This window comes from Orcinus orca, chromosome 10 (assembly GCF_937001465.1).
Source record: "Orcinus orca chromosome 10, mOrcOrc1.1, whole genome shotgun sequence".
Lineage (NCBI taxonomy): Eukaryota > Metazoa > Chordata > Mammalia > Artiodactyla > Delphinidae > Orcinus > Orcinus orca.
The window spans coordinates 87,714,289-87,858,467 of NC_064568.1; the positions used below are offsets into that span (position 1 = coordinate 87,714,289).

The 144,179-nt window shown below is 36.7% G+C and overlaps 1 long non-coding RNA gene across 2 annotated transcripts; it reads right to left on the reverse strand.

Annotated features, from left to right (window-relative positions):
• Positions 1–40,666: 40,666 nt before the first annotated feature.
• On the reverse strand, positions 40,667–115,339 carry LOC125960278 (uncharacterized). Of its 2 annotated transcripts, none has more exons than XR_007479916.1 (3): positions 115,299–115,339; positions 49,867–49,948; positions 40,667–42,822 (listed from the first exon to the last, which is right to left on the reverse strand). It is a non-coding gene; the product is annotated as an uncharacterized LOC125960278 (long non-coding RNA). The 2 variants fall into 2 exon arrangements; XR_004485160.2 differs by lacking the exon at positions 115,299–115,339 and adding an exon at positions 96,713–96,819.
• Between the last annotated feature and the right edge of the window lie 28,840 nt (positions 115,340–144,179).

Consider the following 144,179-nt stretch of genomic DNA (forward strand, 5'->3'; position numbering starts at 1 on the left):
CCACATTTTGTTCATCCATTCATCTGTTGATGGATACTTGGATTGTTTCCACCTTTTTTCTATTGTGAGTAACGCTGCTATGAACATTGGCACACAAGTATCAGAGTCCCTATTTTCATTTCTTTTGAATACCTAGGCATGGATTGAATATACTATTTTACATTGCATAATGTTAAAGACAACTTAAAATATTTAGCATCCTGCTAAATATATTCATAAAACCTGAGAAATATTTCAAAATTCTCATTTCTATGTATATTTTGATTTAACATAGAAGACTATAAGACATGTTTATGAAACAAAATACAGCATTCAAAATCTTATCTTTTTCTATTAAAACTTGATGCCATTAGACATGAATGCTCTTTTTTTAAGGACTTCTCAATAGTTAAATTTAGTTATTAATAGTTAAAATTAATAGCTAAAAAATAATCAACAGTTAACAAAACACCCTTACATATGCATCTCCTTGACCTTTCACAATAAACTTGTAGATTTTTTTACAATCTTTATTATGATCAACCCCATTACTGAGAATGCTATTGCATAAGAGGAGAGAATAGATTTAAAAGATAAATAGTAGAAATATTTGTATTAACAAAGGAGAATATGTGCAAATCAGTCAGTCACTGAGACAGAGTGAGACTTTATGAGAGATAAAGAGACAAACCTGAAACAGAAGAAAATAATAATACTGGAATTTCTTGCATTCTTTTAGCCACATAATAAGGAAAGACAAAAACACAGAAGGAATTTGAGCAAGCTAACTGCACATATTTCTACTTTTGGTTGTCCTGGTGATAAGATCCTCATTTTTTTTTAAAACTAATGACTATAAAATAAAGTAAATGAAAGAAATGTGAATTCCACAAAGTCTAGCTCTCTCCAGCTTATGAAACAATCTGAGGAGTATCTGAGAGGAGTTTTGCTGCAGATAACTGATGGTGTTATTGAATGAGATGTGACTGGCTTGCTTGAGAAAAAATGAACAAAATAGAGAAAAAAGTCCTGATTGATGTACAATTTGTTCTCCCTCATCTGTATGGATGACTCCAGCACACAACTAGGGGAAAAATCCTAATGTACAAAATGCTTAATCTGAACCTGTATGTTTGAAAGATATTCTAGACATTATTGAGTTTTACTTCTCCCACTGAATGCTAGGAGCCACTCTTGAAAAATGTATCATTTAGTTATGCATCCACCTGGTATCAAATGTTCATTTGGAAGAGAACCCAGAAATCAGGGATCTTAGGCAAGAAGATGAACTCTCTCCCTCTTTCTCAGATCAATATATTAGAGCTCGAAGCAATCCAAGCTGCCTGCTTCTTTTATTGCTCTGTATGTTCTTCTCATTACCCTTGAGTACTATAGAAGTGAGGGCAGAATATGGAGCCAATAAGTGTTTGTGATCTGACTTATTGACTGAGTGAACAAATGAATGGAGTTAAGTAACTGACTCAAGTTCTCCAAGTGACAACTTATAATGAGGATTCAAACTCCAGTCCTTGGCCTCTAAATTCTATTAATAGACACTGAATCACTGTATTGCTAATGTGTCAAATTGTGCCAGACTGTTTTATTATAATGAGGAAAAACAATAAAGTACAAATCATCTAAAAATCACAGCCAACAGAAAACCCACTAACACTGATTCTCATAACAAGAACTGCAGAGGTAGGGTAATTTCAAGATGGGTCATTTCAACTAATCAGTCACATCTGTGAGACTCAAGTTCTTTCCACCTTTCTGCTCAGCTAACCTGAGCATGCTGACTTATCCTGTGACTACAAGTCAGCTGCAGTAGCTCCAGCCATCACTCAATTATAAAAGTCAGAAAAAAGGGAGGAGAAATTGCCCTTGACTTGAGCATCTTTTTAAGAGCAAGAATAACTTTCCCAGAGACCCCTAGCAGGGGCTTCAGATCATTGGCCAGAATTGCATCACATTCCTCTCCCTAAATAAATCAGTGACAATCAGGGAAACAAATTGGGGTTTGCTTAGGTCAATCAAGATTCAGTCCTGGGGTGAGGAAATAGCTCCTCTGGAAGTTCATACCTCCTGATATCTGAACAAATCAGGCAATCTACAGTGTTTGTCACTTCAACCTTCCAACATTGGCACACTGCCAGAGTAGAAAAGAAGTAAGCCCTGGGGTAATTTCGAATTCTTCAGTCTAATTTCTTCCTAACGTCCTACTAGAAGAGTAAAAGAAGACAAACTCAAGAAGCAGGATAACACACTTGCTTGACAGTCTACACCAGACCATTTGAGCTTAACCTATAATATTTGGTTTATCAGTTGGTAGTAGTATTCCATATAGAGACATCAAATTTCCCTAAGTGTAAAACATAAAATTACTTTGAGAAGAAGAAAAGTTTTATTTCCTTTTTGATTTAGTTTGTGATATTTGACAGGCATTAAAGAATACACAAGAAAGTGAAAAATAATGCTGGTGGTCTGGTGTTTTATATGTATAAATGCGGCTATATTACATTGTAATTAAACAATAACAATATCCTATCATCAATTCAAAAATATGTTTCCCATTCTCATTTGTGGCCCTTTCAATTCTTCAAGTGTAGGCAACATTTCCTTCCAATGTTTTCCCCATCTCAAAGGATTCTGTAATTTAGACAATAGCAAGCAGAGCACATGAGTAACGAAGCTGTGAATTAAGGATGGGACAGCTGCTGGATCACAAAGAGATGCTTTGTGGGCATGTTACTACATGTACAAGGAACTCTACAAATCCATGATTTGTTAAGCTAATTGAATCTTTCTGTGAGTGTTATTGTAACTCGTGGTTAGGCTAGGACATAACCAAGTGTTTATACCAATCTAGGGCAGCTGAAGGCAAAGTCATCATGTGCTATTGATAGGCTCAGCATTCACAGCATTCAGCGAGGCTGAACCTTAGCAAAATAATCAGGCTGGTGGATGTGTCCTATCATCCCCAGTGCCCTACTTGCTTCCCTCTGTTCCCTCTGTGGAGGATCCGGTGCCCTTCTAGAAATGTTCATTTGCCCATGCTGCCCTCTTCATGCAATTCCAATCCAGCCTGCCTGATATCAGCAATCCATGTTTGTTTCTTTGTTCCCACATTTCTATTAATTGGAGACATATCTATTCAATCATATTCTTTGCAAATTTAAAACTTGGGGTGTTTTTCTTTTTATTATTGAGTTCAAAGGATTCTTTATATATTTTAGATATATACCCCTTATCAGAAATATGATTTGGAAATATTTTCTCCCATTCTGTAGGCTGTCTTTCTATTCTCTTTAGAGTGTCTTTTGAAGCATAGAAGTTTTTAATTTTGATGAAGTTTGACTTATTTTTTCTACTGCTGCTCAGGCTTTTGATGACAAATCTAAGAATTCATTGCCAAATCTGAGCTATAAAGATTTATCACTATGTTTTAAGAATTTTATAGTTTTAATTCTTGCATTTGATCCATTTTTAGTTAATTTTTGTATATGCTGTAAGATAAGGGTTTTATTTTTATTTTTTTATTTTTTTATATGTGGCTATCCAGTTGACCCAGATTCTTTTTTTTTTTTTTTTTTTCAGATTCTTTCTTAAAAAGACTAATCTTTCCCGCATTGAACACTCTTGATGCCATTGTGGAAAATAAGTTGATCATAGACACATGGGCTCATTTGTGGACTTTCAATTCTATTCCATTGATTTATATGACCATACTTATGCCAGTACCACACTTTCTTGATTACTGTTCCTTTGGAGGAAGTTTTGAAATAAGGAAGTGTGAATCCTACAACTTAGTTCTTTTTCAAGATTGTTTTGGCTATGCTGGATCCCTTGCAATTCCACGTGATTTTAGGATTAGTTTGTCAATTGCTACAAAGAAATCAGCTGGGATTATAATATGGATTGTACTAAATCTGTAGACCCTATGGGTAATATTGCCATTTTAGCAACATTTATTCTTCCAATTCATGAACATAGGATGTTTTTCCATTTATTTGGATCTTATTTCAACAATCTATTGCAATTTTCAGGGTATAACTTTTGTACTTCTTTTGTTAAACTTATTCCTAAGTATTTTGTTATCTTTGTTGCTAATGTAAATGGAGTTGTTTGGTTAATTTTATTTTTGTATTGTTTGTTTTAAATGTATAGAAATACAATTGATTTTTGTATATTGATCTTGTAACCCTGTAACCTTGCTGAGCTGGTATATTATTTTTAATACTTTATTAGTGGATTCCTTAGCATTTTCAATATACAAGGTCATGTCATCTGCAAGTAGAGATAGTTTTGATTTTTCTTTTCCAATCTTGATGTATTTTACTTCTTTTTCTTTTCTAATTGCCCTGAATAGAACCTCAAATACAAGGCTAAGTAGAAATAGTGAGAGAGACCTCCTTGTCTTGTTCCTGATCTTAGGGGGAAATCATAAATTGGTTCATCATTTAGTATGATGTTAGCTGTGGGATTTTTGTAGCTTCCCTTGATTAGGCTGAGAAACAGTATCACTGCATTACTGAGATGACTCAGTAAATCATCAAAGTGTTGATGGAAGCCGTTAGACTCTTAATTGATTTATATTACTTTAATAATAAATTACTTAGAAAAGTGTATGAAATACAGAAAAGTACTGAAGATGCTCTAAGAGATACCTCTCTTTTCACCACTCTAAAACAATATTCATATTGTCATCTTTTATTCTGAGACTGATTTTGTAGTACAAAATATTGAAGACGACGCTGGTAGTTCCTTAGTCCCTTGAATGGTCCTATTTCCTTATCTCCCTTCCTCTCTAGATGGAGGCAACTCCTATCATAAATTCTATGTGTTTCCCTCTAGACTATGTTTTTTTTTAATGTGTTTACTGTGCACATGTGTAATGTGTAATCATTTACAAAATATAGCATTAGTTTGTTTCTATATCTTCATTCATGCTTTCAAAATTTTTACAACCTGCTTTATTCCTACATTGTTTTCAAGATCTATTCTATGATCTATACTTGATTCGATTTGAATCTAATTTACCCATATAAGCTACTTTCTGGTTTACAGTATCTCCAGTAACACAGTAGTTCGTTTAAAAAAAATTCTGTGAGAACTTATTTATGTATGTTTAAGCAACTGCTAGGTTTTGTTTTTAGGTTCTTTTTTGTGTGTGTGCTCATTATTAACAATGGTGGAGTTAGTATTTCTATACAGTGCTGTCTTCTTAAGTATATGTACAAGAATTTATTGCCCATATTTGTGTAAAAGAGAAATTACTAGATTGTTGTCTAGACATTTTTACCTTTAACAGAGAATGTCAAATGGCTTCAAAATATTATCCTTATCTTCTTTAAGCAATTATACCCTTACCAAATTCCTATAAGACTTATTATAGCAAAGCATCTTAATCATTACCAATTTGTAGATGTGAAGTGAATCAGAGTGTTTGAATTTTCTTCTCTGAATCTATCTTTCTATCTATATCTATCACATTTTCTTTATCCAGTCATCTGTCGATGGACATTTAGGTTTTTTCCACATGTTGGCTATTGTGAGTAATGCTACAATGAGCATAGGAGTGCTAATATCTCTTCAATATCTGGATTTCAATTCTTTGGAATAAATACTCAGAAGTAGGATCGCTGGATCATATGCTAATTCATTTTAAATTTATGAAGGAACCTCCTTACTGTTTTCTGTAGCAGCTGCACCACTTTGCATTCTCACTAACAGTGTGTAAGTGTACCATTTCTCCACATCCTCACCAACATTATTCAAATCCTTAGCCCATTTTGAAATTATGTTATTAGTTTACTATTGAGTTATAGGAGTTCCTTAAATATTTTTCAGGTGAACCCATTATCAGAGATATGGTTTGCAAATATTTTCTCCCATTTTATAGGTTGTCTTTTCACTCTGTTGATTGTTTGCTATGCAGAAGCTGTTCAGTTTGATGTAGTCCCAATTGTTTATATGTGTTTTAGTTACATGTACTTTGGTGTCATATGCATGAAATTATTGCCAAGACCAATGTCATGAAGATTTTCCCCTATTTTTTCTTCCAGAAGTTTTATAGCTTTGGGTCTTATGTTTAAGTCTTTAATCCACTTTGAGTTTATTTTTGTACATGGTGTAATAAGTGACCAATTTCATTTTTAGCACGTGGATATCAGTTTTCCCAACACCATTTGTTGCAGAGACTATCCTTTCCTCATTGTGTATTCTTGGCACCCTGTCAAATACCAGTTGATTATATATGGGTGGATTTATTTATGGCCTCTCTAATCCATTCCATTGGTCTGTGTATCTGTCTTTAGGTCAGTACCAGACTATTTTGATCTCAGTGACTTTGTAATGTAGTTTGAAATCAGACAGTGTAAGTTTTTCTCAAGATTGATTTGGCTATTCAGGGTCTTTTGTGGTTCCATGTGAATTTTAGAATTGTTTTTTCAATTTCTGTAAAAAGTGTCATTGAGATTTTGATAGGGATTGCATTGAATCTGTAGATCACTTTGGGTAGCACAGACATTGTAACACTATTAATTCTTCCAATTCATGAACACAGCATTTTTTCCATTTGTTTGTGCCTTGTTTAATACACAATGGGGAAAGATTAGTTACCCAATATCCTTACTAGTTACAGGTCTGTTCAGACTTTCTTGGTAGACTGTTACAAATCATTTTATAGTCTGCCAAATTACTCTACTTCCTCACCAATAAATGGTACTTCCTCACCAATAAATGGTATTTTTAGTTGTTTAACAGGATGGTCTGGAAAAACTTAACTTGAACAAAATCTGAGGAAAAACAAAGTATATGAGGATGTTTTCATGTGGATATGAAAGGGGAGAGCTCTTTAGGCAAAGGGAACAGCCGCTGCTGCTGACCTTTGAACAAAAAATGCCTGGAGTGTATGGAAGCATCTAGTGTGGCTGCCGTGGAGGGAGCACAGTGAGGGAAAAGGAGGTAATGGAAGGGCCATACTTTGTAGGAAGGATGCTGGCCACAGTGAGGGCTTTGGCTTCAGAATGCAAGCAGTAACTACTATAAGGTTTGAGAAGGAGTGAAAGTATTGATCTGGCTGAGCTGTTGAGAAGAAATTATAAAAGAGTGCAGAGTAGAGCAGGGTGACAATTAAGAGGCTATTGCAAAGAAACTAACACACCATTGTAAAGCAATTATACTCCAATAAAGATGTTAAAAAAAAAAAGAACCAAGCTAAGTTCAATGTTGCATTTGGTTGACATTTCTTAAATCTCTTTAATTCATACTTTCCTTCTCCCTCATTTATTCCTTGCAATTTTTTTTTTTTTTTTGAAGAAACAAGACTGCTATTCCTATAGAGTTTTCCATATTCTAGATTTTGCTGATTGTACCCCCATGGTGTCAGTTAGTAGTATGCCATTCTGTCTCCTATGTTTCCTGTAAATGGGTAGTCAGATATAGAAGTCTGTTCACATTCAGGTCAATATGTTTTCAAGAAAACATCATAGTTGGTGTTGTGTACTTCTACTAGGAAGTATATATTTGGTTGTCCCTCTTTTTGTGAGTTTTGGTGTTGCTGGCCTGATTCTTTCATTAAAATATTTTTGCATCTAAAAAAAAAAGAGGCTACTGCAACTATCTGTGCAAGAAAAATGGTGGCTGGAACTAAGGTGGCGTCAGTGGAGATGGTGAGAAATGGTAGGATTTTGGATATGTCTGAAGGTAAAACCAGAACAATGCCCTAATGGGACTGAAATGTTTATGAGAGAAAGAAGAGAAACAAGACTGACTCAAGATTTTTACCCCAACCAGTGATTTTCCCATCAAGTGAGACTGGGAAGAGTGCAGTTCTAGAAAATTTGGGGAGCATGTCAGGAAATCTGTCTTAGACATGAGGTGTGTTTAGAAAGAAATTCAAGTGGACATGTTGAGCAGGCACTGCATTCATGAATCTGAAACTCAGAGGAGAGGTTGCAGCCAGTGGGATCATCAGTATATAGACAGTATTTAAAATTACAAAACTGTTTTACTGTTTTATTCTATGCTCAGGCTAAGTTTAGGGTTTCTTTTTTTTCTTTCTATGTTACATTTTGGAACTTCCCCAGTTTTCATGCCACTTCATAGAAATATACACACTGTTTAGTAATTTATCAGCAATTATATCTGTTGACATTCCAGCTGTTACTTATGGTATCTTCCTCTCTCAAAATCAGAAAACAGAGAATAAAATGATACCGGACTACCATACCAACTCAGCACACCTGGAGGCATCAAGTGTCTGACTCAGTGAATGTGCATCTAACTTGTGGGGTAAGTAAGTACTTCAGACATCAAGTAATTATAATTTTTAATTTTAAAAGGTTTTTTAAATAATTAGAAAAAATAATTTAAAAGAATTATATTTTAAAATGATTAAACATTCCTTTCAAGCATAGACTCTTTGAGACAACTTTAGACACCATTTTGTGCTCTGGAGCACTTTTGTGCTTTGAAAACATCACATAGTCTAAAATTTGTCTAAGATATAGACATAGGACACTTTGTACCAATTCGGGTCTGAAGCAGTAATTATAATGAAAGCTGAATTTGGTTAACCATCCAACACAGACAAAGAAAACCTTTTCTATCATACTCTAGGAGATTTGAATTTTAAAAGAGTCATACATAAGTTTCTCATTAGCGTATTATTCTAGGCATCCATGTGTAGAGTTGATGATACAATGATGAAACCTCGGTGACATTACCTTCTCAGCTTTCTTAACTTTATCTGTTTAGAATTGGAGGGGACTGACTCTAGCAAAAGAACTGACTGTTCTTTTGTACCTTATGTACTTGAAATAACTCCTTTCTAATCAATTAAAGGTGGTTGCAGGCCCTTGTTACCTGATTTGTGATGAATAAAGCAAACCTCTTTTAATAAGAGTGGGGCAATGCACTTCCCTCTGGAACAACTATAGACGGCTGTCAACCAAAAGCCTGGTACCATATTTTTAACACGGAACTTAGAGTTCTCATTCTCAGTATCATTGAAGTATATATTTGTTTCTACAGTGGCTGACAGAAAGCCTGGAAACAGGTACTATTTTACTGTTTTACCTCATGGCTTGTGTCCTCTTGCCTAATACACCAAAAAATATGATCAGCTCTAGGAAGAGGAGGGTGTTAACGTTTTGTTTTGATTTTACTTCTTATTTTGTAATAACTATAGATTCACAAGAAGTTGCAAAGTTAGCACATGTACCCCTTACCTATTTTCACCCAATAGTTTACGTCCTACAAAAGTATGGTAAAATATCTAAACCTAAAATTTGATGCTGCTGGTACAATATGTGTGAGAGTTCTATTGTCCTATGTCATTTTATTACATATGTAGATTCATGTAACCACCAGAGTCTGCATTTATATGAGATGTACTGACCTAGTTTTTTTTTAATTAAGAGTGTCAATGCTTATATACATATAAATAAGGGCTGTCCCTCAAGATAGTTACCTTAAGAGACTATATACTTCTTTCAAATACGGATATTGTACTCAAAATATTCCTGAAGCTCTCTTCTCCCGCAATTGTGCGTCTAACTTATTTGCAATACACAAAAGAAGCTCACCAGAGTGTTAATCCTGTCCTGCAGTCTTAAGGTGTTCCCTCTAAAGGTTACTGTCTCATTCCTGCTTTTGCAGTGCTAAACCCTCGATTCTTTTCTTAAATCTATGACTTTCCCATTGCCTACTTCACTCTCAGCCAACTGCTTTCCCTCCAAATTCTACGAGAAAATCAGACCCTTAGACATGAACTCCTATGACTTCCCATCAACCTCTGCTCCAGTGGAGGAAGTAGCCTTCTCACCCAATACCACATCCACTTTCTACAATTACCTTTGTGAGTGACAGAGAGAGAACACGGGAGGGCTTTCCTGCTGGAGAACAGTCCCTTATGCTCTCTCCTCCCCTTGCAAGTTTCATCTCCTCTGCAGACTGTGCCATCCCACCCATGCCCCACTCAAACGCAAGGCATCCTGTTCTTGGTTGGCCCAAAAGTACTTCCTCTGCTTGAAGCTAAAAGATGTAACCGTTTTCATTGTAAAAAGGGATTTATATATCAAAGTGGGAGTTTGGATGAGATTCATTGTAGGGGCCTATTTTCACTAGTTTCGTGGCTTGTAGCTCTGGCCATGTGTGTCTTGGCACATGACGTGCTAGCTTCAGAGGTGAAAGGCACAAACCATGTTCTTCTGGAGAGTGACACAGGCTTAGTCAAGAAAAAATTGGACTGGAGTCTCCCCTATTCAAATCACTTGGGTAGAATGTTTGCCTGTAATACAGTATAATAGCAAAAGTGTTCAATGGAGAGTTTATGGCTAGTAATATACCTTGAAAAAGCTTCTGAGACATAATGTAGAAAATCCAGTTAGCTTTATTAATATTTGAACACATATATTTTTCTGTGAAATATATACCTGCCACTTATAGACATTTTAAGCCATATTCTAATATGCTTCCCCTTGCAGTTTGAGTATTTCCATTGTGTCACGAGTATGGCGTATTTCAATATTCTGAATAACAGAAGACAGAAAACAGCATATTTGATTTGCATGAGCCTGCTATGGGTATATATTGCTTTCTCAGAGGGAGTATGCCTATTTTGGTGACCCAATTAGAAATATGCCGAAATAATCAACAGTAATTTGGAAAGTCAGTGAACCAAGGTGTCTGTAAGTAATAGCAAAGCTGATTCAATACTAGTGTTTGCTTCAAGATTGTCCCCATTTCCTAGGCAAGCGCTGTTCAAAATTTTAAATTACCTCAGGCTAAAACCTGTTAAATCCATTGTCAGTTCATTTGCAGGTTCTTCTCTCTCCCTAACCTGAGAATGTTTGAATTTGTTAATCCATTTAGTCAGCCGTTGACTGTGGAACTTTTGCTTACCCTAGGCAAACTGGAAATTGCCTACTCTTTCCAAATCCCATTCTTTGACTCACACACACTGGCCATTTTGCATTTTGTTCCCAGTAATGTTTTGCGTGGGGAGGCGAGGCGGCCACCTGTTCTGTCTCTGTGGTAAAGTCAGACTTGCATTTAGTACATGCACTGATTTAATAATGATAACCCTTCGATCCAAATCTGCTGTAAGACTATGATGAAATTCTGGTTCAAATTAGTCAGTGAACCAACTATTTAGAGGCTGTCAGAGTGCTGATGCTGTGACTAAAGTCACTTCTTCTTCAAGCTCCTCAGAGGCACCGTAATGAAGTCTCCTGGTTGGAGTACGGTAGAAAATCTATTTTGTGGTAGTTAGGAAAGATAATCTTGCAGGTGCCAACACACACAAATGGAATCCCAATCATACTGTGTCTGAATAGGCAAAAAATGAATAAGTCGGTTGTATTAAAACGATTCCCTTGTTCACAATCATCTATTGCACCTGCCGAGTTAATGTGGTCTATTAGCATACCAAAGTCATTAGTATTTTCATAAAAGCCTGATTCCTGGTATAGTTAACACAAACTTGGTTGGTAAATGCTGTTTATTATTTCCCCACCCATCATCACCCTCAACAAATGTGTTGGTCTATGTTGCCTGTGGTCTTATTGTTCTCCTGAATATCATGATTTAATCTAAGAATTCAGAAAAAATGGTCCTTGCTCTTGGATACTCATGATAATGAATTTTGCATAGTTTATGAACAGAGGATTTTAAATGTACTCTAAGTTGAGCAGTAAGGAACAAATACTCCAGTAATAAATATTTTTAAAGCAGGCCTGCCTTCCCATAATCTAAATTTATATAAGTAGACACTATAATAAAGCCCTTGGATAATGAAGTACAGATGTCTCCTAAATTGACTCTCTGCTTTCATTATTGCTTAAGCAATACTTTTACTTCCTTAAGCAACAGTAAAAGCATTGCACTGAGACTGTCATCTCAGCAGAGCAGTGAACATGAGTCTTTTAACATATAAGTCAAATCATCTTACTCTGCTGCTTGACAGGGATTCTCCATTCCACTCAGAAGTAAAACTAAAGTCTTCAAACGCCTGACAAAGACTTTTTGAGGTGGATCCTACTATTTCACTGACCTTGCCACCCAAACTCCACCCATCTGCTCCTTACTGACTGCACTCTGGCCTTAGAGCACTTACACTGACTTTTTTTTTTTTTTTTTTTTTTTTTTTTGCAGTTTGGCATATTCTTCTCCTCTGTATTTTCAAAACAACTCCTTTAAGTCCTAGCTCACCTCTTAACATGAGATACTTCACCACACTATTTAAAATTAGAATCTTCAAACCCAAGTTCTCCTAGAGTGTGCAGTAAGCATGTTTACTCTTTGTTCCAGAGGGGGATACTATCTCTATCTTCCAAGGTTTGTTCACAGTATAAATATTCTTATTAATGACAACCAGAAAAAGGACAGTCAAAGCCTTACTAGCAAGATGTGAAGAAATTAAGAGACCCGTAAAGAACTACCTCCCAACCATAATATTTACAGTTTATGTTTACCCCAATCTCCCTGAGAGATTTTATTTCTTCACTGATATACTCATGAGGCATGAAAACGGAATTTAGACCTTGTTTTTTCAATCCACAATCCCCAAAACTGCAGCTTCCTCTCTTGGTGATTCTATTCAGAGTAATCTCTGGGCCCATTTTCTCAATCATAAAATGGGATTAGTAAATAATGCCTCTCTAACACCTTTTGGTAAGAACTTAATATTAAATGTCAATAAGCCTTGGAATTCTCCAAGGCTCAGGTGTAGATAGGATAGGGAATATCATCTCAGGCTTCACAAATAAATTCACAAATTTATTTTGCTAGCTCAGACCTTTTTTCTGATACTTAGTCCCATCAATTCCGTCTGACCTCATAGGCATGTGCACCAAAACTGAATTTATGTTGATCATCTTAAGCTAGGCTATCTTTCAGTTTCCCTTAACACAGTAAATTGCACTCCCATTCATTTATTTGTGCAAACCATAATCCATGAGTCATCTTTGACTCTTCCTTCTCTCCCGACCCATCCCACCCTCATATTCAAGCACTCATCACTTTTTGTTAATTTCACCTCTTAAATATCTTTGAACTCTACTTTTTCCATCTCTACTGATAGAAACATGAACCCAAGGCCAGTGATTCCCAACTGTTTAAGATCAACCGATCCTATAAAATATTTCATAGGGGCTTCCGGGAAGATGGCAGAAGAGTAAGACACAGAGATCACCTTCCTCCCCACAGATAACACCAGAAATACATCTACACGTGGAACAACTCTTACAGAACACCTACTGAACGCTGGCAGAAGACCTCAGACCTCCCAAAAGGCAAGAAACCCCCCACGTACCTGGGTAGGGCAAAAGAAAAAACACAGACAAAAGAATAGGCACGGGACCTGCACCACTGTGAGGGAGCTGTGAAGGAGGAAAGCTTTCCACACACTAGGAAGCCCCTTCGCGGGCGGAGACTGCGGGTGGCGGAGGGAGAAGGCTTCGGGGCCGCGGAAGAGAGCACAGCAACAGGGGTGCGGAGGGCAAAGCGGAGAGATTCCCGCACAGAGGATCAGGGCCGACCGGCACTCACCAGCCCGAGAGGCTTGTCTGCTCACCCGCCGGGGCGGGCGGGGCTCGGAGTTGAGGTTCGGGCTTCGGTCAGAGCGCAGGGAGAGGACTAGGGTTGGCGGCGTGAACACAGCCTGCAGGGGGTTAGTGCACCACGGCTAGCCGGAAGGGAGTCCGGGGAAAAGTCTGGACCTACCGAAGACGCAAGAGACTTTTTCTTACCTCTTTGTTTCCTGGTGCACGAGGAGAGGGGATTAAGAGCGCTGCTTAAAGGAGCTCCAGAGACAGGCGTGAGACGCGGCTAAAAGCGCGGACCCCAGAGACGGGCATGAGACGCTAAGGCTGCTGCTGCCGCCACCAACAAGCCTGTGTGCGAGCACAGGTCACTATCCACACCTCCCTTCCGGGGAGCCTGTGCAGCCCGCCATTGCCAGGGTCCCGGGATCCACGGACAACTTCCCCGGGAGGACGCACGCCGCGCCTCACGCTGGTGCAACGTCACGCCGGCCTCTGCCGCCACAGGCCCGCCCCGCACTCCGTGCCCCTCCCTCCCCCGCCCCCGGCCTGAGTGAGCCAGAGCCAACGCAGCAGCTGCTCCTTTAACTCGGTCCTGTCTGAGCGAAGAACAGACGCCCTCTGGCGACCTACACGCCGAGGCGGGGCCAAATCCAAAGCTGAGCCCCGGGAGCTGTGAAAACAAAGAAGAGAAAGGGAAATCTCTCCCAGCAGCCTCAGAAGCAGCGGATTAAAGCTCCACAATCAACTAGATGTACCCTAGCATCTGTGGAATACCTGAATACACAACGAATCATCCCAAATTAAGCAGGTGGACTTTGAGAGCAACATTTATGATTTTTTCCCCTTTTCCTCTTTTTTCGAGTGTATGTCTACGCCTCTGTGTGAGATTTTGTCTCTATAGCTTTGCTTCCACCATTTGTCCTAAGGTTCTATCCGTCCGTTTTTTTTGTTTTTGTTAATTTTTTTCTTTTTCTTCTCTTAATAATTATTTTTTTTATTTTAATAAATTTATTTTATTTTACTTTATTTTATTTAACTTTATCTTCTTTCTTTCATTTTTTCCTTACTTCCCTCCTTCCTTCCTTCCTCCCTCCCTCCTTTCTGTCTTTCTACTTCTACTAATTCTTTCTATCTACTTTTTCTCCCTTTTATTCTGAGCCGTGTGGATGAAAGGATCTTGGTGCTCCAGCCAGGAGTCAGTGCTGTGCCTCTGAGGTGAGAGAGCCAACTTCAGGACACTGGTCCACAAGAGACCTCCCAGCTCCACATAATATCAAATGGCGAAAATCTCCCAGAGATCTCTATCTCAACACCAGCACCCAGCTTCACTCAACGACCAGCAAGCTACAGTGCTGGACATCCTATGCCAAACAAATAGCAAGACAGGAACACAACCCCACCCATTAGCAGAGAGGCTGCCTAAAATCATAGTAAGTCCACAGACACCCCAAAACACACCACCAGACGTGGACCTGCCCACCAGAAAGACAAGATCCAGCCTCATCCACCGGAACACAGGCACTAGTCCCCTCCACCAGGAAGCCTACACAACCCACTGAACCAACTTTAGCCACTGGTGACAGACACCAAAAACAACGGGAACTACGAACCTGCAGCCTGCAAAAAGGAGACCCCAAACACAGTAAGATAAGCAAAATGAGAAGACACAAAACACACAGCAGATGAAGGAGCAAGATAAAACCCCACCAGACCTAACAAATGAAGAGGAAATAGGCAGTCTACCTGAAAAAGAATTCAGAATAATGACAGTAAAGATGATCCAACATCTTGGAAATAGAATAGACAAAATCCAAGAAGCATTTAACAAGGTCCTAGAAGAACTAAAGATGAAACAAACAACAATGAACAACACAATAAATGAAATTAAAAATACTCTAGATGGGATCAATAGCAGAATATAACTGAGGCAGAAGAACGGATAAGTGACCTGGAAGATAAAGTAGTGGAAATAACTACTGCAGAGCAGAATAAAGAAAAAAGAATGAAAAGAACTGAGGACAGTCTCAGAGACCTCTGGGACAACATTAAACGCACCAACATTCGAATTACAGGGTTTCCAAAAGAAGAAGAGAAAAAGAAAGGGACTGAGAAAATATTTGAAGAGATTATAGTTGAAAACTTCCCTAATATGGGCAAGGAAATAGTTAATCAAGTCCAGGAAGCACAAACATTCTCATACAGGATAAATCCAAGGAGAAATACGCCAAGACACATATTAAGCAAACTGTCAAAAATTAAATACAAAGAAAACATATTAAAAGCAGCAAGGGAAAAACAACAAATAACACACAATGGAATCCCCATAAGGTCAACAGCTGATCTTTCAGCAGAAACTCTGCAAGCCAGAAGGGAGTGGCAGGACATATTTAAAGTGATGAAGGAGAAAAACCTGCAACCAAGATTACTCTACCCAGCAAGGATCTCATTCAGATTTGATGGAGAAATTAAAACCTTTACAGACAAGCAAAAGCTGAGAGAGTTCAGCACCACCAAACCAGCTTTACAACAACTGCTAAAGGAACTTCTCTGGGCAAGAAAAACAAGAGAAGGAAAAGACCTACAATAACGAACCCAAAACAATTAAGAAAATGGGAATAGGAACATACATATCGATAATTACCTTAAATGTAAATGGACTAAATGCTCCCACCAAAAGACACAGATTGGCTGAATGGATACAAAAACAAGACCCATATATTTGCTGTCTACAAGAGACCCACTTCAGACCTAGAGACACATACAGACTGAAAGTAAGGGGATGGAAAAAGATATTTTATGCAAATGGAAACCAAAAGAAAGCTGGAGTAGCAATTCTCATATCAGACAAAATAGACTTTAAAATAAAGACTATTAGAAGAGACAAAGAAGGACACTACATAATGATCAAGGGTTCGATCCAAGAAGAAGATATAAAAATTGTAAATATTTATGCACCCAACATAGGAGCACCTCAATACATAAGGCAAATACTAACAGCCATTAAATAAGGAAACACAAGCTTTAAATGATGCATTAAACAAGATGGACTTAATTGATATTTATAGGACATTCCTTCCAAAACCAACAGAATACACATTTTTCTCAAGTGCTCATGGAACATTCTCCAGGATAGATCATATCTTGGGTCACAAATCAAGCCTTGGTAAATTTAAGAAAATTGAAATTGTATCAAGTATCTTTTCCGACCACAACGCTATGAGACTAGATATCAATTACAGGAAAAGATCTGTAAAAAATACAAACACATGGAGGCTAAACAATACACTACTTAATAATGAAGTGATCACTGAAGAAATCAAAGAGGAAATCAAAAAATACCTAGAAACAAATGACAATGGAGACACGATGACCCAAAACCTATGGGATGCAGAAAAAGCAGTTCTAAGAGGGAAGTTTATAGCAATACAATCCTACCTTAAGAAACAGGAGACATCTCGAATAAACAACCTAACCTTACAGCTAAAGCAATTAGAGAAAGAAGAACAAAAAAATCCCAAAGTTAGCAGAAGGAAAGAAATCATAAAAATCAGATCAGAAATAAATGAAAAAGAAATGAAGGAAACGATAGCAAAGATCAATAAAACTAAAAGCTGGTTCTTTGAGAAGATAAAAAAAAAATTGATAAAACATTAGCCAGACTCATCAGAAAAAAAGGGAAAAGACTCAAATCAGTACAATTAGAAATGAAAAAGGAGAAGTAACAACTGACACTGAAGAAATCCAAAAGATCATGAGAGATTACTACAAGCAACTCTATGCCAATAAAATGGAAAACCTGGAAGAAATGGACAATTTCTTAGAAATGCACAGCCTGCCAAGACTGAATCAGGAAGAAATAGAAAATATGAACAGACCAATCACAAGCACTGAAATTGAAACTGTGATTAAAAATCTTCCAACAGGGCTTCCCTGGTGGCGCAGTGGTTGAGAGTCCGCCTGCCGATGCAGGGTACACGGGTTCGTACACCGGTCTGGGAAGACCCCACATGCCGCGGAGCGGCTGGGCCCGTGAGCCATGGCCGCTGAGCCTGCGCGTCCGGAGCCTGTGCTCCGCAACGGGAGAGGCCACAACAGTGAGAGGCCCGCGTACAGCAAAAAAAAAAAAAAAAAAAAAAAAAAAAAACTTCCAACAAACAAAAGCCCAGGACCAGATGGCTTCACAGGCGAATTCCATCAAACATTTAGAGAAGAGCTAACACCTATCCTTCTCAATCTCTTCCAAAATATAGCAGAGGGAGGAACACTCCCAAACTCATTCTACGAGGCCACCATCACCCTGATACCAAAACCAGACAAGGATGTCACAAAAAAAGAAAACTACAGGCCAATATCACTGATGAACATAGATGCAAAAATCCTCAACAAAATATTAGCAAACAGAATCCAACAGCACATTAAACAGATCATACACCATGATCAAGTGGGGTTTATTCCAAGAATGCAAGGATTTTTTAATATACACAAATCAATCAACGTGATACACCATATTAACAAATTGAAGGAGAAAAACCATATGATCACCTCAATAGATGCAGAGAAAGCTTTTGACAAAATTCAACACCCATTTATGATAAAAACCCTGAAGAAAGTAGGCATAGAGGGAACTTTCCTCAACATAATAAAGGCCATATATGACAAACCCAAGCCAATATCGTCCTCAATGGTGAAAAACTGAAAGCATTTCCACTAAGATCAGGAACAAGACAAGGTTGCCCACTCTCACCACTCTTATTCAACATAGTTTTGGAAGTTTTAGCCACAGCAATCAGAGAAGAAAAGGAAATAAAAGGAATCCAAATCGGAAAAGAAGTAAAGCTGTCACTGTTTGCAGATGACATGATACTATACATAGAGAATCCTAAAGATGCTACCAGAAAACTACTAGAGCTAATCAATGAATGTGGTAAAGTGGCAGGATACAAAATTAATGCACAGAAATCTCTGGCATTCCTATATACTATTGATAAAAAATCTGAAAGTGAAATCAAGAAAACACTCCCATTTACCATTGCAACAAAAAGAATAAAATATCTAGGAATAAACTTACCTAAGGAGACAAAAGACCTGTATGCAGAAAATTATAAGACACTGATGAAAGAAATTAAAGATGATACAAACAGATGGAGAGATATACCATGTTCTTGGACTGGAAGAATCGACATTGTGAAAATGACTATACTACCCAAAGCCATCTACAGATTCAATGCAATCCCTATCAAACTACCACTGGCATTTTTCACAGAACTAGAACAAAAAATTGCACAATTTGTATGGAAACACAAAAGACCCCGAATAGCCAAAGCAATCTTGAGAATGAAAAATGGAGCTGGAGGAATCAGCCTCCCTGACTTCAGACTATACTACAGAGCTACAGTAATGAAGACAGTACGGTACTGGCACAAAAACAGAAAGATAGATCAATGGAACAGGATAGAAAGCCCAGAGATAAACCCACGCACATATGGTCACCTTATCTTTGATAAAGGAGGCAGGAATGTACAGTGGAGAATGGACAGCCTCTTCAATAAGTGGTGCTGGGAACACTGGACAGGTACATGCAAAGTATGAGATTAGATCACTCCCTAACACCATACACAAAAATAAGCTCAAAATGGATTAAAGACCTAAATGTAAGGCCAGAAACTATCAAACTCTTAGAGGAAAACATAGGCAGAACACTCTATGACATAAATCATAGCAAGATCCTTTTTGACCCACCTCCTAGAGAAATGGAAATAAAAACAAAAATAAACAAATGGGACCTAATGAAACTTAAAATCTTTTGCACAGCAAAGGAAACCATAAACAAGACCAAAAGACATCTCTCAGAATGGGAGGAAATATTTGCAAATGAAGCAACTGACAAAGGATTAATCTCCAAAATATATAAGCAGCTCATGCAGCTCAATAAGAAAAAAACAAACAACCCAATCCAAAAATGGGCAGAAGACCTAAATAGACATTTCTCCAAAGAAGATATACAGACTGCCAACAAACACATGAAAGAATGCTCAACATCATTAATCATTAGAGAAATGCAAATCAAAACTACAACGCGATATCATCTCACACCAGTCAGAATGGCCATCATCAAAAAATCTAGAAACAATAAATGCTGGAGAGGGTGTGGAGAAAAGGGAACCCTCTTGCACTGTTGGTGGGAATGTGCATTGGTACAGCCACTATGGAGAACAGGATGGAGGTTCCTTAAAAAACTACAAATAGAACTACCATATGACCCAGCAATCCCACTACTGGGCATATACCCTGAGAAAACCATAATTCAAAAGGAGTCATGTACCAAAATGTTCATTGCAGCTCTATTTACAATAGCCCGGAGATGGAAACAACCTAAGTGTCCATCATTGGATGAATGGATAAAGAAGACGTGGCACATATATACAATGGAATATTACTCAGCCATAAAAAGAAACGAAATTGAGCTATTTGTAATGAGGTGGATAGACCTAGAGTCTGTCATACAGAGTGAAGTAAGTCAGAAAGAGAAAGACAAATACCGTATGCTAACACATATATATATATGGAATTTAAGAAAAAAAATGTCATGAAGAACCTAGAGGTAAGAGAGGAATAAAGACACAGACCTACTAGAGAATGGACTTGAGGATATGGGGAGGGGGAATGGTAAGCTGTGACAAAGCGAGAGAGAGGCATGGACATTTATACACTACCAAACGTAAGGGAGATAGCTAGTGGGAAGCAGCCGCATAGCACAGGGAGATCAGCTCTGTGGTTTGTGACCGCCTAGAGGGGTGGGATTGGGAGGGTGGGAGGGAGGGAGACGCAAGAGGGAAGAGATATGGGAACATATGTATAATTGATTCACTTTGTTATAAAGAAGAAACTAACACACCATTGTAAAGCAATTATACTCCAATAAAGATGTAAAAAAAAAATAATGCTTCCTTTAATATACAAAATGAATTCATATATAATACAACCAAACTTACACACAAAATTTCAAAATAAAAATATTTTAACTGTAATATGAAGTTTAAATAAAGGAAATTATATGATAATAATATGCATTTCAACATGTTAAAAACAGACATGGCTAGAGCATAAACCTAAAAGTGTCAGATGTTTGCAGCTACATAAAGAATCATTCTGGATTTGAAAGCTACAAAGGCAGACAAATACAGGTCCATTGTATTGGACTCTAAAACCAGGAGCAGCAATTACCTTCAGCGATATGATTTTCCAAAATGGCCAAAATGTAGTAATTTCTCAAACAAAGTAAAATACAATTATGTCTCAATTTATATAGTAGACGCATTCCTGGAAAATTTAGTTTACACTTAAATTGTGCAAAAATACTGTGTTTATATCTAAAATTGAATAGATTATAGACAGGTTTTTCAGTTATATGAAAGTCTATGCTTTTTACTGGGACATTCTAAAGTTTTGTGAGACACAGACTATTCTCCCGTTAAGTTTAAATGTCTTGCACATTGAAAATATGCCTAGAAAACCTGGACCCACTTATCAATACGTTCCAGTAGCCAATAGCCACTGCTCTGAAAAAATAAAACAAAACAGAACATGAGCATTGTCATTAATTTCCATATTGTCCAGGAAAGTGCATGTCACTTCCACTGAGAACTGCTTCTATAGACTAAGTTATCTTTATTCTTAATTCATTATCCTCCTAAAAGTCTTTTCAGCTTCACTCCTATTCTCTCTAATTAATCAGTAGCTTATCTAGAGTTGATTCACAAAGCCAAATTTGATTATTTTACCTGTATTTGTCTGTTTTTTTCAGAAAAACAGACCAATAGTGTATGGAGTTACATAAAAATTTATTATAAGAATTGGATCATGCAGTCATGGAAGCTGAGAAGTCCCAAGGTCTGCTACCAGAAAGCTAAAGACACAGGAGAGCTGGTAGTGTAAGTTCCAGTCTGAGTCTAAAGGCCTGAGAACTGGGAGAGCTGATGATGTAAGTTCAAGGCTAAAAGCCAGCAGGCCCGAGACTCAAGAAAAACCAATGTTTCAGTTAAAATCTGAAGTCAAGAAAACATCAAGGGGCTTCCCTGGTGGCGCAGTGGTTGAGAGTCCACCTGCCAATGCAGGGGACACGGGTTTGTGCCCTGGTCCAGGAAGATCCCACATGCCGCAGAGTGGCTGGGCCCGTGAGCCATGGCCGCTGAGCCTGTGCGTCCGGAGCCTGTGCTCCGCAACGGGAGAGGCCACAACAGTGAGAGGCCCGCGTACCGCAAAAAAAAAAAAAAAAGAAAAAGATCAATATCTGAGGTTGAAGCAGCCAGGCAAGAAGAATTCAATCTTACTACTTAGGGGAAGGTCAGCCTTTTTTGTCTTATTCAGGCCTCCAACTGATAGGATGAGGCCCACCCAGTATTGAGGAGGGCAATCTGCTTTACTCAGTCTATGGATTCAAATGTTAATTTCATCCAAAACACACCCAGAAATATGTTTGACCAGTTATCTGAGCACCCCATGATCCAGTCAAGTTGATGTATAAAATTTGCCATCACACTGCCGATTACATAAATCCCCTTAGGGCCATTTCCTTCTCTTAAGGTACAAAAATTTGGCCTGACTTCTAAGACCTTATGTTGTCTAACTCTTGACTGCTTTCAAGCCACAGTTCACCATTTTGCATATTCTTCTGTGTGCTTGAGACACACTGACTTTCCAATTCTACATATAAACAATGATCCTTTATATCATAGCATCTGTGCATCTCTATTCTATGTACTCTTTTTACCATTCAAACTTTCCAAGTTAACTTCTAATTATAGTTTCTCTGCTTAGAAGCTGGAGCTTTTTGTTTAGAAGCTATAATGACCTTTCAGAAAAATTTATTTTATAAATTTTCAATACAGCTAGGGGTAACATTAAAAATATTTAATCAGTAAGACATGGGAATTAGTCAACCAAAATACAAGCCAGCTACTGGAGAAGTATCCTAAGGACCCTAGTCTATAAAGTGTCAACCCATTAGTTTCTGAGTTGTGTTGTGGTCTGGGTTTGGGTAATCCAGGATATTCCTGGTGAGATAATATAGTAGTCAGAGAAGGTAGGCACTAAGAGATTTGGAAAATCAACTATTTATCAACTCTTAACTATTTTAATATTTTAAAACCAGTATGGCTGTTGAAAGTAACCCAAATTATTGTCCTACGATTATTATTATTTACCATTGGTTGCATGGCAGTATTTAGACTTAGGTGGAGTTTACCTATAGATTTTGGCAGCATTTTCAATCAGTTTCAGTCCTGGAAGGTCTTGTTACAGAATATATAACCCCAAGTCTGCTCCTTTATTACACTTTGCACAATTATAATTTTACTTTAATTTGTAAAATGATTTAATTGAACTTTCTACCACTAGATTGTAAATTCAGTAAAGGCAGGCACTATATCTACTTTTGCACACCAAATTATACTAAATGCCCTCAAAAAGTGTGGTTCATATTGAAGTCAATAAATATTTCCTAAAAGGATGAATGTAAATGTCTTTCATATAGTTAGTACTCAACACATCTTAACTTCCTTTTTCCCCTCCTCCTTACCCCCAAGCATGACATAGCACATGTATTTATTTTAATCAACACATACCAGCAAACTTCCAGATATTCAGCTACCCAAAGTTTAAGGAGCAAAAATCGAAATGACATAGCAGGTCTTGGAATTTCCCTCTCCAATTCTAATGTGCCAAAAATAGACCATGGAACGGGAGGCGTATTTTCTTGATATAATTTCTTCTATTTCTTACCCTCTGAGCTTTGTGTAAACTCAGTCCCAGATCTCAACTTTTGTTTTCCCTCTCACACGAGGCCACTGTGTCTTCTGTGATACTGAACATATTGCCAACCTGTATACTCACCCCAACAGCTTCATCATGGAGGAAATGAAACTCTAGGCTTCCAAGACCTAGGGGACTTAGATTTAAATAAAAGCCGGTGTAAAAGGCAATTAATGACCCGAATTATCAGCTCAAAAGAAAGTTGTACAAAGAGGAAAATGTTTTTAAAGAAAATAAAAAGAAATTGTTATGCCTGGGACCAAAATGAATGAGGACACCACAAACTAAGACAAATGCTCATGATTAAGAGTCATGGCTGGTCTTCAAGTGTCATTTATATACTTTCAAACCTTGAAATTTCCAAAACAAAAGAGATCTGCACTTTTTCTTGTACTTATTATCTAGTTTGCTCAATGTTCCATGGAGTTTATTACTCTGTGAAATTAAATATAATTGGTTTATGGAAACTAAACAAAAGCCTAAATTCAAAGCACATTTAAAAAATCAAATTCATTAATTTAGTTCACACACTCATTGACCCCATCCTGTCAACTTTACTATCCTTTGTACTTTTCTGTGATTAAACCTAAAAATATGTTTAGATGAGATCACAAATAAGTGTGGTGAGAAAATATTTGGATTTATCAGCCAATATGATTTTCCCACTATTTCTGTACTTCTGTTCTTACCCCACCCCAGCCCTACCACAGCCCCAAACAAACTAGGATAAGGGATTCTGCCAGAATTGCCTGCTGAAGACTGCAACATACAGAAGGATAAAAATCTTGGCTTTTGACAAATAAAAAGCCAAGAACCAAAAAGAAACCAGATTTGAAAGAACACAAAACCAGAACAGTATTTTTAACCCCTAGGGTCTAGATAAAATTTGCCACATAGGAAGAAAATGAGAAAAATTGGGAGGAGAAAAAAAAATAGAGAAAAATTTGTGAGAAGGTCCTTGCACCATACCCCTTTCCTCCAAGCTCATTTGGCATTGGAAGAATGCTAGAATCCATGAATTTCATTTGGAAATCTAAGAGCACAGAAGTATATCCTCCAGCCACACAGTACATGCTGGGAAACTGGCAAGTTCTGCATCTCACGGAAAAAAATGTCCTGTGCACCTGAGAAGAGCAAAGAACAGTTAAATAGTCTTTTGTTGTCCCCAAGAGTTCACAGAGTTTCCCACGTCCCAGTCCAGTAAATGAAAGCAGCTGAACATTTGCAGTGGCTGATAGATGGATGGTAGCAGGTGGTGGAAAGCTGGACCTGGAGGGCTCCTGTAGTCAGAAGCGTGGGACATCCCCACAGCTCCCTGCATGAGTTGGAATCTACAGAGCAGGTGAGATGAAATATGGCTCAAGAGATGGCAGCCTGCAGTGATAATAAGCAAGAATCAGATGCTTCCTACCCTCAAGCATGGCACCATGAAATCCCTGTAATTTAGATGCCGTGGAGAAGAAATACGGGTAGGAAAACTACTTTGACTGCACTTCATTTTTTCTACCCAAGTGGAAGCAGGCACAAAGTGGGAATTAAGGTGATGTAAGAAAAAATTAAAATATATTATTTCTTAAGCCCCAGAGCTTTGGGGATATTGAATTAAAGGCTTTGGAGAATGACATCAAGTAATTCTTGCCTCATTTACAAACTTTGGTCTTGCCTTAGTCAGTCTGGGCTGCTATAACAAAGTACCATAGATTGGGTGGCTTATAAACATCAAAAAATGTATTTCTCACGGTTGTGGAGCCCGGAAGTCAGAGATCAGGGTGCCAGCATGGTTAGGTTCTGGTGAGAGCCCTCTTCCAGGTTGGGGACTATTGACTTCTCCTGGTGTCCTCATATAGCGGAAAGAGAGCTAGCAAACTCTCTGGCCTTTTCTTAAAAGGGCATTAATCCCATTTTTGAGACTCCACTCTCATGATCTAATCACCTCCCCAAAGCCCCACCTCCAAATACCTTCACATTAGGGTTTCAACATACGAATTTTGGGGGGACACAAAATTGTAGATCTGGACAAGGATATCAGGATTTATTAACATTTAGATTTTCCTATGATGTACCATGATAACAGTCTATAGAACATTTTTAGAAAAAACAAAACAGGCTAAACCAAAGAAAATTTAAAAGGACAGACCATGATGCTACGTGACTATTATGCTCTATTTGCGGAGGTTTCAGACAGTTCCATATGGATGTAGACAAAGGCACCCAGTGTGTCCTGTCTTCCCCATAATCACTATTTAGGGAAGCGTTTAGGATTGAAGACTCAAGAGCAGAGGGTCAGAAGACAACTAAGTAGGCAATGTCTTCTATTAGTTCAAAACAAAACATGTGCCAGGTACATTAGAGGGATATTACACGAATAGGAACCATTTTTAACCAAAAAATTAAATCATAAGTCATCAAAGAGGCAAAGCCATCATCAAAGCATAAATACATGTAGTGTAAAGATGCAGCGTATTGCTTTACTTCCAGCTTTGCTTTGCTTCCATGAGTGCACCAGTCTTGACTTTTCTAGGGGAGTATCTGGTGGAGTAAGCACCCTCCACCAGATACATCCTGCCCTTCTGGTGTTCTTTGCCACAGGTGACACAGACTCACTGATTTAGCCTGGTGGATTTCCAAATTCCTCCTACTTCCCCACCTTACACTCCAACTTGCAAACAGTTTTACATAGACCTTGAGTTGTAGAATGATTGGTCTGGAAGGGAGTGTTGAAGTAATTTGCATGAAGTCAGATGTCCAACTCACTTCCTGAATCTTGCTCCCACAAGGTCCTACTACTCTGTTTCTTCTTAAATCAATCGAGGCAGAGAGAAGTGATCTTGGGTATTAACATACACACAATCCATCTGCATGGAAGTCACAGGTCAGGGGTGCAGAGGTGAAGCAAGACACATAAAGTATAAGAAATTGGTCACTGAAAATCCCTTTCATGCCTAGTGGTTTTTGAGTGGATATAGTGTCTTGCAGTACATTGCTGGGGGTGTTCCAATCGAAGTGGTTAGTTACAGTTTATCACACTCCTATTACACTCCTCTAGAATGGGGGACAGTTTCCTTCCTGAATAAGGCTGAAAGAGTGACTCTTAGAAATCTCTCTCATGCTCATAAATGTAGATACCTAATAATTTATCTATTTCAGTGTTTTCTTTGAGTGTTTCCTGGAGCCATTACTTCAGAGTTACCTGAAAAACTTGTTAAAAGGTGGATATAAATCTCATCAAAATCTTTGGAATCAATAGAGATGGGTTGAGTTTGAGAACTGGGAGGGGGACCCCAGGACTCTTTGCTTTTTTAAACAACCTGCTTCCTCCCACTAAAGGTTGAGAAGAGCTTTTCTAGCTCTTCAGAAACCAGGCTGCATTAAACATAGTTTCCCAGTGCAAGCAAGGGCCAAGTCAAAGTGAGCCATAGTTTCTCGGTGTGAAATGCCTCTGAGTTTCATTCGGGTGAATTGCTCCACTGAGATTCTGCCCCATTGGGTGAGCTGAGATTACAGAGTTGATGAGAAGCCAATAGAACAGACTGTAACCCCCGGATACTGCTGAATAAGCCACAGCCGTGTGCAGCACTGAGTGTATGGTCCCATCAAATTTATGGACAACTCTGTTTATCATCTCGTGGCATATGCCTCTGTAATATTTGTTTATAAAGGGCCAAGGCTGGGTGTATTATGCATCACAAATGATATACTGTCGAGTTTCCCAGGATAAATGAAATATGTCCATTTTTTCCCATCTGGATCTTGTTATATTTTTTTCCATGATTAGCATTTTGGCAGAACTCTTCTATTCTGCTGTTCCATGTGCCCAGGGGAGGCAAAGAGTTGAACTCTTTCCAAAATCAGGGTAGTTCTGTGTGGAGAAAAACTACAGCTGAAAGGGCACTTTCTTTATGTAGATTCTCCACACTCGGGCGGAGGAAGCAGAGGTTGGGAATATGATTAGTGGGAAGTGAAAGCACCATGAGATCAAGGCTCACGTGAGTCACAAAGTGTGGAAATGTTCTTACCAGATGATAGTCAGGATACAGGAGATTTTCTGTCCCTCAGAACCAGCTGAGCTTGTGAAATCCTCCACAATCCAGAGCTGCAGACGGAGGCCCTGTTCTCAGTTATGAATTTAGTCTGCTTGAGATAAAAATGGGGTCACAATGATCATCTGACACCTTGTTAATTTCTGCAGCAACCAAACCAAACCAAACTCGCTTGTATGCAGTAACATGACTTATTCTTTTAAAATAATGCTATAACAGAACCAAAGTCTGTTTTTCATTTTGGGCAAGTTACTGGAGTAGAACATAGAAACAAAACAGCCTGCAAGGGCAAAGGTCTCTTTTCACTTGTGAAACAGACATAAGCGAGCAACTCTGAAGTCTTTCTTCCTGGGCTGATGGCTTTCTGCTTTAAAAAGAATTGTCTATGGTTCTTTTCAATTTTCTATTTAAATGATAATGGCCTGTAATTGATATTTTTAGGTAAGACCTTATGTCTCAGATTTAAAATAGCTTGCTGTTTTATTCCACAAAACATTTCTATTCCTATTTTTACTCATATTTACAGACTAAATTTTCACTTGCATTATAGAGATTCATTTTAAATGTGTAGAATCAGGGAATTAGACACCAACGTGAGATAAATAAGCACTGTACGATACCCAAGATAAGAGAGAGAAATCAAGAAATAGTCTTTGGGAGTTTTGACAAAGAATTAATGCAGACGGCCATCTATAATCAGACTTCCCAGGTTTCAGTTACTTAAATGCCTTTATTTTCATGTTATTGCCAAATATTATATATAACCAAAATGCCTAATATATTTTTGATATATTAGAGATGATGCTGCCATTTCAAATGATGAAATAAAGTATTTTATTCAAAACAAAACCCCAATTTTCCAGTTAAAATATTTTTCTGATTATTATATTTATATTGTTTCCATAATTACTGAAATTTATATTGGTACAAATTACTCTGCCTATGTTATCCATCTATCTATCCACCTAACTATTTATGTAGCTGTAATATATTATATTACACATTATATAGTATATTGCCAATTGATACATGAGTTCAAAATATTAGTTCTCCTTTTCCATTTTCTGTCTCTGCAGAAATACTACTGAATTATTTTACTTCTACAATCAGATATAGCTCCAGCTCCTGAAACAATCCATTCAAAAGCAGGAACTGTATAAAAACGTACAACTGCCTCTCCTCATATCTCCCCTTTATCCTAATCCTTTGGTGTTTAATATTTGTTATACCTTAAGTCACTGGAGTTTTTAGCAGTCTTCTGAAAAGCTTATAAAAAGCCCAGAGACTTACTGGCCATCCTCCAAGTACTTCTGATTCAACAAGTCTGAGTTGGGGCCTGTGAATCTGCATAGGAAATGACCTTGCAGGTGGTTCTGATGCAGATGGTTCTTTGAAAAACAGTTCTTTAAGACCTGTGATCTTATAATAAAGAAGGAAATCACAAGCTTTCATATTGCATCTCAACACTCCTGGAATTAAACTTCCCCGGAACAGAGAGCCAGGAACCTGTGATTCTTGATCTTCTCCCTCAGAAATGAATATTGTCACCTTATGAATGAAGTAATTATCAAGTCAGCTGGATTTCTGACACCAGGGGGCAGATTTCCTGAGTAATGACATTCTAACTACATTGATCCTTAAAGTTCTCACCCATTTCCCAGCCATCTGTCCTCTGACCCCTTGCTGTTGACAATTACCTGGATCACATATAAATTTACTCTGCTTTTCTGGACCCTGTGTCTTTGTGTCTATTTACTCCTAGGCAGGCAGGCAGACTCTGTGGGCTAGTCAGTTCCACTGTGTCCTCTCTTGGTCTAACAGGCGACATGGGCCAGATGCCAGAGCCAGCCTCTTCCATGCCTGCTGTGCATACATGACCACCATGCCTTATAAACTTACCTTAAAGCATCGAACATTAACTTTTCTTAGCTCTTTGAGATCTTGGGTTAGGCAAATGTTAAAGATCTCTTAGGAGACAAAACACATGAATTATAAATGAAAAGTTTGTGAAATCAGACACAAAATTAAAAGCTTTTGTTCTTGAAAGATACTATAAAAATGAAGAGAAAACCACAAACTGGCAGAAAATATTTACAAAACAAATATGTGATAAATATATGATAACTAACTGGTTTCCAGATGTATAAACAACTCTTAATAATTAATTAATATTTCATTAATAAGAAAATAAACCACGAAATATTTGAAAACAGGCAAAAGACTTGAAAAAATGCTTCATCAACGATTTTATATGGATGGCAAATAAACATGTCAGAAGATGCTCAACATCATCTGTCATTAGAAAAATTCAACCAAAACATCAGTGAGGTATCACTTTGCCTCTAAGAATGGAAAAAAAAAAAAAACAAGTAACAATATCAGGTATTGTAACATATGGAGCAACAGAAGCTTCATAAACTTTGGATGGCAATGAAAAATGGCACAACCGCTTCGGAAAACAGTTCGGCAGTTTCTTACCAACTTAAACACACACTTACCATACATCCCTGCAATCCCATTTACCCAGAAGAAATGAACATATATGTACATACAAAAACCTGTGCTCATATGTTTATAGCAACTTTATTCATAATCATCAAAGGCTGGAAATAACTCACATGTCCACCAATTATAGAATGGATCAATAAATAATGTTACAGTCAAATAATAAAATATTACTCAGCAGTAAAGCAAACTTTTCATGTATACAAAGGGATGGATGAATTTCAGATGCACTCAGATTTGTGAAAGAAAGCAGATCAAATATCGAAATACTATATCAATCCATTTGTATAATATTCTGGTAATAGCAAAATAATAGGGAGAGATGGTAGACCACTGGTTGCCAGGGTCTGGGGGTGGGAAGAGGAAATTGATTACACAGATGCATAAGGGAACTTCTTAATACGATGGAAATGATCTATGTTTTTACTATGATAGTAGTGACATGACTGTATGCATTTGTCAAAATTAATAGAAATATGAACCTAAAAAGGGTGAATTTTATTGTGTGCAATGTATACCTCAAAAAAAAAAAACCTAACTTCCAAAAAATTTTGTCAGATATGTCAAGAGCAAGATCTTTTCATGGAACACTCCCTGTAACTTTGCAGCAGAATAGCGAGCACCCTTTTTCCTTCTACACTCTTTGAAGATAGAGGCCTAATTTTTGCAATTAAATTTCTTCCAACTGAAATCCCATAATCTTTGAAATTAGACTTCCCCTGATCTCATAGTAATAGACTATGAATGAGTTGAAAATACTTTCTCTTAATAGTTTTTAAGGATCTGAAATGGAGAATGGGAATAAAGGTTGTGATAATCGTACGATTTTAAAATGTTTAATTCTGTGCAATCTAACGATATCTAGAATTACTAGTTTCTACCAGAGTCACATGTGTTTGCCTGGCAGTACAATAGAGACATGCACATGAAACAGAGGAAATTGATTGTGACCATACTCCCCCACCCGCCCCCCCCATAAGAAAAAACAGCAACAACGACCTTATCAACTTGGGTTATTTTGATGTTTAAGTCATGGTTAATATTCACCCTGTTAAAACCCTTTCAGAATCAACCCACTGCTTTCTGATCATTCTCCAGCCACCTGTGGGGTCACCAGAAGATGACTTGTATCCAGCCCGTGCCATCTAGCACATCATGGAGATTTAGTTATCACGAGTGTTGGAAAGACCAGCAACTGAGAATGAAACACCACACAGATGGGCTCTTTGAAAATCTTGGCTTTTTCAATCTTCAAAACAGATGAAGTGCCTTGGTTGGAGTAACCCTGCAGCAAGCATAATGGAGCCTGACTGCATGGGCACAGTTTCCACGACTTCCCGTGTGAACCATAGCACCTCATGAGAAGAATACATTGATGAAAATAAATCATCAGCGAATCCATAGCTGACACTCTTCCATACTGTGCAGTGTAATGATTCTGTTTATTTAAATAACACCTCTAACAAATGTGCTAATTTCCAACTAAATGGATACAGCAGCCTTACCACCATTTGAGTTTCTCAATAATAAGAAGGGGTGCTTTGAGCATCACTGAGCCTTGGTTGAAAATTAAATATTCACAATTGTTAATTAAAAATGGATTTAAGGAGTGAATAGGTTATGGATTTATCTGCACGAGTACAACCATCTGGGTGAGTAGAGCTGCATTTTCAAACAGAGAAGAAATATACCATTTCTGGTCATCTAATGGGAGACAAGATGACAACCAAAGGATAGGAAATGTTTGATATTCTTAATGGCTATGATCATGACTCACTAATCCAACTATCATCTATAGGGTGCTAACTATGTGCAAGGCATTGACTTAACCCCTCGGGAAATAATAAGAACAATCCATGCTTTCTAACAGCTCCATAGAAACTTGTGTGACCTCACTGAAGATTAAGTGTTAGATACTTAAACTCTGAAAATGCCGGACCAGCCTCATCCAAATAATAACTCCAACCCAACAAATGAACATTTTCACTTTAATCTTCAACAGTTAAAATATCACTGAACTGGAGAGGGGATGCGAGTCATATCCCTTTAATTAAATGAAAAATAATGTGGAAAACATGTCGTTGGGTTAAAACAAAACCAAACTTCTGAAATTTATGCCAGAGACGTTTTTAAAGCACACTATAACCCATTAATAACGGCTTTTAATTAGAACAAACAGAAACATGTCAGTAGCATTTGTTTAACGAGGAAAACCTTGAAGACTAGTATTAGAATGTGCCTAGTATATTAAATTTACAGTACAATCGAGGGCATCTACACTGTGCATCTTTTTAACTATAAGAAATAAAACAATCGAAAATAAAGCTCATGGTGAGAGTAGATATGTGTATTCATGTCATTCAGTGGAAAACAAATACCAGGTCTGTACATGTTGTCCTATATTAGATGTTATTAATTCATAATTATCACCAGAAAATGATCAGTTTTTAGCTATCATGACCAATACGAGAAAAGATCTAGAAATTTTAATTTGTTTTTAGCTCCCAAAACAAATGTGTTCCAAAATAATAATAATAGGTGGGGGAGACCTCATTTGTTCATGATTAAAACAAAACATAGTTAATGTTGTATTTATGTGGAGTATCAGAGGAATATATTGTTTTGGGATTTATTAGCTACAGGAGAAGGAGAATAGGGATGCAATGGAGAATAGGGATAGACTTGGGTTTGTTTTTATCATTTCAGATGCTGGAGTTTTTATTGTGTTTCCTTGTTACTGGATGTGATCAGGAAGGGCTCTGAGAACAATAACGTGGCACACATTAGGTGCCTAATAAATGCCTGTTGAAGTCAAAATGTGTATTCAGAGAATGTCAACCAGAACCAACTCGTTTTCAGGAAGAACCAGAGAAAAATGCTATATTCATGCAAAGCAATAGCCCATATATAGGAATGCTATTTACAGAAAGGAAAAATTAAATCTTTAATTACACTATGTAAGAAAAAATATGTAACTAGATTCACAACATAACATTATTCCCATATCTGTGAGTGGTATGCAGCAGGGAGACAGAAAGGTCCATGTTGCTTTGATTTCATGAACTTACTGTATTCATCACCATCAAACCTCTTTAAATGCTATTTGGAAGTAGGAAAGTGTTACCCAAAAAGCGTATCTTTCAAAAAAAAAGAAAAAACAGAACAGTTTTGAGTTCAGGGATTGTTTTAGGAATCTTTAAGTTAGCATAAACAAGAAGAGCTAGGAATCAGCTAGCTATTTTTCTTACTTAGTATTTTAAGATAGAGAGATGACAGATAGCTATAGATAGATATTGATGATTGATAGATAGACGATAGATAGATAGCATTGTTTTTTGGTTCATTTGTTTTTGTTTTTCTTCCCTTCACAAGAGAGGTGATGGGCAAAATCCTCAAGAAATAAGCCACTGTCTTGGCTGGTTTCACATTCAAGTCAATGATAATACATGACTTCAGAATACAACTCAGAACTCAGTAAATCACTGCATCCTCTCCTTGAATGATCTTAATTTACATTAAGCAGTAAATACTTTTGCAAACTAATCCAGTGGTCCAGTCCCTAGTGTAGTAAATCCTAGGAAGAGAAACAGCCAAAGAACCAGGGATACAAAGGCTGTAGATCCTACAATTTAACTCTAAATTAAAAAGAAAAGGAAGCTAAAAGTCCTAAACCTTAAAAAGGTTAAGAAAATATTTACTAAGGAAGCGTTGCTATGCAAGCACTTTCAGAAGGTGAGTGCTATATGAGATCTGGCTGGATACCATCAACTCGAGGAGATATAAAATGTCTGATCAAGGCTTATTTATTTGAGTATATTAACGCTGGAAGCAGTTACTTCTAATTTTTAAAGGAAGAATTTGAAAATACAGGTATGTTTTTCATTTAAAAATTTTCACAAAGTGTTATTTATTTGGCTGAAATGATGACCTTTATAGCTCTAAAAGCTGAAGAATGTTTTTTTTTTTTTTTTTTTTTTTTTTGCGGTATGAGGGCCTCTCACTGCTGCGGCCTCTCCCGCCGCGGAGCACAGGCTCCGGACGCGCAGGCCCAGCGGCCATGGCTCACTGGCCCAGCCGCTCCGCGGCATGTAGGATCCTCCCGGACCGGGGCATGAACCCGCGTCCGCCGCATCGGCAGGCAGACTCTCAACCACTGCGCCACCAGGGAAGCCCCGTTGGTTGGTTTTTAACCTTCGTTCTGTAAGCGAAAAATGCATCCAGTTTTATTTAAATGGTTGTATGTTCCAGTAAAATGTGTATGAATCCTCTTTAACAAGCCAAAGCTCAGACATTAAATGGAAGCCTGTTTGTGAGATGACAAAATAGGAACACTTTTTTTCAACATAGGTACAGCATCATTTGGACCTTGAAAAACTATAGAAAAGTAATTGCCTTCAATGTCCACCTCAGAATGAAATTGCTTTTCATAAAGCACTTTAAAATGTTTACACTTGGTAAAAATATTCCAGATTAAAACTACAAGTAAATTCTAGGAATACACTGACAAAACAGTTATTCTCATTAATATTTTCAAGAATGCAATCAATCTTATTTTCTCCAAAATATTTATATCAAGCTCAAAATTATAGTACTCAATCTAGAATAGGGAAACTTATTCCTACTGTCTCTTTAAACATAGAGACATTAGGGGGAAAGGGATTCTTTAAATTTTATGGGGTATTTTTGTTCCTCAATCAAATATCTATTTTTAATTTTAAGTATTTCTAAGCCTAGTAGAGTTTTAAAAATAAAATAAACTAAGGAAAAGATAGAAAGGTTTCTTAGATCTAGATTCTGAAGGATTTTCCCTTTTCAATATTTTTCTTATTTTCTCCTAAGAAATAGAAATTCTAGTTTTGAATTTATGAAAAATAGACAAGAGGAAAATTAGATAATCTCATTAACTTTTCTATACAGCATTAATTATAGATATTGTCATTTTTTACTAAAAAAGTAGTATAGTGTAGAGTACCTTGACTTTGGAAGGAGATATGAGTTCATTTTCCAGTCTTGGCAGATTTTATAGCTATGTATCATAGAAAAGTTATGAGAAAAATACTCTGTAGACTTTATTAAAATGAAAAAGACCATAGTAGAGCTATCTATTAGAAACTGAAAAGAGTGTATATATATTAAAAAAAAGATCACTGTTTTCTATACAGCTGGTACCTCAGACTGGATTACAAGGAATATTTATTGCTGATTTTTGTTGCTGATTGATTTAGTTATATATAATCCTGCGCAAAAAATGTAATGGGTGAAAGATTTCAATGTAATTCCAATGGTGTAATCAGGGATAAGATGGTTCAATCTGTAGCAGTTAAAAATCACTTCCCTTAATTCCATCTATTACATCTAACAAATCTCCAAATCCTGTGTGTTTCATTACAAATTATTGTATCTCAGTACTTCTTTTCATCACAGCTGACATTTATATTGCAAGTACCAATCACTTCTCCCCTAAATAATATAATAATGTCCCATTGAACTTTTCTGCACATGCCCTAATTAATTTGATTTTCTGCGCAGCAAATCAAAGAATTTTAATATTATAAGTTGGCATTTCTAGTTAAACATTTCAGAAAAAAAGGTGATTCTAACCCACATTTCTCCCTGTAACTAATTAAAAAAAAAAAAAGAACAACAGAAAAAGTGAAAAATAAAAGCCAATAGGAAGCAGAAATTCAAAAGACATGACAGAGAACAACATTAGTAGTATTGGAAACAACATGAGTAAAATTAATCTCTAAGTGGAAAATGGTAACTATAGAAGTTATCTAGCATACACATAATTATTCTTTCAGAATAAAAACCTGAAAAAACGGAATTGAATCATATTCCCTACCATAACAGAAGCAATCAACTTTTCAAAAATAAATAATACCTGAATCTGCAATTTGGAAGACTGCACTATGTACTAGGAAAAATTGACACAAGGCAATTAATGTGAAGTCATGTCCTTAAAGTAACTGGACTTTAAGGTAAAGAAAGTTTATGTGTTTTCTTGGTGATCCAGGCATTAAAAGAAAAAAGGGTATCAAGAAGGAGAATCAATAAACTTGGACTCACCCTTCTCCATAGGAATATTAAATGATAGAAAAGAGTGAAAAAATCTATAGATGCAAAGTCCTTGTGGAAAGAATCTCTGAATCAAAATGCTTATCTTAAAGGCAATGGGGAGATATTTTCAAGTATTAAGAAACTCAGTAAAGTTAGTAGACATAAGCCCTGGTGGGAGGGGAGGGGAAAGGAGACTCCTTAGTGTTCCATTTTTACCAACTGAAAAGATGAATGGAGCCGTGGTAAAATAACCCCTGGCCAGCATCAAGTTCAATTAAATACAGAAGTAAAGACAGTTATACGCGTACAGTGGTTCATAAGAAAATGCTAATGTTATGAAATGTTATAAACTTTGACACATAAATATCATATCTGTGAATATCTCATAAAATGACAAGGTAGAAAGGTGAAAGGAGGTTAAAGACTTTCATTTTTTCCCTTATGCTCTATAATTTTCATTATTTCTGTCTTTAATCCATGAATCATTTATGTGATGCTGTTATTGTTGGCTGTCTTTTTTTTTTTTTTTTTTTTTTTTGCGGTACGCGGGCCTCTCACTGTTGTGGCCTCTCCCATTGCGGAGCACAGGCTCCAGACGTGCTGGCTCAGCAGCCATGGCTCACGGGCCCAGCCGCTCCGCGGCATGTGGGATCTTCCCGGACCGGGGCACGAAGCCATGTCCCCTGCATCGGCAGGCGGACTCTCAACCACTGCGTCACCAGGGAAGCCCTGTTGGCTGTCTTTTATTGGTTGAATTTTAATTTTATCGTCACATGAGTAATAATATATTATTGTAATTTGAACACAAAATTTATTTTACTTTACAATATTATGGTAGTGTTGTAATATTATTATCAAATTATTGCAATATGAACAATTCTATACAAAATCAGGAGGTGGAGAGGTGAGAGAAGGTTATACACTTTCATTGTTTGTCTGTTATAGATATTTATAACTTTATTTTTTCAGCTTTATTAAAGTATAATCGACAAAAATAATTGTAAGATGTTTAAACAATGTGATGTTTAAACTTCACATGTAAGATGTTTGTACAACGTGATGATTTGATGTACATGCACATTGTCAAAGGTTTCCCCCATCGAGTTAATTAACATGTCCATTACTTTATATTTTCAATTATTTTGTGTGTGTGTATGAGAACATTTAAGTTCTACATTTTTAGTAAACCTGTTTTACTATAATAGTGTTATCAACTATAGTTATGTTCCTCATTAGATCCTCAGACCTTATTCATCCTATAACACAAAGTTTGTACACTTTTACCAGCCTCTCCTAATCTCCTCCTTACCCACATCCCCTGGAAACCACTTTTCTATTCTCTGTCTGTAAGTTCAACATTTTTTTTAGATTCCACATAAAAGTGATACCATGCAGTATTTAACAATATTAGTTCTTCCAATCTATGAGCATGGGATATCGTTCTATTCATTTGTTCTCTTTCGTTTGTTTCATCAGTGTCTTTCAGTGTTCCATGTATAGAGCTTTCACCTCCTTGGCTAAATTTATTCATAATATTTTATTCTTTTTGATGTGGTTGTAAATGGGATTGTTTTCTTAATTTTTTTCTGACAGTTTGTTGTTAGTGTTTAGAAAGACAACTGACTTTTTATATTCATTTTGGATCCTGCAACTTCATTGAATTCATCCATTAGTTCTAACAGTATTTTCATGGAGTCGTTAGGGTTTTCTAGATACAATATGTCATCTACATTCAGTGACAGTTTTCTGTCTTCCTTTCCAGTTTGGATGGCGTTTATTTTTTGATAGTCTTTGGCTTAATGCCTATTTTGTTTGATATAGTTCAAGATACCTCAACTTTCTTTTGGTTTCGGTAGGGCAAGAGTGTGTCTCAGCCTTTCCTACCCATTTTTGATGTGGTTATTATGCGGGTGTTTTCTCATTTGTCCTATGTGTTATAGTGCTTAGCTAGTTTCTGAACCTCTTTCAGAGGGAATTTCTCTGTGTGCAGCTGCACATTCAGCGTGTCCGTGTAAGGAGAGAAGCTCGGGACCTTCCTATAGCGCCAACTTGTTCATCTCCATCTAGTTATTTATACTTTTATTTATCATGTTATATTAAATCCATGCTTTATTTATGATTTATCATTGTTGTTGCCATTATTGATATTCTTGCTGTTGTTACTCTTCTGGCTATCTTTTGGTTGTTGATTTTCAATTTTATTGTATTTTGGTTACTGGAATACCAGCCTGATGCTTTTGAATCTGTGTATATTTACTTTGGAGACTCATATGTAGTCATTTTTATACAAGTTCCATAACTGCGCAGAAAGAGTGTATTTCTATTGTTAGATAAATATTTCAGCATGCATGAACATTAGACACACACAAAAAATTTCAAAGCTATAACAGAAAACTAGCTTTCAATGGCTTCCTTTCGCTATTGATGGGCGTTTGTAGTGTTTCTAGTTTTGACCATGATAAGCAATGCCACCTTAGGCACCCTAAACACTTGGACTCTTATATGTTGGTATCTATTTCCACTGCATAGATATCTGGAATGAAATTGTTGTATTAAAAGGACATGTGTGTTTTTAATTTTAATAGACGTTGTCAAATTTCTTTCTAACATGACTGTAATACTTCATATTTTCTCCATCTATAGATAAGCATGTTTTTGTCTACAATCCTGATATCTGTAGGTGTTTTTCTTCTATTTCTTTGCCAGTCTAACGGATATAAGGTAGTTACATTTTCTGTTGTTTTAAGTTGCATATTTTTTCATTTATCAAACTACTAGAAATTATGAACATATTTAGTGTATTTATTTTCTATAAAGTTTTAATTTTCTGTAAGTTCTTTAGTTATGTTTTTATCCAATTTCTATTGAACAGTTTGGTTTTCTAATTGTAAGAACTCATTCTTTATAAATATTAACTCTTTGTATGTCATCAGATTAGAAATAGTTTTACAGGTCATCGCCTATTGACTTTATGTACTTCTCCATATAAAATTTTTGTTGATATGCAATTAACTATATTTATTTGTAATACCTTCCAGTCTTCCAGAACTGATTTTGGTGGTCACCCAACCACTAATTTCTAGGTACACATAGTCTTATTTATGAAGTTTCCATAGCTTTTTATTTGTTCACTTGTTTTTTTACATAAGGATTTGGTGTATCTGGAGTATATTTTTGTATATGGTGTAAGATAGGTTGTATTTTTATTTCTTTCCAGATGGTTGACCAGTGGTACCTGTTTTATTTGTTTAAAAATGTATCTTTTTCCCACTGAGTTAGCCACTGCTTTGTCCTGCATTAAAGCCTTGCAAACTGAGATCTCTTTCCTATTTCTGTTTCACTAGTCCATTTGTCTGTTCCTACACTGATCTCATCTTTATTTCATTAAAGTGACAATATGGTATATATAATATCTAATAAGTCTATTTTCCCCCCTCCATAAATAAATAAATTGTATATATTACACTGTAACATTAAGTCTTCCCATCCAAGAAAATGTGATATGTTAAGCTCTTCAGTTGTTTAGTAAGATTTTATTTTTTCTTCCTCTAGATAATATAGTGTTCTTATTAAATTTCATTCTTTGGCATTTTATTGTTTTAAATTGAACAGTTTTTGCCATTTCCATCTGTGCTAGCTATGTCTAGATTAGAAAAAAAGCCATTGATGAAGGTGTCCAGATAATCATATTAATTATAAAAATTTTAAACAAAATAACTTTTGCTTTTCTCCATCTTCAATTATATGCTCAGCAAAAATAACTTTATTTACCAAATGCTTATGTTGTTAATTTCATTTTCTTACCTTACTGCTTATATTTAAATCTTGAAGAACTAACTAATCATAGTGATCGTGAATATCCTTTTCTCATCCATTTCTCTTCAATGAAATGTTTTCAACTTTTACAGTTTATGGGAAGATTTGCTATCATTTTTTTATAAATAGCCTTTGTTACACTTACGTATTTTCCTTTCAGTTTCAATTTATTTAGAATTCTAATTTGAATTGACTGTTGAATTTTATCAAAATAAATTTTAGTGTCTATTAATAGTAATTAAACATTTTTTCCCTTCATCAGGTTATAATAAATTATGTTAATAGTTGTCCTAATATAAAGGACCCTTCAATTCTTTAAATAAACCCTGGCTAGAAATGGTGTGTTATTCTCTTGATACATTGATGAATTCTATTTGTTATTACATCATTTAGAATTTTTGCCTCTTTATTCATTATTAAGATTTGTCCATAATATTCTTTTTCATAGTATTTATATAAATAGATAGTATATATAGCTAGTATTTTATTACAGTAATGATATCAAAATAATGTTAATTTCACAAAAGAATGAGAGTGGATTCTATTATTTTCAATAGCCTTGCACGATTTAAACAATATCAAACTTATTTAACTCTTCTTTAAAGATCATGCAATGTTTGACTGCAAGCTCTTGTTTGGATACATTTTTCATTGTTGATGTCTCACCTTTCCAGTCTCTTCTCTGGTAACTGGCTCTATTCAGTTTTCTACTCCATCATTTTTGGAAAATTGTATTGTTCGAGGAGCATTCTCTTTTTATTCTATCTTCCTTTGTGGTTTTGTCTCTCTTCTCATACTTACTATTATCTATTTTGGCTATCCACTTTTATTTTTTAATCAGACTTGCAAGGGGATTATATATTTAACTGGCCCCTCCCCCCAAATAGATGTATTTACTTGTCTTTTCAGTGTTTTTTATTTTTTCTATTTCATCAATTTACATTTATCTCTACTAATTCCTATATCCTGCATTTTTATTTTCTATTTTTTTAATGTATACTTAATTCCTTCTCTCCTTTAATATCAAAGGCACTTAAGGCTCTTCATTTCCCTCTAAGAAAAGAGGGGAATATTACATAGATATTAGATAGTCTTCCATAATGTTCTTTTTCTTGCTTTCTAGATAGTTTTTATTTCAGATTAAATTTTTTTCTTAAACTCAAGATTTTTAAATTATCATTAGTATGTACCTTAAAAACTGGTAACTTGATGTCATTCCTTCCAGTTTATTTTTTCCTTCATTATATATTGTTAATTTTCTCTTTTTTCCCCCCATTTTTTGCTCAATTAATCAGGTTACTGTTCCTTTCATGTTTGTCTTGTTAATTAGGAATTCTAATGACATTTTCCAGTCAAGATTATTTACTATTCTTATAATTAGACACTTATGAATATACTATTTATTGAAATTTAGATAGATATTATTTTTTCCCACGAAGCTACACTTAATCTCCACAGAGGAACCAAGGCCAGTGTGTCCTTTCTGTTTCAAAAGTCCTTCTTAAAAACTTCCAGGAATTATATTGAAAGGGAGATATTAAAAATGTAACAATCTATATGGCAAAGAAACCAGCCCAATTAGTTGGGACACCAAACTTTCAGAGGAGTCATCTATAAACTGAAAGTCTGATTGTACAGATACCTACCAGCTCAATGTACCATGCATATTGCTATATATTACTACACCTAGCTAGTTAGCTAGGTAACTAGTTATATAGCCTAGGTAACAATTTTTCTAATTACATTTTCCTCTTTATTACAATTTTCAAGTTTCTTTTCTGATTCATATTTTTATTGATATAAATGAGACTTTTGGAATTCCTGCATAACCTCAATTATCTCTCATTTTCACCAATGAATGAGGTCTTGGCTGGTACAGGACTCAGACAGCAGCCCTTTATACTTTGCCTTCTCTGTTAGCGATGATGGCCTGATTTTTTTTTTGTTGGGGGGGGGTTATTTTATTATCTCTGCTTGGAAAATTGTTAGTTTTTTTAAATCAGTTCTTAGGGTCAGAAATTTTATCAGAATTTTCCTAAGTGTGTCTTTTTTCCATAAGTTTCACCTGGTGCAAAATTAGAACTTTTTTTTTATTTCAAGGAAATTTTATTTTCATATTCATTTCAGTAATACCTCTCTTCCATAATTGTTGTTGTTGTTTTCCTTCTGGAACTACCATTTTTAAAAATTTCCTACTCTCACTCTAGTTTTCAGCTCACTGTATTTTTATTCTATGCTTTAAGATAATTTGGCGTTTGATCTTCCAGGCCCCTAATAAATAATAATCAACCTCAATTTAGAGTTATTTAATACATGACTATGGTTGTTGCTGTTGGCCACTATTTATTCCCCATTCTTTGAAAGAGGATAATGCATTCCTGCCCCATAGACTTCAGGTTTGGCTGTGACATATTTGCCTAATAAAATATCAATTCAGGTGATCAAAGGTATGTTTGAGCCTAGACCATGAGGGGAATGGGCTCCCACCAGCACTCTTTCTCATCCCTTCTGCCATGAGAGGGGCATTCCCCAGATCAGGACGGCTCCTTCTGCCTGCCGTACAAGATGAAAAGACAGCTGGAGTGCAGCTGCAGCCCCTCTGAAAGGGTCCCCAGTATTATGAGCCAGAAACATATCTTTGTGACTTGTAAGTCACAGAGATTTTTGTATTTTGCCAACACATCCTTGCTCACTAAAGTTTTGCCTTCCAAATGCACTTGGTTGCAGGTAATAAGTAAATGCTTTGCCACTGCATGCTTTGGCCACTTTACCATTGGAAATAGGGCCAGTGATGTCTTTAAATCTAAACAAGGCAGAGAATCAATTCTAGAAAATGCAGAACTAATTGGAAGAAATGATCAGTTTCAGATTCAGTTCTTCTGGCACCATTTCTAGTACCAAATTTTGTATCATCGTTTGATCAGAGAAGTAGAAACACTAGGAGTGCTAACTAACAAAGGATAGGTATTCTTATTATGGGGATCTGACCTTATGAAATTGTGAGAGCTGCTTGAAGAGTCCGTCTGAAGCTATTGTTCCTGTGTCCATGGATGGTGTAGGCAACCCTGCAGGAAAGATGGATGAGAAGTAGAGGGTGAGGAGTGAACAAGGAGGCATCGGGAACTGTGAAGACAAGCGGGAATCCACAAGCGTGAAGCGGAACTCCTACAGGTCTCTAACAACCTCTAAGGATCTACCTTTGATTACAGATGGACCTTCAGGAGAAGCAGGTATTTTCATAAGATAACCTGACAAGTGGTGCAAGAATCTGAGAAGCTAGAGGAAGGTATCCAAAAGGACCTGGAAACACTGCAGCCCTGGCTGTTGTCCCATTTCAACAAGGTGAGCCAAGGTGTAAGCGACACAGTACCCTGAAGCGCCCTAGCTATGCTTCACTTCTGTCTTCCAAATCTCACGCAAAATGTCTCTTGTCTTGTGGCCCACACTGATCTGGAACTATGCTGGAAAGGGAATTCTGGAAACACAGTTTCAGCTCGGCTTAAAGCAGGCAAAAAGAAAACGTCACAATTAATATTTGATGAGTGCACAAATGAACAACCAAATTAATCACCTTAAAGAATTAACTGCAGTGAGTTTCAGATATCGAAATTATCAGGGATCTTCTTTTCTCTAAGGAATTTAACACTTCTTTTGTTGGAAAATATATTACCATTTTGCTTGTTTATTTGCTAGCATCGAATCTCTCACCTACCTTCCGTAAAACATCATCTCAGCGTATCCACTAGAACTTACGTTTGCATCAACCTCAACTCGTTTATCTGTGTCATGGAACCTGTACTGCCCTAGATTAATCAGGCATCACTTTCTCGATGTTTTGATTATTCTAATGTCTATCTCAAGATGCAAGAGTAATCAAGTAGCATTTATAGAAAGGGTTCAGGAAGAGATAAAAGATAATAAAGGCTGCATCTTGTGTAATGGAGCATGTGATGTTAACTTCTTTGGATAATGAAAAGAGGAGGCAAGGGGAGATAAAGAAAATTAGCTGCTTTCCCTCACCCTGAACTTCAATCCTAATACGTTTGTAATAAGCCACCATCTATCAGCGTAAAGATAAATGTTCAAAAATTAAGAGATAACTGATAGGTTTTCATTAATATTAAATGATTTTCCAGCATTTGATAATTTCAATATAGAAGGTTAATTCATTAAGAGTAATTATAAAAGTGACTCATATTGAATGGTTTGGTGCCAAAATATAGCAGGACTGTGTGTCAGGGATTTTCTTATAACCAGTTGTTCTCAAACTATCAAGAGAAGAATCACCGGGAGGGCTTTTTAAAGCACAGATTACTGGGCCCCAACTCCAGAGTTTCTTATTCAGTGGGTCTGGGCTGGGGCCAAGAATTTGCATTTCGAACATGTTTCCAAATGACGCTGATTTTGCGCCTCGTCTGAGGGCTGTGCTTTGAGAAACACTGTTAGAAAAAAGCCACCTAAAGAGGGTGGAGAGTCTGTATCTTATTTGTCAGGATCACTTAAAGGTATGTCTTGCAGGTACCTACAATTAACTCCACAATTAAAGGGCTCATTATCACAAATGGCTAAACACTAAGCTATGTGTCAAATCATTGCTTAGCACAACCTTAAGTTAAAGCATCTACTATATGTCTCATTATCCAGCCAATACAGAAAGTCGAGCCAAGCATTTAAAACCCTGTTTAAATAGACACAGTTACTATATCTAATCAACACAGCAGTGGGGCTTGCCAAAAACCTATAAAATGAATGGATTTGCAAGAAAATTACATCACCTTCAAATCAATGCTGGTAACACAGGTGGCATTTATAAAAAGTAAAGAAATTGACATTAACACAGCCCATCTCTGCTGCCTGGCAATGAGTACTCCAGCTTTGTTAAGGAAAGATCGTCTTTCTTCCAAGAATTATATGTAAATACACTAACTTAAATCATTCCAAAACAGTGTAGCAGGAGGAACCAGAGACTGTTCTAAAATATGTCAATTGATAAGTTAAGAATATTTGGGTCTAAGTTTTATAGGGCTGTCCTTATCCAGCAATGGTCAAATGGTCTTTAAAATCATGCTTTCTTTTCCTATTGAAAAAATAAATAAAAGGATTAACCATCGGACTCAAACGTGCCTTGCTTCATCACCAGAGAGGCTAGCAGAAATTGCAGCAACAATGTAATGAAGCAGCAGCTAACGACTCCAACCTGTGGCCACGTGCATAACCTCTGCTCTGGGGACCTGCATTACTTAGCAGATAGAATTAAAATTCTGATCAGTGATTTAAAAGGCTTATAAGGGAGGAAACTGTTGTGTGGTCACATTATCTGCCTTAATCCCTTTCAGTTTGTGCTACCCACCTTGTTAAAACCAATCCATGAGGAATCATTTTCACCTTGAAATCTCCAGATGTTCATGTGAAGCTTAGAAATAAAGCTCTCTGGAAAATGCTTTTCTGGATAATCCCAGAGAAACAGGACGTATGTGTTGAAAGCACAAACACACACACACACACACGGACTCGTGCATGCTTCCACACCACCATCATAAAATATCTGTATGAAATTAACATATTCCCCAGGAAGAGATACTGTGTGCTACAAATTAATCAGCTGCAAATCTATTCAAGCATAGAAATGGCTTATATGCCACTGATTGAGCTGCACAAATATTCCATCTAAATGACTAGATATTGACATAGAATATTTAGATTATTTCGGTTTAGAGGTATCTGTGCTATCTACTAAGAACTTTTTGTTATATCCTTTCAAAAAATAATAGAGAAACTCAAAAGCATGAGTTATACAATGGAAGAACCAAATAGGTAATGGTTCCATTGATTATAAGTTTCGGTATCTTAAATAGTTTATTTTGTACGTGCAGACTATAAACATCAAGGGAATGTGTGGGCAATAATCATGATAAAGACACTACGTAAATGAGAGTTCTTCAACGAGTCGTTTTAGAAAGGGAGGTTTTAAGAAAGGACATCATAAATGAAATTAGCTACAGAATTAATATTTTTTTAACATCTTTATTGGAGTATAATTGCTTTGTAATGTTGTGTTAGTTTCTGCTGTATAACAAAGTGAATCAGCTGTATGTATACATATATCCCCATATCCTCTCCCTCTTGCATCTCCCTCCCATCCTCCCTATCCCACCCAGCTAGGTGGTCACAAAGCACCAAGCTGATCTGCCTGTGCTAGGAGGCTGCTTCCCACTAGCTATTTTACATTTGTTAGTGTATATATGTCAATGTTATTCTCACCTTCGTCCCAGCTTACCCTTTCCCCTCCCCATGTCCTCAAGTCCATTCTCTACATCTGCGTCTTTATTCCTGTCCTGACCCTAGTTCATCAGAACCATTTTCAAAATTATAAAATAATTTTTTTAAAAGCACGGTCAGAGATCAATCAAGATGGCAGAGTAAGAGGACGTGAAACTCACCTCCCCCAATGAACACATTAAAAATACCTCTACATGTGGAACAATTCTCACTGAAGACTAACTGGAAACTGGCAGAAAAGACTCCTGTACAACCAAGGCTGCAAGAAAGATCCACACGTAATGAGGTAGGAAGGGAAGAAAAGGGTTCAGGTCAGGACCTTTGCCCCTGGGAGGGGACTCAGAGAAAAAGGAAGATTACGTGGGTGGAGACCTGCTATGGGTGGGGTGGGGACTGAGCAGTGAGAGCCACAGATTGGGCACCCCAGTCCTGGGTTCCTAAACAGGGGAGATGAGCCACCTTGTTTGTTTGGAAGAATAACAGGAGGGCTGTGGGAAGCTGGACTCCACCCATGGGGCATGTGTGTGGACTGGCTTGCCTGGGAAGCAGAGCGGAGAGGATGGAGAAAGGACTGTTCGCGCGGCTGTCTGGTTTCCTGCTACCACTTTGACACATGCCCCCACCCAAGCCAAGTGAATGCTCCAGCCCCGCTCATTCCACATCATGGCACAGCACTGGATCTAGGGCGGCCATGACTGGGGAGAAAACTAGGCCATGGGATGCAGAGGCAACATGTTCTTTTGGGGCAGAGCCCAGGTAGGGTGGCTGTGGCCATTGTTGGTGCTTATTCAAGAAATGCATCAGAAGCAGCCCAGAACTCTAACAGCAGCCACCCTATCACAGCTGATGCCCCGAGATATGCTGAGAGTCGATGCAAGCCCCGCCTGCCTTACAATGGCTCCACAGCTCGGCAGGGGTGACAGAGGCTGGGGATGGTGATTCGCTGCAAGGGACAAAGGGGACTTGCACCCTAGGCTCTGTCTGAGCAAAGCGAGGGAAACAACTGGGGGCACCTGCACAGGCACTGCATTGGAGAGAGCTCAGACCTCTGTCTGTGGCTGACGTGAGCCAATAACCTGCATGGGCCCCCTTGCAGCACTGGGAGAGGGGGAAGCATATACTTAAAGGGAACAGAGCCAGCTTGGGCTCAGCCCTCAGGGCTTCTGCTCCAGCAACTTGGGATCAGACGCCACCCGCCACAGGTAACTGTTTCACCTAAATTCATAGAGGCAGAGAAAGTTAAACAAAATGAAAAGGCAGAGGAACTGCTCTCAATTGAAAGAGCAAGAGAAAACTCGTGAAAAAAAAAAATAATGAAACAGAAATAAACAGTTTACCGGATAAAGAATTCAAAGCACTGGTAATAAAAATGTTAACTGAATTAGGGAAAAGAATAGATGAACCCAGTGAGAATTTTAACAATGAACTAGAAAAGATAAAAAGTCCCAATCAGAAATGAAGAATACAATAACTGAATATACAATGATGTGAATAGTGCCCTCTGGAGTAGTCCTTGGTCACCATGGTAGCCTTGTGAGAAGAATATGTAAAACATGTGAGAAGACTGAATAAAACACTTTATTGGAAGAATAAATATCAAGAACCAATATTTGCTAAATTAATATGTTCTATTGTTTTTATTTATTAATACACTAGAGTCTTTACATTTAATACTACCCTGAATATTTAAAAGAACCCAACACAACTTTCACAATTACCAATAATTGTATATGGATAATATTTCTGCATGTGTGTATTTGAACATGGGACATAACGCATACAGAAGATCAAGTGTATGACTGAGCTAATGTTTTTCTGGTTGTGAGTGTGTCAACAAAAAGTAGCTCGAAGACTAAGAGAGCGATAATAGTTTTCATCAACGGTGTTCACACATTTCAAGTAAAAGCACAGATGGAAAGCATTCCAATTGCAAAATGTTAACAGGCAGTATTGAGAGGAGAAAAAACAATTAAGTTGAGCAATGAGCTATTTATGATTTCAGTTGCCTTGAATTTTCTTTGCCACCATGAGGCTGTAGTTATTTCTTGAATGAGTTTTGGCCTGATGTATCCTAAAAGCAGGTTTTCAATTTGATGGAAAAAGTAGTTTTTTGTAAAAATAATACTACTAATAAGGTGCTGCCATTAATATAAATGATAAAAGGCCTTTTGTTAGCCTTTCCTTCTTTCTGATGTCCTTTTCCCCCACCTTTTTTGCACAATGGCTGTGAATCCATCATCTTAGTCAAATGTGACAGTCAATGGGCCAGAGTGATATGACAAAACAAACACAAAGTTCCAGTTTTAATTCACTAGATTTTAAGCTTCTTGAGTGCAGTCAATTTATTTGTACCCCCGGTATCCAGCATACTGTCTCTCAAATAGAAGAAAAAAAATCGCTTTTTTGAATGAGTGAATGAATGTGTAATATTTATATGACTGACCAATATTCACACATAAACAGAACATTATCAAATATACATACCAATAAAATTATTCTAACTTTAACTTTTATTCTGTGATTCAGGAAGAACTAGGACATTATTGCTGTCTGAAAGCAATAGTGTGAATTAGAGTAGATACAAGGCCAGACTTGGATTATTTTGGCTTTTGGTTATTTGGATTCTTGATGGGTATTGTAAAATTTAAGCTATCTTCTGATCGTTTTTGAAAAACTTTTAAATTCTCTCCTTTCCTGTAAAATGGCTTAAAATGCCTTTCTTTGTTTTTTTTAACATGGTCTGGACTTTGACAAACATCTCTATTGGTAATTAATAAAGATAGAGACACATGAAGTGACTTTTTCCACAAGAGACATTATAGATATATCACTCATGACAGCTTTTTGGGTCCCACGTAAACTCCTGTCTCACCAAAAGAGTTATCAATCTCACACGCACCGTGAGAATCTACCGAACTCAGATTGCTATATTTTTTGTCAATTTAAGCTATATTTATAGAACGGCAAGACCTGTAGGTGAAAAAGGAAGCAATTCCACAAGGAGGATCTCTCCAACTGAAGAACCCCTGTTTCAGAACTGCTTTCCATGGTCTATCGAACTGGAATAACTCAGTAGTAGCTACACAAGTTTGGTACACCCTTTCCCTTCTAAGACCTGTATTTAACAAGAGCAGAAGGGATTCTTTTAACATGAACTTTATCATAACTAATAAAAGATTAATATGGAGGAAAGAGTACTTTGTGGAATGAACAATTTACAGTGTATTCATTCATCCTGTAAATATTTAGGGAGAGTCACTGACATGCCAAGAAATGTGCAGCTAAACAATACACCATTCACCTTTGGGCCATACGTAACATGAAAAGTAAGTGATGTGCAGGTATAATTGCAACCTATTAAATGGGATTGCCCCCTCACAGTGGTATTTGTCACCTTATCTAGAAGCAATGGGACGAGGGGTCTTGACGGGGGTTTTCGTTCGGATCGCCCCTCATCATTATAATTCTCTGGCTCTGGCTTCTCTTGTTGTCTGTGAAAGACTGGCTGTGTTGGGGTGTGCAATCCTCCAAGATAAGTGTAGAATTCTCAGTCTCGGCAACTGCAGTTTGTCAAATTTCATCCATGAGCCCTCTATGCCTCTATTAATCACAATTCTTTGTTTGAATCATTTTGATAAATCTGATTCCTAATTTCTACTGCCTAAATCTAAGGAATGTTTGTAGCCATTGAAAGGTATGAAATCTTTCCAGTGTCTTGAAATGTTTGCAAATGCATCCCAACTTCACGTCTGTGATGGGTAGAGATTTATAAATCTCAAATGGAGATGAAATAAAAATAACTTCTGAGATAAAAGCTCAAGGTCATTTACCTCCAGGTTTTTCCTTTGATCCAGTAGAAAGGTCACTTCCTTTTTCACTCCTTCCCAATTCCATAGTCACCCTCCACTGTAGCTGCAGAAGTTGAAAGGTATATCAGACCATTTTGAAGCAATGTTTTTGCACTCCTATACAAGGCAACCCACCTTTTAAGGTCAGTTTCTATTCACTGATTAAGGCAAAGATTTCTTCTCTATAGGGCTATCAGCTAAACCCCAAAATGTATAAGTTTTAAAAATTTGTTTTCCATAGCGTTTATTCATATTACTGCTAAAGCACTTATATTTCACTGTAACCTAATTTTCTGTGTCTTCTCCAAGAAATTATAACCTTCTTGAAAGCAGAGGAGCTATCTCTGTATTTGCATTCCTGTTGCCCAGTTCTGTGACAGATACATTGTAGGTATCAGTAACAAAGGCTTATAAAAGAAATAAATGAGTTAATCTAAAACATTACTTTCCACCAGAAAAAAGTCTGTATTACTGGGTTTTGCTGCTTAACTTCTCATGCCTTTTACATACAGGGATAATTAGCAACTAAAAAGGAAAGGGCAAACACTTACTTTTAATTTAAAAATCATGCTGTGATGAGAGTTAAGAGAGAGTAATTTGACTTTGAATTTCATTGTAGAGCTCGGGACACAGTCACAGTTCAGACAATAAAATGTCTTCGTATTTTCCACTTGGCACTCAAGCAAATGCGAAGACTAGGTGAACAAATGCCCCACTTCCCTCAGCTTCTTTTGACAAATGTGGCCAGATCACACTGTTATGAATCTACCCTGAACAATCCAAGTTAGCCAGTGACAAAATGACCATCTGCTTGGTCAGAAGTTGGTAAGTGCAGGCTATGCTGCTATCCCACTGATATCCATTACAAATGGAATAAATCACTGCAGCCCTTCTAAGAATGGATAATCTTTTCCACCACATTCCTCATTCTTACAATGTGTTGAAAGACACCTGACTTGGCATTTGCAACCTACCTAAATATTGTGATTAAGAGTCTGAAACAAAGAGGCAATGTAATTTTGCTTGCAGCTTGGGATAAATATTTTCTGCAAATATGAAATCCTGCTTCATGTGGGAGGAGGATATTTTAGAATAATGTCAACTGAATTATGCTGGCTGATACTCACTTTGTTTCCAACTGTGGGCACAAACAAATGAACAGATTTATTCCTTCTGTCACCATTACCCCGACACAAGTCGTAATACTCTACAAAGAACTTAGCACTTGGAAGCATGTATTTTAGAATAAAAATATTAAACCTTATTTTTAAAGATTTTATAATAGTTGGAGGTTTCTGGATTATGTGACTCTGGAGGTATATGAATGTATTGAGAGCTCTTCATGTCATGGGCACTGACTGGACTATGCCTCACTCGTAATTCAGTCAACAAATAGCAAAAAATGCACAAGGGTGCTCCATCACTGTTAGATATCTTTTACGGCACCCTTTGGATAGATGTTCTAAATATACTTTAAATATCTTTTACTGCCTTTGGATTCTGAAGGGAATGTTTAAGCACTTTTAGATTTTAATAGTTTTTGCCACTCATACATGGCTATTTGTCTTAATCCTCTCAGTACATTTTATTTAAACATTTCTTCAACCTATGTACATATTATAGACTGCTAGAAACAAGAATAGGCTAGTCTTGGGAAGAGGCATCATCTTCAAGTTGGGAAGTGTATTGCAATTGATGCTTGAACCTGTGAAAATCAAGCTCTAAGGAGTGTACAAAAAATGTATAAGGGAAAAGAATCTGAAAAAATATGTATATATATATGTATGTATAACTGAATCAATTTGCTGTATACCTGAAACTAACACAACATTGTAAATCAACTATACTTCAACTTAAAAAGAATCACCCTAGATTATAAATGGTATTTTAAAAATAATAATAATAATGAATAGAATGGAAACCTAGGATGAAGCCCTACCCCAAGGCAGTGTGACACTGATCTCTGGCAGGATGTCAGAGCAGTTAAAAAGCTGGGTTCTGGACTCCCCACCCTCTGGCTTCCAAGGTCCACTCTGCTCCTCTCTCTGCATCAGTTTTCTCACATATAAAATAGAGATAAGATGAATAACTATCTATGTAGTTATTGAAGAAATTAAATAAGTAAATTAATGCAAAGTAATAAAACATGCTTGAGAAAAAATAATTCCTTAATTAATACGTTTATTATTAGCTTAAAGAGCTAGGTAAGAATTGAAAAAGAAATGCAATGCACCATTTGATATTTTGTAAATGCATATAATGGAACAAAAAGATTAAAAATACATGAAAGCATATACCTGAGAATATATGATCACAATTATAATAATGTACTTTAGATACTTGGCCATCTGTTTGCTTAAGAAATATTACTGACTACTTACTAGCAACCAGGCATTGTGAGGTGTTAAAAGACATGGTCCCTATCTCCCTCTTTGGAGCTTATGGAGAAGGGAGAAGATGAACACCAAGAGCAATGATCTATATAAATGCTGTGATAGAGATGAGAGAGGCCAAACTTTTCTGGCAATTTAGCATGTGCTCCAGACTGTAGGGTAGAGAGGCAAGAAATGTCAGAGTCTTCAATGTCATATGAAGAAGCTTGCCTTTTAACCTTAGTAATGTGGAGCATTGAAAGAATATTTTTCATCTCACTATCTACATTGGGAGGAAGGAAAGGAGGAAGACGTAGGTAAGGCAGGAAAACCACTTAGCTTGCCATTTCAGTAACCCATAATCTGGGAGGGAGCTGACTGGTCTGAACTAAGGCAGTGGAGCTGGGATAGTGAAGAAGCAGAAGATTTGAGAGACATTAAGATGAAAGAATATATATAGAATTGTTGTCACTAACTGGATTGAAAATTTAAGGAAGAGTGAGAAATAAAGAGCACATCCTTGGGTTACCTGATTTAGTCAACTGGGTGGATGAATATGTCACTCAAGATGAGAATGTGGAAGGATGAGGTAGATTTAATTAAGAAGGTGTTGTCTCCAGATTTGCATCTATATAGATAGAAATGTATATGTAAATTTCTGCAAAAGAAGCTTAGTTGACAGTAGAACATATTTGTCTATTACACAGAAGAGAGGTCTAGATTAGAAATGCAGATCTGGGAGTTATACAAATGGTAGTTGCGGCCATGAGATCCATATTTTCACCCAAAGAGAGTAGGTGAAATGGGATAAAAACAAAGACTAATGATGTAATCCTGAGGAACACCAACATATAACAGATAGAAACGGAAACATGTTGAGAATTGTCAAGAACAGCTGCAGGAAAATCGGGACAAAGTAGAGTCACTATACCAAAGGAAGAGGGGTTACAAGAAGGAGGAGATGTTCTCCAGGGACAGATTCAGCAGAGAAGCTTAGTAGGTTGAAGAATTAAACATGTTATTTGACATGAGTATCTGGAAAGTCATGGACAATTTTGGTGAAAAGTATCTGGGTGGGGTGGCAGGTGTGTGTTCACAAGAAAGGGGTAGAAGTGTGGAAGTGCTAGGAGGGCAGGTTGCTCTTTATAGAAGTTTTGCAGAGTAAGAGCTAAAGGGAGATACATGGCCAAGTAAGTCTTTTGTTTCTGCTTTTCTTCTGGCTCTCAGATTTAAGAGATTTAAACAAGTTTGCCTGATGAAAGATAAAGGGTGGATGAAAAGAGTGGATAACTTTTGGAGCAAAATGCGATAGAATCCAGACAATATAAGTACAAGTATAGGAAAGGAGAGGGTGATGGTCTAGGGTACAGTGTGCTGGAGATGGGTGGCAGTTTGAGGTGTTCTTGACTAACTTTTTTATAGAAATGGAAAAGGATGCTTATCTATAAAGAATGATGATGAAGAAATCAAGTAGGGGATTTGAAAAGAGGGTTGACTAAAATAGTTGATGGAAAGAGGAGGAAAAGGAACCAATGAGGTAAGTATTGCTGATTAACCCCCAAGTCCAGATGGGACAGCTTTGAAATGCTGGCATCAATCCTCACGCTAGGCAAGAACTCAGATCTTACTTTTAGGCTTGGGGGTCTAATGAAGAAGGTACAGTAAAGCAACACTATTTGCCAGCTATGTGAAGGGCAGGATGCTTGACAAAGTTTGTATAAATGGAACTGCTTTGAGGGGCAGAATCCATAACATGTAGCAGAGTAAACACACTGGGATAAGTGGCTAAGAATTTGAACATCGCTCCTGTGGAGGAAACCACATGTCTTCCACAGTACAGACACACCTGAAAGATCTCAGAATTATGGCTGAGTATACTCAGGCTACACCTTCCTAAGCCACAAGGAACATAAGCCTTTCTTAAGAAACATCAATTACAATGGAGAAAAGACAGTTTCTTCAATAAGTGGTGCTGGGAAAACTGGACAGCTACATGTAAAAGAATGAAATTAGAACACTCCCTAACACCATACACAAAAATAAACTCAAGATGGATTAGAGACCTAAATGTAAGACTGGACACTATAAAACTCTTAGAGGAAAACATAGGAAGAACACTCTTTGATATAAATCACAGCAAAATCTTTTTTGATCCACCTCCTACAGTAAAGGAAATAAAAACAAAAATAAACAAATGGGACCTAATGAAACTTAAAAGCTTTTGCAAAGCAAAGGAAACTACAAACAAGACGAAAAGACAACCCTCAGAATGGAAGAAAATATTTGCAAACGAATCAATGGACAAAGGATTAATCTCCAAAATATATATGCAGCTCAATATTAAAAAAACAAACAACCCAATCAAAAAATGAGCAGAAGACCTAAATAGACATTTCTCCAAAGAAGACATATAGATGGCCAAGAGGCACATGAAAAGCTGCTCAACATCACTAATTATTAGAGAAATACAAATCAAAACTACAATGAGGTATCACCTCACACCAGTTAGAATGGGCATCATCAGAAAATCTACAAACAACAAATGCTGGAGAGGGTGTGGAGAAAAGGAAACCTTCTTGCACTGTTGGTGGGAATGTAAATTGATATAGCCACTATGGAGGTTCCTTAAAAAACTAAAAATAGAATTACCATATGATCCAGCAATCCCACTACTGGGCATATACCCAGAGAAAACCATAATTCAAAAAGACACATGCACCCCAATGTTCATTGCAGCAGTATTTACAATAGCCAAGTCATGGAATCAACATAAATATCCATCAACAGATGAATGGATAAAGAATATATGGTACATATATACGACGGAATATTATTCAGCCATAAATAGGAACAAAACTGGGTCATTTGCAGAGACGTGGATGGATCCAGAGACTGTCATACAGAGTAAAGTAAGTCAAAAAGAGAAAAACAAATATCATATATTAATGCATATATGTGGAACCTAGAAAAATGGTACAGATGAACCAGTTTGCAGGGCAGAAATAGAGACACAGATGTAGAGAACAAATGTATGGACACCAAGGGGGGTAAGTGGTGGTGGTGGTGGTGTGATGAATAGGAGATTGGGATTGACATACATACACTAATATGTATAAAATAGATAACTAATAAGAATCGGCTGTAAAAAAAAGTAAAATAAATTTTATTTTATTTTTAAAATTTATCAAAAATTTAAAAAGAAGAAGAAAATGAAATAAGGCAGTATAAGAACTAAATAAAGGGAATGGTTCTTGATGGGATCCAGGTAGGGGAGAGGGGAAGGAGTCATAAGGCCATTATTGGGCAACTGGAGAAAATTTAACAGGGAGTATTTATTAGATATTAGTATTGTATTGTATATGTGTTGAATGTGATGAATATACTGTGGTTACGTTGGAAAATATCCTGGTTCTTAAGAGATACAGGCTAAGTATTTAAGGGCGAAATGTCTTTAAAAAAAAAAAGGAACATTGATTGTTTCTATTTCTTCACTTTTGAAGGCAGGTAAGGATCGTCTGGTCTTAACCTCAATGAGTTATTTATAGGCATCATAAAAACTCTGCAGTGACATCCAGTCTAGTAATATCTTTATTATTACTATTACTTGCTTGTAGACTTCTCATTGTATGCCTGTCTCCCAGTCAGAGACGTCTGAATATTCAGATATAACAGGTTGTATGCTTTGTTTTCTGTTATGAAGTTATACTTCAGATTCATATTTTTGTCTGGTTTTCTTAAACACATTTATAAAATTTATTGCATTCACCTTTTTTTTTGGCAAAAGGCAGCATCCTCGAGAGAGACAGGAACAGAGCAGTAAAGGACCAGAGGAGTCTAGGTTAGCACCCCAGTTCTCCCACTTATAATGGGTATCATCTAACCAGTTATGTAACTCCTCAAGCCTCAGATTTCTTTCTTGTATAGAAAAGAAGGGTTGGTTAGATGTTATTGTATTTTCCAGGTCTAAAATTCTTTATAAGTTAGAAATCTTACTTCGTCATGGCCAATTTGAAGTGTAGCATTAAAAGTCAAACAGCCAAGAACATCTGCAATCAGGGTAGGTAGCAGGCTGTGTCCAAGTATTCTAGAAATCTAATACTGACACCAGAGTTTTACAGTGCAACAGCATAATCATTCCTACCAGCATGTTCCATTAAAGCTCAATTTACTACTAGGGAATTCACCTGCTGACATAGTAAAACTCCTAACTGGGAGCATTAACATTGCAATGTCAGTTGGGGAAAAAAAATGTTCATAAATTCCACGAACGTGCACTGCTTTATTTGGGGTCCTGGTTGCAAACTCATTATTTATGCTGTGTACAGTAGGCCATCAACATATCCCACTGGGAAATTAGTTTGCAATTTAGAATCGTTTCAAAGTGCAAGTGATTCTCAAGTCATTTTCTGAGGTTAAATGAGAACTTTTATTGCTTTCCGTGGGCTCAGAGGGAATTTTTACTCCATGTCTTCCCTCCTCCCCCAGCTTCTGCTATACTGTCTTGATTTTTCTTTCTTAAATGCACTTTGGTGCTAAATCTCCTTTTTTTCAATTTTTGAAAGCCAGTAAATGGAATGGTATTTGTTGCATTTTCTTGCTTGTTGGGACTGCTTAAGTACCTCACTTTTGATTACTGCTTTTATTCTTCGAAGACTCCTCAGAGGTTTCCATGTTCTCCACAAACGGTATTGCTTAGCTAACATAGGAGTCATTGGGGAAGACTGGACAGCATCCACTTTAGCGGGCAGTGAATCACAGTCATCATGCCACTCCCATTCCAGCTTCTCATTCCAGGGGCTATTCCATGGGACAGGGATCCAGGCAGACTGGCTGAGAGAAGGGGTGAGTCTCATAACTCCAGGTGATGTTCACTGAAGGTTCAATCTTGCTTATGGGCTTATGAGCCCATAAGTGTAGAACAAATTATTCAGATAAAAAGTGCTCCTTCCACTGACCCTTTCCACTTTCACACACCCCTTTGATTCTTTCCTTTACAACCTCCTTAAGCATTTTTTTAAACAGTATTTCACTGGTAATTGTAGGCATATCCTCTCAACCTTACCCCAGCCTAGGAGAATTGACCTCAAACCATCTGGTAGATAGTTTGTAACCTGATATTATCCTTGGGGAATAAATAGTATTACTTTAGGTATACCAGTTTAGCCTTGATCATTCCCAGAAAGTAGCAAATAAACCACAGTGTGAAGATCTTGTAGACATTTTTTCTTTTCCTCCTTTCTGAAATGCCAGAACCTGATATTATGAGCTATAATGAACAAAAATCAAATAGAAAATAAATCAAGAGTTGTTAAGCTACATCAAGGCACTCCTCTCCTCCAACAAGAAGCACTAGAATTTATCTGAAACCAAGATTTCAACATCTCTCTCGTACATTAGGAGAGTGTTTCCATAGGCCCAGACCAGAAAGTATACAAACCGAAGAGATTGTTTAGTTTCAGAATACATGAAATCACTAGTTTAAACACAGAAACTGCACACCAAGAGTGCAAAGAGACAATGAAAGCCAGAGATCAACAGAGTAAATATCACCTAGAAATACTAACAGTCTTAAAGGTCGGAAATCCTTAGTTCAACAAAAAGACCCATCCATTAAAAACAGTGAATTACAAGATAACCTGAGAATAGCACCCTATGAATTCCCTTTAAAAGCCGATGTTATTCAGCTAAAAGCTATTCACTATAGTGCTTTAGAGGTAAATAAACAGAGCAGGTAACAAACAGGGACTAAAACCTGAAGGAAAAGAAACCAAAAATTAAGTGCATTTGGAACTGCTTAATATTGGACTTCGAAGGCATTGAGGAAAGGCTTTGTTTTATGGATATAAATCCCTACACGTCAGTGTGCCCAAGCTCTTTGGTATTGCGTGGAAAAAAAAAAAAACAACAACTATTCACTAATTACAATATTCTGAGTTAGTGTTCTTGGCTGAAATTGGCTTAAAATGTTTTCCTTGATTACGGATAATTCAAGTCTTTCTACTGCTATTTGAATGTGAACATGTTTCAAAAATAATCCCCTTTTCCTTCAAGCTTTGAAAGAAGCAGGTGTTGGTTTGGTTTTCTAGAGTTTTTGGTGTTTTCTTTCTTTCTAAATGTTAAATATGTTTTATAATTTGTTAACACCTATATTCAAATCCTTTTGGCCTTTGCTTGGTAAAATAACAGGTTAGATAGGTATGATACTTGGCATATAGAAGTTTAACATCTCTTAATCTGTAAGAACTCTTGAGTGTATGGTATTTATAAAGACATCTCTCATGTCTCCAACGATTCTTCTTTCCTAGACTTTCATATTGCTATTTCCACTTTTAGATATCATACTAATTATTTATCATTAAAGCCCCAAATCTTCTCATGTGTATAGAGATGGGCTAAACCCATTAAAACTTCCCAACTATCAGGAACAGTGTCTTATTATAAAGGCAATTTCAGAGATTCCTACATTTTTAATGTTTCATGAGATAAACAGTTTATTAATAACAATTTCCTACAATGTGGCAAAAAAGCAGTAAGACATGCTCTCATGACTTTTCTCTTTTCATAAACATTGCTTGAGCAAGAGAAGAACTACTGCTCTATAAGTCAGATTCCATTTCTAGCTTCTCAAAGTTGTAATCTACTTTGACTCTTCCTTCCTGGAAGGTCTATCATAAATTACCAAAAAAAGGAGATTAATATATCTTTCTGTCCTTTCTCCCCAAAATGTTAAGCTTCGCTGAAAAGTCTTATTTTAAACCATATGCCAAAGGATGCTTCCTCTACCTAAATTAGAATCTGAAGGATTGTATAACCAAATCCTTGAAAATAATCCCGTGGAGGCAAAAGCCATGGTAAATCCATGCTTTCTAGGTCACTAAAACCTAGTGTTGATGCTGTATGTGGAGGTGAACTTTTATAAAAATATGCAAGTGTATTACTGAAATTAACAAAAAACCCAGTGATTGGAGGGCAGCAAGTGGACTCCAGGCTAGAATATTATGTCAACAGGATGAGTGAGGATCTGAAGATGCTGGGGAAAGTCAGGAATCCTCTTCTTTATGTGACTATCTGTCTAAATCTAATCTCAAGTATAAACCAGGGGCTGACCTATCTGTTCATTAGCATTATTATCCCCTCCCTCTAGCCACTCAAATGTTTTGTTCTCAATCATGAACGTGTAATTTCTGGGGATTCTGTATTTTCACATTAGATGCAATCATATATTCTGAAAGTTTGCTTAACTGTCCTGAAATTTTACCGAAAAGAAAGAAGAAAATAGGACACACACCTCCTCTACCTAAAACACAAATTTCCTTGGGCTGTGCAGTGCATTCTTTCCCTAGTCAGTCCCACGGTCAGGCCTCTGGAGCAGAGACATTGTACACAAACTGCCTAATTCTGAGGTTCTCAATAATCAAAGTGATATTTTAAAAAGACAGCATAAGCAGCCTCAAAACTTGCTGTTCTAAACACATAAACACATGGCCTTGGATCTGGAAGGAACAGTGAGGTTGTAACATCTTTACTGGCAAATTGTTGAAGCCAGGAGTCGAAAGTACACAGAGTGTCCCTTTCTTCAGCTGGTTTTCACAAGTTTGTCCATGTCAGCAACTCAGACTCAAGACAGTCAAAACAGAACCCTTGAGTTGACCTCATTCCCTCCAAAGCTTGTTGCTCTGTTGTGCAGAGATCAACATTTTTGTGAATTTTTTAAAGTTCTGTTTCTGAAGGCAGAGGAGCAGAGGGGAGACATAAATGCACTGCCACAATGATTAGTTTAGCTTTCTTTCTTTTGTAAGTTTCTTAGAAACACGGTGGCCTTCCCTGTATAGATTTTTAAACATCTTCTATCTGGACACCCTTTGAAAATTGAAAAAAAAAAACAAACCAAAACAAAAAACAACAACAAAAAACAAAGTCTGTGCAGCACGTAGCCAGATTTGACTTTAAAAAGTTGCTAATTTGGGACTTACTTCTCTCCATTAGGACTGTGTAAGAATTATGCACACAAGGCTGAGGCTTTTCTCTGCTTAAAAAACATCTGCAGTCAATTAGAAATAAGCCTGAGTGTCGTGTTAATTCTGCAGAACCAAACAAAGTCATTTTTGTTTAAACTCTTTCAGTGCTGTGAGAATGAAAGGTTACAGGAGGGGGGAAAAAAAAGCAATAGAACAAAACTGCTGTGTGGCCCTGGAAGGGAGCTGAGGGGGCAAATAAGAAATTACTTTTCCTTGAGAATACAGACCTGAAATTTTTTTCCAGGAGAATTCTATTCTATACCATTTCTCTCCTGGGGTGTGGGAATGGGGAGCAAGCCTACTCTTTCTTCTAAAAAGGCAATTTTTAAAGCAATGGAACATTCTCCAGATTCCCTCAAAATGAATTTGACCAAATAGTTGATATGTCTGGCAAATGAGTAGTAGCATTTCACTTTTAATTTTGTGGAAAGCGAAACAAATCAAAACTATATTTTTAGCACTGTGTGCATTTCAAATCACTTTCATAGTTACTAAATGTGATTGGTGTTCTGACCTCAAATATACTAAAAACAACTACTTCTATTGAAACACATCTTGCCATGAATATCACAGCCCATGTCCACCTTTTGTTAACATCAGTAGCACTGATTCTACGGGAATTTGAGTTTATCTCTCTTAAAGAAGTCTGTGGCTAACCAGAGATAGAATTTCCACACAAGTACAGTAGAACTACATGTTTTTAAGGTTGATGGTCCCTAAATAAAAGGGGGGATTTGACTTATTCCTTTGGGCTAATGCATTATTTCTTCTCCATACCTTTCCTAAAGATTAGGTCCTACTGTATCTCAGATGAGAAAGGCAGATGAAGACTCTCTTTTTGTTAACTGAGTTTTGAGGAGTATGATTCAGCACTTAATCTGCAGTACCCAATAGGTACTCTACAGGTTCTTTCAGGCAGGTGAAAATGTTTGTCTTTGCTATTTAATCCTTATCAAAACGTGGGCTATGTGGAATTATTTGTAGATGTAGGCTTGATTGGATGCTAAATATTTATTCCTTTATATATTTTGACTCTCTCTTTGGATCAAACCAAGAGATGGTCATTGAACCAAAATGTCTGACACCGTTTTTATTGGTTTTCACTAAATTGCCCAGTAACTTTATGCCAGTTGTCTGTATTGAGAAGCACCATAAGAAATGGTCCAATAAAATTGCCATTATACTTACTATAGGAATATTTCTATTTCATTATCCAATACCTGTTTATGAGAAGGTATGAGAGAAATTTCTCAGAATTTTAGTTTTGGATATTTTTTCCTGAATTATGGTTTTCTATTTTGTTTTCATTCTTAAATCTTAGGAACACTGTGATTCTTGTAATTGATACTAGTTCCTTTTTAATGGCCAAAAGCTTTGAGGCCAAAGTTTTGTGACATACCCTTTATTAACTGTAGTATGTCTATTACATATATTTATACTTCTATATATCAAGAGGTTTATTAAAGTGTAGCCCTTATAGTCCCTTTACTCTGTCTCTCTCAACTATTTGTTTTTTCTTTTTTATGTTTATTTTCTTTAAGCTCTGACAATTCCTTTGTGATATAAGTCAGGGTGTTTATAAGTAGGTAAACATGTAAATCTAAGTTAAGTCCTGCTGTTGAAGTGTAAGCCTATTTCACCTAAACCTTCTCTGTGAGTGCTTGCTATGTGATAGTTTTTCTAAAAGATTTAATTTTGGTATTATTTTTACGTCATACAACTTTTTACTTGTGTTCAAAATTTTTAAAAGTGTGAAGAAGATGAAAGAAATGATTTTGAATAGGTATAAAGACACTCAAGTAGAATATCTGAAATGATTACATAATTGGCAAAGAGGACATAAAATAATGTAAAAGAAATTAAGGTTACTTGACTTTAAGGGGGAAAATGACTATAATGAAATTAAAATACAATATTCAAAATGTCAACCATCTTGACAACTGTTTTTTTTGTTTGTTTGGTTGGTTGGTTTTTTAATCTCTTTAGAAAACAATCCCTAGGTAAAAATAAGAGGAAGTAAGTTTAAAAATCTGTAAAGAACACTGGGAAGATGGTCCTGTATGCTTAAATAATTTTTTTTTCAATTTTTATTTTCTATTGGAGTATAGTTGATTAACAATGTTGTGTTTGTTTCAGGTGTACAGCAAAGTGGTTCAGTTATACATATATATGTATCTATGCTTTTTCAACTTCTTTTCCTATTTAGGTTATTACAGAATATTGAGCAAATTTCCCTGTGCTATACAGTCCTTGTTGGTTATCTATTTTAAATATAGCAGTCTGTATATGTCAATCCCAAACTCCCATTCTATCCCTCCTCCCAACACACTCGCCCCCCCCACCTCCCTGACCCCTGGTCGTAACCATAAATTCATTCTCTCACTGGAATTTTATGCAGGAATTTATGTTACCTTCTGTGTTATCTGTGAGAGTAACCAAAGTATCCAAGTCAATTGAAACAATGTCTTCCCCCCACAATTAAAAAAATACAAATTTGCAAAAGTAAACATTTTAACACCAAACAAAAATGATTGAGAATTTATATTAACCTCATTTTTATTTTTTCTCATGTTAGCTTTGATAATTGAAAGGCTAGAATATGTTTTGCTACCACTATGACCATATTTATAAGTACAAATGAAGCATAAAACTGAAGCACTGAAAGTTACAGTGTTAAAATGATTCCACTGTCATCAGATATGAAAAGGTAGGCCCGTCTCTTGATTATTGGTTCAAACTAATTTTTTTTTTTTTTTTTTTTTTTGGTTTTCAGGAAGATGAAGCTGGAAATGTAAGCTTTAGTCTAATTAGGAAAAAAAAAAAAGGAAAAGAGAAAAGCTCCATTGTTTATATAGTGTCTTTAGATTTTAGGAATAAATTCTAAAGTGGAGAGATAGCTGCATATTATAAAAAAAAAAAAAAAAGGAAATAAGGTCAGAGATGGAGCTAGAACTCAGGTCCACACTGCCAAACTCCCTCTTAACCATCTCTTTAACTAGATGTATTTTCATCTAGAGGTACAAGATGGAGAACCTGAGTGACAGCTGGCCAAAGCCCACACAGATGATGGAGAAAAGACCATAGAGTTCCCACTATTTTGTCAGATCACAAAGGATTATTCTATTGTTCACTAACAATTACTCCTGGCTTCCTACTGTCTCTCAATATTTTATTAAATCTTGAAAAGAAAAATAAAGGCAGAATATCAGTCATTTAGCTCTTTTCAAAATCCAGAAATGCTGGTCCTATGTCACCTCAACTCCACTTCTATATGACATAAAAGAGTTTTCTGATAAAGAAATAATTGGTGTATAAGAGTCATTGCACATCTTAACATGGGAAGTGATTTTAGTAGACAATTATTTAAATTCAGATTTTCCTGGAGACCTTGATATTATCATGTAAATGATTTATCCCACTTTATCTCAATCAACTATTTGGGTAATACTACCCAATAATTGTATATGTCCTATTATATTTTTAAAGAAATACTTGTATTTCATCATGAAACTGTATTAACACAAAGATTTTCCACTTATGGAGAAGGGCAAGAATAGTCGGGGGAAAAAAGTTGGGAGCCAAGAGGACATCAAATCTTTCATGTTTTTCCTATGTGGATTTTTTTGTCATGAGTTGCTCTAAATTTGTCACTATTTCCCACATGAGTATTACCTGGGTAAATTATGGCTTCCATCACCCTGCACGTGAAATGAAAAGCAGATTGCATTGCAGACTTGAATTATCCTCCAATATTGCATGATATACGATCCATCTTGATGGGAAACTATTGTTATATATTTCATAGTTATGATTTCCAAGGTATCAAACTCCTCATTATCTTCCTGTGCTAGCCAGCTATAAATGCCAAACACTCTAGTTTCGAGTATGTGTTTTTTGAAACTTATAGTCCTGTGTTCTATGTATGTTTAGCATTTTATGGTGCTGCATAATATAGAAATGTCATAATACTTTATCGAAAGCCCCAGCTAGGCTATTGACAGTATAGGTTTCATTTAATTCCTGGATGCAGCAGACCTTCTTTGGTATTTCCTGTATAATATAATAAACACCAAACGCAGTGTTTAAAATGAATATTTAAAAAATCAATCAAGCTTGAAATTTAATTTTATGTAATTGGCTTGCTACATTCTAACAAAATTGAATGACATAAAAATTTCACCTACCCTGTATAATTTTGTATTTTCTCCAATCACAAAAATAGATTTTTTTCTTCTCTTTTAAGGTCCTTTGATATAATCTTATAATTTACTAAGTTAATTTGACTCTCTCTTACATAGGTTGAAAAAAGGGCGTATCATCATCCTAGTGTAATAGTCACATGTGAAATATAACTTTATGTTGGCCATTCTATTCATGCTTTGCTTCTACTGTAAATCCAAGACAATCAAAGTGCTTGAAGAAGCCTCTGGTCTAGATTGAAAAGACTACTTTTTGTGTATAGATTTCTGGAATGGACTGAACTATAAGAAGATAGACACAGGCCATTTCTTCTGCTCCCCTAAACCATTCTGGAATTATGTAACCCACACTGATTCATCCTCTAACAAAAAGGAGCCATCAGTATGACTCACACCACAGTGAACATTTTCAGTGCCTCTGGGAAAGAACAAGTAGGTCTTAATGGAAAGTATCAAAGCAACAACAGCAGCTGGCTTATAAGCAGACGACGGTAGGGAAATATATTTTTTATATAGAGTCAGTATGTCTGGTTAAAAAATAAATATATATAAATGGAAGAATACCCATATAGAAACCCCAAAGGAGTATGATGAAGCACATGTTTGTTTCTGATTAGCTAACATTACTAATTTAGTATACTGATTTGGCTGCGTTTTCATACACAGTTGGGTTTACTGAATTTTCTCTTAAAGTAAAAAAAAAAAAAAATCATATTTACTGCAACAATTTTATTGTTGCTATTTTACCATAATACCAAATAATTACCTTGCAGGTATTTTTCCTCTTTTCATTCCCTCTGATGGCCATATTACCAGAGACATATCCAGAAGTAACAAGGTAATGAAAACTCAAACTTACTGATACTAACCAATTATCAAATATTGAAAACAAAGTTAACATATTCATGACAGGTAAGAAATGAATCTACCTGACAATCCCAAGTGTAGTGAACTTTTAGAATACTCTTTCTTACTGTGGAAATAAGTTTTAGAGTGTCATTATTCAAGGCTCTTTTTAAAATCCCAATTAAGTATATGTACATAAATTGGGGATGGATCAAAACAGGGCTCAAAACTCTTCCAATCAATTTTCTATCACTGTTTAATATGGTCCAGCCAATTAATTGGCTGCCACAGGAAAGAACAGGTCACAGTGTTTTTCTAGGAATGAAAACTTCTGTGATGAGCCAAACAAACTAAACAAAATGAGTTTATGGTGCTAAAACTATGGCTTTAAGGTGTGCTGGTTCTCCAAGCTTCGACTATATGACTGGACAAAACACTTTGAGAAACAAAATACAGGACCACCCCCCGCCGCCAAAAGATTTTGCCCTGACTAGCATCACCAGCAATCCTAAGGGCCTTTGTTTTTTATTTATTTAATTCAGGAAAATTCTTATTTAATTATAAGGACCAATTTTTTCCATTGAAAATTGTAGATAAAATGGAAACGGTAATGCATAGACCTGTGTATGAAAATTATTATTTTCTCTCCACTGACCTCATATAGCTGTTTTTGGACTAACTGGGAATGTCTCAGTTTTGCCCATATATCTGATTCACATTCAGATTAATCTTACTGTTGTGATTTACGATGCTCTCAGTTTCATATTTACTGCTAGCTCAAACTAATAAGCTCTCCCTGGACTGGTGCCATGACACCAGGTCATTGCCTAGTTAATCACACCATTGTTTTCCCATCCATGTTGTCCTCTGAATTATCTACAATGATAATTGATTAAAAACATATCCTGGATGATGTCATTTTTCAAAAAAGAACAAATTCAATTTTTCAAAGAAAGCTTCTTTTAGGTTTGTACAGGACTCTTTTTGAACATCTTAAATCTTTTTATTAAATAGATTTTTGCATTCGTCAAAATACATATATTTAGAATTAGCATTAATCACCATTAAAATCTCTCTTGAGTCTCCATGTGTAAAGCCCCAGTACTTTGAGTTCCATATGTGAGCAAAAACTAGAGCATACCATAGAGAAACGGAAGTACACTGACAGTTTTATTTTGATGTGTTATTTCATACTACATAAAACCATTGTTTTCTACATTTTTATTGGGAGTAACAGTTTTTTGTGAATCACATTAAGATGCTCAAGATAACAGCATTAAAGCATAAGATGTTATGTGCACCACTGATTTTTCAGTGCTGGGATTAATTTTTATTAAATCTCTCCATATGTAGCATGTATAGTGTTTTGGATTTTTTTTCCTTAAGAGAACACCTTATCTTTTTTTTTTTTAATTAATTAATTTATTTATTTTTGTCTGCACTGGGTCTTCATTGCTGCTCAGGCTTTCTCTAGTTGTGGCCAGTGGGGGCTACTCTTCGTTGCGGTGCGCGGGCTTCTAATTGCGGTGGCTTCTCTTGTTGCGGAGCACAGGCTCTAGGTGCGCGGGCTTAGTTGCTACTTGCAGCACGTGGGCTCAGTAGTTGTGGCGTGCGGGGTCTAGAACACAGGCTCAGTAGTTGTGGCGCACGGGCTTAGTTGCTCTGCGGCATGTGGGATCTTCCTAGACCAGGGCTCGAACCCGTGTCCCCTGCATTGGCAGGTGGATTCTTATCCACTGCGCCACCAGGGAAGCCCGAGAACACCTTATCTTATTTTACAGTTTCTACTATTCACATAGGACTATATTCAGCAGACCTTAAAAGGAGACAGTCACTTTTGGACTCATCTTTTCCAAGTAATCTGAATCATACCAAATGCTGCAGATGTATAAAAAAAATAGTTAAAGACAGTGCCAAAATATTAATCCAGGGAGCAAAAGATTTTATATCTATTTTTGATTTTGTGCATCCTGACCTTAGAAGAGTTGCTTTGCTTTTCTGTCTTATTTTCCTTGGAGTAAATAAAGCCTCCGTGTACTGACAACCACAAACATATTACATTATGAAGTTTCAGCCACTGGCTGCCAGAAACAATTAGATCCACGAATGTGGTGTGGGTTTTTTTTTTTTCTTCTTTTTTACTGAATTTATATTGGTTATCTGGCACATAATTAGAAGGGCAAAAAAGAACAAATCCATATTCTATTGGCTTAGGGGTCTTCAGGAGAGCCTTGAGCAAATAGTTTTTTAAATCAAGGTAAAGAAATTCTTTTTGGAAAGGAGACTGAGCATGGGGAAGATGGGAGAGAAATTAAAAAGTGCAAATAGAGAAGGCGATCTATGAAGGCAGTACGAGAAAATTCCATTAGTAATGCAATGTTGGTTTCAGTATTTGCCCTCAATTCCTTTCCTTTTCTGCATTATGTCCAAATTCCCATTCACCACTACTTGTCTTTGTAAGTGCTGAAGTAGTGACTATTTGCTGTGGACAGGCCAGTAGTCAAAGGTAATTTTGATTACTGGTATCAATGCTTACTTTCTCCTACTCGACTTTGTAGCATCTGCACAAGAAAAGTTAAAATGACTGTAAAGGGTTGATGATGAAAACTATTGTATGTGAATGGCTCCGTGTACTATCCATTGCCATTTCTATAGCAAACCTATTTCATATTATAAAACCATTTAACTTGAGTTACATCATATATAACCACATACTCCACCACCCAATCTCCATCATCCTTCCACTTTTTATTAAGTTCTAGGTTAGCTCTTCATCCTCACTGAGAGCTAGGCAAACACCTCTCCAGCCTTTCATCCTTCCCCTTAGTCCTACTTTTATTCTACAAATCTTAATTTACCATTTGGGTCATCCCATCAAGACCCTAGTTATTTCATCTCTGAGAAATATTACCTAGGGGGCTTCCCTGGTGGCGCAGTGGTTAAGAATCCACCTGCCAATGCAGGGGACATGGGTTCAAGCCCTGGTCTGGGAAGATCCCAGGGAGCAACTAAGCCCTTGCATCACAACTACTGAGCCTGCAGTGCTGCAACTACTGAAGCCCACGCATCTAGAGTCCGTGCTCTGAAACAAGAGAAGCCACCGCAATGAGAAGCCCGTGCACCTCAGCGAAGAGTAGCCCCTGCTCGCTGCAACTAGAGAAAGCCCGCGAGCAGCAACGAAGACCCAACGCAGCCAAAAATAAATAAAATAAGTTAAAAAAAAAACTTCCTTTAAAAAAAAATATTACCTAGGGACTTAAGTTTTAGTAAGTCTGGGTTCTAAGATTGGCTCTTCTGCTAATTCTATGGATTATGTGATATTTGGGGACCAGATATTTCTTAATCTGTAAAGAGAACAAGTTGGGTTAAATGATGGCTAAAGTGCAGTCAATTTAAAATTGTGCTGATAACCTTCCTTGCCAGCACTTTTCTTTGCCTTTTTATCTACATTTTGGAACATGGACATACCACTCATATCAATTCCCACTCATATTAAAAATGTAGCCTCTTCCTTTCTCATCATTCTCTACAACAAATTCATCACTAATTTGGCTGTATTTGCTTCCAAATGTAGATAGTACCTATGCGTAAAATAATTACGAGTCACTCTCCCACGCTAGGGTCGAATTAAGAGACATGGCCCCATTTTGTGTCCCTGGCTAGCTCTCTGGAATCCATTAATCCGTACTGACCAATTGACCTACTGTCCACCACTAGCACCATGTTCACTGAAGGGTCTAACTTTAAGAGTCAGAGGAATTACAGCATAACTTCTGACTTTCAAAGCTGCCCCAGCATCTCATATCTAACTGTTGTTGCTCAATCCAACTTCCAGAGGGCAGCTAAAATAACAACTATTTCCTCCTAAGCCTTGATGAATTCAACCAACAGTGAATATTCAAATGATCCCCTGGGTTTTGATACAAAATCCAAGAGTGTTTAGCAAACATGGCTCAAAGATCCCTCTTTCACGAATCGTTCCAACTCTGTAGGAATCTCTAAGCTTTACTTTACTGGTCCTAGGCAAATCACTTCAGCAGAAACTGTCCTCTAACGTAAACATGAATCATGTTTTTCTTCTTTAGTGAAGAATCATTTTAAATTCAACAAGTCATCAGTTCTTATACTTGCTCTAAAGCATCAGAGAGCCCGGCAGAGAATTGGACATAAGGATGGCTTAATCCACTGATAAGGCCTCAGGCCAGGCTGCACAATAAGTTAGTCAGCAGAACATCCCAGCCTCTGAGACTTTCTATTTTTTGCCATTAAAAATCTTGCTCAAACCAAATATTGTTCACCAGTCATTGGCATGGTTCTTTCCGCCAGCTTCTCAAGTTTCTGTTAGCAATTAGCTTCTATCAGTGGTTCCAAAGCCTGTTTATTTGAAAATCCCACAGCAATTTCCAAGTCCCCAGGGATCCAGTTTCACTCACGGGAACTAGAAACTTTGAATTAATCCAAGCTTGGCTACCATCAATCTTCTCCACACTTTCAGAAGTGACTCTTACTCCTTAAGAGACAGGGGCTTCTTAGAGTTTGGCTTAAACACTCCCAGTCAGCAAATGCAGGAAAGAGTTTTTAAAAATTTCTTCTCTCTGGTGAACACATATGCAAATCCATAAGATCTATTTTCTCTGGAAGATACAGTCCCAAATAGCACGTTCTCACTTGCACAGCAATTTTGACCTGTGTAAACTCCATTATGTCTTCTTTTCCCCCCTCATGGGTGTTTTTTTTTTTTTTTTTAATGTGTGTGTGTGTGTGCATATGTGCGTATAGGATACGTTTAGATTTCTGTTTTTTGAAAACTATCATGGCTCAAGAAGTTTGCCAACCCACCCACAACTGTTTTTTTCTACAAATAGATACCACAATACTGCATAATTCAGGGTTGCTTGAACCCAAGGATGCAGAAACATGGGTTCAGAAGGCCAACTGTAAAGTTATACATGGATTTTCGACTGCATGGTCGGGGGTTGTGCCCCAACCCCTATATTGCCCAAGGGTCAGCTGTATATCGTGGTTGACGTGCACACACTGCTATAAGTAAAATGGATAACCAACCAGGACCTACTGTATAGCAAAAGGAACTCTGCTCAATGTTATGTGGCAGCCTGGATGCGGGGGGAGATTGGGGGAGAGTGGATACATGTATATGTATGGCTGAGTCGCTTTGCGGTGCACCTGAAACTATCACCACATTGTTAATTGGTTATACTCCGATAAAAAAGAAGAAGTTTAAAAACAACCATATATTGTGAAATAATCACTATAATAAGTCTAGTTGACATCCATCACACCTTACATAGTTATAAAATAAATTCTTTTCTTGTGATGAGAACTTTTAAGATCTACTTCCTTAGCAACTTTCAAATATGCATTACAGTATTTATTAACTATAATCACCATGCTATATATTACTTTCCCATGATTTATTTATTTTACATCTGGAAGTTTATACCTTTTGACCCCCATCACCCATTTCTCCCACCTTCCCCACTCATCTCCACTGGTGATCAGCAATCTATTCTCTGTATCTATGAACTTGTTTTATAGTTTTGTTTTTGTTTTAGATTCCATATATAAGTGAGATCATGTGGTATTTGTTTTCCTCTACCTTATTTCACTTAGCATAATGCCCTTGAGGTCGATCCATGTTGTCACAAGTGGCAAGATTTTATTCTTTTTAATGGCTGAATAATATTATATATATATATATATATATATATACACACACACACACATACATGCATATATATATGTGTGTGTATATATATATATATATGTATAAAACATTTTCTTCATCCATTCATTCATCAGTGGACACTTAGGTTGTTTTCATATCCTGGCTATTGTTAATAATACTGCAGTGAACATGGGGGTGCACAACCTTTTCAAGTTAGTATTTTCATTTTCTGCAGATAAATACCCAGAAGTGGGATTGCTGGTCATATGGCAGTTCTATTTTTAATTTTTTGAGGAACCTCTATGCTCTTTTCCATAGTGGCTGCACCATTTTATATTTTATATTCCTACCAATGGTGCACAAGGGTTCTCTTTTCTCCACATCTGTGCCAACACTTGTTATTTCTTGTCTTTTTGATTATAGCCATTGGGGGAGGAGAATTATTTTATCACAGTCCTCCAATGGTCTCCAAAGATTCACATCTACTCCACATGCAAAAAACAGTTACTCCATCTTAACATCCCCCCCAAAGTCTCATTTCATTACAGAATCATTTCAAAGTTCAAAATCTTGTCTGTATTTTATCATATCAAAAATCCAAAATTTTATCATCTAAAACAAGTATGGGTGAGACTCTGGGCATAATCTATCCTGAGGTACAATTTTTCTCTCCCTGTGAACCTGTGAAATTTAAGATATAAGATATCTTTTCCATAAATACAAAGGTGGAAAAAGCATAGAATAACAGTTATAGTTCCCATTCAAAATGAGACCCAAAAAAAACAAAAAGAAAAGAAAAGGATTCCTTAGTCCCAGGCAATTTCAAAATCCAGTCAAACACACTCCATTTGATTTCACATCCTGGGAATAATACCATGTGGTGAGTCTCCACCCCTGGAGTCATCCTTCCTTTCTTGTGAAAAATCAATTATGTAATGCACCATGTCAGTAGAATGAAAAGCAAAGCCCACATGATTTTCTCAATTGATACAGTAAAAGAATTTGATAAAATCCAACACTGTTTATGACAAAAATGCTCCAAAACTAGGAATAAAAGGGCATTTTCTCAACCTAACAAAGGCCATTTATGAAAACCAGATAAAAACATACTTACTGATGGAAGACCAAACACTCTCCCTAAGATTAGGAACAACACAAAGATATCTGTTCTTGCCACTTCTATAAAACACTGTCCTAGATGTCCTAGCCAGAGCAACTAGACAAGAAAAAGAAGACTGAGAAAAATAAGTAAAACTATTTGCAGATGGAATTCTCTTGTATATAGAAATTTTAAGATAGCCAATGAAAAACGATTAGAACTAATAAATGACTTCAGCAAGATTTCAGGATATAAGATCAATGTACAAAAGTAAATTGCATTTTTATACACTAGCAACAAGGATCTGAAAATAAAATTAAGAAAGCAATTGCATTTACAACAGTAACAAAAATAATAAAATACTAAGGAAAAATTTTACTAAAAAGTATATACCTGTGTACACACTGAAAATTGTTAAACATCATTGAAAACAATTAAAGAAAACATAAACAACTGAAACTATATCCAATGCTCAGAGATTGGAAGACATTATTGTTATGATATTACTCCCCAAATTTATATACTTATATACAATTCCTTCCAGCTTTTTTTTAAGAAATTGACAAACTGACTCTAAAATTCATATGGTAAGCCAGAAACCCAGAATAGCCAAACTATCTTGAAAAAAAAAAGTTAGAGGATTCACACTTCTTGATTTCAAAACTTACTATCTATAGTAATTGAGACAGTGTAGTATGAAAACAGGATAAATGGTAGGTAGATGATGGATATAAAGATAGATAGATAGATAGATGATAGATACATAGATAGATAGATATATTCGTCAGTGGAATAGAATTGAGAGTCTAGAAGTAAAGTTATACACTAATCATTAATTTATTTTGACAAGAGTCTCAGAACAATTCAAGGGAGAAAAATCTTTTCAACAAATGGTGCTGGGATGCCTGGATATATCCACATGCAAAAGAATGAAATTGGGACTTTTACTTCACACTACATTCATAAGTTCACTCAAATTGGACCACAGACTGAAACTAAAGAGATAAAACTATAAAATTCAGGAGTAAGTTTTCATGACTTTGGATTAGACATCATAGGGCATCTAAAGCACAAAATATGAAAGAAAAATTTAGGAAAATTAGACCTTATCTAAATTAAAAAAAATTTTTGTGCTTTAAAGGACACCATCAATAGAGTAGAAAGAAAATCCATAGAATGGGAGAAAATACTTGCAAATCATGTATCTTATCAGGGACTTGTAACCACAATACATGAAGAAGTCTTAGAGCACAAGAATAAAAAGACAATAACCACATTTTAAAGGGGATAAAGGACTTGAACAGAGATGTTTCCAAAAAAAAAAAAAAAATACAAATGGCCAAGAAACACATGAAAAGATACACAATTCTAGTCATTAATGCAAATGAAAACCACATGAGATACATCTTCATACTCACTAAGATGGCAAAAGTTTTAAAAAAGATAATAGCAAGTATTGGCAAGGATGTGAAAAACTGTAAACCACGTGCACTGCTAGTAGGAATGTAAATGGTATGGCTCCTTGGAAACCTTTTTGGTGGTTCCTCAAAATGTTAAACATAGAGATACCATATGACCCAGAAGTTCCATTCTCGGTAGTTACACAAGAGAATTGAAAACGTGGCCACACAAAAACTTGCACATGAAAGTCCATAGCAACATTATTCATAATAGTCAAAAAGGGGAAACAACAAAATATTCATAAACTGAAGAATGGAAAAACAAAATGTGATCTATTCATACAATGGAGTGTTATTCAGCCAAAAAAGAATCAGGTAGTGATCCCTTCTACAACATGGATGTACCTTGTAAACGTTATGTTAAGTTAAAAAGCCAGACCAAAAAAGACCACATATTGTAGGATTTCCTATATAGAACATGTCTAGAACAGGCCAATCCATAGAGAGAGAAAGTAGGTTAGTGTTTGCCAGGGGTTGGTAGGAGGGGAAACGGGAGAGTAACTGCTCCTAGGCGTGGGGTTTCATTTGGCGGTGATGAAAATGTTAAAAAAAATTATACATAGAGTGATGTTGTATAACTCTGAATGTACTATAATAACAGAATTGTGTACTTTAAAAGAATGACTTTTATAGTATGTGAAGTATATCTCAATGAAGCAATTTTTTTAAGCACTCAATTGTATGTAGATCTTTGTCTTTTCTAAAAAACCTTACTCCAGGTTACGATTATTTCTGTAAGTGTTGTATGCATTGGATATCTTCTTTTTTGCTCCTCCAGATCAACTCTCCACCATTTCTACTGCTCTATGCTCCAGGAGGCTGAATTATATGAACCACATCAAAGACTTCTTGCCCTCTGGCTTCCCGCTGAGTCCATCAGTGGAAGGCTATCATGGGGGATGGCAGAACAGGAACAGAGTGAGGTCAAGGAGCTATTATCCTAGCTCATTCCTGCTGGGCCTCATTGATTGCTCTGTCTCTCCACCAAATGCCACAGCCTGCAAAAGGCTCCCTTTCCAGACCCGTTTTCTGAGTTCTCGTAACTGTTTCCTCCCGTTGCCTTTTAGGCTTTTAGGTGGAAAAGGTCCCTGACGTTGCTAGCTCCAGGATACTGACTTTACCTTGTTGATGTCCCTAAACCTGCCCATACATTTTAAACAGCACTTTTACTAAATTACCCACTTTCTCCTGCCAATCCCTTATTGATGTACTGTGTTTGGTTTAAAACTTTTCCATCTTGGTATATGCTTTAATTCTGGCTTCTTTGCTTTTTCAGTGTCTTCTATTTTGCTGTAGGATCTCCTTCAGTTCTGTGTTCAGTAGGGACTTTCGAGGTAAGCATTCTATTTTTAGTTCTACTTGAGATTAGCTGGATGTCTTAACACCATTCTTAGAACCACATTAAACTACCACAGTCTGTAAAAAAAATAGTAATTTTTGATCCCTCTTGCTTCAAGATAAGGGATTTGGCCTTTTCCCCACCTGTCTCTCTTTCTCTGTGTTAGTTAATTTATTCTGGGCTTGTAAAGTCTTTCTTCATTTAAAAATATTTCACTTGTTTATTTACTTTATACTGGGTCTCATGGCTATTTATTATTCTTTCTTCCAAGTCTTTGTCACACCTCATATGATATGATAGCACCAACTGAATGTCAATAGGAGTTGGTTCATTTACATCAGAGGGAGTTTAGGTGCCTTCAGGTCAGAGAGAATAGGGACATGCTTAATTTACCTTAGTTAAAATAATTTTGGATTTTCTTTATAAGCATAATTAGCAAAAGTAAGGAAGAAGAAATAAGAGGAAACTGCTATAAAGCTTGGCCTTCCAGAGGTTTTTGAAGGATGGGCAGATCTGGTAGATAATTCAGGTAAGTCTAGTAATTTAAATAGAAACTGTAGTTATTGTGTCATGTTATGATATTTTCAAGAGTAATGGTCCATTTTTCGCTACACTGCAATTCAGTTGCTTGACTATAGAATATTTTTAATTTTATTATTTAGGTTTTGTTTTTTTTTTTGCGGTACGCGGGCCTCTCACTGCTGTGGCCTCTCCCGTTGCGGAGCACAGGCTCCAGACGCGCAGGCTCAGCAGCCATGGCTCACGGGCCCAGCTGCTCCGCTGTATGTGGGATCTTCCCGGACCGGGGCACAAACCCGTGTCCCCTGCATCGGCAGGCGGACTCTCAACCACTGCGCCACCAGGGAAGCCCTATTATTTAGTTTTAACTTCATTCCATGAGCCTATTGGCTACAGCCATTTGGGCCATCCAACGCCCTTGCAAACATACCAAATGGGGAACAAGCCCAGGATTCATCCGAAGCATGGTGTCTCTGAAGAAGTATAAATATCTATACCTTGAAGGCCAACATTATTCCCCACAGCAAAATTTTAATGAAGTTGCCTGTTTAGCCTAATTCACATAACTTTTTTTTTATGTTCCTGGTTTGGTTCATTTTATTATTTATGATATTTCTTGAGTCATTCCTTTGGCATTGCTTTTCAAATTCTGCATCATTATTTATTTTCTGTGCAATTATCTTATCTCTCCAAATTCATTTAAGCTTTTTGAGACCACAGACCTTTTTCATTTATATTTTATATTTATCACACACCTAACATCTCAAAGCTGGAGATGCAGAGATGTTCAATAAATATTTCTTAATTTGATTTATTACAGCTCTTATTAGTGCTGTCTGCTTCGTCTGGTAGTACATTCCCTTCTGTTTGGTATAAAGCAGACAGCACTCGATATACTTTGAAATGCAGGCCAGAGTTAATAATCTCTGGGAACCTGATAGGCTTTTAAACTTCCCAGATCTCTTGTTAGAAAACTCAAGAGACTTTAAGCATTGACTTTTCATAATCTTTGAGCTCATTTGGTGTATATTCATGTCTCCAGCAACATCACGAGGTGAACAAGGGCTCCACAAATCTTTGGATTTGTTTAAAATTGGCATTTAATATATATGTATTTTTTTCTTTTTAAAAGCATTTGGGAAGAGTTCAACTGCCAGGTCCCTTGAGCAAAATGGTTTTCTTGACACTGCTTCTGTGTTGTCTCACAGCCATATATCTGGCCCTGGAACTTGAAAACAGGAAAAGCAGGGGGAGGGAGAGAGAGAGACCTTCTGTTCATTCCCAGTGGCAATCCATTGGGATTCTAAGTACTTGAATCTTTTCAATTCACTGGGAGGCTTCAAGCCATAATGGAAGAAAACAATACACAGAGATTCTAAAATAGTAAACCAATTTCATATAAATCATAATGTGTTCCAAAGGACAGAGGTTGAAGTCACACTCCTTCTTGATAGAGGCTTAATTGTATAAATAGTTCTTCAGAATTATATCAACTCATCTCGCCTGCAGTGTGAGGCTGTGTCTACACAACTCATATAAAATCATTGAAAAATATTATTTTAACTGGATATGTTTAAATTATCCAGATGTTTGGCAGCAAGTAAAACAAACATTCGGGTAATTGACTGGATTTTTAAATATTTCTTACAAGTCCTGACAAAGACAGTAAGAATGCAAGTTAGTTACTAGATGATTCCATGTTTAATAATCTTATATTAATTAGAGAACCATATTCATGAAGGAAAAAATCTTAGAACTTTGCCTCAAAATTATTCCTAAATATACTAAAATGCAGAGAGGCTGTTGGGCTCACCCCCTTCTGCCCCAGCATAGAGGATGTGCTAGAAAACCAGTCTGATATATAGACGGGTGAAGAGCTCTTTCTTCTATAATTGCTGCAAGCGTACTTGTGCTGAAGTGACATCCTATAGATGCTATGTTGATAAATGCTATAGGATTGCACCTGGATACCCAGAGATAAGATGTCTGAAAGGATATGAATTCCAAATGGTAGCAATCTCTGAGGTCATTTTGCTTGAAGTCCTTTAAAATGATTGAATGATTAATAGATACAGCAATCCTAGAAACCACAAAAAGTCCATTTAGAAGCCATTTTTGTTTGGAAGGAATTCTTTATTTTTATGAACATTATATTTTCTATTATTTTTTATGTGCAGTGTATTCCACTGACTTTTACAATAATTGGAAGTATTATATTAATTGATGGCATTGATAGGACTGACATAAAGTCTAGTGGCGACAGACATTCAAGGCTTTGAATGCTATTCATATCATGAAGTGTCTCTGATTTGTCACCATTCTTTCTTCACCTCAAACTGTAATTTTCCAGTGACCTTTATACAGACTGACCCATTGTTTCACAGTTGTCACTAAAAAGGCTCTTGCTTAGTATGATTATTTAGGGAATTATGGCAGGTAACTGTGAAATAACAGAAGAATGGATATCATTGATCGCAATAAATTTTTTTCCACTGTTTTCGGCCACATGATAAAAACAGGATGCTTCACTCTCGGGGCCCAGTGGCTGGCACGACTTATCAAAGCTGCCTTTTCCCTTTCCTCTGACTTTCCCCTTTGTTTCCTTGAGGGATGTAGAAATGACATCAAACTCTTCAAAATAGCTCTGCCCTATTATTATAGATGACCAAAGAATTAATTGCTTTATTTTGAAAAAAAAAAAATAGCCCCAACCTTTTGTTTTGTATAGAAAACAAACAGGATATATTTTTTTCATTGTCTCCAGGTTTTATCTCATCCTTTCCTGCTCTTTTGAAATAAAAGAAATCAATTTTAAAAAGCAAAGAAGAATACATAAATTTTAAAAAGAGAAGATGCATTACAATTTTTCTAGTAAAGTTCCAGTGACATCTTAACACACGGGGACTGAAGATCTCATTATCCCAATAAATGACTGTGGGTCTAAATTATAACTATTTTAAAGACACAGGAAAAGAAAATGGAAATATCTCACACCTGTAAGTCAAGTGAGTTTCCCTCAAAAATAAATGTTAACATTTATCAGTGAGTTCAATTTGCACTATGTCAAGTCCTTACTTGGCCTCTTTTAAGACTCTCTTTCAGCTTTTCTGAGGCAGTTAGGTCTACATCTAGTAATACAAAGATAATTTCCTAACAGCTATAGCCTCGTAATCGAGCAGAATCAGTTCTGTAATACACTAGCCAATTTGAAACCTTCCTAAATCATATCATCAAAGCAAGCTGAGCTGTCCCAGAAAAGGCATCTCATCATTTGTACGGTGCAAGCCCTCAATCCTACCCTAGAGGGCCCATCCTGAACAACTCTAGAACATTCCTCTGCCTCCTCTGACAAGAAAAGTATCTGCTTCCACGTGTTGGGTTTAATTGTGGCATCTGTGTTCAGAGCCCTGCTATTCAATTTAAATGTCTACAACGGTGCATTTTTTTTTTATATATATATTTGCACTGTTTAACATGGTAGTCTCTAGCCAGTTATAACTCTCGGATACTTGGAACATGGCTAGTGCACCTAAGAACTAGAATCTTTAATTTTGTATAAGCTAATTAATTTACATTTACATTTACATAGCTACATGTTTCTAGTGACTACCGTAGTGGATAATGCCACTTCAGAATTCCCCAAAATATACTTCCTAGTCCTGAATTCCTTCATGTATGTGTAAATAACTAAACAGTTCTGATCGTTATTTTGTTAAATGCAAACAACAATAACAAGCCTCTCTCCTCAGACTGGGATGAGAGCATTTAATAATTTTTAATTATAATACACGAAAAGTCTAATGTAGGACATTTCAATGTGAAGTTCCAAAGGCCATCTGTAGATATATCATTTTACATTACAATTAGTTTAGTTTTACATAATTATAAACCATATAAAGTGTTATAATAAGATATTGGCAGATATAATAATGTTGCAAATAATTATTTTTGTAAATTCTCAGATACTGGTCACCAAACACATTTATCTCTAGGTAAACAAGGGTAGGTAGAAAGGAAAACTTCCTAGTATTATTTATGTTAGAGGATGCTTAATTGAAATCTCTAGTGAAGCACATTTTAAAGACAGTGCTAGCACAAGATTGGGAAAAAACTTTTTGAAATAGAGGTTAAAATAGATTAGGTGATTCTGAAACTTCTCTTGTACACAGAGGGTAGAAAAGAATTTGGATCTAGGGAATTGAGAGTACTTTTGATGACACTTTCTTAGGAGAAAGTGATGCTTCGAATCTCTTCCAAAAGCAAGGGAAGAAATGAGAATATCTGCTCCTTATCTTGTGTACAATAGGGCTTTAAAGAAATCAATAAAGTGGTTCCTGCATTTTCTGCAGCTCCCCACCCCCTAGCCCCCAATTCAACCAAAGGAAATTACAGAGGACTGGTAACTGTGTCATCCTAAAGACATATAAAGGGTTGGCAGAGAGAAGGTAAAGGTTTATGAACTAACGGTACCCAGAGAGCCTGCCAAAGTGAAGGATATATAAAAGCTTCCCCTAGATAAACTCATGAATCCAAAAGGGCCACCTGGCAGAAGCACACTGGAAGTGTCATTGGATTTCTAGGACATTTACCATACTCAAGGGAACTAGACTTGAAACTTCCTTAGATGAGTGGAAGTGGAGTGTGGAGGAAACACACAAAGGTCTCCAAAGAATTCACAAATCTCAGGGCAAAATAACTTTTAAACTCCTGCCATGGCCCTAGAGCACTGACACGAGCTCAGGGGAGTTTTTGTTAATTTGAGGACTTCCTGCCATCCTTTCTTCTCAGCTTCCCCAGTGTCCCAACTTCAGGGGTCAGACACTGCAGAACCATCTGAAGGCAGAGAAGCTCTGGGGGGTAGCAGAAAGAAGGAAGATGCCCATTCGTTCTTTCCTTCATGGCAATTTTCCCATCTGTGGAGGCCTGAGCTGGGGGCAAGAGAGACACCTTCACACCTAATTAAGTTTGCAAATTTGATGCTGATAATGAAGTCAAGTTTTCTTTTGCAACTGAAAGCAACCAGTAAGGTTCTAGAACCTCTGCAACTTTCCATCCAAGGACAAGAGAAGAACGAGAATCTTGGAAAAAATTAAAAGGCTGCTAAGAAACAAAAACAAAACAGCTTTAAGATTATGCTCCAAGCATTATGTCAGTTCAGTATAATGATTACTATACATTGTCATGGCATAGAAGCATAAAGAGGGTTGGAATGGGAGTTTGAGGTTAGCAGATGCAATCTATTTTATATAGAATGGATAAACAACAAGGTCCTACTGTATAGCACAGGGAACTATATTCAATATCTTGTGAGATGCCACAGTGGAAAATCATATGAAAAAAGAATGTATATACATGTATAACTGAATCACTTTGCTGTATGGCAGAAATGAACACAACATTGTAAATCAACTATACTTCAATAAAGTTTAAAAAAGGAGAAAGACAAAGGAGACTGTAAGCAAAATAACATTATCTTCTCCTACTTCTATAAATAATAAAAAGATCGTTAGGTTTATTAGCCTAATGTATTTTTATCATGCCTCCTAAAAAACTGACATCCAAAATGTCATATCAAGCCTGAGGTGAAGTTTTTCCTATGACAAAGTTTCAATGGACAGACACTTCAGTTTTTTGACCCAGTGCTTTTTGAGGGGAATTATGGGAAGTAAAAAGTGTCCTTCTCTTCATCCACATGAATAATGACATTTTAAAGTTAGGATTAAGACTTTCAACAAGGAAACTGGTTTTGCTAACCAATACAGTTTAGGAATAACTTAAATAATCAATAATAAGTGTTGGAGGATTAAATTAATAACGTTAAAGATTCAGAAGAGTTGTTACTGCATGCATATTTTCCCTATTCTTATTCATTAATTCAACAGCATATAGTAATGCGTATTACATTCTGTGTGAAAAGCTTTGTTCTAGAGCTAAGTTTTGATGTTAGGCTAAACATATCCTGGTATTTTCCTAATGGAAAACCAGAAAAATGCCAATGTATATTAAATGATCTTCCTCAGATAGAAGTATATCTGACAAATGCAAATTGGGTCCTGAACCTTGGGTAAGGGATGCAGATTTCTTCAAATGTAAATCACTTGCACAGACATAATTAGGATTTAATAGTTGATTGAAGAATCACCAAGCTTGAATGGACCTTAAAGTTTATTTCGTTCAACTTATACACTGTAAAGATTACTGGACTTAATATATTTTTATTGTATTGAATTAAATTTAATTTAAAAAATCGAGTTTAAATGGCATAACTAAGCTCACAGTACTCAGAAACTGGGTAAGGAACTAACCTTGGGCCTTGTACTTTCCTATCCTGGATGTGTCCTTTAAGAAGTGGCCTTCATCATCTAATTTTACCCAAGTTTCTTTAGCTATAATGTTTTTCAGACTTGGCCTTGACTCTAATGAATATGTGTATCAAATTTTGTATTCATTTTAAATATATATTCAGATTACTGTCCATTAGAACACTTAACTCTACAGAAATAATCCATTAAAATTGCTGAAAATGTTGAACTGTAGAAGTTGACTATCCCCTTCCAATTTCTTTAAAAGCCAGTATTTAAAATACTCTAAAAAACAAACTGGCATAATATCGTGAGTTAGAGTTTTTAATCTTTGGTTTCTTGTTTTTGTTCTTAACCCACAAGCTAGGTGAAAGTTGACAGCTGTCAATCATATAAGATTAATTTAAACTACTCCAGGTCATGAAGTATGTGCCTACATAGAGCATTAGCTGTCTTGATTAGCTGCTGATGAAATGTTTTGACTAGTTACTTCTTTCAGAAGGACCAGATTGGGTGGGAACTAATGTGTTGATGAAATGGTTCCTTAAACAGCTCTATTTAGCATTAAAGAAGGTCAGAATGTGTCTTTTTTTTTCCTTCTGAAAATGTTTATCTACCTAAATATACAGCAAAACATTGGGAAAGTTGAATTTCCAAAAATATTAATACCTCTCTGATTTCTTCTAGCTATGTCCTCTTATTTCTTATTATTGAACTTTTTTTTCTCTAAGTTTATTTTGGTAAATTTTAGTTTTAAGGTAAATAACAGAAAGTCTGTTTCTCTTAATTTCAAATTTTGCTGAGACTAGTTATTTCCTTTTATCACATCCCCTAACTAAATTATTGAGGGCACTTCTGAGGAGGAAGCATACTATTCCAAAATATTTCATTTCAAAATTATTTCAATAGCGAGGATAGAATATTTGTTTGTTTTCATGGATGCCACAGTTGCAGGTAAACTTTCTCAGAAAAATCCATAAACTATTTGTATTTTCTCTGCACTGGGCAGACATTTTCTGTCTTCTCAACATTCAATCGAACATATTTTTGGCTCTTAGAATATAGAAAAGAGCAATAAAAGTAACTTTATATGAAGGGCTGGCTTGAAGCCTTTCATTGTTTAAAAGGTATCTTTCTGATTATAAATTCATCAGTGCCGAAGAGCTAAAGACCATTAGGACATAATGTCATGACATCTTATTTCATCACTGACACTGGTTTCTAAACTTCAAAATGCAAAGCCATTATCTTCCTTTTTTTTTTTTTTTATCTTCCGGTTTAAGAAACTGTTTAACTCTGGAAAGATGGACTGTGTTATATTAAAAGGACCAATAAAATATAAAACATTTTTAGTAGATAGAAAATTTTTCTGCATGAAAACATAGGCAACAATATACTCCAGGTTTTCTATGATGATTCTAGTTTCATCTACCTGGTTCTTTTGCTATACTTATAAATAATTCCACCAACTGGAAAAATAATATAGCTTGCCATAGCTAGTGTGTATTTTTTTGATTGGAGAAGTTTAACATAATGGTCAGAATATACTCAAAATATAGGTTCACTTTCTTTTTAAGACTCAATTTCCTCAGTAAATGTCCAGCCAAATTTGCCCCATCTTTCATGAGAGCAATGAGAGACCTCTCAGGATGGAGAAAACTCTATTCTTAGTTGTTTCCATCTGCCAAAGGAAAAAAAAAAAATGCTTATATGCCCAGTGTTCATTCAACAGAGATTTTCTGACAGCTCATTTTTGGATGATTCTTGTGCATACACACTGAATTTAAGAAATTTTATCACTTTAAAAATTGATTTTGCTATTACATATATTATGCTTTGGTCTACCAGAAGGGAGCATGCAGACACTAAGGTGGATAAGATCACAAGGTCTGTTTTTTTGTGTCCATGCGCTCTGGTTCTGCATTGCTTTAGTAACCTGTAATTTTCCTTCCTCAGGCCCAGCCAGAGCCACCAATGACAGCCACGGAGGTAGCTCAGTTTTCACAGACTGTATGTAAACAATGCCAGCCTGCACAACCATTGCAACAGCACTGCAAGGAGAACCCCCATGGTGCCACCAGTCTACTCAAATCCTGCCCAATTCTGTCACTCCATTTAGATCTGTTCCTCTTTTCGCTGCTCCCACATTTGAAAAAAATACTCTCCCTCATTTTCCCTGTTACCTACATTCAAAATTCTCCCCTTAACCAATATTATCTCAAGTCTTTAATATGAAGAAAATATTCTGGTTTTCAGTTTATACAAATGAATTAATGACTGATGCCCCTCTATGAGCCAAAAGTGATCTTTAATTGGTAGAACTTCCAAAGCATGTAAAGTATTTAATTTCAGGTAATTTGGGGGAAATATTTGGGGACCAGACTCTCCTTGGACTCTACATACTGCCATTCTTTCTACTCTAACTTCAGCTTTCTCATGTTGATAAAGAATAAAATCATTTCAGGGAATATCATTGACTTTTCAAGAAACTCATTGAATAAGTGTTGATGACAGTATATACTAAATTTAGAAAATTCTTATTACTTCATATTTTCCTAAAGTTTTGACCTGCTACTGCATCTTTAAAAATATTCTATGAATATAGAAACCATGTTTAATTTTGCACAACAAACATTTGCTAGGTTCTTCACATGCTACATAATAGGAATTCAAAATGTAAATAATATGAAATCCTTGCTCTTGAGGAGCTATGTCTAACTGGAAAGGCAGAAATAATTCAAGTTATGATAGAGCTATGCAGTGCAATAGAAGTACAGAGTTATGCAACTATTCCAGCCAATGAAATAACTTTTGCAAGAGTTAGGGAAGGAAAAAATATCATAGAATCAAGATGAGTTACTATACGAGAAAAGTGAAAGGGAAGATTTCATACACCCAGAATATTAAGATGAAAGGCAAGGAGATATAAAATATCCCTGAGTGAGAGAAACCCATATGCTTTCTGGTTTCGTCCAAATGTAGAATATGAGTCAGGGAGGAGTAGGTGATGGAGGCCAGTCCAATGGTAGTGGCCACTTATGCCAAACTAACTTTTAATCAGGGGACTGCAAGAACAGCTTCACATTTCAGATGAGCCATGTGTTGAGAGATGTTGGCATGGGAAAAGGAGAAAACAAGAGAGTTTGGGAAACCAGCCAACATGCTATTTCAGAAATCTATGGGAGAGACAATGACATTCTGAATTGAGGAAGTAGCAACAGGGAGATAGATGAGGGTACAGAGTACAAAAAAAATAAATTAAGAGGAAGATTCAGCAAGAGTTGTTTGAGTTTGGATGGTGAGGGAGGGAGGATTTATCAGGTCTCACAAGATGGTTAGCGATAACCTTAACTGAGATGGAAAATCCAAGAGCGATAATAGTTACAGGGATGGGGGTAGATAGGGAATGGAAGCTCAGTTTTGGAAATGCTGACTTTTCAACATTTGCATTTCCAAGTCTAAAGCTTGGGGGATAATAAAGGGGTGAAATTTTTTTTTTTTAATTGGGACTCATCACTGTATGGGTAGTAATTAAAACCGTAAGATTGCATGGGATCCTGAGGATTCATTTATAGAGTAAGAGGATAGAGCCTGGAAGATGATCAGGGTATATATTTAGAAAGGTGCAAAAAACAAAACAATACAGGAAGGAGTGATCCTAGGGAGACATTCTGAAAAGGAGATGATGTTATATAAACATACTGGCAATGCCTGATGCCATATTATTGATACGCTTGAGGGTTCTATTCAGATAAATAATAAGATCTTGAGTACTACATAAAAACTTGTACAAGCCCTGGTTAGAAATATCAGGTCATTGTCACTATTAGTTGGAAGTATTATCAATATTATTGCATTTTAATCTTTTCAACAACTGAGAGTTATATATCACATAGTTTACAGATGAAAAAAATGGAAGCTCATGGAAATAAGTGATGTTCTTGGGGTCTCAAAGATAACTAATGTATGAAACTGAGTTTTGGTTTTTGTCACTCCAAAATATGAGTTATTAACTGATAGGGTGGTTTGCTTCCCTTCCTAGCTTTTCCCGACATAGCTTCCATTTCACAGAACAATAATCAGTTTGGGTATGTGTAATACCAATTAGCTGTTGAGAGATCTACTAAATTCCTTGCACTGGAGTTTAGAAAATGCCTCTGTGAACATAAACATTTCTGTGGCCTTATAGCATGGTATCATAAACCACTTCTTTCCTTTGAATTGGTCTTGGCTTCATGTCTTCCTTAAACAGTACACGGATGACAGAAGCACTGTTACCCTTGAGAAAGTTCTGTGTGACAAAGAGCAGAATGTGCTTGGGAAGCGTAGAAAGTAAAAGTGAACTGAGTTAAAGCCAAGCTTTGAGGAATGAGAGCCATGAACTGCACTTGAAGATTCGAAGTCCCAGTCTAAAGTTTCCAAGAGTCTTGATTTGGAGATATTTCCTGTATATAAACAAGAAATCTGTTGAAGCCAGGAGGCGCACAGATGGATGTCAGGGTGACGTTAAGGGAGAACAGAGTCATGAACTTGTGCAAATGTATGTATACAAATATTTTTGAATGCATGCATATTTCTCGACAGATTATCAACTGCCTTCTTTAGCTTTTCAAAGTGGTCCAAGACACGAATAAGTTTAAGAAATACCAGTATTAAGTATTTATTTATATTCTTTTATTATGGGAAATTTTTAACGTACACAGAAAGAGAAACTCCCAAGTAGCTAATATCCAATTTCAAAAGTATCAATATTTTGTCAATTTTATTTTGTTATCTATTGCTTACCACTTTCGGATTTTGTATTGTTGTAAAGGAAATCATACATGCTATTTGTAGCACACAGTAAATTGTTCTTTAGCTCATGTCTCTAGTTTTTTGCCTCCCCTTCATTCAGTACATCACTGATGAGTTTTCTGAATGCTCCATTCTCATCACAATCAAAAACTTTGAAGATACAGTGGTTAAGAGCATTTGAGACTTCAAAAACCACTTCCAAATTATCTTTCCATTTTCTCTCATAGGAATAACTTAGAACCTTCTGCTCCAAACAACTTGGCTTATCCCTGAAATAGGTCTTAAATGTTTGTATGTTTAGGACTAGACTCCTTAGAATTTCTTATCCAGGAATTAGAACTCCTCATCCAAGACTCCTTAGAATTTCTTTACTCTATGCTTCTCCTCTCTAATTTTAACCACCTCTTAAAATATAGCTGAACTTTCATTGTGCCTCTCCAGAATGTCTCAGAGAGCTGTAAGGGATCTGATTCCTATGAGGTTCTCAGATATTCATATATTTTACATATACGTTTTTCATTCTGACAATACAACTGTACAAGGTTAATTGTGCATTTTAGATGAACTTTTAAACATCTTAGAAAATATCTTCCAAGGATTTATTCCAGCAAGTCAGAAAGTACTTGACTTTTTTTTTTTTTTTTTGCGGTAATCAGGCCTCTCACTGTTGTGGCCTCTCCCGTTGCGAAGCAGAGGCTCCGGACGCGCAGGCTCAGCGGCCATGGCTCACGGGCCCAGCCGCTCCGCGGCATGTGGGATCTTCCCGGACCGGGGCACGAACCCGTGTCCCCTGCATTGGCAGGCGGACTCTCAACCACTGCGACACCAGGGAAGCCCAGTACTTGACTTTTATGTCCACTTTCTGTTTTCTGGCAAACTGTATAAAGGCTAACTTTGGTATCTACTAGCCAAACATCATTCCATGGGTATTTTGACCATATGTTTGTTAGCCTGAATAGCCTAAATAAGTTCTAGTGGTTTCCTTGAGCCACTTATTGACCCTGGGTTCCAACTATGAGTAAACAGGGGAAAAAATGGCTAATCAAGGCAGAAACAATTCCAGAACTTGTTTCTGATACATTTTGTTAATCCCCATCACAAGGCAATGAGGCAGATACTATTTTCGTTATCATTATTTTTATCATGATTGATGTTATCGGAAATTTTTACATAAAAAGACTGACAGTATAAAAGTCCACTACAAAGTCACAAAGCTTATAAGAGGAAGACGAAGACTTTAAAACAAGCTCTATTAGATATAAAAAAGTCTTCCTTGTTTCACTTCAACACAATGAGTCTACAAAATTCTGTGATGACACCATACATTTCTCCTAGACCTAATCCAAACCACCCATATCCCATCATTCCATCCCAGACCCACTAGCTGCCCAGATCAATATCAACCAAATAATCAATATTTTAATTAGTTCACGCATATGACCAAATGACAGAGATCAAATAATCAATTCTGATGCCTGCTTTGTAGATGGCTAAGTCACTGATTGCTATCACCACCTAAACTATAGGATTCTCTCTCTCTGTGTCTCTCTCTCTCTGGATGCTAAATAGGTCTGAGTGACCTATGGATAATTACAATCTTTATTGTAAAGGTCTATTGTAAAAATAGATCTCAGGGTCTATTCTGAGGATTTCATTTGCACAGTCAAATTGAAATCAACCAAAAGAAGGTCTATATCAGTTATCAGTTTAGTTCTAGACAGAAAATATATTCAGGATAGTATGTTGCTGTCAAACACAAAGAGAATAAACAGGTAGCACCTCCTACTTCTCTTAGTAATAAACTTGATAACTGGTCCTTTAACTATTTTTGCATAACAAACTGTAAGTGGGGTTGGGACGGTTTGCATATTAATTTGCAGAGAGTTTAGTCCAGTTATAAATGAATACTGCAAAGTAGTTTTTGACAACTTACTAAAAATTGAAGTATGATTCCAAACCCTCAGGCTAGTTGATTTTTAAAGTTAAATTTTCTTCTGAAATAGCAATATGTGATGCCTGTCAAAAACCGAGAGCCATAATAGCTTTAGGCTACTTTCCAAAAATAAAATAGCAGGCTGTATCAGTCAGCAAAGAGCTGGTGCCTTGCTGTACATGGCCTCCTTTAATGGTTGATAACTCCTGCAGTTGAAATTTGCCTGCAACTTGTCTAGAAAAGGATGGCTCTGTATTAAGAACATGAAACAAATTATGCCTTGACCATCAAGGTGACAAAACAAGAGTGGACAGCCTACTTTTTGATAAGCAGATGGGTAAGAAAATGATCTACACTTTCCAAATGAGCAATAAAATCATAACCCAAATATTTCAACATGAAATGTTTCCTTACTTCACTTCCTCCTCTTGGAAAAAGAGACATGAGGAAAGAAATTTGGTATGCATTCAACACCTAATCTATGCCAGATATTAAACGAATTCCCCTGTTCTGGTAACTTGGCTGATACTAAGAAGAAGGGATTTTTCTAAGCTTGATGTAATGTTTGAGCGGGAGAGGGGAGGTAATATTCTTCTTGAGAATCCTCTTCCTATTTTAAGAAAATATGCTTTTTTTATTCTAGATCTCTGTCTCTAAAGCAGAGTAGTACCATCTATCTATGAAATGTTTACAAGTGTGTGTGTGTGTGTGTGTGTGTGTGTGTGTGTGTGTGTGTTTTGGGGGGCAGTTCTTGGTTTTCCTAATTCTTCGGGATAGAGATGCTCCTGGCATTTACTGGGCAGGAGCCAGGAATGCAGGTAGGGATGCTGAGTTGGGCCAGGTTGTCCAGCCCAACGTGTCAACAGTACCAGTCCTCCACTTTACTCAGAAATACTGATCTCCACCATTGGCAGGTATTTATTTTATGTAAACATGAAATGGAAGGACGGCTTTAATATTACTCATCAATTCTGAGATGACAAATATCACATGTTTGTGATCTTATTGGTGGTAGTTTAACATGAGTATGTAAAGAATAGAAAGGATTTAAGGTATTTTCTCACCCATGAATCAAATAAGCCCAGGTATCTGTTAATATCATTACTACTACTACTATTATGGCAACGACTAGGATATTCTCAGTGTTTGGAAGAGTCTTCAGGAAATGGAATATTCCCCCCGTGAAGAAATTATTGTTCTTCTAAAAAACATGATTCATGGTTCAGCTGACCCTTCCAAAAGATAAGTTTCTTGCTTACATGCAGCATGGTTTGCAAATTACCGTCTTCATTTCTTTTATTATTTTGGTGAAAAAATATTCATGATGCATAATGATATGCAGAAGTGATATATAATAGTTAAATTATCCATAAAATAATATACATCCAACTCCAAAGAAAGTAGAATATCATTCTGCAGGTGGGGACAAGATCCCCTCCCATTCGGCAATGTTACTGATAATTTCAGACAGGCCTTGAAAAGGAAGAGTGCTGGTGAGAATATAAGGAAAGAGGGCCATGTGAGATCAATCTGAAATTGCTAATCGCTTACTTAATCTCTCTTTTCTTTCACAAACACCCTTTCCTGGTTGCATAAATCACCAATTCACCCTTTGCGTGCTGCCAATAAAACCAGCCAGCTGGAAGGTGTTTTGTTCCTCTTATTTTCTTTATCTTTTTTTTTCCACCAAACTATATTTATTTAGTATAAAAGATTTTACCGCACTCCATGAATAGTTCCAAAGTCAGGCTATTCCAAGCCACAGACTATCTTCAGCAAATTACAACCAACCCTCTAATCTATTTTTCGATGAGGATTTTTTCTTGTTTTCCTTTCAACTTTTTGTTCACTTGTTTTTCGTTATGACTCTCAAGGTGTGTCTGTAAAGCATTTCATTCTTGCCAGTTCTCTAGCTTTATTGAAAGAATAAAAAAATGAGGATATTGGGTACTAAAGAAAATTCCTCCCTTTTAACACTTACAAACCACCTAGAATATGTAGAAATTAGTGAACTGGGTTCTCCCCTGGTGCCTGGTAGTGGCTTGGAGAACTGCATAAAGTGCTCCAAACCGGCGTGGTGCCATTTGCCTTGTTAGTGTTTCACTCATTGCTGCCAATATAAGTGAACTTAATGTCAAGTTCACCTTAATGTCCCTGTCTCATATCCTGACATGCATGAAGACACCTGAAGAACCGTCTGATGGTTATCCATCTTAACCATTCCTGGAAATGACAAAACTTTTAAATTTACTTGTCATTTATAACTTAGAACTTGTATAGCGTTAGATTCAATCCTGTAATCAGGATTCACTGAGGGGTTAGAGACTAGGAGAGTATTCAGCCACAGGATTCTAAGAGGAAGGAGGAAATACTTCTAAGGAGAGAAAGAAACCTGCAAGATCACCAACATTTTTATCTATGGCCTGGATGTCCACACTGCATTGTCTCTGTGGATTAGATATCAGACCAAGAAATTCTACGTTTGCTAATATTTTTATACAACTTTAAAGAAATTCTATACCTTGTTAAAGAAATTCTGGAAAATGAATATGCATATATGATGTGAATAATCAGCTCTTATTTATGTTCTGAAATTTGGATTTTTCTTGACAAGTTTATTTAATGAAAGAAGTCATTCTTGAGTAGGTATTTATAAAGCAAATCTAAAGTGAATCCTGTGTTTGTTTTGTTTTCTTTTCCATTCCTTATATACAATTTCAGGACTCATTCTTCGGCAGAAAACAGTGTGATCCAAAGCCAAACACAGGGGTGGCTGACAGTGTGTACCTGGCCTCTGGCAGGAGGAAAGTCTCACGGCAGATCAGTCACGCAGAAAGCATGCGTAGGGCGCAAGGGCTGGGATCTTGGGGGACCCATGTCTTAGACCTGGATATCTGAATGTGAATATGCCCTCCCGGGTACCCACGGAATAATAACAGTAGCAATGATGATGATAGTAGTAATAATAATAGTCATAATAATATTTTTGTGCATTAATATTCTGTTTACGTGTTTTATATGTATTTAATTGCAACAACTCCTTCAGGAAAGTATTATGATCGTTATCACCAGGATTTTACAAAAAATGTCATAGCTTGTTCTGACCAAATTACAGAAATAGAGGCTGCAAACATCCAGTAATTCTGAATATTTTACGTTGAGGGGAGAGGCTGCCCATTCATTTATTCGAGATGTTGTTATTGCTCTTCATTACTTTCCTAGGGCTGCTATTTCTAGAAATTACTACAAACTAGGGGGCTTAAAGCAACAGAAACTTACTGTCTCAGAGCTCTGGGAGTCTGAAATCAAAGTGTTGGTAGTTCCATGCTCTGAGACCTGCAGGAGAATCCTTCTTTGCCTGTTCTGGCTCTGTTGTGTTGTCAGCAGCCTTTGGCATTCCTTGGCTTTGCAGAGGCATCACTCCAAGCTCTGCCTTAATCATCACGTGGCATTCTCTCTGTGCGTCTTCACACAGCCTTTCCTGTGTGTGTGTCTGTATCCAAGTCCCCCCGCCCTTTGTAAGGGAAATATAATCCAATCATATCTGGATTAGGGCCCACCTTAACGACCTCATCTTAACTTGGTTGAATCTGTAAAGATCCTATTTACAAATAAAATCACATTGGGAGTACTGGTGGTTAGGGCTTCAACACATCCTTTAGTCAGTGGTGGAGGGGACACAATTCAACCCATAACACTTGGTTTTGTGGTAAAGGAAAGTAATACAAAGATGAATTGGACACCTTCCCTGCCATTAAGCATCTCACAATTTAATTGAATAGCCATGAAAGTAGATAGAAACTGTACCATAGGGTGTCAAATACTTTGGTTAAGTGAAGTTCAGGGTACTTTGGAGGCTGTAAGAAATTTGTCAAGAAAGACAAGCTGAAGAATGCCTAGGTAAGCCCTGAAAAATAAAGATGAATTAACAAGTGAAAAAGAATACACAAGAGACAAAAGTGAGAGTGAGTGAACATGATATACCAGGAAACTTTCAAGAAGTTGTGTGTGGCTGGAATTGAGAGAGTAGATGCAAATAAAGGAAGAAGAGACATGATGAGAAATAAAACTGAACTGGTGGGGGACAAAACCAGGAAGGGTCTTGTGTATTACTAAAAATAATTTAGGGCTTCCCTGGTGGCGCAGTGGTTGAGAGTCCGCCTGCCGATGCAGGGAACACGGGTTCATGCCCCAGTCCGGGAAGATACCACATGCCGTGGAGCAGCTGGGCCCGTGAGCCATGGCCGCTGAGCCTGCGCGTCCGGAGCCTGCGCTCCACAACGGGAGAGGCCACAACAGTGAGAGGCCCGGGTACCGAAAAAATAATAATAATAATAATTTAGATTTACTTCCCTACAGTAGGAAATTATGGATGGATCTTTAGGACAGAGGCTGACTTATTAAAATATGTGTGAGGTTAGATGTGAAAAGAACAAGATGTAATGATCAATAGATGTGATGGAGAGAAAGGAAACAGTGGAAAGGATGATCCTTGATCTTTTCTTTGGACAACGGGTTAGGGAACTGGGTCAATCTCAATATGCAAAATTTAGCTAAAAGATCTACTTTTGGGAGACAGGATAATGAGTTCAGTTTGGGACACTGCAAAGAACCTGAGATGCCTGAAATATCAACAAATTAGTTTGGAGAAGAAGTAGTTGAATCTGCAGGTCTGGAATGTGGCTCAGAACTACATACAGAAATCGTCCACATGTAGGGGTAGGGAGATCACTGAGGAGGAGTTGGCAGAATGAGAAAAGAATCTTAAAGAAGACCATAACTCAAACCTTTGCAACCAGCAACTTCTTACAGTTTAGACCACTCGTTCCCAATCTTTTCAACATTATGTCTTACAGTGAAAATGAACAATTGTCTACATAACACATGACCAGAGTCAACTCCCTGGAGACTCTTACCGTTCCACACCCACAGTCAGTTCTGTAGCATCACTATCTCTGGCACAACTGTAATCTATTTGTATCACACTGGAGTGCCTGAAGTGCCCACTGTGAATGTCTCAGAAAAAGGTAAACTATAATGAAGTGGTCAGAGAGAAGAGAAAATTCAGGAAAGAGTGATGAACGAGAAGATTGGGAAGAGATTCTAAAATGGAGAAATGATTTACAGTGCTAACACTTCAGAAAGTTCAAGATAATGACTTTAAAGTTCCCATGGCACTTAGCAGCTAGCATCTTTAATGATTTTGACAAGATCAGATTCTATGGGATGATGGATGCAGAAATCACCTTGCATCAGATGAGAAACTGAATGAGAATTAGAATTGGAAGTATCAAGTTCAAAGTACTCTTTCTAGTAGCTTTGTTATTCAAGGAAGGAGAGAAATGTGTGTCTGTTAAAAAAAAAAAAATCAAAGAAAAATTTTAAGTGGGAGTGTTTTAAGCATGATTATATGCTGAAGGAAATAATCCAGAGGAGAGAGAGAGAGATAGAGAGGTTGTTATTTTAGATGAGAGAAGAGATAGTCAGTGAGTCACGAAGGGAGGCATTGATGGCCTCAGGGTTCAGGTAAAGCTATGAATCTTGGATGGAGGCGGAACTTCTTATTTTAAGATGTCAGGAGAGGAGGAAAAGATGCAAGAGGATGCAGATATATTAATGGGATTGAAAAGCCATAATGGGATTGTGAAATAGGAGACTAGGAAGTTTTTGAGTATAACAAAAATCCTAGTCCTTGGGCAGTCAAAGAGAGAAATGAATATTGGAAATGCTGTTGTGAGAAACAGTAACAAGAACTAAAGAAGGGGCTAATATGTGGGATGTGTGAAGAAGTGTGTGATGGATGGTATCAATACGTAGGAAAGAGAAAATCATATACCAGGAGCCAAAGTCTGCAGTGAATGTGGAGAAGGGGCCTGGAAGTCAAAAGGTGACAATGACTAGGGAGAGGATGGCAACATAAATGGAGGAGGAAGTCTTACAGAAGAGTGTGTCAACAATCACTGTAGAAGAAAGTATTGGAACACTAAATCTGTTATTTGGGTTCTGGAATACTCTATTCAGTGGAGCTGGAAGAAAATAGTCACTACATAAAAAGCCTGCTGAGTAAAATGTGGGGTGATCAATTTTCCTGGTAATAACCTTCCCTGTACCTCAGTGAACTATGGATGGATAAGAGACAGGTATTTGGTCAGGTGGCTGTGTCAATGCATAGTCCAACTTTGGACATTGCCAGGAATTATCAAAGGACTTAAGGGTCCAAATCTGGAAATGCACCCTTGAGTAACAAGAACTTACTCTGAGCCAGTTAGGACTCGTCAGATCTCTGTGCCTTCTCTGGCTCAGGGCACAGCAAAGTGTGGCTGAGAACACATGTAAAAGTGGACTCCATTTGGTGTTGGGTACACTTGCTTCCCATAATGAAACTAATAACTCCTGGTAAAACATCTTAGGAAGAACTGTGTAATACAGTATTGACACTAGTTATCTCAGCAAGAACCAACTCTAAAAGGTATTCCAGAGGTGGTTCTTCCAAGAACCATAACAAACTATGGTCTGAGGACTGCCTCTCCTGGGGGCTTATTAGAAATACAACATACCAAAATTTATGGGATGCAGCAAAAGCAGTTTTAGGAGGGATGTTCCTAGCAATAAACACCTATATTAAGAAAAGTGAAAGAACTCTAATAAACAACCTAACTTTAGAAACTCAAGGGACTAGAAGAAGAAGAAAAAACTAAGCCTAAAATTAGTAGAAGGAAGGAAATTTAAAAGATCAGAGAGGGTGCTTTTCTCTGTTGAATAAACTCTTCTGCCATCCACCTCATTATTATGCCAAACTGGAAAGTATTAGGAAGAGAAAACTAGAGTAAACTTAAGCTTCAGTCTATTGGTTTACTTTATTTAAAGGAGAGCTCTGAGCAGGAGAAACAACTTCAAGACCATCATGCCATTGGGCTAGAGTGTATTATAAAAGAAGATATATATTTAAAGGTCCCAATGATTCATTTGAATCATGGTTTGAATGTCTTTTTTCCCACTAATTCAAGCTGAGCTCTTTGCTTCAGCTCCTTTTTAAAGGTTGCATGTGTGTCCATGTGTGTGTATCTGTATTCTTCAACATTTTGTTTGGCTTCTGGTCCAAATGATGAGATACCTTTTGAACTACTATTGCTTGGATTCTTGTAATGAACCATAGATTAGAGTCAGACTCAACCAATGCCTATTGTATAAAGCACCTGCAGTGTACCAACTATATGTTTATTTATATGAATCCCATTAAATCTATGCGATAAATTTTATTTATTTATGTTTTCCTGAAGTAGCTGGTAAACTGAAGAACTGGGAGTCCAGTGCCATTTTCACTACAGCAAACCTGACCAGTCAAAGGTTTCCATCCTTTCTAAGTCTATACGCCATTTGTATTTTTTCAGCCTTAAAATAAGTTAAAAGAGCTTTGAAGAATCATAATTTTTTGGACATGTAGTAAAAATATAGCAAGTGAGTTCAATAGCGTTTTTGAGGAGGTAGACGTGCGTGTGCATACCCTCATACACACCCTGCCCTGGATGTGTGTGCCTGCTGGGGGCTAGTCAAAGAGGAATGTTGTAAGAAGTATATGAATTGCTTTTAAGAGTGATCGCTTTGCAATGGGAAGTGTTTTTACTTGTTCTTGTTCTATGTCTTTTTCTTTCTTTTAAACAAAGGAGAGATTGTTTACAGCAGCTCAGCTATATTTTGTAACACATCATTAAGATGATCCAACCCAGGCTGCTCACAAGAGCCAATTTTTTTAGGTGATAATGAATTTCTGATACACAGAAGCCAGACAGGTTAGGTTATTCTGGGGATTCAGTCAGGTTTTTGCGGGGGGGGGGGGGGGGGGGGTCTTGTATACACATAGTTTTCTCCTAAGACAAAATTAATAACTTTAAAAGCACCTAAAATATAGAAAGAAATATCCTAAACTCCAAATTAGTGGTCATATCTCATGTATTTCTCTCTGCATCCAGGAACCTAAAATGAGAGTGGAAGTAAACTAAATGGCAGTGATGATTTTAAAGAGCACTGTATACCTAGCTTAATTTTTCCAACATGTCATTAACCTTAATAGTTATATAGATAATATTTTTTAAAATGATTTTTTGGGAAAAAACTGACTAAAGTGTCATCTCTCAGTTCATTTTGAAGGCAACTTTTGCATGCAATAATAAAGAACACGCACCCAGACTTTCACTAGTAGCACTTCAACTCAAACATTTCCTGTCTCTAGTGTTCAAAAAAAAATTGCAAATATACAGCACCTTGTGTACATTCTTTTTTCTCTTCCTGCCAACAGATGGATTCTCCCTTCTGTTCCCACACACCAGAGATGTCATCAGCTGTTATGAGAAAAGACAGGTTCCTAAATTCAGACCTTGAAGGAGAAAATTGTTTTACTTCACCTTTAGTAAGGATTTCATTTGTAATGTTCCTGTCAATCGAAACATACCAAAGAAGACAATGACTGAACATTGCAGCAGAGCAAGGTGGCAGAAGGAAATGAGGCTGTGGCAGAGACTGGAAATGCTGGGATCTGCCCTCTGTGTAGACATGAATCCTTTCACGATCATAAATCTCTCTCACAATTCCATCACTGGGTAAAGGTCATCTAGCTTTATGTATTCAACCTAATCTCCTTTCCATTGAGAAAGATGGAACTCAATCACAAAACGAATGAGGATGTCTTGGAATATGACTAAATTAAATTTCACCAAAAAAAGTGGATATAAAATCATAAAACCTACTGAGAGAGACAGAGAGAGAGAGAGAGAGAGAGAGAGAGGTTAAAGGTAGCTATCCAAGATCAACTTTAGCTTACTCAAGATTTTGTTCTTAACAGTCCCTGCCTTTCTATTTCCATTGGTACATGAAGAACTAGAGGCAGAGATAGAAGCCCACCAGGCAACATGGGAGGGGCACAGCAGGATCCTCTGAAAGATATAAATGGTGGGTTCGAAACTTGACCTGATTTTTGCAAGAAGAACCTTATCTTCTTGAAGTCTGGAAAATACTTCTCTGGTCCCTTTTTATTTTAGCACACACAATTAGTTTCTTTCAGCTGTTGTAGCTTATTGAATTTTTGAGAATCTTCCATAGTCTTTTTGATATATGGAGCTGATCAATACTTAAGTTATTCTCCACTTAAACAGTTAATTTTTTAGACTCATGGTAAGATTTAGTATTTATCTTATTAAAATTTACCCTGTTTTATTGAGCCCAGTTTTGCTGTATGATGTAATAAATTTGTTGTTATTTCCAGTTTCGTGGCATAAACACAGTATAAGTTCACTAAGAGAGGGGGGAAAAGGCAGAGGATAAAATGAAATATTTCAGACTTGACATTTGTATTGGGCTTTGAAGGATAAGAGGGATTTTGAGAAATGAACGTCACATAGAAGGTTACATTTTTTTTCTTATCCCACTATATGCTTTGCTTCTAGCTGCATCACCTTCTTCTCCAACACCCACCAAAACATGTCTTATATATGATGATCATACTAGTGGGACAAGAAAAAGAAAAACAAAATATTAACACCACCACAAAGATTCTAAAAGTTATCTCTGTGATTTTACTTTATGTTGTAAGCTGTAGGGAAATTGAGAAATTCAAAACAAAGGGAAGTAAATTAATTTGTGAACAAAAATCTCATTTATAAATGAGGGAATAACAGGTGGATAATGGTTAAAAAATAGAGGTTCTCAACAAAGATGATAGCACCCATCCCATCGCTAACTTCTATCCAATTTATTGCAAAATATGAGGGTTATGGGGAAGGGATTAGTGTCAAGATAAATGGAAGGTCATAATGACCTTTAATGTCAAGAGCAAGGGATGGTAAACGTCCCGCAGATTTTCAGGCAGACCCAGCGAAGAATTATCCTTCTCCAAATGCCAATAACAACACCACTGCGAAACAATGGTAGCGGTTACATGACTTCTTCAAAACTCAGACAGTTACGCCAAAGACAGGATTCACACTCTGCCTCCACATTCTGTACATGTTCACTTCTTGAACCTTTAAAATCCTTTATGTCTGTATAGTGAGGCCTTTTATAAAAACTGTTTATTTCTTTTCTATTTCAGTTTTTTTATTTTCCATGTTGCCCATTTGACAATTAGTGTGTGCTAGCCAGTTGTGTCTTGTTCTACATGTAGGAATGTAGATAATGTCAGAAACTGAAAGAAGTTTCTGTGTGTTTGGATGTGGAACTTCTCAAGGATATAAATAAATGCCATTTCACCTAGTAAACTGTAAGAACTTTGGGGGCAAGTCCATGTCTATTGTTTCATTATGGCTTTAGTGCCAAGCACCATGATCTATGAGATGTAAGAACTTAACTGTTTGATTCCGAGGAAATAGGTTAAGTGTTTACATGTGGGTTTTATTTGTAAAGTGTATTTATTATCATATTCTCTAATAAGATTATTTCACTAGACAGGATTCTGGAGAAAATATTCCTAGAATCAAGCTTTACAAACAACATAAATGCTGAGGAAATCTTAAAAGTTCTGAAATACTTGGATTCTGCATATTTCCTAGAAAAAAAGATATCAAATATGCACATAAATATATAAATAGGAGAATAAGATTCCTTTATAAATATATATTTTAGCTCATGATCGTGCATATAAGCAAACTCCGTATGTTATTTATGGTTTGAGTACCTGCCAAGGATTTGTAAGTGGGGCTGTGTTTTGCTTGCTATCTTTCCCTATTGATTAAGTTATTAGGTGAAATTGGGCAAATCCCTCATTTTTCTCATAAGTCAGTATCTTTATCTCCACTAATACATCTTGGGAACCAGGGATACGGCAAGCTCTACCTGCAGGTAGTAACAAAGAACATAATAATTTTTAGCAAAAGAGGAACTGTATTTTTATTTTAGTGTCAATAATATACCTTTGAGTATTTTTAAGAAATCGGGGTTTATTTAATTCAGGTTGGTTGCTTTTCATCTTCACCTTATGAGTTAACACACCATCAGAACTGAAATAACTGAGATGGCTTGTTCCACATCAATTGTGCAGGCAGTTATCCTACTTCATGTGCAATGCTCCTTTGTTCCCTTATGACAGGACCTCAAGATGTCCAAAGGGACACCTGTAAGCCAAAGTCATAAATTTGGGAATATGTCACTTTGTTTCTACATAGATCTTTCATTAGTCACCTATACCAATGTTCCATTGGTCAAATTTAATTTACAAGGTGAACTAAACAGTCAGCTATACTAGCAGATGTGTGCTGTCCCAGGGGATCAAGATATCATTCTATCCTTGTTGAACTGCATCTTTTTTTTTGCGGTACGCGGGCCTCTCACTGTTGTGGCCTCTCCCATCGCGGAGCACAGGCTCCCGACGCGCAGGCTCAGCGGCCATGGCTCACGGGCCCAGCTGCCCCACGGCATGTGGGATCTTCCCGGACCGGGGCATGAACCCATATCCCCTGCATCGGCAGGCAGACTCCCAACCACTGCGCCACCAGGGAAGCCCGAACTGCATCTTTAAATATGTTTTGGGCCTTCCTCTTTTTTGTATGTGATTTTTGTTAGTTTATTTTTGGATTAGTATGGTTTAGAAAAAGAAACACACGGGTACCTGAGGCTATTTTTAAAGAATACTATAAAAATAATTTTAAGAAGGGGAAAATAGAGATGAGAGAAAAAGCAATAAATGGAATGATGTCTTGATCCCCTGGGATAACTCCGCCTTAACTGCAGTAGAAAAAGCCAGTGAGGGCAAGAATGGTGGGGAACTAGAGGAAAATGAACTTTATCAGTGATGTCTCGGGTAGTTGGAGATCAGTTTGATAGAAGAAAGTAACATCAGTTGAATTACTCAAAATAGTGTTGCCTTCCATGAAATTTTAATTAAAGTCTCCACTCCACTTGCATGGAAACCCATCAGGGCTATTCAGCTACAACCACCTGACGAAAATTTCTCATTTTTACACTCAAAGCCAGTCTACGTAGCTAAGATGGCATATTAATTTCAGGCAACTTCTGGTCCTATGTGAAATGTGTAAGAGCTAAAGTCTTCGTACATCATGCTTTGTGCACGGTTGGTGGTGAGGGGTAATCACTCAATATGTGAATAATCCCATTTCAAACAGAGAACAATGGCTAGAACTCAGGAGGGAGGAGCAGTTACCCTTAAATCAGGACTATCAGGAAAGCATGGTACCGAGTCCTGTGCAACAGACAAAAACCCCTATTTCACAGGTAAGAAGAAAAGGCTGTGTATGAAAGTGTAGGTTAGCTCAGGGTCTGGGGTAATAGATTCATTCCTAAAGGTGAAAGGTAATAAGGAAGGAAATGGTAAATGCAAACTTCCCCTACTTTAAAATTTAGCCTGCCGGTGGCCTGGAGTGAAAAGATTCTTTGAGATAATTATGAACTTTGGGCATTCAAAGTCTCAGTACAGTATTTATTATATTCCTGTTTTTTAAAAAAATAAAAACCTCTACGTGCTGAATATTTGAAATGACCTTAAAATACACTAAATTCATTTTAACGTATAATAAAATATTGAACCCAAACCATCTCTAAATTGTACATTTGTGGACGCTTTTTTATCCCATATTTATGTATTCTAAAGGGTTGAATTTTATTTTGTTTATTTTTTATACAGCAGGTTCTTATTAGTTATTTATTTTATACATATTAGTGTATATATGTCAATCCCAATCTCCCTATTCTAAGGGTTTGAATTCAGAATATTATATGTGTATCTATGAGTACAGCTGACTGTTTTATAAAGAGTTAATTAATCCTACATCTATTTACTTTCAGAAAACATAATATAAGAAGATGAACAGTACTTATTATTGAGTACATAATAGGGCTGAGCAACCAGGCATTTTATATTTTTAACCCAAAACTCTGGCCAACATCAGAATTCCTCAGTTATGTCCGCACGGACAATATGATGTGGCAGCTTTTGCCAATGATGAAATTCACACACAAGTATTACAAATCACTTTGAGCAAGGCTCCTTAACGGCTCCTTCAGAGAACTTCCCAATAAAAAAAGACTTAATCTTTGCTCTTAAGATAATTAGGAAGTCCAGAGATTTTAGAACCATCCATTTAACCAAAGTGGAAGATTTGGGACAAAACCAGAATTTACCCATTTCCTTCTCTATTTAAAAATAACTGTTCAGGGGCTTCCCTGGTGGCGCAGTGGTTGAGAGTCCACCTGCCGATGCAGGGGACACAGGTTCGTGCCCCGGTTCGGGAAGATCCCACATGCCGCGGAGCAGCTGCGCCCGTGAGCCATGGCCGCTGAGCCTGCGCGTCCGGAACCTGTGCTCCGCGACGCGAGAGGCCACAGCAGTGAAAGGCCCGCGTACCGCAAAATAAATAAATAAATAAAGCAGATTAAAAAAAAAAAAAAAAAAACTGTTCAACGACTAATATTTCAGCATGTGCCTAACTTTTCACTGAGTAGTTTGGTTAAATTTTCCCTTTGCAATTCCTCCCCCCACCCCCAATCTCCTTTTCAACTACCAACTCTTTAATTAATACCTTGATGCCTAACTTACTTCAAATCATAATTCCTACCTGAGCCTATTTCTTCTCTTACAATAGGCTAATCTTTAAAACCACTTCCAATCGAATGTCTCATTTGTTAAAAAAAAAAAAAATTGAAGTATTGTTATATGTTGAAAAAAATCATAGAATACAGAAAAGAATAATAAAGAAGACATAATCACCCAAAATTTCACAGCAGGGAAAACTACAGTGAATATTTGGCTTATTTCTGTTCAAACCTCTCTAAGAATAAATCAACACTTAGAGAGATATTTTACAAAATTGAGATTGATTTGAATATATCGTTATCTGATTTGTCTTAACTTAGCAACATATCAATGCATTTTTCATGTGTGAACTATCATTTAAGATATGTTTCAATGGCTTTGAATTATCCCAGTATATGGATGTCCTTAAGTTACTTAACAAATACCTTACTGTTTAGACACAGAAATCGTTTTAAAATTTTCACTATTATAAAAAACACAGCAATAATCGTATATGTTCATAAATTTCTAATCTCTAAAATAAGTTCTCTGAAGTAGAACTATTAGTTCTAAGGTTATGAACATTTTCTTTTAAAGTTTTTATCTAATGGCTGCATTGCCCCTCAAAATTTCCTTCATGTATATCATAGATAACTTTTCTCACAGTTGCTGTTATACATAGATTGACTATCATCTTGTTTTCTAAACTGGATGGCTCCTGCGGGAGAAGCCCATGATCTATACCTTTGGTAATCTCTAACTAATTATACTTGCAATATGCTTACCTCACATAAAGACTCTTCAGTTAATAACTTTTCCTCCTAGTAGTACTTGAAAAGCTTTACCGTTTTTCAGACAACCCCTGGAATTTATCCCCAAACTTGCTAAAATAAAAATGCTATAAGAAGAAATATTTCAATATAATTGTTTCAGACAGAGATAGTTTACTTGACACAATGGGTTCTGGTCTGAGAACGCTGCATGGAACAAATTTAAATTATGTCCCGTGTTCAGATGGGCCCAAAGAACAATGTTTTGCTTGGAGTTCTTTTGCCCAAAAGCCTGATCAAGGGAAGGTATATGCCTATTTGGCCCTTGCACATCAAGGCTACTTCTTCAAGTTTTGAAGAGCTCTCATTTTTTTTTTTTTTTTTATTTCCTCTTTGATTTCTTCAGTGATTTCTTGGTTATTTAGTAACGTATTTTTTAGCCTCCATGCGTTTGTGTTATTTACGTTATTTTCCCTGTAATTCATTTCTAATCTCATAGCGCTGTGGCCAGAAAAGATGCTTGATATGATTTCGATTTTCTTAAATTTACTGAGGCTTGATTTGTGACCCAAGATGTGATCTATCCTAGAGAATGTTCCATGTGTACTGGAGAAGAAAGTGTAATCTGCTGTTTTTGGATGGCATGTCCTATACATATCAATTAAATCTATCTGGTCTATTCTGTCATTTAAAACTTGTGTTTCCTTATTAATTTCTGTTTGGATGATCTGTCCATTGGTGTAAGTGAGTTGTTGAAATCCCCCACTATTATTGTGTTAATGTCGATTTCCTCTTTTTTAGCTGTTAGCAGTTGCCTTATGTATTGAGGTGCTCCTATGTTGGGTGCATATATATTTATAATTGTTATATCTTCTTCTTGGATTGATCCCTTGATCATTATGTAGTGTCCTTCCTTGTCTCTTGTGACATTCTTTATTTTAAAGTCTATTTTATCTGTTATGAGTAATGCTACTCCAGCTTTCTTTTGATTTCCATTTGCATGGAATATGTTATCTCATCCCCTCACTTTCAGTCTGTATGTGTCCCTAGGTCCGACGTGGGTCTGTTTGTAGACAGCATATATATGGGTCGTGTTTTTGTATCCATTCGGCAAGCCTGTGTCTTTTGGTTGGAGCATTTAATCCATTCACGTTTAAGGTAATTATCGACATGTATGTTCCTGTGACCATTTTGTTAATTGTTTTGGGTTTGTTTTTGTAGGTCCTTTTCTTCTCTTGTGTTTCCCACTTAGAGAAGTTCCTTTAGCATTTGTTGTAGAACTGGTTTGGTGGTGCTGAATTCTTTTAGCTTTTGCTTGTCTGTAAAGCTTTTGATATCTCCATCAAATCTGAATGAGATCCTTGCTGGGTAGAGTAATCTTGGTTATAGGTTCTTCCCTTTCATCACTTTAAGTATATCATGCCACTCCCTTCTCGCTTGTAGAGTTTCTGCTGAGAAATCAGCTGTTAACCTTATAGGAGTTCTTGTATGTTATTTGTCGTTTTTCCCTTGCTGCTTTCAGTAATTTTTCTTTGTCTTTAATTTTTGCCAATTTGATTACTATGTTTCTTGGCATGTTTCTCCTTGGGTTTATCCTGTATGTGACTCGCTTCACATCCTGGACTTGGGTGGCTATTTCTTTTCCAATGTTAGGGAAGTTTTCTACTATAATCTCTTCAAATATTTTCTCGGGTCCTTTCTCTCTCTCTTCTCCTTCTGGGACCCCTATAAGGTGAATGTTGTTGTGTTTAATGTTGTCCCAGAGGTCTCTTAGGCTGTCTTCATTTCTTTTCATTCTTTTTTCTTTATTCTGTTCTGCAGCAGTGAATTCCACCAGTCTGTCTTCCAGGTCACTTATCCGTTCTTCTGTCTCAGTTATTCTGCTATTGATTCCTTCTAGTGTAGTTTTCATTTCAGTTATTGTATTGTTCATCTCTGTTTGTTCTTTAATTTTTCTAGGTCTTTGTTAAACATTTCTTGCATCTTCTCAATCTTTGCCTCCATTCTTTTTCCGAGGTCCTGGATCATCTTCACTATCATTATTCTGAATTCTTTTTCTGGAAGGTTGCCTGTCTCCACTTCATTTAGTTGTTTTTCTGGGGTTTTGTCTTGTTCCTTCATCTGGTACATAGCTCTCTGCCTTTTCAACTTGTCTGTATTTCCGTGAATGTGGTTTTTTTCCACAGGCTACAGGATTGTCAGAGCTCTCATTTTTGAACTTTATTTGCTTTCATGTTGTTTCTCTGCACTACAACTCTATCTGTAAAAGTAGATGGGGCGCAAGATGACCATGGGACCAATAAGGTAGAAAATCTGGTGAGGAAATAATGTAGAAAAGAAACAGCAGCACTTCACACCCCTCCAGTACCACCCACCACCATCCAGCAGGTCTCTTCTTCCTCAGGTGAGTAAAATAAATCTTCACTGCATTATATTTTATGTACAAAGGGTATTTATTTACTTCCAAGTTATCATTGATTACTTAAACTTATTAAAGTGAAATATTTTTCTGTCAGCAAAAATTCCCCAGTAAAATGAAGAGAGATATGTTTTCATTGAATGCTTTTTGACATAGCAGTGAGGTATTCAGAAACAAATTAATGTCATTAAGGGAGGTTTGACATATGGAAGCAGGTGGAAAAAACAGATTTCAAAACAATATCTCCTTTATGATCATAATTGTGTGTATTTTTATGTATTATGTTTTGTAATCTGAAAGCATGTAAAATAAACACAAATTTCCTAGAAGTAACCAATGTTTTACTCTAGGCACATATACTTGAGTTAAAAAAAATTTATTCTTGTCAGATTTTGCCTCAATTAAATAGGCAACTAGGACTTCACTTGTAGTGCTGAAGGTAGTTTGTGAAAGTGTGACATTTACTAGGTTGCGTTTAGTTACAAATGGGACCCAGGCCAAATACTCTGGCTGCAACCAAATTATTATTTCTCTGGACGTTTCTCATACTAAAATTTTCCAAATAATTATTCCAAGTTTTAGCAAAGATTTACTGACCCTCTTAGTCAAAACTCTTATAATATTGAAAAAAAGCATTCTTTATTCCCATGCTAATCCCCCATGAAAGTGTGTAAATTTATAGATTCCGTATCCATCTGGAGCTTCCCATATTTGCTTTTGTCCTTGATGTTAGGAAGAATATTATTGTTATCTCTAAATGCACAGATGTAGTCTGAGGTTAGACTTTTTCTTGAACAAATGCAAGGGAATTAAAAGCATTGTCTCTCCTGATAAAAATATCAAAGCTTCTTTTTTTATATAAAGTAGTGATAATTAACTGATTACATTTCTGAGTTCATATACATGATATTTAAAAGCAATATTTGAAATTTCCTAAGTTTGATGCAATAATGAAACATTTCATTCTTATTAGATTCTTTTAAAATAAAAATACAAGCATAATTATTTGGTCATTTTGTTTACGCCCAGTGCATATTTTAAATAACTCACTCAATTTTCAGGAATTTAAAAAGTCACCTAACTCTTTTTTAACTGTGAATTTACTAGTTTCAGTTCTCAGAAACCACAAAGGATTAGAAGATCTGTATAGCCTATCTCAAAATAAAACACCAATTTAGACACTATCTTTCATTTTTGAATACTGTTTTATTGATTGCCAACAATGTACTAGGAAGCATATTAAATATAGAAAGCTTAACTTTAGATCACTAGATTTTAAAAAAAAATGGTAAATTTGCAAATACTTTTAAGGCGGATAACATGGATCAGGTTGGATATAAGTAGGAAATAATTTAATATTTTAGTCATGGGTCTTCACTGAGTTTAAAGGTGGCCTAGTTCTTTGAAAAGTAAGAGGTGGTCAATTAAGATTTGTTAATTATCATTTTAACAATGGGCAATAAATTAGGTTGTTTTTATATATTGTCCCATAGATTCTTTACAAGGATTTAATAATAAAGTTATTAGACAATGTATTAGATTCTTATGGCTGCTGTACCAAATCACCACAAATTTAGTGGATTAAAACTGGAAAAAACATATTAATTTGTAGTTCTAGATGTCAGAAGTCCAAAGGGGTCTCATTGGTCTACAATCAAGACCAATCAAGGTGTTGGCAGAGCTGCATTCCTTCTGGAGGCTGTAGGGGAGAATTCCTGGCCTTGCCTTTTCCAGCTTCTAGAGGCTGCTCTTATTCCTTGGCTCCATCTTGAAAGCCAGCATTAGCATCACTCCCAGCTTCTCTTCGGTTGTCACATCTCCTCCCTTGACTCTGACTCTTCTGCTACGCTTTTTCACTTATAAGGCCTGAGTTTGTGATTATATCAGTGCCATGCAGTAAATCCAAGTTAATCTCCCCATCTCAAGATTCTTAACTGGGACTTCCCTGGTGGCGCAGTGGTTAAGAATCTGCCTCCCAGTGCAGGGGACATGGGTTCAAGCCCTGGTCCAGGAAGATCCTACATACCGCGGAGCAACTAAGCCCATGCACCACAACTACTGAGCCTGTGAGCCACAACTACAGAGGCTGCGTGACACAACTACTGAAGCCCGCGCGCCTAGAGCCCATGCTCTGCAACAAGAGAAGCCACTGCAATGAGAAGCCCGTGCACCACAACAAAGAGTAGCGAGTAGTCCCCGCTCGCGGCAACTAGAGAAAGCCCGCACGCAGCAATGAAGACCTAACGCAGCCAAAAACAAATAAATAAATAAATTTATTAAAGAAAAAAGATTCTTAACTTAGTCACATCTGTAAGGCCCCTTTTGCCATGTCAGGTAACATAGTCACAGATTCTAGGAATTAGGACATGGACATCTTTGGGGAGCCATTTTTCTCATATGTCAAATATGTTTCTCATTATGAACAAACAACATACATCTATTGTTTGGGTTTCTATCAAAGTGGAATTTTTCTTTGCCCCAAATATTTTGAACATTTTATGACTGACTGCCATTTTCACCCAACTTGAAGAACTAAAGGGAAACATTAGAGATAACAGTGTAACATAAATGGATCACTTGAACATGAAATTGTCCCAATGAGGGTATGGATAAAAATACTTTACCGATAATAAGTTTGATAAGCATAATATTCCAGTAACCTTTGACATATCACTTTGTTCTGGAAATTTTGACCTTTTTGATGGTGTCCCCTTCTCACTCCAGGAAAGAGAAAGAAAGGAGGGTTTGCACACTTGACATTGGCTATTGGATTCAAAATTGTCTTTGGTACAACAGCCAGTTAAGAGAGCTGAGGGCTGCCGTGGGCTCTCCTATTGGCCTTTAATGGTCACCATGGGGTGTTTTTCTCTAACTGTCATATGGGTAAATCAGAGTTTATCAGTCTCATTAATCCAGGCTTCCACTGGGGCCTGGGTGAAAAGGTTTAGAATGTGATCAGTATGCAGCTTTCATGACCTTTCTTTTGAGCAAGGATCTTAGCAAGGGAGAGACCTCATGTAAGTCTCAGCCTCCACAGGAGGTGGTTTGTTCATTCCTACATGGGGATGAAAGGAACCATTCGAAGTCAATTCAGCAGAGATAGTGAAAAGGTCACTGAGACTGTATTCTCATGTCAGGTATTCTCAGTACAGACTGACTGGGTCCAGCTTTAATTTTCTGCTCCTCAATCTATTTCATGTTGGTGAATTTTTATTAACAAGTATGGTGGATATCTTTATCATTTTCCTATAAAATAGTCTTGATCAGTAGTCAAAAAGGAAGGATTAGCATTGGATGACTATTTAATGCCTTTAATGCACTAGAGGTGCCTTTGTTTTTACACTTGGCATCTTTATTGAGACATACAGTAAAAAAGGAATGGGGAAAATCTAAGTCTTGTCTGGGTATACTTGAGCATCAGATGTGTAGAATATAATCCAGGTGTTTTTTGTATCTTTGCTTCCATCCATCCCTGACACTACCACAGCTTAAAAGAATAAATTCTTAATTCTGGTGAAGGACAGTCCAAAGATATGGAATGTAATAGAAATAAAAATGCCCTTTTGTGGGGCATGGGGAGAGCGGTAAGCCAACTGCTTTCTGTCTGGGCCTTCAATGCTTCATGAAACTATAAGTGAAGTCAAATGGTTGTATCGCACGTGAACCCTTAGAATCTTCATGAATCTTGGCAACATTTAGTATCAGATGGGGCAGAGAAAAGAAGCCAAGGTGCTGTTACCTTTGCATGTAGGTTTTACTTCTCAGGAAACCAGTAGGAATGATATCTGTGGTCAAGTTGACCTTCTAATAATTGCATTTGTATCCATACGAGACCTATAAGCAAGTGTTGTGCATTCTTCTATATTGTTCTTACTTTAATGAAAAGTGTAGTTATCTGACCTCACATCAGTTGGGGCAAACCAACAGGCCTTACCATGTCGACATGAATAAGCTATAACCATTGAATGCTACTGTGTTTTCTCTTTGACTGAACACACACACGCACACACACAACCTAATTTTGGAGCATTTATGGAAATGTCTAAGTGATTATAAGATTGAATGCTCTATTTATCACTAATACTTAAATTATACTAAAGGATGATCATAAAATATAGAGGGTGTCATTCTTATTTACTCAGCTTGTTAATGTCTTACCGTCCAAAAATAAATGGCCTATAGTGCCAACCTTGGGAGCCACATGTTTCGAAGTTAGTGAACCATCCTAGAAAATGAAATATTTGTTCAGGACCAGAACAAATGAACAGTACATAGTTCCAGGTCCTTAGAAGTAAAGGTTTCTTCTCATTTCTCTCCTTTATCAAAGTTATCTGTTATGACAGTTCTAGGTTTTTACTGTTATTTTATATTAGTGTTTTAGTGGTATTTAAGTATACAATTTACAGATGCAGAGAGGAGACAAATAAAAACTGAATGTATTTCAATAGTGCTTTTTAAAATAATAGCTAACATCCCATGTTCCAAGTGCTCTCTGAAGCACTTTAGATATATTGATCCGCTTAATCCTCCCCCAAATCTTATAGGGTAGGTGAGAAGCATACTCATTTTGTAGATTAAGAGACAGAGAAACAAAGAGTTTAACACAATTGCCCAGATATTAAATATCACAACCAGAATTCATAGTCTAGCTTCAGATCAATGGTCATGACCATTACCCAGTAGACTCCAAGATCACTAAGCCATTTTTGATAGGACCTTTTGACATCGCCTCTAGAGGCAGGAAATGGAATTGACACAAGATTAACAGTATTCTATTTGCAAGATGTGGGTGTATGTACAATGCGTGTGATAGATGGAATGCGTTAGGTGAAGGCAACTTTGCAGTTGTGTTGGGGAGGATATAGGAAGTTTGGTCTACTGCTTAGCAAGAGCTCAACTGTATTAGACAAGTACCTTGTTCTCCATGGATACATTCCTTACCAGGATAAGCTGCCTCACAAAAATCTTACTGCACAGTTTTCCACCTTCTTGTCATCCCCAACTACACTCAAGGGCAGTCAAACCAAAAGCTGATGAGGAAACTGTGATGTGGCCTGACTCACAAAAGATGAGCTCAGTCAGTGAGATTCTCTTGAACTAGGAAATTCTAGGGGAATGAGTCATTTAGCAGCAGGAACAAAAGTTAAATATTATAGAAATCAGTTGGAAAGACATGATGGACTTTGCCGAAGTTATGAGGTAACAGAAACTATGAGTAAGTAGATCAATTAGGTAGCAAAAAATTACAAAGTAAAGGGTAAGGAAACTATTTTTTTCATAGCACATTAAAAGTAGGCTTGTGGAGAGTATTTGTGTCATATTGTTGGCACAGCAGGGTGTACAATAAAGATCCCCAACTTACTGCTGTTGTGGTTTTTACATGTATTGTGCATCCAGAAATACCTTTCTTTTTGAGACTCCTTTAGAAAGCGGCCATGTCAATAATCCTCTTCCCTGTTACTAGAAACTGTTTTATTTTTTTCCTTTTTTTCCCTTGTAAATGAAAACTAGTACCTAATACAATAAAGATGAGTTCAGAATTGTTAACAACTCACTCTTAGTGTCCTAAGCAGTAGCTACTGGTAGCTATTATTTCATAGCTTTTCCAGGATAAGAGTCAGCAATTTATCTGGGATTCAGTTGGTGACACCTTGGGCATTTTTTTGAATGGTACTGGCATGTGACAATATTTAAAGAAGCATTCTTTGTTATCCACTATGATGAATGTGTCTGAACTTCAAAGAACAGAAAGTTAGCCAAATTAGAATAATTTTTAGGTGCAGGAATAATAAAGAAATATTTCTCTTGCCTGAACTCAATCTTAGATATGGAATTGAAAGAGAAACAATTCTTATAAGAATCTATTTTTGAAGAAAAATATTTGGACTGATTTTAATCTTTTCCTCAATTCCAACTTCTCCACAGTAAATTAAATAATTAAGCAGGAGCATTCATCTATGTTGTCAAAACTAATGCAACCGATATCTTATTTTTCTTACTGCTTCAGATGAATTTCCTAAATACCATTACACTGCATTACATACTAACTTCTTTGTTCACTCTGACTTTTCTCCTTTTAGAAGCTACATCCATGCCATTCTCTCCAGACTTTTTTTTTTTTTTACATCTGGCAGTTAGCTGGTTGTCTGTAGCATTTCTTCAGATTTATCATACTAATCACATCTAACCATATCACCTGGAATTTGTTTTCATTCTGTTTTAGAGTTTGCGATTAACAGCAATCTAGTTTAAATCCATCTAAGTTAGGAGTTGTAATATAAATACATGATGATTTTAAATTTATGAAACAATTTTAGATCAAATATTATCTTTTTTCTACTGATAATTTTTGAAATGACATGCCATTTATTACTATTTCCATTTCAGGTGTATTACTAAGAATAGTTTCTATTGCTACTGACAGAAACCCAAACACAAGTGGGCAAAACACTTGTTGACTTGGATGACTGAAAACATCCAATGGTAGATCTGGCTTTAGGCAGTTCGGATGGGGTTTCTGTATCCTTTACTCTGGAATTTCTGGTTCTGCCCTCCAAATGTTGCCTTTCTATGCAGGTGAGATTGCCACATGGCAACAAAAAAAAAAAGCTCCAGCAGTCTAAGTCCTCACATCTATTCACCTGACCATCTGCTCGACCTAACCACAAAACTTTCCTTCCCCTAAATTTTGCTAAAGTCCTAGACCCTTCTTTAACAAGACCAACTTAGGTTAACTGTGGACTCCTAAAAGAAGCATTCAAATGCTATATTCTACATATTTTAGGCACTGAACCAGTCATTGTGAATATGGGATGGGTTCAAACTGATTTGATGAAGCTACTCACCCTTGGAGATGAAGCAAGGGAATATGAAATCAACTGAATTGCATGGCTGGTACCCAGTGAGAGAGGGGTAGCAATATGATGAAATTACTACCTCTACAATGTATACTATGAGTGCGGAGGAAACCAAAAGTGTGGAATCTGATAATATGGTTTGATTTTCTCCTCTCCATCTTGAAGTTGTAAGACCCTGGGCAAGTCACTCCACATTCTTAAGACTATTTCTTAACTTGTGAAACAAGAATGATACTAATAGCTGTGTCTTGAAAAGGAAATAACAAATGCCTGCTGTAGAAGGAAAAAACATTTCCTGTGTGTTTCTCTTCTACCCTCACACTATTATCACACTTCACTCCTGACACTGGATGTGTCGGTTTTCCATACATCAAGCAGTTCTCTGTGACTGCTGGTTGTCCTATCGTTCAATTCAATTCTGACACTATCTTCCTGGAGTTAGCGTCAGACCCACATTTTCTCAGACCCAGGGGCAGAGACCAATATATGCATTTTCTATTATTTCACACCTGCTAAGTACTTCTGTAAACCATTATGTGCTATCAAAACTTAGTTTACTATGGTTGATGTCGTGGCTGTTATTATTATTTAAACGATGATTTTTTTAACTTAAAGGTATATAAATACATCACACATTTAATAAGAACTCTGGAGCTTTAAGGATTTCTTCTAAGTGAATCAAGTTCTTGTGTAGACATTCAATTTCACCAGGATTTTCCAGTGTGTTTTGTAACAAAGTACAGAAATTTATAATAGCAATTACTGAGATACAGATGATTCTGTAGTCAAAATATTTGGGAAATGTTAAATTAAACAAAAGTAAATTGGTTTCATTGCAATAAGACTTTTCAGAATCTTTAGGATGTTAATATTAAATGTGAATCTTTAAGCGAGAGTTATATGGTTGCAGGATTTGTCATATAAATCCCCTCACAAAATCACTGAGGAGGGATGAAACATTAGAAAAGTGTTTTTCAACTGAGGTCATTTTACCCCTGAGGGAATATTTGGCAATGTCTGGCGACTTTTAATTGCCACAAATGGGTGTGTTATCCAGTTGGTAGAGTTTTGGGATGCTGCTAAACCTCATACAATGCAGAGGACAACCCTCTACAACAAATAATTATCTAGCCCCAAATGTTAATAGTGCCACAGTTGAGAAAGCCTTCTTTAGACTAACATTATGAGAAACTAACATTGGTAAACACTGATTTGTATGACTGATGATAGATTTTGTAACTCCAAAGAATAGTGTAATCGTCTGATTTTCAATGGCTCACCATCAACTTCACCTTGTGAATGAACAATGTTGTCTGCCATATCAGTAAACAAAGGATGTTGCAGCCATCAAGCCACTGTAGCCACCCCCAACGATGCACCCTGAGGGGACCCAGGATAGGAAAGAACAAGATACTGGCCCTAGATAGCTAAGGTGCGTATCAAATGAATGCTTTCAATGAGCCCAGACTCTTGCATCTTCCCGTACAACAAAAAGTGCTAAATTCATTAACTTGAGATATCTGGTTTTCTTTCATTACCAGTAATCTTGAAGTTCCGACTACCCGGTCTTTGTTGCAAAAACTCCTATATATCCTGGCTTCTCCCTTACCTCTCTGTAGCAGCCCTTCAGAGCTATCTAACAGGCTGCATCCCGGGTTTAAGTCCTCAGTTTTGCCCACCAAATAAAACATAATTCTCAACTTTTAGGTTGTGCATTTTTTTCAGTTGACAAAGTTTACTCAGTTCGAGGATGTATACCCTAGTAACTTAAGTCTACCAAAACAGAGCAAGGTTAAACCTTAAATTATGCCTAAAAGGTTTACTGTAATAAATTATATTTACTAAATTGATTGCAAACTTTGTTATAATGCTAAGACCTTTATCATTTATTACATATTTTTACCTGGAATTAGTCAAATTATACTTCTCAAATAGTAGCAACTATATACTAACAGCTTACATTTGAAAACCAATCAATTCTTTCCAAAGAGCTTTTAGATCTCTGTTCTTATTCTTTTCATCCATCGTTATCCTTGACATAAATTCCTCTCAAGAGGGATTTTGTCATAGTTTAGTACAACTTAGTTGTGTTCTGAAAATATGATAAAATGGTTCAAATGGAAACTTTTTATTAGTTCCATGAACTCCTATTTGATAAAGTTTTTTCAGTTGCTCTTGAGACTTTCATCTATATTTAAACAAATATTATTTAATAATATATAATATTAAGAGTAAATACTTGATGTTAAACCTAGGATTTAATCGATTAAAGTAATAAAAATTTAAGAACAGGAAAAGTGAGTAAGTTCAGGGAAAACGAGTCAGAGTTGAAACTTGCTGAAAGCTCTTTGTGAGTGGATATCACTGCCATTAAAATGTACTGATACTGGGCTTCCCTGGTGGCGCAGTGGTTGACAGTCCGCCTGCCGATGCAGGGTACACGGGTTCATGCCCCGGTCCGGGAAGATCCCACATGCCGCGGAGCGGCTGGGCCCGTGAGCCATGGCCACTTGAGCTTGCGCGTCCGGAGCCTGTGCTCTGCAACAGGAGAGGCCTCAACAGTGAGAGGCCCATGTACCACAAAAAAAAAAAAAAAAGTACTGATACTGAAATATTACAGTGAATTTGTGATTACCTGGCCAGTCTCAGATTGCCTTGTCTAGGAAATTCCTGCTTTAATATAGATATAAACCTAAAGCTTTGAAGACAAACAAGTAAACAACGACACCCCAAATAACAACATTAAAGTCCTGTGACATCTCAGCTTTTGTCTTCATCCTTCCAAAGTCAAATCACGTGGGGAAACTGAGGTAACAAAAATTTTACACATAAGGCAGCCAAAGCTTAAAGGGCTTGACCGACTTTTCAATGTCAGAGTCAGGTCTAAAACAGCTCTGCTGATCACTAGCCACAGCTCTCTCCATCAATATATCGTTTTAATTATGAAATTCCTAGAGCACAAGCCTGATGTAACTGGTGAAATTTTTTTTTTTTTTTTTTTTTTGCGGTACGCGGGCCTCTCACCGCTGTGGCCTCTCCCGCTGCGGAGCACAGGCTCCGGACGCGCAGGCTCGGCGGCCATGGCTCACGGGGGCAGCCGCTCCACGGCATGTGGGATCCTCCCGGACCGGGGCACGAACCTGTCTCTACTGCATCGGCAGGCGGACTCTCAACCACTGCGCCACCTGGGAAGCCCAACTGGTGAAATTTTTAAGGAAGCTGTTCATCCTTATCGTCTCACATTACAAAGTAGGGGGTAAGTATATATCACATACGATCACTCACCACTCTCATTTCTTCCTCTTTTTTCTCTTTTCTTTTTTCCTAGAAGAGAGACATGGTTAGCAGTGAGAGTAAATCAAGTGAGGTAATTTGGAAGTAGCTGATTCACAAAGCACACCCCAGAACTGTAGTGGAAATTCCCCAACATTGTAATTTGGTAAGGCAAAGGTATCTGGCTCAGACTTACATAATTTGCTGTATCCAGCTTTTGTTTGCAAACCTGCAGGAGAACAGCGATGTAATGTTATTTCCCTCATCTAGAGTATCTCTTGACTTTCTAAAGCTTAAGTGGGCTGTTAAACTCAGTCTCAGGAGACCAGGAGAGGAAATCCCCATCATTTGTTTTAACTAACCTCATTTCCTTACCTATCTATGATATAGATATATATTTCTTTCTATCTAGCTAACTAGATATCTAGCTATCCATCTATCACCTTCATTCCAAAAAAGGGAAGAAATGTAGGATAAATGTATTATAAAACGGCATGTCAGTTTCATGTCTAATGAATATTTTAATATGTTTTTCTTCAATATATGGGCACCTTTTCAGATGAAGTCCTTCTAAATTTAAATCAATTGTTCTAATTGTGAATCTGAAAAAGCCGTAATAAGTGTCCTGATTCCTCTATGTTTTCAGGATTTGGGGACACACTGTAGTGCATATATTATGATCACCTTCTCCTCATGGAAATTAAGTCAAATAATCACAGTATAAGGATCTGGCCAGAAGTCATGGGCTTGGACTCCTTAACTTTTGGCTTTTTAGAAGCAGCAGCTTGGGATAGTGGGAAAAGTTGGGGCTGGACTCATATAAAACTAATACAGGCCATGATAATCCTTACAAGGCACTATGACAAGTTATTTGCATATAATCCTTGTAGCAATTAGATGAGTTAGATCACATTGTGATCTCTATTTTACTGATAAGAAAACCGAACCAGTTGACTCAGGTTACACAATTAGGAAGTGGGAGAGTTTGGTATTCAAACCTAAGTCTGTGTGATTCTGTTGGAACTTGGAACCACTAACCACTGACCGGGGTTTACACTCCAGTGGCCCCACTTTAATGGTACCACTTTCATAAATTACACCATCTGTTTCAGCCTCTACTTCCTCATTTGTAGGAAAGGATGTAATGCTAGCTATTCTAAATGGTTCTTTTAAAGATAAAAGATCATGTTTGTGTAATCAACGTAGAATATGTATTTTAAAACGATTTATTTCCCACTCTTCACAACTCAGTCAAAATAAGACATTGGTATAGAAAACAATTAGCAGTTAATAGAGTGGTTCTCATCCTTGAATATACATTAGAATCTGCTGAAGAACTTTCAAAAAGTACTAATGCCTACTTAGAAGGAAGCATGAGTGGGGTTTCTAGGACTCTGGTGATGTTCTCTTTACCAGAGCGGTGGTAACACAGGTGTGTTCATTTTATGATAATTCCTTAAGCTGTACATTTACGGTAACTGCATTCTTCTGTATGCGTATTTTACTTCAATTAATATGGATACTTAAGAAATACTGCTTCTCCAGTCTCACTCCTCAGAAATTCTGATTTAATGGCTCTGTAGAGGAGTGTAAACATCAGTTTTATTTAAAAGCTGCTCAGGAGATATTCACATGCAGCCAGCATTGAGAACTGTTGTTAGCATAGAACCGAACCTTAACAGATTTAAGAATCAAGGGAGACATCTTTTACAGCAAAATAGGCAATATCTGCCAACTTCAAAAATCTGAGTGTATAATAATTAGATATAGAGAACATGATATAGTGTCTTTATTTCATGTAGGGATTCCCCCCAAAATGGGAATTGGAATATGCTATAAAGATCTATTAGTTGCCTCAAAAAGCACTTTAAATTCTTTATCTTTCCTTCTTTTATGAACATTTCTATTAACATCTATTTTATTAAGTTATCCTGCTTTTGTTTTGAACATCTTTGTACAACAAAATCTATGTAGTTTGAAAAGATAAGGAAAATAAAATTGTGAGTTAAAATGCATACTCCTCCCAAGTACACACATGTGCAAATTTAGTCAAACATGTTCCAATGTCCAATAATTAACAGACAGATAAGGTGACTACATTTGCATTGTTCTTTTTCCCCCAACAGACTTAATCATCTTATTTGTCCTCTATTATTGGACATTGAGCTTTTAGACCATGCTATTACCATTTGCTGCTCTCCCCCCTAACCAATGCATGTGCATACACACAAGTACATATGTACACATATATTCTACATGTGCTATCACAGAAAAATGTTTTACAGAAATATAAACAGATTCACTTTACAAACTTCAAATTTATTAACATTAATTTAAAAATATGCTATATAGTAATTCCCTTGTGAATTTTTTTTTTCCCTTGTGAATTTTTAATCAATGCCTTTATAGTGAAATTTTTAAGCTAACCACTCATTTAGCTGGGATTTTTCAAAACTGTCTAGTAAAAAGTCATATGAGATGAAATTTTAGATATTTATTGTATATTTTTAAAGAACTCTGACTTGCTTTCACAGGCAAAAATATCACTCAACTGAATTGATTCTCTTGCTATTAATAATTCATTGTTCATCCAGTGTATAATTAATAACCAAGAACATGTGCAAACATCTTCATAGTAGAAGGACCATTTGTATCACTGACTGAGCCAGCATGGCTTAATGATTGTGTGTATAAATGGAGTTATCAGAAGAGTACACTTGATTACTGACATGTTTTTCAAAAGCATAAACATCACGTTTTGAGTATACTCAAAAAAGTCATACGCTTAGAAATTACATTAGCCTATGGAAGAAAATAAGAGAAGGAATAGGAAGAAAATTTCTAGTCTTATGCTCAATTGACAAACCTACAATGTGAATATAAACTACATTAAGTCTCTAGCTGATGTGTTTTAGACATCAATAGATCTATTAAACTTACAAAACTACTGGAAAAACTTTGAGTAAGAAAACTTATAAAAGTAGCTGAAAAATAAATATCATTCAGTATTAAACCATCTGCAATATTAAAGGCTGGAAGTACAAATAGGTCTCGTTGAGGCTAGCATACTAATGTAAGATTTATGCTGTCGATAACTATTTGCAATTAAGTATAATGTGCAAATACCATGGTATTACATATTTCAGTTGTTAGAAAGAAAGAAAAAGCATTAGTTTGGGGCATTTCTTAAATTTAATAATAGCTGGTTTCTGGAAAGAAAAATGAAAAAATCCTTTCTCTGGATTAGCAGAGAAAGAGCTAATATCTGTCGGTGAATGCCATTATGATTTTTTATACATGCCTCTGGTTTGGCTTCATTCGTAGATTGCATAGATATTACTTAAATAAGACTTCAAGAGAGAACATGGATTTTTGAAAATGGGGATTGGTCTCCGATGTTGTGGTTGCCAGGTAATGGATTAACAAGCTGTCAGTGTGAAATACATTCCTTTCTTCTTATCACCCAGGAAGCAGGTACTCTGTCACTCTCTGCTGGCTTACAAACTTTCACAGAAAAGTAGAGGCATCACAGTGGCAGTACTAAGTTTTATTTATATGTAATAATATTCTGTTCATGACGTTTGACCTCTCCTATCTAACGCTTATATTATTTTAATTAATGTGTCATTGGTGCATTCATGTGCTTAATTTTTTTAATACAATAGTGCTACTTTGAACCATACCAAGTTACCATTCTGTAGTTCCAAAATGATCAAATGGTGACAATTTCACAATTTCATAAGGTTCAATATGTTAGTAATTTATTTCAGGGTGAGCGAAGGGGCCGGGGAGAATTTTATAGCAAGTAGTAAAGGATAGAAGATGTGTGTGTGTGTGTGTGTGTGTTTACTGAGACTCTGCTATGTGGGCCCTGTCCTACACATCAGAAGTACAGCAAGGAAACAGGTAAAGCCATTGCTCTCATGAAGTATATCTCCCATATGGATGGGAGACAGAAAACAAAGCTAATTCCAGATAAGTGAGTGCTATATAATAACAGATTATTCAATAAAAGGGATTATAGAAAGACAGGGTATGAGGGGGGCAGCTATTTTAGATAAGATAAGCCTCCTTCAGAATCAGTTGAATAGCAACCTAAAAATAGAAAATAAATTTTGCAAAGAATTGTGTTCTCTGTTAATGGACTAGCAAGTGCAAAGGCCCTGAGGAGGGAAGGTACTTGGCTGGTTTGAAGAAGAACAAGGAAACCAGCGTGTCTGGAGCAGAGTGACTGAATGGAACAGTGGTCACAGATGAGGTGAGAATATGATAGGCCACCAAATGAGACTGTGAAGGAGCAGCCAGTGATACAGAAGGAACACAAGAGAAGTGTGTTATCTGTGAAGCTAAATTTTTTTTAAAAAAGTAATTCATGAAGGAAGGAAGTGATCACCTTTGTCAAATGCTCTGAGAGGTCAGATAAGGAATGAACTTAGAATTGACCACTGTATTGATTTTTGAATGGTAATCAGTTTTTATAGAAGTTTATGAAGTAATTGTCAATGGACCTTTTTCCTTATTTTTAAAATAAGGTATAAGTACAGTAAAAGTCATCCTTTTTAGTGTACATTTCTGTAAGTCGTGAGAAACAAACGCAGTTCTGTTATTACCACCATAATCATGACATAGAACTTTTCATCAGAACCCCCAATTCCCAGTGCCTCTTTGTAACAAACACCTTCCACATCCCCAGCTACAGATCTGTTTCCTGCCCCTCCACTTTTGCAAGTATGACATATATATGGAATCATACAGTATGTAGCTTTCTAAATCGGGCTGCTTTCATTTAGCATAAAACATTTGAGATTCATCATATTACATGTATCAGTGGTTCCAACTCATTTACTGCTGAGTAGTATCCCATTGTATGCATAAACCAAAATTTGTTTATCCGTTCCCCTGTTGAGTGTTGGTTTCAGTTCTTGGAGATTACAAATAAATCTGCTATAAATATTCACATAGAGTTTTTTTGTGTGTGAACATAGGTTTTTGTTTCATTTTGGTAAATACTTAGGAAGCGGAATGCTGGGCCATATGGTAATTGCATGTTTATCTCTTTAAAAAAAAAAATTCTAAACTATTTTCCAAAGTCATTGAACCATTTTTCATTCCTACCAGCAATATATTATATGAGAGTTCTACTTGCTCCATAGTTTTTTTTTCTTTCTTTCTTTTAATTTTAGCTATTCTAAAAGGTAATATATCATTGTGGGTTTAATTTTCATTTCTCTAATGACTAATGATACTGAGCACCTTTTCAGGTACTTATCTGCCGTCCCTATTATCCTCTTCAGTGAACTATCTGTTCAAATCATTTGCCCATTTTTTACTTTTTTTTTTTTTTTTTTTTTTGCGGTACGCGGGCCTCTCACTGTTGTGGCCTCTCCCGTTGCGGGGCACAGGCTCCGGACGCACAGGCTCACGGGCCCAGCTACCCCGCGCCATGTGGGATCTTCCCGTACCGGGGCACGAACCCACATCCTCTGCATCGGCAGGTGGACTCTCAACCAGTGCGCCACCAGGGAAGCCCTGCCCATTTTTTAAACAGGTTGTTTGCTTCCTTATTATTGAGTTATGAATGCTCTTTATGTATTCTGCATACCAGACTTTTATCAGATATACGCTTTGCAAATATTCTCTCCTAGTCGGTGGCTTGTCTTTTCATTCTCTTAATAGTGCTTTTCAAATTGCAGAAGTTTCTAAGTTTGATAAAGTCCAAAAGATCATTTTTTTCCCCACAAATTAGGCTTTTCCTGTCATATCAAAGAAATGTCTGCCTAAGTAACCCAAGTTCACAAAAGATTTCTCCTATGTTTCTTCTAGAAGCTTCATAGGTGTAGAGTTTACATTTGTGACCTTTAGTTTTTGTACGATGGAAGTCACTGGTGACTTTTACATGAGTATTAATTAATTTGTGCAAAGACCTGGTCAGAATAGGTTAAAGAGAAAATGAAAGATAATAGAATTGAGAGAACCATCTTTAGAGAACTTCTGCTACAGAGTAGGTGAAAATTGAGGTTTTAGCTGTGGAGAAATCTTATAGGTAGAGTATGATGGCTGGTAATGTGTAGGTAAGCAAAATTCAACACATTGGCTTGTGTATCTATAAATTAAAATGGTACAAATTGAGACAAATCAGAGGAGAACAAATCCAGTGAAACCTCACTCGGTAGCGGGTTAAAAGCTCCAAGCCAGAGAGTGGTTATTTAAGATGAAAATAACAGGGTTTCTAGGGCAAGTAAGGATAAACTTCTATGCTTTTTGCACTGCAGCCAGTGAAATGTTTGGCTTGGAAAAAATGAAAAGAGGTGGGAAAAGAAATTCAATTTGACCTTAAACCCAGCAGCTTGTCTGATTGAATGAATCTTTTTCCATGGATTGAGCAAGAGAGAATAGGGAGTTGGGGGTGTCTTTTCCCTGGGCAGAACCTCAGAGGGTTTCACATTTCCTAGGAGCTCTTAAAACCTCGTTTAAACACAGTCTGTTTATAAAGCGACCTCAGTGGCTTTGGTAGAATCCCTAAACTCTGGGCATTCTCTCTGCCCAGCATCCCAGAAAGTAGTTAGAGAGTCAGGGGCACAGATTACATACACAGGGGCAGGGTAGAAGATCAAGCTGAAAGAAAAGTCTTTTCGGGTAGCCCACTCCTTTAATTGTACAATATTCTCCAGGCTTTCAAAGGGAAAAGAAGAGCATGGTTAAGAAGTCATGGAATTCCATGGTGGTCAAAATTCATATGTGGGATTTGATTTCTAGAACTAGATCAGATAACATAAAACAATATTTTGGCTTTCTGAGAGCAGAGGTCTGAGTCTCCCCTTCATAGCCAGTCAGAGTTACGTGGAGATGGACCTCTACGGTATGCACATAACTCAACTACGAGCCATCAAAAGGAAACCACGGCGTTCGCGGTTGACACACATAAAGAATTAGGAGGAAAGTATTGAACTTTCACGCTGATTTCAATCCTTCTTTTGTTTCTTTGTTTATATTGTCATAAAACTTTTTTTTTTTTCTGGCTTTAAGTTGAGCAATATATGACAACAAGGGCTAAATGAAGTAAACCTGAAATAATCTATTTCTTTAAAATGCCCAATTAAGGGAGCTTCCGGGAAGATGGCGGAAGAGTAAGACACAGAGAGCACCTTCCTCCCCACAGATACACCAGAAATACATCTACACGTAGAACAACTCCTACAGAATACCTACTGAACGCTGGCAGAAGACCTCAGACCTCCCAAAAGGCAAGAAACCCCCCACGTACCTGGGTAGGGCAAAACAAAAAAGAATAAACAGAGACAAAAGGATAGGGACGGGACCTGCACCAGTGGGAAGGGGCTGTGAAGGAGGAATGGTTTCCGCACACTAGGAAGCCCCTTCGCGGGCGGAGACTGTGGGTGGCGGAGGGGGAAAGCTTCGAAGCCGCGGAGGAGAGCACAGCAACAGGTGTGCGGAGGGCAAAGCAGAGAGATTCCCGCACAGAGGATCAGGGCCGACCGGCACTCACCAGCCCGAGAGGCTTGTCTGCTCACCCGCTGGGGCGGGCGGGGCTGGGAGCTGAGGCTCGGGCTTCGGTCGGAGGGCCGGGAGAGAACTGGGGTTGGTGGTGTGAACACAGCCTGAAGGAGGCTAGTGCGCCACGGCTAGCCGGGAGGGAGTCCGGGGAAAAGTCTGGACCTGCCGAAGAGGCAAGAGACCTTTTCTTACCTCTTTGTTTCCTGGTGCGCGAGGAGAGGGGATTCAGAGCACTGCTTAGAGGAGCTCCAGAGACTGGCGCGAGCCGCGGCTAAAAGCACGGACCCCAGAGACGGGCATGAGACGCTAAGGCTGCTGCTGCCGCCACCAAGAAGCCTGTGTGTGAGCACAGGTCACTATCCACACCCCGCTTCCGGGGAGCCTGTGCAGCCCGCGCAGCCCGCCACTACCAGGGTCCCGGGAGCCAGGGACAACTCCCCCGGGAGAACGCACGCCACGCCTCACGCTGGTGCAACGTCATGCCGGCCTCTGCCGCCGCAGGCCCGCCCCGCACTCCGTGCCCCTCCCTCCCACCGGCCTGAGTGAGCCAGAGTCCCGGAAGCAGCTGCTTCTTTAACCCCGTCCTGTCTGAGTGAAGAACAGACGCCCTCTGGCAACCTACACGCAGAGGCGGGGCCAAATCCAAAGCTGAGCCCCTGGAAGCTGTGAGAACAAAGAAGAGAAAGGGAAATCTCTCCCAGCAGCCTCAGAAGCAGCGGATTAAAGCTCCACAATCAACTTCATGTACCCTTCATCTGTGGAATACATGAATAGATAACGAATCATCCCAAATTGAGGAGCCGTGTGGATGAAAGGCTCTTGGTACTGCAGCCAGGAGTCAGTGCTGTGCCTCTGAGGTGGGAGAGCCAACTTCAGGACACTGGTCCACAAGAGACCTCCCAGCTCCACATAATATCATAACAGCGAAAATCTGCCAGAGATCTCCATCTCAACACCAGCACCCAGCTTCACTCAACGACCAGCAAGCTACAGTGCTGGACGCCCTATGCCAAACAACTAGCAAGACAGGAACACAACCCCACCCATTAGCAGAGAGGCTGCCTAAAATCATAATAAGTCCACAGACACCCCAAAACACACCACCAAACGTGGACCTGCCCACCAGAAAGACAAGATCCAGCCTCATCCACCAGAACACAGGCACTAGTCCCCTCCACCAGGAAGCCTACACAACCCACTGAACCAACCTTAGCCACTGGGGACAGACACCAAAAACAACGGCAACTACGAACCTGCAGCCTGCAAAAAGGAGACCCCAAACACAGTAAGATAAGCAAAATGAGAAGACAGAAAAACACAGCAGATGAAGGAGCAAGATAAAACCCCACCAGACCTAACAAATGCAGAGGAAATAGGCAGTCTGCCTGAAAAAGAATTCAGAATAATGACAGTAAAGATGATCCAAAATCTTGGAAATAGAATAGACAAAATGCAAGAAACATTTAACAAGGACCTAGAAGAAATAAAGATGAAACAACGATGAACAACACAATAAATGAAATTAAAAATACTCTAGATGGGATCAATAGCAGAATAACTGAGGTAGAAGAACGGATAAGTGAGCTGGAGGATAAAATAGTGGAAATAACTACTGCAGAGCAGAATAAAGAAAAAAGAATGAAAAGAACTGAGGACAGTCTCAGAGACCTCTGGGACAACATTAAACGCACCAACATTCGAATTATAGGGGTTCCAGAAGAAGAAGAGAAAAAGAAAGGGACTGAGAAAATATTTGAAGAGATTATAGTTGAAAACTTCCCTAATATGGGAAAGGAAATAGTTAATCAAGTGCAGGATGCATAGAGAGTCCCATACAGGATAAATCCAAGGAGAAATATGCCAAGACACATATTAATCAAACTGTCAAAAATTAAATACAAAGAAAACATATTAAAAGCAGCAAGGGAAAAACAAATAACACACAAGGGAATCCCCATAAGGTTAACAGCTGATCTTTCAGCAGAAACTCTGCAAGCCAGAAGGGACTGGCAGGACATATTTAAAGTGATGAAGGAGAAAAACCTGTGACAAAGCGAGAGAGAGGCATGGACATATATACACTACCAAACGTAAGGTAGATAGCTAGTGGGAAGCAGCCGCATAGCACAGGGAGATCAGCTCGGTGCTTTGTGACCATCTGGACGGGTGGGATAGGGAGGGTCGAAGGGAAGGAGACGCAAGAGGGAAGAGATATGGGAACATATGTATATGTATAAATGATTCACTTTGTTATAAAGCAGAAACTAACACACCATTGTAAAGCAATTATACTCCAATAAAGATGTAAAAAATAAATAAAAATAAAGTCTTTATTGAATTTAAAAAAAAGCCCAATTAAGCACTACAGAGCATATTACAGAAATATTTGATGAACCAAATTATAAGTGAAAATACTATGTAGAATGTATGTGTCATAATGGTCTTTGTGTGTGTCTATGTGTCAGCAAAGAACTACGAAAGGAATGACTTTACTCTCAGAGTAATGCAATGGGTTTGCATTGCAATTTGATAAAATACAAATCCTAGTCTTTTCTACTTTTCATTTTGTTTATGTCAGGAGCAGTGAAAACATTAGGCATAAGAGCAGCATTTATATGACTTTTTAGTTCAATAATATGCACATTATATTATGTCTGATTTATAAATGAAATTAATGGTCAGCAATCCTGAGTAAATCAATGACATTCCTCTTACTGTATATAAATAACAGAGACAGGGTATTTGTGATCCTTGGATAGAGAGCAGTTAAAAGTTTCTCTTGTTCATCTCCTTCCTTTTATAGGAGCTTATGGCCTTACTACCGGGTATAGAACTGGATTCAGCTCAATTTGAGTACAGAACCAGTTCATTTCTGCCAGTACAATTATTTTCACATTTTCTCAAAATCCAGTTTAGATCGCAATTACAGCTTATATTTTTGAAAAAAAATATTTTCTGTATACCAACATGTGCTCAATAATTTGAATGAATTTTCTTTTCGTTAATCACCGTAAAATGGGTGATACTTGTACCCATATTTTACAGATGGAGAAATAGGTTTAAAGAGGAAAAAATAACTTTCCCAAAGCTCATGCACAGATTATGTAGAGAAGTAATGTCTTAAACCCAAGTATTCTTAACCACGAAGCAATAAATATCTACTTAATAAAAGCAGAAATGTGTTTGAGCAAGAAAATTCCTGTAATGGTGACAGAAGGAAAGTAGCATCATAGCTGGAAGGACATTTAGCTATGATTGTCATTTCCAATCTATATTTTGGGAAGACCATTCCCAGATATTGCCTGAATGGAAGGATATAAAGGATCATGATCTACAGCTTACATATGAGTTTAGCTTCAAGCTAAGATAGTCTAGATATCCCAGAAAAGACACAGTGTGAATATACACTCTTAGACTGCTCGCTCAGACCTACGTGATCTACAGCTTTTGGCTTTCCAATTATATCACTATAAATCTCATCACTTTAAAAAAAAAAAAACACCCAGAGTCTTAAGACCCCAGATACTGTTGCTGCCACCCTTGAACCCCAGTGTATGTCAAAACATCCTGCAGATTCCCTGATGGGAATGCTCAGTTGACCATTTAAATCCTAATGCAATTTAGCCCAGTCATTCTTACTATCTCATGATCTCAACATGTTTCAGAGAACCAAGTTTTTCTCTGTAATTTTCAAATAATACATTCAAACAAGTATGCTAGTGAAAGAGCCTTGGAAAAAAAGGGAAAATTGGGCTATGATATGTTGAATGCTTGCTTTGGAGAGAGAGCTACAGCAGAATTATCAGAGCTGCAGGAGTTAAGGGGCAGTCTGTGCATTCATTTGTATGATTATATATGATCACCTAATTTTCACCCAGTGTGTATTTACCATCTGTCAATGATGCCTACACTGTCATTTCAATGCGAGTTATAGCTATTATTTTATTATTAAATTATTTTATGAAAGCCTATAGTACTGTGCCTATATATGACAATTTATATATATTTTTTCATTCAGGATAGAGAACATTCAGTGTCAAAGTTTGTGAAGAAGTTATTCCTTGCAGTAGATATTCAGAATGTTTTCAGTTCTGTGGCACACACAGACCCTTTATTATTAAACACATCAAAGCTTTGCTTCCAGAAAGGATAATCTTCTCAGTTGTTCTCTCTCTGAGTCAGAACTGGAATGCTTTTCTCATGGAAAATATAAATTAATAGAGAGAAAATGCCCTCTCTCCCTCTCTCTCTCTCTCTCTCTTTCACACCCATTCTCTCCCCTCTTCATAACTCTTCCAACCAGTCCTCATACTTCAGGAAAATGAATCTTTGGCCAAAGAATAATTAAGCAGTTTTAATTTGGCATATTGTTTTGTGATTCATAGATACGCATTTGTAATGTTAAATATTTACAGCATTTACACAACAGGACACATTTCCCATCCGTTTCATTTTTGCCCTAAATTCCAAGAAGAGCCTTGACATTAAATCTCTACTTCGGAAAGAAACAACTACTCCAAAAATATGCTCACCATCTAACCCTTTGTTTGCATTCTATTCAGTGACTTACATAAATATGCAAGATTTACAGAGAGAGTGTCAAATGAAGTGCTTGACATTCTCCTTGGTGCTCCCAGCATTCCTTCTGGGACCAGAGCATGCTAGTTCCACACTCCATTACCATGGACCATGGCTGCCCGAAGAGGAGAATGTTAGTGAGACAAGAGAAGTGGGCCCTATGAAGCCCTCAGAGCATGGACGGGAAGAGGCACAAAAGAGAAATGTCACTACTTAGGTATGGCACAAAAATCAAGAGCTTTAAGGAAGAAGAGGGGAATATTTCTCTCTGGATCAACTCTTCAAAGACATTCTTACAAAACCTTCTAGAAAAATGAAGAATACCTTTCATATTTTTAAAACCGAGGTATAGCTGATTTACCACATTATATGTTACAGGTGTACAACAGAGTGATTCACAATGTTTAAAGGTTATACTCCATTTATAGTTATTATAAAACATTGGCTATACTCCCTGTGTTGTACAATATATCCTTGTACCTTATTTATTTTATACGTAATAATTGTACCTTTTAATCCCTTACCCCGTCTTGCCCCTCCCCCTTTCCCTCTCCCCACTGGTAACCACTAATTTGTTCACTATATCTGTGACTCGGTTTCCTTTTTGTTATAGTCACTAGTTTGTGGTTATTTTTTAGATTCCACATATAAGTGAAATCATACAGTATTTGTCTTTCTCTGTCTGACTTAATTCGCTTTATATAATACGCTCCAAGTCTATCCATATGGTTGCAAATGGCAAGATTTCATTCTTTTTTAAGGGTGAGTACATCATTTCATATTTTCAAAAGGCTGCTCTATTTATACAATCTTGCATTTCTGGTAATCTCTTAAAATTTTCGTATACATTTACACAATACGTCAATGACTAAGTATTAGAACAATTATTTGTTCTTCAGCAGAAATGGTGGTCTCGTTTTACTTATTGGTCCCCTCACCAGCAGCATCTGCAGGCTGTCCACTTGCTGCTATTTACCTCTCCGTTTGCAGGCTTCTTTATGTAGGGTTTCTCGGAGCCTTTCAAGAGTCTGTGCATTACAAAGCTCCAAAAAGGAAATACCATAAACATTCTTCTTTCCTTCCTTCAGAAGATCGCTGGTAGGGCTTTTTTTTTTTTTTTTTGCGGTACGCGGGACTCTCACTCTTGTGGCCTCTCCCGTTGCGGAGCACAGGCTCCGGACGCGCAGGCTCAGCGGCCATGGCTCACGGGCCCAGCCGCTCGGCGGCACGGGGATCTTCCCGGATCGGGGCACGAACCCGCGTCCCCTGGCATCGGCAGGCGGACTCTCAACCACTGCGCCACCAGGGAAGCCCCGCTGTCAGGGCATTTTTACGGCTCAGTCCCATGAAGCATTGGGCTTGACAGTGCAGCTGAGTACTCTAGAGCTAACTTTCAATCTTGGCTACGGTGTAGGCAGAGTTAGAGTGTCTCTCTCGTCTACTTGGTGATCGTACAGACAACCAGAAGGCTAGGTTTGGTTTTTGTTTCATGTTTCTTCCTAGCTTCCAGTGCCTATTTCACAATATTTAAATGGACTGCGTCCTAAAAATTCTGTCACCCCAGCCACTTGTTGGAATGAGATTAACATTATATATTGTAAAAATTTATGAAAGCTAATATAAAGGAATGTTTTAGAAATAATTGCACAAGCACTGAGCACAAGTGAGTCAGATAAAAATAATTTTGTTATCTCTTGAATAGATTCCCAATTATTTTGAGGGTCATGGTTTTTTTGTTTGCTTTCTAAAAACATTCATTGAAATATAGTTGATTCATATATTATATTAGTTTCAGGTGTCTGGCATAGTGATTCAGTACTTTAATAGATTATACTCCATTAAGTTAAAATTGGGACATTGGAACTGACATATACACACTACTATATATAAAATAAATAACTAATAAAAACTTGCTGTATAGCACAGGGATTTCTGCTCAATACTCTGTAATGGCCTATATTGGAAAAGAATCTAAAACAAAGAGTGGATATATGTATATGTATAACTGATTCACTTTGCTGTATACCTGAAACTAACACAACATTGTAAATCAACTATACTCCAATAAAAATCTTTTTTAAAAGATAATGGCTGTAAGTCTCTGTGCAATACAATATATCCTTGTTGCTTATCTATTTGAGGGTCATGTTTTTGAAGCCAGGTGATCTCTGGCAAAAAAGGAGGAAAACAAAAACACCCACAAGCCTTGAGTGTGTGGACCAAATCAGGCAGCCAAGAGCCAAGAAGCATCTATTCAGAGAGTTTATGAGAACTCTGGTTAATAGCATTCTTCTCTGTCCTGCTATTCCTTACAATGTCTGTAATAGAGGCACATGAGTGCATGGTACTAGTATTTGGCACATAATCACCAACAGGCTAAATAGCACAACACCCACTCTGTCAACAGAATCTATTGAAAGCAAATTTTTAATTTGGTCATTCAATCGATGGTTTTGCTGAATTACTTCAAACCACTGGCTTAACTCATGACTTCATTAAAGAGTTTTTCTTGATCCAATTGACTGAATTCACAGGATGTTTTATTCTCACACTGAAGACCCAAATAGGGACTAATGCCTTCAGACACAGAACAGTTAGAACATTCATTAGGGAAGTTCATGTTCATAGTGCCACCATGAAGGCCTTGTATTTGTTAGCTTATTACAACTGTTAGTCTATTTGGGGGACATTGAGAAGCACGGGATCTCTAGTAAAGGAATCAAAGAGTTCAAGAAATTCAAACGCTTTATTGACAGTTGACAGACAGTAATGACTTTCTTGAGCTTAGCTGAAAGGTAGATAAGAGTAACAATGCCCTTCTTAAATAATTTGCTGACATATTATAAGGGCCTGTCAGGTGAACAGAATTGGATGAAACCTACTTCTTCATCCATGACAGATTTTTATTGGGGCATGCTTGGTGCTATTTATCTGTTTGACTGTTTTAGTAATATATCGAAGAAGGGCAAACCCACCACTCTGCACAGAAGCTAAACATTAGAAATCACTTACTTCCATGTGGTCATTCTTCATCCATCCTACACTCTCATGCCACCAAATCTATAGAAATATATTAGTGCAAATGCGATCTTGGATATGACATGCACACAATTTTCATGTAACGTGTTTATAGAGCACATATTGCATTCCCTTTTTAAGAAATATCTTGTCATGTCTTTATACAACCACTTGAGAAGATAATTTCCAAGTTCTATCAATTCCTATCAATTAGCTTGTCATTCTTGGTCTATATGTTTAGCAGTGTCCACTGGCAGCCAGTATTGATATCACCTGTTTTTAGAGAGTACTACACAGTGTGCGAACCACTTAAATAAAGAATTAGGTCTCGGGCTTCCCTGGTGGCGCAGCGGTTGAGAGTCCGCCTACCGATGCAGAGGTCACGGGTTCGTGCCCTGGTTTGGGAGGATCCCATATGCTGCTCCGCCTGCGCGTCTGGAGCCTGTGCTCCGCAGCGGGAGAGGCCACAACGGTGAGAGGCCCGCATACCGCAAAAAAAAAAAAAAAAAAAAAAAAAAGAGCCACCCTGAGGTGGGGCTTCCCTGGTGGCGCGGTGGTTGGGAGTCCTCCTGCCGATGCAGGGGACGCGGGTTCGTGCCCTGGTCTGGGAGGATCCCACATGCCGCGCAGCGGCTGGGCCCGTGAGCCACGGCCGCTGGGCCTGTGCGTTCGGAGCCTGTGCTCCGCAACGGGAGAGGCCACAACAGTGAGAGGCCCGCGTATCGCAAAAACAAACAAACAAAAAAAAGAATCAGGTCCCATCATTTTCACCAATTCTGTAGAGTAAGCATGACTCCTGCCACAGGAAGGAGTATATATGTCAGAACCAGAATTTTATTTCAGTTCTGTATTTTTTCTGTGACATGGAACCTGAGACACCTCTTTTCTCCACTGAAATCTGTTGGAATAATACTGCTCCTGTATAGAATTACAGGACTGAAGCAGAGCTCTCTTCCTCCTTTCATTACATTGACCTCTATGGTAGATGATGAGATATCTATTCTGATTTTTGGCTGTCCAGACTGGAAGAACTATGTGCTAAATCAAATGTAATTTGGGCCATTGTTTCTCTTCTGTTCTGAAATCTCTGAGTAATTCTGGAAAGACTTGTACAGGAGCCCAAAACATGTTTTCACAGTGAAAACAAATGCTTATGCCTGCAGCTGTCTTTTCTGGGATTGTGTTGTTCTACCTCCTTGATTATAGGCTTTGAAAAATCCAGGGAAAGAGTCAAGTTGGGGAGTAACCTTGAGGGAACTGATTTCTGGAATTCAGACAATTGATCAGCCTTCCTCTTATATGTATTATTTTGTTCTGAGATATTTTGTAGGTCCAAGAAAACTGCAAGCATTTGGCTTAGTGGAAATGAGGGGAGGTGTATTTGAATTGATGAAAAGAAATATGGATTTTGAACTATTTTAAATCTTGGTTTTATTATTCTCCAGTCCCCATAATTAGAACAAGTCTAGCAAAGCGTTGCTTAGTGGTTGTCTTTAAGTGACTTTTCTTAGTTAATAGCTAATAATGATTTGTAATTAGGAAATAATTTAAATGTAAATAGATTCTTCTGCACTGCCTACCAATGCTTGAAAACAATTTGTTCTCTTAAATAGCCTAGAAATTACCCAGGCAGTCTTGATGATACTGTTAATTTTCTTGGAAAAAATTCTACATAAGAAGTACAAAGAGAACTTTAGCTCTATGTCTACCTGAATTGTAACACATTTCTAAGTAGTAGAGTCCAAGTTTATGAGGCATTACTGGTCATTGGTGTTGCAGTCAATACAAGAAAAAAAATGTGTGTAGGAAAAGAATTTAGAAAGTGTCTCGATAAGTCACTGGGTGCCTCAGAAAAATATGTAAGCCTGGTAACGTCATCAATCTTCCCTACAATTTCCTATGACAGTGTTCTCAAATGGGAGGATGAAGAAACCTGAGAAAGGAAAATGCATTAGGATATTATTAATTTGGATGAGAAAAAATGAGAGAAGGGTCTGGATGGGAGCTATTGAGGTAGCAAAGTAAGGTAGTAGCAGTGGGAATGTGCAAAGGTAGGGAAGGTGATAAGAAAATTTTAGAAAGGGTATGAGAAAGGTAGGATTTGCTGAGATATCATTTGTGGAATTTGAAAGAGGATAAGAGATGGAAGGTTATTCCATGCTTTGGAACTGATTGCATCATTTGGCAAATGTTTGCCACTCATCACAAATGGGACTGAGGGGGAAAATAAATATTGCTCAGCCTTAAATTTATCACACACGTGGGGAAAGAACTCGGAACATTTCACACTATTGAGCGGTTTACCTTAGTGATTTTGTAGACAAAATCTGGACCTTGATGCAGTCGTATTATAATTTCTATATAAATAAAGATCTAACTTTTTTTTTTCCAAATCTTGTCTTATTTTTGGTATTCATCTCACAAGAATAAAAACTGTACTCATAGAAGACTGATATTTCTAAAGCCGGGTAGACTTTCTATGCGCTTCATTCGGAGGCGGCTGAGGATTTCTTATTCACCAGGATTTGTGGGCAGAGTCAGGCTGGAAAACCTTCAGGTTCCATGAACTCAGGCATGTCTATGTAAGGTTTTGATCACCTTAAATGTCTGCACTGCATTTTCACTCCTGCCACCCTGTTTCCTTGGTGGATTTCTATGCAACATTCTAGACTCAATAGCAATGCTATTAGGATTTTATGTCAGCAAACTTTCCTAGCAGCTAGAAATAATTGAATATCCCCTCATCACCATTTCTCTGGCACTTGGTGTACCTCACTTGTAACATTTATCACATGTATATTGCTATATTTGGTTTCTAATATTTTTTTGAATAAGTAATACGTTTACATGATTTACACATTTAAGTGACTCTCTCTTTCTCAGTCCTATTTAACACCCAAGCAAACCCTCTCTTGACATCCCTGTGCTCAGTCATTGTAATTGTTTCTTGTCTGTCCCTCCAACACTTATTTCTGAATTTATAAGCAAATTCAAATATATTATTTTTTCACCTTCCCTGTCACCCACCAGAAGATAGCATATGGTATACACTGTTCTGTTTCTTGAATCTTCACTAAACAATATTCCCAGCTGATAATTCGGTATCAGCCTATAGAAGAAATTTCTCATTTTTATTTTCAGCTGTATTCTATGTATGGAATGCACAATCATTTATTTAACTTGTCCACTGTAGATGAACATTAAGTTGTTTCTAATCTTTTGCTATTAGAAATGGTGCTGCAAAAATTGCTTTGTATATGTAATGTCACATGTGTGAAATGTGTATGTTTTAATACTGAATAGATATTTCCAAACTGTTCTCCATCAGGTTTGTAAGAATTTGCACTCTTACCAGAAACACGTGGAGGTCCCTGATTCTGTGTCCTTGTCAACAGAGTAAGTCATTTAACTTTCGCACTTTTGCTAATTTGATACATGAAAATTGGTGTCTCCTATCCACATTTCTTTTATTATGAATAAGGTTTAACATCTTTTAGTTCTTTTTCTTAATATACCTCTCTATATATTTTATTCAGTTTTCTATTGGACTATCATTATTTTCCCTTTAAATTTGTAGGAGCTTTTGATACATTAAGAATTAAATTTTGTCTGTGATGTGAGCTGCGAAAAAGTTTTATTAGTTTATCTTTGTTATTGTTCCTTTACTATATTGATAGGTTGGGTTATTTTGTTGTTGTTGTTGCTGCTGCTGTTTTCCATCTAGAAGGTTTTTTTTTTTAATTTCAATATTTAAATATTCAATTTTATCAATCTTTTCCTTTATGGCTTGTGAATCTTGAGTCATAATTTAAAGGTTTTTGCACTCCAAGTTTACAATGAATTATTCCTTGTTCTGTTTTACTAATTTTATTGCTTCATTTTTTTTCTTTTAAACATTTGATTCACTGGGAATTCATCCAAGTGTAAGTACAGGTTATGAATCTTGTCATTACTCGTTTTTTTAGTTATCTTTTCCATCTTTCCCCCAATGATTTGAGATGTTCTTTGTATTTTATACCAAATGGACCCCAAGTCCATTTTCTGTAAAAGTCCAACAGACTTTGTTTCATTGGTTTATTCAGGCATCGTTACCACACTCTTTTAGCTATTAATGCTTTGTATTATATTTTAATATCTGGTAAGGCTAGCCTCCACTTTCCAGGGTTTCTCTTCTTTCTTTCAATGATTCTCTGATATTATAAAACTTTAAATAAATTTGCTGGCTAAAAAAACTAAAAAAAAAAAAAACACTAATAGTATTTTACTGGAATCACATTAATTTCATAAATAAATTTATGGAGACCTGATATATTTTTTACCATGTTACATCTGCCAAAACTAGAAAATAGTGTGCTTTCTCATTTTTTCAAGTCTCTTGTTCTCCTTGTATAGGTCTTGCATACCTTTTCAGTTTATTTCAAAGAAGTTTATCTTTTTGTTGCTATTATAAATGGGATCTATTTTTCATTATAGAATTTAACTGAATGCCAGTTGTATATATGAACTGATATTTTTATTGAAGTATGGTTGACTTACAATATTATATTAGCTTCAGGTGTACAACATAGTGATTCAATATTTTTACACATTATGAAATGATCACTATTATGAGTCTAGTTACCATCTGTCAGCATACACATTATTACAGTATTATTAACCTTATTCCTTATGTTCTACATTACATCCTCATGATATTTATTTTATAGCTGGAAGTTTGTACCTCTTAATCCCCTTCCCCTACTTCACCCATCCCACTATCCTCCTCCCCCTGGCAACCGCTAGTTTCTTCTCTATATCTATGAGTCTGTTTCTGTGTTGTTATGTTTGTTCTTTTGTTTTGTTTTTTAGATGCCACATATAAGTGAAGTCGTACAGTATCTGTCTTTCTCTGTCTGACTTATTTCACTTAGCATAATATCCTCTAGGTCCTTCCATGTTGTCACAAATGTTTTTTTCATGGTTGAGTAATGTTCCATCGTATGTATATGTGTGTATGTGTGTGTGTATATATATATATATATATATATATATACCACATCTTCTTTATCTATTCATCTATCAAAGGCACTTAGGTTGTTTCTATATCTTGGCTATTGTAAATAATGCTGCAATGAATATTGGGGTCCTTATATCTTTTTGAATATAAGGGTTTTTTTGGATAAATATGAACTTAATTTATAAATATAATCTTATAAATTTTGTATCTTAATTTATTAATTCTATTCCTGTAGCTTTATTCTCATGGTGATTTCAAATAGCCTAGAGGCTAGTACATGCAGAACAAAGCTGAGTATTCATGCTGATACTGGCAGTTTGCCTTATTCTTGACTTTAGTGTGACTATGTTTAATGTTTTCCATTAAGTATGCAGCTGGCTTTCAATGCTGATATGGACATATAATTTAACATCTTAAGACATAATTGTGTTTTGAAACCAAAAAATGGTTTGAAATTTTTCAAATCCTTTTTCAGCATATACAGAGATATTCATGATTTTTTTTCTTAGATCTATTAATATGATTAAAAAAAAGTTGGGAAGCTTTACTTCTTTTCCTATTTTTCTGGACAAGTTCAAATGGCACTGGAATCATCTGCTCTTAAAAGTTTTGGTATTATAGAATTCAAAATGAAACGATTCTGGCCTGGGATGTTGGAGAAACTAGCTTGTTGAAAAGTTTCCCTACCTTCTATAGAAATTTTCTGTGGAAATGGCTCTGTTTATAACTTCTGAGAGTGTATCCATTTTAATAAGGTTTTGACGTAATTATAAAGGTTTTTTTAAAAGCTTAGGATTGTTCCTTAAATGTCTCTAGATCTGATGGTTATTTCTACATAAAAATTCTTATGTGGTTGATTGGCACGTTTCCCATTCCTTCTCCCACCCCTCCCCCCATCACCGTTTATTCCTTAACTACTTTAGCTGAGGGTGTATTTTTTTCAAAAAATTAACATTTTTATTCTACTAATTTTCTGTTTTCTAACTTATTTATATCTGTTTTTATCTATTTATTTCTTCCTTTTGTCTTCTTTTATTCTTTCATTTAGATCATTTTTTTTTCTTTTTCTAAATGTTTGATTCACATACTTAATTTTAATTTTAACTGATGAATTTAATGCTATACATTTCCTTTTGAGTGTAGGTTTTGGCTGTATGTTCTCATAGGTACTATTTTCATTATTGATATTTTCTCAATATTTTGCATACCCAGCTTGAATAGCCTCTCACTCAAAGGAGTTTAAAGGAGAATGTTTAAATTTTCCCATGGATAAGTGTTTTAATGTTTGGTTATTAAATTTTAGTTTTATTGCACTGTGAACAGAGAATGTTATTATTATGGACTGCATATTTGTCTCCAAAATTCACATGTTGAAGCCCTAACTCCCAATGTGATAGTGTTTGGAGGTGGGGCCTTTGGGAGTTATTTAGGTTTAGATAAGGTCATGAGATGAGGGTGATGTCGTCATGATGGGACCTTATAAGAGAGACCAGAGAGACTGCACGCTCTCTCTCTCTCTCTCTGTCCACCACATGAGGACACAGAGAGAAGGCAGCTATCTGCAAGATAGGATGAGGGCTCTCACCAGAAGCTTAATTAGCGGGCACCTTGATCTTGGACCTCTCAGCATCTAGAACTGTGAGAAATGTATGTTTGTTTTTTAAGCCACCCACTCCATGGTGTTTTCTTGTGGCAGCCCTCAATGACTAAGACAGTTGTCTTCCATATTTTTTTGAAATGTATTAAGGTTTTTCACATGGCATAATGTATGGCATGTTTTTATAATGGTTCCATGGAAACTAGAATGTGTATTCTCTACTTCAGGGTGCAGAATTTAATATAACGATCATGGGAACCATATTAAATACATGATATAAATGCTTTATACCCTTACCTGTCTACTTAATCTGGCACATACTGAAAGAAGTGAATTAAGATTTCCTACTTCCTGTGTGTTTCTCTTTTTCCTTCCCTCTCCTGTGTTTTCTACATCATGGCCTTGGCTTCTATGTTATTCTTATTAGTTCTAATAATCTACCTGTATATTTTTGTTTTTATTTAGTATACAGTCAAATCAGCAGTGAATAATAAAATGTTTTCTTACTTTCTAACACTTATAGTTCTTTTTCTTTTGTCCTTCACTGGCTATGTCCTGAAAAAAGAGGTGACTCTGGATTTTATTGCCTTTGTCATGACTTTAAGGGGAATGTCTCTACCATTTCACATTATTATGAACCATATGTATACAGTTGTTGTGAGATGTCCTATATCAGATGAAATAATTTTTATTCTTATCCTAGTTTAATAAACATATTTTTATCAAAAATGGATTTACATCTTATTAAGCATCTTTCCTGCTTATATTGCTCTAATTAGGTTTTTTCTTCTTAAATTGGAGTATATATATAAGATATATAGATATAGATATATAGATTCTTATCCACTCTTGTATTCTATATTTCCTTTTTAAAAAAATTTTCCACCCTTCTCCTCTATAGCCACTTTTGATTGATTGAATTATATTGTTTGCTTGTTATTGTCTATACCATTTCTTTCCCCTTGGACTTCTATTTCTTGATTTTTTTTCCCTTATTTTTCCTAGAGAAGCTCCTTAATATACTCCTTATAAAAGGATATGTGAGAAGTCATTGTATATCTAAGAATGCCTTTGCTATCACATTTGACCAACCTTTTGGCTGGGTATAAAATTTTAATTTGAAAATAATTTTCCCTCAGTGCATTAGAGTGACACCTTCCCCACCCCCAACACCTATTACCTGCCATATAGCCAAGTTGTCAACGAGACTTCTTATGCCAGCTTTATTCTCATTCCTTTGTTGATGCAGGTTTTTTTTTTCCTTTTAAATATGGAAACTTTTCAGAGATGTTAATATTGAATGATTTATTTTTCTCTGTGCTATGTTTATGTTTTGATATTATTATTTAAAGCATTTTTTGGAGCCTGCTCAAGTTGAAATTGTGTTCTCAGTGTTCTGTTCTCATTTTTTCTGGATCATACAAGATGTTTTTTTATGCTCTCAGACTCTCAATTACCATCTTTGCCATTTTATTTTATTTTACTTTTAAATGTTTATTTATTTGGTTGCACCAGGTCTTGTTGTGGCAGGCGGGCTCCTTAGTTGTGGCATGTGAACTCTTAGGTGTGGCATGCATGTGGGATCTAGTTCCCTGATGAAGGATTGAACCTGGGCCCCCTGCATTGGGAGCATGGAGTCTTCTCTACTGTGCCACCAGGGAAGTCCCTGCCATTTTAAACATAATGGCAGAAAATTCAAGTAATTTGCCTGAAGTCGAATGGAGCAAGCTTTAGAGCTAGGATCTATCCTCAAGCAGACTGAAGCTTGAACAATGCAGGACAAGGGTGATCACATGTCCACCATTACACTGAGAGTTCTTTAGGGGATAGAATTCTATTTGCCCTAATTGTCATTTCAAATCTGTCCATTTCATAAATTCTTTAACCTGTCCCAACGTCATGGCCCTAAGGCAACATCAAAATGAATAAAAACCCCATCACTTTTGGATCCCTAAACTCCATCTAGATTCTATATTTTACTATTCTGTGCTCCCTTGGACACCCTCAACCAACGTCCTGATATTCTTGGCTCCAGACCATCTCTCCTGATTTAGTCTTGCTTGCATTTGTCCCTATTTGTCCTTGAGAAATTGTCAGCAGAAAAAGTCCTCTAGTAATTGTTAAACCCTCTCAAATGTCAATTATATAGACAGTTGAATTAGGAGATAGATATCCCCTATAACACTTCAGTGCTTCAAATTCAAGAGACCATGAATGAACTTGTGTTGAGTTGAAATATAGAAGACCCAGAAAATAGAGGGAGGGAAGAGTCATGTTATTACAAAACAGTACTAAAGATTTTCACTAACATCATCCTCTAGATTAGAATATACTTAACTATGTAATATAACAATATCAACAAAAGCATGTTGCATAAAAGATGAAAGAATCTTCATAGATGCTAAACAATAATAAATTCAATGTTTTTGAGGGTATCTGTCTTTTTTTCATCATTTATTTAATTCATTTCTATATTAATCTTTGTACTTCCATTTCTCCTGGATTTTCTGATTTCCCTCATACTATTTGGCAGGTTATTTTCCTACATTTCATTTTGACATATGATTGATTTGTAAGTTCAAGGGCAAGTAAAGGAGTCTGCATCTTTACCAACTTCTAGAATCTTGAATTTTGGCTTTATATAGTTAATTGCTGCCTTGTGTCAAACGGTTTTCTCACTTCTATTGGCATTAATTTTTTTTAATTTATATTTAACAAGGTAGACTTCACAAGTTAAGTGGATGCCAATTAACCTAAAATCTGAACTGACTTTTAAATGCAAGTCATCCCTATCAAATTAGTGTTCTCTACAGAGTCACTAGATAGCTGTCAACACAATGGAACCTAAGCATCAATTTTAAGCAATTTATTTTTTTAAGTTTATAATATTAGTTTGATTGTGATTACATATCCCAAATTTATATAATTTTGTGTCAATTACTAAGGAGCTAGATGAATTTTGTATATGATTACATTTTAATCATCCTCTTAATTAACATTTAATTTATATTCTTTCTCTTTCCTTTTCTATCGACAGAATATATTTCTTAGAGTTTGTCATACAAAATTTAAGCAATTTTCCTGCCAATTAAATGACATTTTATTTTTCTAAGTGAATTGACTGCTGTGGAAATGGGCCCTGGAGGCTAAAGACCTGTTTATTAATAAAAGTGCTTCCTCCCACTCACAGACATATGGAACTGCCTCATGATTTCTTCTTTATACCATGGTTCTTAGTCTTTCTTAACAAGGGCTGAGATGTCAAAGTCCAGTTTTAAAGTTGTTAAAGATACTAACAAAGGAGACTTTTATTCTGGCATTTCTCATGCAAATCCTACCCATCCAGATGCCAAGTCCACCAAGTCGATGTATAGAATTATCTACAAAATAGTAGAAAAGGATATATAGATCTTTGTGGACTTTTTCTATTAGAAATAAACCAGGACATTGAACATATGAATACTGATAAAACATATTAGGTGCACTTTTGACTCTTACTTCCTCGTTCTAATATTTTCCTTGTACTCATTTCCCTTTCTAATCTATTTGGAATGATTCTGCCTGAATAATCATTCTATAGTTACTTAATTATCTTTAATTATATTATCTTAATGTACAAATTCAATCTCTTTGGGCTTCCACTGCCAAAGAGAAAATATATAACCAGAAGTTAGTAGTAGAAAGTTAGTTTTATATGAAATGAGGACCTGATAAAAGGTCAGTAAAATGTTTATTTATATTGTTTGCATGATATGGAGATACCAATTCTTGATGTCATAATCAAACATGCACCTCACATATATGCCTAGTGACAAAGCACTTGGGAACACGTGAGATAGGTTCATTGGGAGAATTCCCAATCATATTCTTTACAACAAATGTTTATTGATTATTAATTGAATAGAGCATTTTCCCCATGGGGTAAGTTGGAATGTCCACATTTGTTGTGTATCAGCTCAAATCCATTTGAGGTTAGTCTTATTTACCCAATTTTTTAGCAGATCTGCAAAGAGCTTATGTAAGTTGGCTACATTCACTCAACAGGCAAGGAATATAGAAAGAATTTAAACCAGGTTTATGAGGTGACAAAGACCATGCATCTTCTGTTAATACTGTGAATATGACTCTCTGGGGATACAAAGGGCTATGATAATCCAGCATTATTCACAAAGACCTGATTAATTGTCCTTTATCTTTAACCCATTATTATAGATATCCAGCCAACCAGGTCAAAATTCTCAGATCAATTGTCAAAAAAAAGGTCATATTTTAATTTAATATAGCATAATCTCACTCTTCATCTCAAGAAACTAATAATGAATATTAGTGTCCTTATCTAATAGGGAATGGATTATATGAAGCTATGTAAAATATCTTCTTTCTCCTTCCATTTTCCCTCATCAACTTAGTCAACTGACATAATAAAAGTAAAAATAAAATTTTATGTTAAACCTCCTGGTAAACAGACCTCTTAAGATCTTTCTAACATTGGTATTCTTTTTGTTTTTCTTGGGATGATAATATTCCTTCTTTTTTACAAGCCTTTACCAATGCTAATTGCATAGTAGAGAACATTCTAGTTATTGGGAGTTACTATGGTCATTAAAACAAGTTCCTGCTCTAGTATAGTTCATTTAAGCTGAAAGGAAGATTAGACAATGGTCCGGATGACAAAGAAATAATTGCCTTAGAACATTTTCTCTGCATTCAATAGTAATTAATAAAAATTTTACTTCTTAATAGAGATTTGTTTGAGGTAGTAGCAAGAGAATATCTAGGAGAATAATTAGGAGACTTAAATCAATTTATACTTATTTAAAGTAATCTATTCATCAGGCTATAACTCTATATTATTAAAATCAGGAGAAATTTCTACATTTCATCCTGAAAATATGCACAAAACAATAATTTTAGATCATTTACAGAAATAAAAACATCTACAGTGCACCAGACTTTTGGTTTAAAATTAGGCCAAATGTTTCAGATAGCAGAAAACTTGTGATTCTCATGAAAGTTGATGACAAATGTGGGCCCTAATAAACCTTTTTTAAAAAAAGTTCTAGGGCAAAATTTCCCACAGCAATAATTGTGACCATCTGGAATCCCATGCCTAGAATTTAAATGAGGTCAAATATTTTCCTTTTATTTACATGAATCATTTGACCACTTCACATAAATGCACTTGCTCTAAGAACAGCAAGAAAAAAAAAATAGAACAAGGTAAAATATTTCTATTTAAATATAGAGACAACACCTATGGGAAGATCAGACATGTGTTACCGTAATCTTTAGAGAAGTTGCAACTTGTATCTAGAAGAAGCGTAAGTCAACAGACAGAAATGTATGCACTTCAAAAGAAGGTAGAGAATAAAAATATTATCCAACACTGGTAAGGAAAACTCTAGAAAAACAAGGACTCCTGGCAGGTCTATATCTACATGCACTGTGTGAGAGAGGTATGTCCAGAATAAAAGTTCCCATAGAGTACTTATAGCTGAAAATGTATTAAGGAAAATAAAATCTATAAAGATATATGTTTGGGAGTTGCCAGCATCAAGGAGAAGATAATGAGCACAATATAAATACCTCACAGCAGAACAATAGAATGAGAAGAGCAACAGACTAAAAGCAGAACTTAGAAAACCATAGTGTTCGAACACTTAGAAAACCATAGTGTTTGAAGAAGAGGCACAAGGAGACCCTAAGAACAGCTGGAGGAACAGTTGAAGGTATAGAGAAGAACCAGAGGAGTATGGTGTATCTGAAGCCAAAAAGGAGGGAATTTCGAGATACAACAAGTGGTCAGCAATATCAATTAAATATATGATAAGAAATCTATGAATTGGAGAGCATGTGGTAGATTGGGTGACATGAAGGCCATTGGGCCAAGATAATTTAATGTTGTGATATGAAAGCCAAATTGTGGGTATGTTAAAAAGTAAATGAAAATCAGACTTAATTAAAAACAAACAAAATCTAATTCCATGTTGCTTATCACAAATTCATATAAAATGCTGAAACTGAAACGAAGGCAAAAATCAAACACATAAAAACTAACTTAATGGAAGCCAGTATAGACATATTAATCCCAAATAAAATGGACTTTAAGGAAAACAGCATTATTTCAGACAAAGAGAACACTTCATAATAATAAAAGGTTTAAATTAAGAAATATAGTAATTCTAAAAGTTATGTACTCTGTAACATAGCTAAATATATATATAAAGCAAAAACTGAGCTGTGAAGAATTCTGCACTCATAATTGAAAATACACATGGAGCATTACAAAACTGTTTCACATACTGGACCATGAAGCAGGTCTCAACAGTTACTAAGGATTGAAATCAAATGATTATGCTTTCTGATCACAGTGGAATATAGCTACAAATAAATAGCATAAAGAGAATTTTTTAACTCCTAAATACTTGAAAATTAAACAACATACTTTTGAATAAGCTATGAGTCAAAGAAGAAGTCATAATGAAAATTAGAAATTATTTTGATCTGAATGATAAAGAACATTAAAAATGGATGTAGCTAAAGCGGTGATTGTAGGGAAATACACAGCCTTGAATTCATGTAATTGAAAGTGAAGAGAGGTAAAAAAAAAAAAAGTATCCATCAAGGGAATTAGGAAAAAATGTCCAGTTAAACCCCCAAAAGTAGAGGAAATATAAAAGGACGGAGATTAATAAAACAGTTTAAAAACTACAATGGAGAGAAACAGTCAGGCATTAAGTTGCCTCTTCAAAAAATTAAAATTAAAACTGGTAAACCCCTGGTGTGACGTGTGTGTGTGTGTTCACAGGCACATGTATGTGAGAGAGAAGGCACCAATGACCAATGTCAAGTTAGAGTGACATCACTAGAGAACCTACAATTTTTTAAAACATCATAGTAAGATATAATGGAAAATTCCATGTCAATAAATTTGAAATTTTAAGATGAAATAGAAAAGTTCTTGAAAAACAACTTCTCAAACTGACACAAAATGAAATAGGAAACACGAATAACTATTAAAAATTTTTTTTTTTTTTTTTTTTTTCCGGTATGTGGGCCTCTCACTGTTATGGCCTCTCCCGTTGCGGAGCACAGGCACCGGACACACAGGCTCAGCGGCCATGGCTTACGGGCCCAGCCGCTCCACGGCATGTGGGATCTTCCTGGACCAGGGCACGAACCCGTGTCC